We start from the raw sequence: 144,179 nt of genomic DNA on the forward strand, positions 1-144,179 counted from the left end.
CCAAGGACTTTACCAGTGGAATGTCCTTCCGTTTGGATTGAAGACTGCACCAGTTGAATTTCAAAAGTTTATGGATTTTATCTTCAGTCCTTACCATACATTTTGTTTGGTATATATTGATGACATCCTTGTATATAGTAAAGATATGCATGCTCATCTTTCTCATCTCTAGATTGTATATGATCTCCTTTGACAACATGGTTTGGCTCTTTCTTCCAAGAAGATCACTATTGGCACAGAGATAATTGAGTTCCTAGGTGTACATATTCACAAGGGAACTTTGCAAATGCAAGAACATGTGCTCAAAGCTTGCTTGCTTTTCCTAATGAAATTCACGATCGGACACAACTTTAGAGGTTTTTGGGCTGCCTTAATCATATTGGCTCCTTCTACTAGCAACTCGCTAAGGACAGATACCAGCTCCAATTGTGTTTGCGCAAGAATGGTCCAACTTGGTCTGAATCTCAATCTACTGCAGTTCGGCACATCAAAGAATGAGTACATCATTTGCCTACCCTCAGCATCCCTTCAGTAGATGCCAATCTTATCATCGAGACAGATGCATCTGATCATTTCTGGGGTGCCATCCTTCTTGAAAAGACCCCCACTCAAGAAACCATCTGTGCCTTCCGCTCTGGCACTTTCCAAGGAGCTGAATGTAATTATCACTCCATAGAAAAAGAGATCCTGGCAGTGAAGCGTGCTATACATAAACTAGAAGTGTTTATTCTCAACAAGCAGTTTACTGTACGCATCGACAACCAGAATTTTAAGACCTTCTGCACATGCAAGATCGACAAACAGATTGGTCGTGGTCATCTTGCCCACTGGCATAAATTTTTTACTATGTATGATTTCACTATTGAATGGAAGAAAGGTAGCACTAATGTCCTCCCAGATATGCTATCCCGCGAAGGTGCTCCTTTTTGGGCAGCCCACAATAATGGTTTACTCCCACCCACAGGTAATGGGCCTGGGATTGCTAAATCCTTATCCTCCAGTCATGATGAGTAGACACTATCCTTATTGGATAAGACCTTCATCATGACCTTGTATAGCTATTCCGTGATTAGACACTGCCCATATTCTTGTGGCCATGGCATTGACCAGTCATAGCATACTCTAGTGAAACTTCAATGTGCAAGGTGCTTTTTTGTGGCTTGTTGGCGCGATCCTCTAATGGAGCAATGAGAGGACTTCAAAGATAGGATCCTACAAGCAAAGATTTTAGATTAGTACAGTGTAGAATAGGATCAATGGAAACAATTTTGGGATTGCAACAAAACAAAATGATGAGATGATATTGGATTTAGGGTTTAGGGTACTGTAGAATAGGATTAATGGAAGCAAGTTTGGGATCACAAAAAAGAAAATGGTAAGAAGAAATTGGATTTAGGGGTTGAAAAATGATTATGATGAGAAAGGGTATGATTTAGAGGTTGGAAGATGCTTATGGTGAGAAGGAGCAAGATTTAGCTGTTGGGGCCTTTGCTGGTTTCAACTGCTACATCTCTTGGATTAAATCTATAGATCATGACTAATGACATCATGTGTCCATAGAATATTTTGAGAATATCCTTCATTGCCTGTGGTGAGATAGCATCAATATTTAAAATATAACCAGGGAAGGATTTGTGCTGAAGTCATTTCTGTAGATCAGTCTGCTCATCAAGGTCACCATCAATGAAGTGAGTTTGGAATTCACCTCTCATGAATTTGGATCTAGGCCCGCCAAAAAATGATGTGCGCTTGCCTCGCCATTGCTCCTGAGGGGGCTATTGTGAGGTGGATGCTTGGGGTGGATCTACTTCCATAGGCTCCGGTTGAATTCCAGAGTTCATGTAGAGAATGGGACCAAAGGAATTAATGGAGGAGGCTCGGGAAGAACTTGGTGGAGATGGAAATGGAGATTCTGGGAGCGGTGGTGGAGAAGGAGGTGATGAAGTGGGAAGTGGTAGAGGTATTTCCATATGAGGGGGTAGAGGTTGGAATTGGTGGAGATCATCTCTGTCCTCCTGTAGCATATCCCGTTCATCAATGCAAAATGCTCGATAGATTGGGTGATGGGTGTCAGCCCACCAATCTGTCATTCGAGAGGAGAATCAACTACTGCATAAGGAGAGTCAACCATCTCGATAGAATTAGAAAACTGGGGCCAAAACATAAGACTGGGAGCTTTGGAAGAATAGCAGGGCTCTGTGAGGGGACTAGCCGAAGAGGGGGGTAATGATGGAGGAAATGACTTATATACAGACCGGGTTGAAGAGGATGCATGGCCCTTCTAATGTTGTTGTAGCTCATCTAGCACTGTGTGGATACTACGATCTAGTTTGCCCACAGCAAGTTGTAAATCGTATAGGGTAGAGTGACAAGCATCCAAACATACCTGAGTAGCAAGGTTGTGCAAATTGCACCAATTCAACTGCTGCTGCTCAACACGCATGTTATCATCATCTTTGTCTGTTACGGCATAAGGGGCATGACCAGACTTCAATAAACCATCTTCAGTTGTTACCTGAAATCCTTTAGACTGTGGCCACTTGACAGGTCGGAGCATCATCATTGGATGTATGCGATCAGATGATGCAGTGATACTATCAAAATTGGAATGCGATTGTATAGGCGAATTTACAGTAGTAGAGTGGTGATACTATAGACTGGCATCAGCAGGAAATCAGGATGCAGCTGTAGAAGTCACCCAATCTCTGGTAGATTCAACTTTGTCAGGGGAGAGATCAGGAGTAGCATTGGAGGAACTAGTTCAGCTCTCATGGTTTGGAAATGTAGTTTCATGTAAGAGATCCTTGTGCCAGGGTCTCTATATTATTTGCACATGGAGGGTATCCACTTTGCATTTTGGGGCCTGAGAAACGTGATTCAAGACAAGCAAGCTGTGTTGGTCTGTCCAGACCCCACATAGCTAACTATAATTCGAAGGAAAACATAAATTTGTTTCCTCGTGAAATCATCATCAATGAAATGTTAAGATGTAGCAAGCCTCTTGGGCTGTCTGCTTAGCTAGGCAATGAAGAGTCTTACACAGCAAGCAAATGTGCTGGGCCTTTTCCAATATTGAGAGAGAGAGAGAGAGAGTTCATATTAAAATCTTTAAAAGCCCAAAGATTCCATGAGACCAAAGAAGCCAGATACAAAGAGCTGAGTGGGTGGAACCTCGAAGCTGCATGTGCACCCAAGACGAGTACAACATAAACATAAAACATGAGTACAACTAATATGAGCCCGTTGAGAGGATCGAAGCTACGGTGTGGCATCACTATGGTGATCCTCTATATGGTGTGTGATGAACCAAGTCTCCGAGACTCTTCGGTGGTGTACGGGGCTACAGCAACATATACCAATCAAAGAACTATGATGCCAGTTAGTATGCATGGTCTGTTGTGGTCTCCTAACTATACTGGCCTTGCATCAACAGAGCCACTACCACACCTCTTGATATGTCTTTGTTGGGTGGACATGGAGTAGAGATCCTTGAGTCCAATGTGTGCATTGACATGTTGACAAGTCTCTCTCCCCCCCACCCCCACCCGCCTCGAGGATCATACCACTTTCATTCATGAGGTTGTATAACATAGAGAGCAACTATCAAGGCACATAGATGAGATTAGGATGCTCATCCGAATTCCACCCAAAGTGTGATCATGAGTTTTTCCAATCAGAGAGCACAGACTAACAAGTGCAAGAAGACGGCATAGCCGAGGCCCTGAGTGAGAGAGAGAGAGAGAGAGAGAGAGAGAGAGAGTTTATTATAGTCTATTGAAGACCGATGGGTCTATGAGACTGGTAGAAAAACTGATACAACAAGCAGAAAGGGTGGAGCTACCCAACGAGCTCAATAATGTCAATCAATCCACATCATCAAGCATGTCCAGTCAAGAAGAAAGGGTGGAGCTACCAAACGAGCTCAATCATGTCGATCAATTCACATCACCAGGCCATGTCATGTTTGGCTAGTACAATGCAGCCTCATAGGGTGTAAATGTCAAGGGGAGCTTGAGAGGGGGCGAGGTCCTACTTATGCGTACCTTGTGATGGAGTGCTGGCGACTGTTTGTGGGTGATGTCCTTCTCGATCTCCTAGCGGTGGCTCTGCTCCCCTACTGTAATACCTATGGGTCGTGTCCTAGGTTTGAACAAGGTTCGGAGGTCACCCAATGTGGTATGCATGTTTGTCCACTGTCAAGTATGGCATGCCTCTGTGTCTGTAGTCGGTGACTGTGTGGTCCGTATGATCCGATTGGAAGAACTCCATGATCCTACTCTGAGAAGAGTCGGGCAGTGTGTCTGAGTGAGTAAGTGCTCTCTATGTCAAATAACCTCATGAATGAAAGCAGCGAGCTAGTCTGGATACAAAAGGAGTCTCGAGAGGGGTCCAAAGCTATCTCTAAAGAGACAATCATAGCGACCATGGATCTTATAGTACACATGGCATCGAAGTGCAAAGTGCTCCTTTGACACAACCTCCTATCAGTTGCATAGTGTACATAGGCAGTACTCTGTGGGTATCTTGTCCTCTCTTGATACAGAGTCGGTGTGCTGATACTCAAAACGGCCCAATGTAGATCCTCAGTGAGTGCAGTAAGTTAACCCAAGTGTACTTTGGTGGGACAATGAAGCACTCCTCAGAGATGCGAAGGCAATGATCTTTGTAGAAGCTGAGCTTCATTGGAAGCTCTCTCAGCTCCAACCAGCAGGTCTGAAATCTGTGTAGCTATAAAAGATCCTCTCGAATGACCTGGTTGACCTCGTGGTACCAAGTGGGATAGATGGGGCATCTAAGCTATACTAGAAGGGGGTAATCTATCCATGTGGAGCCCCGATCTCTCAAACCACCTTTGTGTATGTGCATACTAGCCTCTCGTCCCCTCCATTTGCAAGAGTCAAGAGTCAAGCTAGCAGAGCCAATCATGGCAGCCTACGTCTCTCCGATGTGTAGCCTCCATACTGTCTAACACGATGTAGATAAGTAATGGTCTGGAATGCTACATCTAGCTGCATCAGAGAAGCGCCAGACTTGGCTTGAATGATAAGATGTGGCACCAACAGTCTCCGTCAGATCATCCATGAGAGCAAGAGAATCTGTAGTCACTCTACTCGAGGGGTCCCCAACAAGGGCTACCATACATGGCAGTTGGTCGAATTAAAGAGTCTCAGAGAGGGGTCTGAGGGTCTTGAAAGTGCAAGTGGAAGCACTCTCTCTAGTTGGGCAAGTGAGGCATATCCCTTGCTCAGCCCAGTCTACATCACGGGTCTCATCGTGAAAATCGGGCCAGAGAAGACAACATTCAAGTAAGTATATGAGGAGATGATCTCAATCGAGGGTCTGCCAAATGTGAACCGCTCCTTGTTCATGGCTACTCGAGATGTGTTGAAGATCATAACCTTTGGCCTTGGCACGGTTTGGACCTTCAAATCATGTAACTCACAAAAGGCTTGCAATGCCTTGGGAGGAGGACATTAGTACCAAATCATCGGTGTACAAGAGGATCTGAATTAGGGTACTTGCGAGGGAGCAACCAGGTCCCCCAAGTGCTCCCATGAAGGTCTCGAACTCATCTGTGTAGAGGCCAAACAAGGTAGGTGATAACGGACCAACCTTGTTTGACTCCAATGTACACACATAATCTCATAATGAGAGAGAGAGAGAGAGAGAGGTTAACATCTTTGGGAGGCCTCACGGGCCTATGAGATTAAGTACAATCAAAATAGTATCTCATACAAGCCACGCAAGGGTTTGCTAGGGCCCTTACATAGTGCTATTGTAATCCTATTAGCAATTTCTTGCACTGTAATCCTCTTAGCAATTTCTTGCGCTGTTCACCTCTCTCAACCTTCATTCATTTGCAGACAAATTCATGTAATCCTCTTAGCAATTTCTTGCGTTGTTCACCTCTCTCAACCTTCATTCATTTGCAGACAAATTCTCTCACCCTAAACCCACCATTATCAGCCAAGAAGATTATGATCGGCCAACCCACCATTGATTTCCTCGGAGTCCAAATCCACAAAGGTGTTTTGCAAATGCAGGATCATGTTCTCAAGTCTCTTCTTGCCTTCCCCGATGAAATCCATGACACACAATTATAGAGGTTTTTGGGTTGCCTCAATCATATCATTACAGAGGTTTTTTGGGTTTAGGGTTTAGGGTTTAGGGTTTAGGAATTAGGGTTTATGGGTTTAGGGTTTATGGTTTATGATTTAGGGTTTAGGCTTTAGGGTTTAGGCTTTAGGGTTTAGGGTCTAGGATTTAGGTTTTAGGGTTTAGGGTTTATGGTTTAGGGTTTAAGGTTTAGGATTAGGGTTTAGGGTTTAGGATTTAGGGTTGACTTAAAAGCTGGGATATATTGAAAGCAAGAGGGTATCAAGATACAACTCGAAGGCTCGGGACTCCTAGCAGACTTTGCCTTAGAATGAGCCGAGGATCTCCTTATACACAAGAGGAAAGCCGGGGCAATGATGCTTCCAAGTGGCGCACTGAGGGGAAAAGGCGCAATGAGTTAGTGGAGCCTGGTAAAGCACACTGAGAAAGTGGGCATCTTTGTATAGTGTCAGGCGCACTAAGTTTGTGTTTTGACGTTCAGTTCTTGTATTGGCTCTGAAAACAATTGTTTAGTACCAAGTCGAGTGATAGTCACTAGCACCTCGGCAATCTCTAGTTCCCCTTCAATATCCTCAGTAAATTTAAAAAAGATCTTTCTAATTGGAAATATGTTGGTCCCTCAATTTTGGTTTGATCTCCACAACCACTTAAAAAATTCCTATCTTGCCTATAGGTAGGCTCTGTAACTCCATCAATCATGACTTAACATCCTGCAAAAAGGTATCTGTGACCTCTAGATTCTTTGATCGACAACAACTTGGGACCTTTTGAGGGTTGGTTAGTACACACACATCTTAACTATTTGTTTTGATAATCACTACTTTTGTACCCTAGTAATGGAGTAATTTGCACTCTTTAGCCAAGGTCATCCCAATAGTAATGGTTAGGCATGTTGTTCCATGGCAATCACAATAAAACTAACAATATAATAGATGTTACCTTTAGAAATGACCACACCCTATAACAAACATTTGGGGTCAACTAGTCATTGATCTGCCATGCGCACTCAAAAAGGTGATGGCTTATATGACTTGAACTTCAGTATCTGAGCAACCTCTTCAGAGATGATGTTAACTCCTGAACCCCCATCCACTATTACTCTCGGCATAGTTTGCTTCTTAACCTTGATGGTGGTTATCATTGGGGTTGTTATCATTGGAACTTCCTCATCAACTGCCAAAATATCAATCACAGGTATAGTGACTAATGATTGATCTCTTTTGGTTGCTTAAATGTTTCCTTAATCTGTTGAGCAAAGAAATCACGACAGTATGGAGCTATTAACATTTAAAATGCATATTCTCAAATGTTTCCCATGCTTGGGCTAGCTCTATGCTAGATTCTTGTGAAGCGCTCAATTCTATTTCATTTGCCTTAGATTTTGAGGATTCCTCTCTCTCAGTGACAAATTGTTGAGTCTGCTTAGGCTTTTCTACTACTACAGCTTTTCCCTTCAACTCCCTTGCAATTCTCGGTGCCAACTCTTTTTTAGCCTTCTAGTTGATATTTCAGTTCATAGAAAAGAATCTGGTAGTCCTGAGAGGATTATTTGGTTTGGAAATGTAGTTTCATGTAAGAGATCCTTGCGCTAGGGTCTCTATATTATTTGCACATGGAGGGTATCCAGTTTGCATTTTGGGGCCTGAGAAACGTGATTCAAGACAAGAAAGCTGTGTTGGTCTATGCAGACCCCACATAGTTAACTACAATTGGAAGGAAAACATAAATTTGTTTCCTCGTGAAATCATCATCAATGAGATGTTAAGATGTAGGAAGCCTCTTGGGCTGTCTGCTTAGCCAAGCATTGAAGAGGTCTTATACAGCAAGCAAATGTGCTAGGCCTTTTCTAATATTGAGAGAGAGAGAGAGAGAGAGAGAGAGTTCATATTAAAATCCTTAAAAGCCTGAATGTTCCATGAGACCAAAGAAGCCAGATACAAAGAGCTGAATGGGTGGAACCTCGAAGCTGCATGTGCACCCAAGACGAGTACAACATAAACATAAAACACGAGTACAACTAATATGAGCCCATTGAGAGGATCGAAGCTGTGGTGTGGCATCACTATGGTGATCCTATGCTATGTGATGAACCAAGTCTCCGAGAGTCTCCGGTGGTGTACGGGGCTGCAGCAACATAAACCCATCAAAGAACTGTGACACCAGTCAGTATGGATGGTCTGTTGTGGTCTCCTAACTGTACTGGCCTTGGCCTTGCATCAATAGAGCCCCTGCCACACCTGTTGATCTGTCTTTGTTGGGTGGACATGGAGTAAAGATCCTCGAGTCTAATGTGTGCATTGACATGTTGACAAGCCTCTCTCCCCCCCACCCCCCCCCAGGGATCATACAACTTTCATTCATGAGGTTATACAACATAGAGACCAACTATCAAGGCACATAGATGAGATTAGGGTGCTCATCCGCATTACACCCGAAGTGTGATCACGAGTTTTTCCAATCGGACAGCACAGACTAACAAGCCCAAGAAGACGGCATAGCCGAGGCCTTGAGTGAGAGAGAGAGAGAGAGAGAGAGAGAGAGAGAGTTTATTATAGTCTATGGAAGACCGATGGGTCTATGAGACTGGTAGAAAAACTGATACAACAAGCAAAAAGGGTGGAGCTACCCAACGAGCTCAATAATGTCGATCAATCCACATCACCAAGCCATGTCCAGTCAAGAAGAAAGGGTGGAGCTACCAAACGAGCTCAATCATGTCGATCAATTCATGTCACCAGGCCATGTCATGTTTGGCTAGTACAATGTGGCCTCACAAGGTGTAAATGTCAAGGGGGGCTCGAGAGGGGGTGAGGTCCTACTTATGCATACCTTGTGATGGAGTGCCGGCGACTATCTGTGGGCGCTGTCCTTCTCGATCTCCTAGCGGTGGCTCTGCTCACCTACTATAATACCTATGGGTCATGTCCTAGGTTTGAACAAGGTTGGGAGGTCACCCAATGTCGTCTGCATGTTTGTCCACTGTCAAGTATTGCGTGCCTCAGGCTCCGCATCCCTACTGTGTCTGTAGTTGGTGACTGTGTGGTCCGTATAATCCGATTGGAAGAACTCCATGATCGTGCTTTGAGAAGAGTCAGGCAGTGTGTCTAAGTGAGTAAGTGCTCTCTATGTCGAACAGCCTCATGAATGAAAACAGCGAGGTGGTCTGGATACGAAAGGAGTCTGGAGAGGGGTCCAAAGTTGTCTCTAAAGAGACAATGATAGCGACCACGGATTTTGTAGTACACATGGCATCGAAGTGCGAAGTGCTCCTTTGACTCAACCTCCTATCGGTCGCATAGTGTACATAGGTGGTACTCTGTGGGTATCTTGTCCTCTCTCGATACAGAGTCAATGTGATGATACTCAAAACGGCCCGATGTAGATCCTCAGTGAGTGCGGTAAGTTAATCCGAGTGTATTTTGGTGGGACAATGAAGCACTTCTCAAAGATGCAAACACAATGATCTTTGTAGAAGCTGAGCTTCATTGGAAGCTCTCTCAGCTCCAACCAGGTCTGAAATCTGTGTAGCTATAAGAGATCCTCTTGAATGACTTGGTTGACCTCGTGGTACCAAGTGGGATAGATGGAGGATAGATGGGGCATCTAAGTTGTACTAGAAGGGGGGTAATCTATCCATGTGGAGCCTAGATCTCTCAAACCACATCTGTGTCTGTGCATACCAGCCTCTCGTCCCCTCCATTTGTAAGAGCCAGAGCCAGCCATGGCAGCCTACGTCTCTCTGATGTGTAGTCTCCATACTGTCTGACATGATGTAGATAAGTAATGTTCTGGAATGCTGCATCTAGCTGCATCAAAGAAGTGCCAGACTCTCGGCTTGAATGATAAGATGTGGCACCGATAGTCTCTGTCGGATCATCCATGAGAGCAAGAGAATCTGTACTCGCTCTACTTGAGCCCATTTTGTGTCTAAAAGGTTGGGTCCCCAAAAAAGCTACCATAGATGGCACTTGGTCGAACCAAGGAGTCTCAGAGAGGGGTCCGAGGGTCTTGAAAGTGTGAGTGGAAGCACTCTCCCTAGTTGCGCAAGTGAGGCATATCCCCTGCTCAGCCCAGTCTGCATCACGGGTCTCATCGTGAAAATCAGGCCAGAGAAGACAACATTCAAGTAAGTATATGAGGAGACGATCTCAATCGGGGTCTGTCAAATGTGAACCGCTCTCTGTTCATGGCTGCTCGAGATGTGTTGAAGATCATAACCTTTGGCCTTGCCACGGTTTGACCTTCAAATCATGTGACTCATAAAAGGCTTGCAATGCATCCAAATGTCTCTGGAGGCCCTTGAGGGAGGAGGACATTAGTACCACATCATTGGCGTCTAAGAGGATCTAAATCAGGGTACTTGCAAGGGAGCAACTAGGTCCCCCAAGTGCTCCCATGAAGGTCTCGAACTCATCTGTGTAGAGGCCAAACAAGGTGGGTGATAACGGACCAACCTTGTTTGACTCCAATGGTACTCATAATCTCATAATGAGAGAGAGAGAGAGAGAGAGAGAGGTTAACCTCTTTGGGAGGCCTCACGGGCCTATGAGATAAAGTACAATCAAAATAGTATCTCATACAAGCCATGCAAGGGCTCGCTAGGGCCCTTGCATAGTGCTATTGTAATCCTCTTAGCAATTTCTTCCACTATAATCCTCTTAGCAATTTCATGCGCTGTTCACCTCTCTCAACCTTCATTCATTTGTAGACAAATTCATGTAATCCTCTTAGCAATTTCTTGCGTTGTTCACCTCTCTCAACCTTCATTCATTTGCAGACAATTTCTCTCACCCTAAACCCACCATTACCAGCCAAGAAGATTATGATCGGCCAACCCAGCATTGATTTCCTCGAAGTCCAAATCCACAAAGGTGTTTTGCAAATGCAGGATCATGTTCTCAATGCTCTTCTTGTCTACTCCGATGCAATCCATGACAGAATGCAATTACAGAGGTTTTTGGGTTGCCTCAATCATATCATTACAGAGGTTTTTGGGTTTAAAATTTAGGGTTTAGGGTTTAGGGTTTAGGGTTTTAGGGTTTAGGGTTTAGGGTTTATGGTTTAGGGTTTATGGGTTTAGGGTTTAGGGTTTAGGGTTTAGGGTTAAGGGTTTAGGGGAAGGGTTTAAGGGTTAAGGGTTTAGGGTTTAGAATTTAGGGTTTAGGCTTCCAAGTGGCGCACCAAGGGGAAAAGGTGCACTGGGTTAGTGGAGCTTGGTAAAGCTCACTGAGAAAGTGGGCATCTTTGTACAGTGTCAAGCGCACTAAGTTTGTGTTTTGACATTTAGTTCTTGTGTTGGCTCTAGAATCAACTATTCAGTACCAAGTTGAGTGATAGTCACTAGCACCTCGGCAATCTCTAGTTCCCCTTCAATATCCTCAGTAAAGTTACCTAAAAAAAGATCTTTCTAATTGGAAATATGTTGGTCCCTCCTTTTTTGTTTGATGTCCACAGCCACTTAAAAAATTCCTATCTCACCTATAGGTAGGCTCTGTAACTCCATCAATCATGACTTAACATCCTGTGGAAAGGGATCTGTGACCTCTAGATTCTTTGATCGACAACAACTTGGGACCTTTTGAGGGTTGGTTAGTACACACACATCTTGACTATTTGTTTTGATAATCACTGCTTTTGTACGCCAGTAATGGAGTAATTTTGCACTCTTTAGGGGGCTAGCTCTATGCTAGATTCTTGTGAAGCACTCAATTCTATTTAATTTGCCTTAGATTTTGAGGATTCCTCTCTCTCAGTGACAAATTGTTGAGTCTGCTTAGGCTTTTCTACTGCTAGAGCTTTTCCCTTCAACTCCCTTGCAATTCTCGCTGCCAACTCTTTTTTAGCCTTCTAGTTGATATTTCACTTCATGGAAAAGAACCTGATAGTCCTAAGAGGATTATTTGGTTTGGAAACGTAATTTCATGTAAGAGATCCTTGTGCCAGGGTCTCTATATTATTTGCACATGGAGGGTATCCGGTTTGCATTTTAGGACCTGAGAAACATGATTCAAGACAAGCAAGCTATGTTGGTCTGTGCAGACCCCACATAGCTAACTACAATTTGAAGGAAAGCATAAATTTGTTTCCTCGTGAAATCATCATCAATGAAATGTTAAGATGTAGGAAGCCTCTTGGGCTGTCTGCTTACCCAGGCAATGAAGAGGTCTTATACAGCAAGCAAATGTGCTGGGCCTTTTCCAATATTGAGAGAGAGAGACAGACAGAGAGAGAGAGAGAGAGAGAGAGTTCATATTAAAATCTTTAAAAGCCCGAAGGTTCCATGAGCCCAAAGAAGCCAGATACAAAGAGCTGAATGGGTGGAACCTCGAAGCTGCATGTGCACCCAAGACGAGTACAACATAAACATAAAACACGAGTACAACTAATCTGAGCCTGTTGAGAGGATCAAAGCTACGGTGTGGCATCACTATGTGATTCTCCATATGCTGTGTGATGAACCAAGTCTTCGAGAGTCTCCGGTGGTGTACGGGGCTACAGCAACATAAACCCATCAAAGAACCATGATGCCAGTCAGTATGCATGGTGTGTTGTGGTCTCCTAGCTATATTGGCCTTGCATCAACAGACCCACTACCACACCTGTTGATCTGTCTTTGTTGGGTGGACATGGAGTAAAGATCCTCGAGTCCAATGTGTGCATTGACATGTTGACAAGTCTCTCTCCCCCCCACCCCCAACCCCCTTGGGGATCATATATGACTTTCATTCATGAGGTTGTACAACATAGAGACCAACTATCAAGGCACATAGACGAGATTAGGGTGATCATCCCAATTCCACCCGAAGTGTGATCATGAGTTTTTCCAATCGGACAGCACAGACTAACAAGCCCAAGAAGACAGCATAGCCGAGGCCCTGAGAGAGAGAGAGAGAGAGAGAGAGAGAGAGAGATTATTATAGTCTATGGAAGACCGATGGATCTATGAGACTGGTAAAAAAACTGATACAATGAGCAGAAAGGGTGGAGCTACCCAACGAGCTCAATAATGTCGATCAATCCACGTCACCAAGCCATGTCCAGTCAAGAAGAAAGGGTGGAGCTACCAAATGAGCTCAATCATGTCGATCAATTCACGTCACCAGGCCATGTCGTGTTTGGCTAATACAATGCGGCCTCACAAGGTGTAAATGTCAAGGGGAGCTCGAGAGGGGGCGAGGTCCTACTTATGCGTACCTTGTGATGGAGTGCTGGTGATTCTCTGTGGGTGCTATCCTTCTCGATCTCCTGGCGGTGGCTCTGTTCCACTACTATAATACCTATGGGTCATGTCCTAGGTTTTAACAAGGTTGGGAGGTCACCCAATGTGGTCTCCATGTTTGTCAACTATCAAGTACGGCATGCCTCAGGCTTCGAGTCCCTATTGTGTCTGTAGTTGGTGATTGTGTGGTCCGTATGATCCGATTGGAAGAACTCCATGATCCTGCTCTGAGAAGAGTCAAGCAATGTGTCTGAGTGAGTAAGTGCTCTCTATGTCAAACTGCCTCATGAATGAAAGTAGTGAGCTGGTCTGGATATGAAAGGAGTCTGGAGAGGGGTCCAAAGTCATCTCTAAAGAGACAATGATAGCGACCACGGATCTTGTAGTACACATGGCATCGAAGTGCGAAGTGCTCCTTTGACTCAACCTCCTATCGGTCGCATAGTGTATATAGGCGGTATTCTGTGGGTATCTTGTCCTCTCTCGATACAGAGTCAGTGTGATGATACTCAAAACGGCCCGATGTAGATCCTCAATGAGTGCAGTAAGTTAATCCGAGTGTACTTTGGTGGGACAATGAAGCACTCCTCAGAGATGCAAAGGCAGTGATCTTTGTAGAAGCTAAGCTTCATTGGAAGCTCTCTCGGCTCCAACCAGGTCTGAAATGTGTGTAGCTATAAGAGATCCTCTCTAATGACCTAGTAGACCTCGTGGTACCATGTGGGATAGATGGGGCATCTAAGCTGTACTAGAAGGGGGTAATCTATCCATGTGGAGCCCAGATCTCTCGAACCACCTCTGTGTCTGTGCATACCAGCCTCTCGTCCCCTCCATTTGCAAGAGTCAAGACTCATGGCCAAAGCCACAGAGCCAGCCATGGCAGCTTACATCTCTCCGATGTGTAGTCTCCATACTGCCTGACATGATGTAGATAAGTAATGGTCTGGAATGCTGCATCTATCTACATCAAAGAAGCGCCAGACTCGGCTTGAATGATAAGATGTGGCACCGATAGTCTCCATCAGATCATCCATGAGAGTAAGAGAATCTATAGTCGCTCTACTCGAGCCCATTTTGTGTCTGAAAGGTGGGGTCCCCAACAAGGGCTACCATACATGGCGGTTGGTCGAACAAAAGAGTCTCAGAGAGGGGTCCGAGGGTCTTGAAAGTGCAAGTGGAAGCACTGTCTCTCTAGTTGGGCAAGTGAGGCATATCCCTTGCTCAACCCGGTCTGCATCACGGGTCTCATCGTGAAAATCGGGCCAGAGAAGACAACATTCAAGTAAGTATATGAGGAGACGATCTCAATCGGGGGTCTCTCAAATGAACCGCTCCCTATTCATGGCTGCTCGAGATGTGTTGAAGATCATAACCTTTGGCCTTGCCACGGTTTGAGCTTCAAATCATGTGACTCACAAAAGGCTTGCAATGCATCCAAATGTCTCTGGAGGCCCTTGGGGGAGGAGGACATTAGTACCACATCATCGGCATACAAGAGGATCTGAATCAGGGTATTTGCGAGGGAGCAACCAAGTCCCCCAAGTGCTCCCAGGAAGGTCTCGAACTCATCTAAATTAAGGGTTTGTCCGAAACCCAAGTCCGAACATTGTGTGATCCATGTTAGGTCTGTTAATTATTTTGTCTCTACCATTAACCCTATCCCTCGCAATATCCGACCGCAAGACGAATGCATTTTGTATGGCAAATCTAATGCTAAGACTTTGCGCTTTCCTTTTGATGCTTTGCCAATGCCCGTAGAATGGGAAATGGATTACCAGAATGTTTTGGAAAAAACTACTTCATAGCTTCCCCAGTACCATATTGAAGATTCGTAGTCCAAAGCTGTGATTCCTAGAAGGCCTGCCCATGATCATGGTAAACGTCTTATGCGTTTATCCTTTCTTGCTTCTTCCACAGTATCCATTGCTAGTGTCCCTTCTCCTAATAATAATGTTGCATCTGAGGTCTCACTGCCTCCAGAAAAAGCTGAGGCCATCCATGATTGGGTCACCTCTTCAGCTGCCTCGAGATTCCCTGCTAATGCCAGTCTGCAGTACCATCGCTCGACTGTAGTTAACCAGCCACCGCACATGCACTCAAATTTTGATAATATTACTTCTTTCGATCGTGTGTAGCCCATGATGATGTTTTGACAAATCCAGTGGCTTGCTGCATCAGGTTTTCAGTCCACATCAGAAGATGGCCTCCTGAAGCTGTCCATGCCCCCTATGCTTTGGTGGATAAAGCCAAAGATCAGATGCCAATTGAACAACAACAACTCAACTAGCGCAACTCTCATAATCTTGTAGTTCAAGAATGTCTTGACACGTGCTACACTGCACTCTATGATCTCTAGCTCGCTATCGGCAAGCTTGACAAAAAGGTACATCATATCCTTAAGGAGTTGCGATCTTCTAGCCTTGCCACTTCAGCTGCACAGTCTATTTATAGCTCCTTCCCCCCTTGCATTACCTCCATCCTCTGCTAGTCCCTTAGATCCCTCTTTGCATCCTATACATGCTCCCACTTTCATGTTGTTACCTACGGATCTATACGATGCTGATGATTCAGATTCCGATGATGAGCCTACCTAATGGCTAGACCTTGCTCACCCTATCATCCATGCATTCCGATGGACTGACCAGGATGCTCAAGCAAACGGTCCTATTGAGGTCATTCCACCTATCCCCATGATCCCACTAAATCCAAATCTTTTCATGACATATGTCACTCCTGGTACTCCTCTTGCAGCTCCTGAGCCAACTCTTGCTCCCCCTATGGATAATCCTCATCTCGTTTCTCCTAGCGTCTATTCAGTCAGCTCTTCCAATCTCTCTCCATTCTTGTACATGAATCAAGGTACAAAGCCCGAGCCCATGGAAGAAGACCCACAACCTTCTTTTTTTGTTCCTCTGCAACAACAAGCCTAGTGTGGCAAAAGAACGGCATTCTATGATTCTCCTAGAGCACATTTCATTCGTGGTGAGTTCTAGACTCACTACACTGATGGCGACCTAAATGAACAAGCAGACTTGTAGCGTCGCCTTCAACACGAATCCTTTTCTGGCTACATCCTCAATATCGATGCAACCTCTCTGCAAGCTATGAAGGACATCCTCAAGATCTTCTATGGCCATATGATGTCCTTGGTGACCATCTATCGATGGAACCCCCGAGACGCCGTTGTGGAGACTACAAAAGGGTTTACCGACGTGATTGCTAACTGGTGGGAATTTTTGTCCGAAGAATCCAAAGAGCACATCTTCTCCAGTCTTGACAGCAATAATCATCCCAATGCTCCACATGCTTTGATCGCAGCAATTTCCAATCAGTTCTTACCAACATTCACTGACGATGGAGCACAAGCCTCCAATGAGTTCTCTACTCTGAAACTATGTGATTTGTTTCAGCTCGAGGTGTATAATGCCCATGTGCAGCAGCTTGTCTATCAAGCAGGTATTTTTGCTGATACCTCTACTAAACGTCATTATCTGTACAGTTTACCTCACAAGTTGGGTGAAGCTATAATGACGTTGATCGAGGCCCAAACAAAGATTATCAATCTTGACAATAAGCCCTCAGAGGTTCACAAGACAATAGCAGATTTTACCTTTGCCAACCTCTTCTAGATGATTTAGGTATATACGTAGGCAATGTACAGAATATACCTTTTGCAGAAAATTAAAAAAGATTGGGCTTGTCTCTCCAGCAATCTATGAACAGTTTGTAGGGCATCATGATCTCACTCCTTTAAGGCCAAAAAATCTTCCAAATGCTCGTGTGGAACTTCTCAGTTCCCAAAGATACGCAAGCTACACTGGCGACGTGGTATCAACGCCATCCTCAATGATTCCTTCGCTACTGTGGTTTCAACAACAATAAGAAATCCAATTCTTCTGGTTGTTTTGTATGCGGCAAGAAAGGTCACTTTGCCAAAGAATGCCCCCAGCACAAAGTATTCTTAGGTAACTCAAGAACCACCAACCTTTCCAAGGTTATATCCATTACCCTACCACTAATCAATCACACCTATCACCAATCAAGACTCACACAGATGTGGTCAAACTCATAAGGCTCCATGCTCTAATCGGTATTGAAATGTTCTCAAAGAGGCACACCCATCCGATAGGTACTTGGTTAGATAACATACCTAAGGGTGTGTTTTTCAGCGGATGTGCATATCACTATCGAAAAAACGTTGTATGATGCATGATCGACATAGCTTTTGCATGGCTCACTACAAGTTCACATTTTTTGTAGCAATGGACACCGCAATGCCATAATCCTTGTTTGTTAGGTCCTAGCACTCAAGCTCGCATTGCAAGTTGTCATGATCATTCTTTAATTCTATATGTGCATAATGCAGGCTGATCATGAGCATGAACCAGGTTGTTGTGAACCACTCATTGGCTTTCCCATTGCTCTATTAGGGACCTACATTCTACAACTAGGTCACCTTCCATCCAGCGTTGATTGGATATCTACTTCTCAAAAAATCTAGTCACCTCCTCCTAGTACCTAGCTTGTAAAAATAGTTATGCTCCAAAACCAATGGGGGATCCAATGGTTGGCCAAATAGTTCAGGGACTATGCCGCATAAACCATGTTCTCTCTCAACACTTGCCACTAACTTTCTATAACATTGCAATCCTAATGCTCATCTTTAGTCAGTAGCGGGTCAAGAGGAAAGGGTTCTATGGGTCTAAGGCTCACTAGGGGAGCAAGAAGTGGAGGCAAGATGAGAGGACTGACTTTAGTGCTGAGCCAACTCCTTGTTGCTTGGCTATGTGCATGGTCTCAGTCGCTTTTGGTGGCTCCTGATCCACTATGTCCTTGCCCTCATTTTTGTGTCAGGGCTATCCTATTGGCTGGTCTATTCCAATTGTTCATGTTCCTTAGGTGTGCCTTGCCCACTGTTCCCCCCCTCATTAGCGTACTCCTTGGGGGTGCCGTGCCTACTATCCCCCACCTTATTAGATTACTCAGAGATGTCCTTGTCACCATTCTCCTTTGGCTTCTCATCTCCTTATTGTTCCTCCACTACCACAAAGGACTCGAGCTACATACTAACAAGACACATACCCAACACTCTTCTTGAGCCCAATGAACTCGGACAAAAAATCTACAAGCTGTCTTTAGGCCTTCATCTCTCGATTTGTTGATGAGGTAGCCCTCTGAAGACGTGTAACTCCTTGCCTCAAAGAACACATCATAGCATTTAGCATCTACCATCTTCTTGGGGTCAGATCACTACTTCATTTGGAATGCCCTCTATAGGAGCCCTAAATTAATCCTGACATGTGTGTTGTTAATGATGAGACTGTGATCATTCTTGTCATATGAGTCTAGGATCTCCTCAACTAGCTCCTTGTCATAAAAATCCTTCTAGGGAAGTTGAACAAACTTGAGAATGCAATTCACCACTAGAATATCAATGAGAACATCATCAGAGAAATATTCAATGGGGTGTGGAGGAGAAACGCGAGAGCTACGCTTTTGCTTCAAATGGGTTTGATGATCTGCCATCACGACAAAGATGATGAAGCTAAAGACAAAGGGAGAAGGTTGTGAAGGAAGCTATAGGTGAGTGAAAGATTGGCTTGATGAGGACAATAAGCTCAAAGGGATGGACGGTGGTGAAAGAACGAGAGTACATAGTGTTTGGGAGGTAGCTATTAGAGATGAAGAAGATGACAACTAGCTAGCATGCTGGTTTGTGAGAATTCATCAAGGCATTGTCAATCGAGTGATTTCTCTCTGAGTTCCCTATGTGTGAAGAGCTCGTTGCTTGGTAAGGCCTAACTTTGCTTCCATTGTACAACTCGAAAAAGACATTACCTTCCAAGTCCACGAGTTGCACCATTCCATTGTCATGAACTTCCACCAACTGATAGGGTCCATCCCATCCCATCTTAAAATTGGTTTTGATAGGCCCCAACTTACTAGTATAAAGTAATACTAGCATACCCTTCTTCAAATGCTTTGGTACAATATGTTGATCATGCTAGGCTTTCCTTCTACACTGTATTACCACCATCAGTGACCAAACAGCTCAGAGACGTATCTCATCCAGGTGGCTTAGCTAATCCATTCATCCCTTGATTGCTTTTGGCTCACCCAAATGATGCTCAATAGCCACTCAAAGACTCAGAACCACAAATTCTAAGGGAACAACTACTTCAAAGAAGACAAAAGCCATACGAAAACGTGTGAGGTTTGTAGCTACCTCATAAGCCATTCTATGAGAATCACAAAGTAGACTATAGCTTGATGTCCCATTCACCTTTAGTAGATTTTATTGTCTTTGTGAGGATAAGCTTCAATGTTTTGTTAGTTGACTCAGCTTCACCCATTACCACGAGCATAATAAGTAGTGGATACTGTGTGCATTTGAATTCCTTTTTAGCTACTTGCATCACATCATTGAGAAAATGTGTACCTTGATCCACTGACAAGTTGGAGAGAACATCCATACTGGCATATAATATTTGCATAGACAAATTTAGTTGTGTTCTAAGCCAAATTATCTCGAAGTGCCTTATCTTCTACCCACTTCGTAGCATAGTCAGTTGCAATGTGTATATACTTGTTTTGAGTGAACTTTGCGGGTTTAAAGAGCCCAACAAAATCCAAACCCCAATGTTGAAAGGCTTCCTAGGTCCTGGTGGGTTGCAAAGGCATAGATTGTTTAACCAATAACCATCCAGTGCATTGGCACACATCACACTGCATACATATCGTTTGAGCATCTTTAAACAATGTCTCCCACCACAAACGTGCTTGTAAGAATTTTTGAGCAGTTAACTCACCTTGAAGTTGCCCTCCTGACTTGGGTGATCCTCTTACACATTCATGAGGTAGCACCCATTGGCAAAGAATTCATTGTTGATATAGTTTTCCACCAATCAAAGTATATTTCCAAGCCTTAAGAGCTAATTGCCTGCGGTTATCTCAAGGCATAGCTCTAGGGAATGTGCCTTGAGACAATTAATTAACCAACTCAGCATACTCCTTTCACAATAATCAATTACAAACAAATCAGCATCAAGTAGTTCCATGTCAACTCCTTGAGTTTGCTTGAGTACTAGCAACCTGGATAAAACAATCAATGAGACCACATGGGTCTTACCTAGTTTATGAATAATCTTGAAGTTAAACTCATACAACAACAGCATCCAACAAACAAGCCATCCTTGAATGATAGTTTTGTTGATGAGATAAAGTAGGGCTTCATGACCACGTAGAACACTAAAGGATTCCCGAGTAAATAATGCCTTAAATTATGCACACTCAAAACCATTCATAGAGCTTCTTGCTCGGTGGTGTTATAGTTTCATTTTGTAGGTGTAAGTAACCTACTAGCATAATATACTAAATATTCTAGCCTATCATTTTGTTGCACTAAAATAATACCCAATGCATAACCAGAAGCATCCACATGCACATGGAAAATGACATCCCATTAGGTTTTCTGAGAATTGGAATAGCCATTGCTCGATTTTTCAGATCATTGAGAAACTATGGTCAACTTGGCATTCCACTCAACTTAGCATATTTTTTTGTCAATTCATACAAAGGTGCTAGAATCTTTAAATTCCTTGACGAACCTATGATAGAAGCTGATAAACCCCACAAAAGAACATAATTGAGTTAAATTTATCTTAAGTGTGAAATGCTTAGTTATGTATCATCTTCTTGAAGAATCTTTGCTAGTGGAATATTTGTAGTGGGTTGACTTGTTTTAAATCTAATTCTTAACACTATTGACAAGTACTCATTGCTTAGCTATGTGTCATCTTCTTAAAGAATGTTTACTGGTGGAACATATGTAGTGGATTGAACTTGCTTTGAATCTAATTCTTACCACTATTACAAATTCTCATTCTTGTCAAGGATTGCCATTCGTGTTGCATCCAATGCATCCACCACCTCTTCTTTTGCAACACGTGAAATGAAATGGTGCTTCAAAAATTGCTGGCTCAATCAAAATTCCACCACTAAATACATCCACAACATAATAGGTCTTGTGGAAAAATGATTAAAAAGGCCCTTTGATGTAGGTCTCATTCCACTTCTATGAGCATTTCTCTGGCAAGTGAGGTGTCTTCTTCACTTTCCTCTTCCATGTAATTAGTTGACCAAGATATCTTTAAACAAGGGCTTTTGCATCTGAATTAACTTTTAATATTTTCTTCATTCTTGTAAACAAAAGCCACCGTGACTTGATAATCACCACATGTAATGAACGAAGTTAAGTATGCACCAAGTTTTGAAATGTGGATAATAAACTATCATCTATGGGTGTTCTTATGCAACCTTGAGCTATTTAGCGAACTGGGACTATAACAAGGGTATAAAGGTGGCAAAAGGAACAATAATTTTTGTGAATCCAAATGGGTTGTGCCATTTCCACCATTGGGAAATTGTGTGGTGTCAGTGTCAATTAATGTTTTGTGTCCCTCATATCCAATTACCTTACCTAATTGAGGGAATATCATATGTTGACGACACTATGGGTAGTGTTTTTGTGTTGGCATACAATTTCAATGCCACCATTGCTGGAAGAATTGCAACTAAGAAAGACATCGATTGGACCTTTTTTGGTGAAATTTTCACTTCAAATCCAAGGTTTATCTTTGTACAAAGAGAGAGAGAGAGAGACAGAGAGACAGAGAGATAAAGAAAGAAAGTTTATTAAAGTCTACGAAAGACCGATGGGTCTATGAGACTGATAAAAAGCCGATACAAACAAGCAGAAGGGTGGAGCTACTAAGCAAGCATCATCACCCATGCTGAGTGCTAAGTCCTAAAAATACAATCATATAGCATCATTGGTGCCATCAACATCATTGTCATAAGTACAATGTGACCTCATGATGGTGTAGGTGTCAAGGGGGTGGAGGGTGGGCAAGGGAAGGGTGAGATTGTGATGATGTGTAGTCCATGAGGGAGTGCAGATGGCTAGTTGTCTATGGGTTTAGTCTGTCTCGATTTCCTGGTGATGACCCTACTCTTGACCAAATCTACTGTAACTCTTGTGGGCCATGCTCTAGGTCTAAACAAGAGCTTAGTCATCTTTTATAGGAGCTAAATTTTATATTTCTCATTTTCTTTTATAGGGTTGATGGATTCTTTTTTTTACAAAATCTTGGAGGCATAGAAGGTGCAAATCAGAGAGGGATGGGTAGGAAAGTACAAATCAGAGAGGGATGGGTAGGAAGGTACAAATCAGAGAGGGATGGGTAGGAAGCAAAGTCTTAACTTGGTAAGACGTGATGCAAGAAACAGTGGGAGAGGGCCATCTATTGCTCATTCATTCCTATGAGCTAATTATTTGTGAGGAACTAGGAGGGTGAACTAGGACATCATCATCCAGAGATAGTTGTGTTAGCTATGCCTAGGCGAATGGTTGCAAATTGGACTTCAAACTAGTGATGAGTATGGACTTGGATTTAGGTTGGTGAAATGCCCAATTCATTTGCTTACATTTTTTGCTAGGAGTAAGTTGGAGCTCAATCAAAACGTTGATAATTTAGATGATATTTTAGAATTTGTGGAATTTGAGTATGTCAATGATGGGACTATAAGAAGTGAAGCTCCTATGAAAGAAGATGTTATAGATTGATTAATAGAAGGGCAAGGGGTGATAACAAAACACAACAAAGTTGGAGAGAAATTTTGATTTAAGTGGTGTCCAAAATGTTTCAACTATTGATTGTTGCAAAGAATTTGGGGTATGGGCAAGCAAATAGGATGGCTTTGGAGGTAGACTTGACAGTTGGAATTTTATGGAAATTTTTTGCAAGAGTTTTGTTAAAAATGCTACCGCAACAGATTTTTGCCCCAGGGTGCTGTTTATATAGATTTATATTCCAGCACACACTGCATTAATAACTAGATGGATTTGAAGCTAACTTGATGAATCTACAAAGCTAACCCATCGAACAATGCATTAGTAATTCAGCGTACATTGAGATAGTAACCAAGCAGATCTAGAGCTAGTCCGACGAATCTAGAGCGAACCCGGAGAATGATGTGTTAGTAATATAGCATAAATTGAGATAGTAACTCGATGGATCTGGAGCTTAACCTAACAAACTTCTTAGAAAGCCACTATGTAGTTCCATCTGAGTGTTTTTGGACATTTAACATTTCTTGACATTTTCTAAGACTGTGGGGGGGCCAGATTGATGAGGAGAGGAGACAGGGGGGAGGCCGTGGTGGAATGGATCGATGGAGTGAGGAGACCTATCTATTTTAGTACTTTGTGAGTGGAAGCTGTGGGGAATGCTAGTGATACCCTATTCACTAAGGGAGTGATTCTCTACCAAGGGGGAGCTCCTATTTTCACGTCTAGGGGGGACTACCTAGTATCACATGTTTGAGAGGTAGGAGTAGACTTAATCTTTTGAGGGTTTAGTGTACCTGGCATTTCTCCAAGCTGCATATTTACTAAGTGCACCAAAGAAGAAAGTAGGGAGTTGTACCCTATAGGTATGAACCGATGTCCTCTTCATCTTGTCTATGTCAGGACACATAGACAGGGTTTAAGCATCTTTTGGAAGGAATATTGCTTGGAGATCTTGGTAAACTAGAGGTAGTGGTCAGGATTCCATGCCACTTGTGGAAACATCAAAGTTTGTTGCAGGCACACTTCCCATGGAGACATTGGTGGGATCTTGTGGTGCTGCTTCCTCTTTGAGAGTAGGGTCTTGTGTAACCACCATGCCAATCATTGTCGTGGAAGAAGGAGTAGAGATTAGACTGGGTGACCTTTTCTTAGGCACCCACTAGAGTATTTTGGGAGCTTGGACCTTCATTCCCTTTGTCATAGAGGAGCAAAGTAGGTTCTTGTGTTACTATTTTTGTTGTGGGTAGCGGCCTTTGGGCAATGGCCTTGCCTATAACATAAGGACCCAAGGGGTCGCACCTAGGGAGTGATTCACTATGAGGTGCTATGTGGACAAGATGCACTTCCTTTTGGATCCAATGGGCTTCCACTTTCTTCGGGGGGGAAATAGGAGGGTCTACCAATGTAGAAGGTATGGTTGGGGTTAGCCCTTTTACTGGCCCTTTTGAGGCCATGTGGTACTTGCACTAAAAGATGCAGATATCATCTTGATAGGGGCTAGCATCGAGCTATATTTGCTAGTTGTTACTAGACCTAAGACATACCACAGTCGATCAAAATAAGTGAGGTGCGACCCTCATTAGTAAGTGTCATTGTGCGTTCATGCTAATCAATTTGACAATTGATAGCCTAGCAACAAGTTATGCCAATAATGACCTATTCATCCATGGCACCTGCAAGCATAACATAATATCTACTCACCACGCTATGGTTTTTTTATTGATATAGGTAATTGTACATAGCCTATTGCAGGAAAGATCTTTCCATTCATAGCACGTACCATGATAGACGTGGACTCCAAGGTTACCTTGAATTTCAAGAGTTGGGTGCACATCTCGTAGGATATGAGGTTATGGCTCGCTCCAAGATCACAATCGAAAATCCATTTGAACCTTGGCACGGGCAATAGTGAGATCCTTCATGGGGTTTAACCCTTCCACAGATGCCTTATAGATTGTTATTAGCCTTAAGTAATTTGCTTTAACCCTAGCTTCCTCTATCACTTGTCGCTTCATGCGAGCGACTTCCTTCTTTAGCTCCTTTTCATAATCATGGATGGCCTACATCATCTGGAGGGTCAAGGTGCCATAATAGCATTTACGCTTGCTATTTGTTGATGTAACCATCCATCTTAGTACCATCCAAGGTCATGATTCTACATGACCATTGTGGTGTGACTTCCACGATGTGATAAGGACCCATTCCTCAATATTTTACTTTATGCTTTGTGTTCCTCATGCTATATAGTAGAATGAGATCACCTTCCTTTAAGTCCTTGTTTTAAAGATTGCGATCAAACCACATTTTGTGACATAGTTTCTCAACCTTTCTGCCATAGGCCACTCTTAATCTTGTTTCATCAAGCTTTTCTAGCTTGATTAGCCTTTCTAGAATCGCGTCGTTGAATAATCGATCTCTAATTGCAACTCTGAGACTTGGAACAATAAATTCCATAGGTGTGACTGCTTCCACCCCAAACGTTGGGCTAAAGGGTGTGCAATTAATGGTGACCTTATATGCCATCGGATAAGCCCATAGTGCCATGGTGAGTTTATGTTCCCAGTCGATACAGCTGGCCTTGACCATGCATGTCATTGTGCGACACAAGATCTTGTTTGAGCTCTTGGCTTGGCCATTCGCTATGGGGTAATAGGGTGTGGACAAGCTTGAGGGTTTAATAGGAGGTTTGACACTCTTCCATCTAGTAGATGACTAGCATTTTGTACAATGGGCGGGAAATCTCAAAATAGAAGATGACTAGTAGTTTGTACAATGGGCAGGTAATATTGGCATAGTTATGTATGAATCTATGATAGTAGCCTATGTGCCTAGTAGACCTTTGTATACCCTTTGCATTGGTAGGTGAAGGTAATCCAAGATAAGCTTGATTTTATTATAATCTATAAAGATCCCATTCTTGGACACAACGTGTCCTAGGATGACTCTGTTTTTAACCCAAAACTAGCACTTCAAGGAATTGAGGGAAATCCAATAGAGACAACATCTTTCAAACATCAATCTCAAGTACTTGAGGTGATCATCCTAGTGGGAATGGGTTGTTTAGGAAAACCTCTAGGAAGCCCCTCAGGTATTCCTTGAATTTCGTAATCATAAGCTTTTGGAATGTTGCAGGAGCGTCAATGAGCCCAAAAGGAATCACCTTTGAACCATAAACTCCCCATGTCATGTCAAAAGTAGTTTTATGCTGATCCTATGGCACGATGGACACTTGGTTATATCCTGAGAACCCGTCTAAGAAGCTATAAGCTTCCTTGCCAATGACCTTCCCTAGGACATGCTCCGTAAAGGTCAGTGGGTAGTGGTCTTTACAAGTCATGATATTCACTTTTTTGAGATCTATGCATACCCTAATCTTGTTGTTATTTTTTAGCACTATGATTGTTGGGGATACCCATTATGATAATTGGGGATATCCACTATGTCGTTATTTTTCAGCACTATGACTATTGGGGATGCCCACTCTATATGCTCAATCTCATAGCCTATGTTAATCAATTTTTGAATCTCTTCCTAAACGATCATCACGTACTTCGGATTCTAGGGACTTTGCCATAGTAGTCTTATGTCATCCATCATGGGGATGGTATGTTGTACAACCCTCGGGTGGCACACCCTTCAGGTCAAAATATTTCCAAGAGCAAAGCAATCCTGGAACTCCTATAGGAGGGTAATAAGAGATTCCTCTTGCTCAAGGGAGAGGCCATTGGCTATATAGATGGGTTTAGAGTCTGCCATCTGAGGCAAGGTACACTTCCTTGACCTTAGACAGACTATCATACCCCTGATGCTTCCCTTCTTCTATAGTTTGCTTGGCCTGCTCGAGAAGTATCTTGCAGTCTTGGATTGTATATGCCTTGAAGTGGTTGGGTACCTGACATAAATCAGTCCCCTTCTTGCAAGACCTTCAGTGAGGGCTTCTTCTCTATGGAAGGAGCCTCGAGGGTTTTGTCTTTTGGAGCCTTGTCCTTCTGCGGCATCTCTAGGAGGTCGACCCGAATGATTTGATCATCCTTGTGCAAATAGATCATATTTGAGGACTAGTCATCTCATGAATTAGACCTTCCGTGTGCATGAATGGTCTTCCCAAAATGACAAAACAAACCAGACACGATAGGCGAGGTCGAAGGTTTTAATCTTAATGTCGCTCAAAAGCCCTACCGATTGTTGGGCGTTTGCTCCATTGGCTAATTTGACAACCAGGTTGGTGTTTTCAATGTCAAGCCTTCCCTGTCCAATAGGTGATTTCTCGAGCTGTGCCTTATCCTTCATGTTGTCATCCAGGAGCATGGCAGTCTTGCTACACAACCTGAAGGATGTAGGATTTAGGGTAAACAGATGATCATGCAACTTAACATCCCTTAATTCAATGAGGAATCGATGCAATAGTCGCTGGTCACACATTCTCTTCACAAAGGGAATTTAGATTTTCAATTCTTGCAATGAATTCCCAGAGTTTTGTGTTCCTTCTACTTAACTTGATACAACTAGTTGATCGGACTCCACTTTGGGCCCACAGGAGCGAATCCCACTATAAAGGCCTTTCTTAAGGTCTCCTAGTTGATCTTTTCCAACCCCTAGGTTGGCTTGCCTTGCCATCAAGGCTAAGCAAAGCATTTACTTTATCCACATCACCAATGTCCCCAAAGGTCTCACAGATCTACTTAAACCTATCTCTCGACGTGGGAGACATTACCTCCTTCACCTAAGAACTTAGTGATGAGCTTAGAGATTGTGACCGGGCGACTGCATGAGGCATTAGTGTCCCTCCCCATGGCCACTTGTGGCACCGCCCCCCTTCCTAGTGCTTGCACTAGGATCCTCATCGCCTCATCCGTAAGTACTGTATGTGGCACGGGCAAAGGTGCTTGAGGGATTAACACAATACCAAAGTTGGGTGGTCCCTGGGGTGGATTATAAAAGTTTGTCAACCAAAAAGGAATCGAAATGGATGGTTGTGGACTCATGGGACCTGAAGCCGATATGTGTGGTGGGATCAGGTCTACTGGTCTTACCACTGTGGGCCTTGCTACCGGTATGTTGACATTAGGAACCGGCCTGTAAGATGAAGCCATGGGAAAGGAAGTGCTCTCCGGAGCTCCCCCCGAAGTTGTAAACAGATTGTGACGTGGGGCCATTGATTATGAAAGGTATTATCCCCAAAGTCCATCTGATCATTCCTCCATCCCTCGGGACTAGGAGGTCAATTCCTAGGTACCTAGGTTTCAGAAGTCCTTGTGATGGATGGTTCTCCCTCATAGAATTATACATGCGGCCTTGAGGGTTCCTCAGCTGATGTCGGATGGGAGTGCTTGGTGCATTTCCAGATACCACAATTGGTGGTGGGTATTGTTGCTCCTTAGCCACCCTATTTTTCCTCACGAATGAATTGATTTGGTCAGGGTACAACCAAGCCAAACCGTCCCATGAGATTGGGGAACAACTCCCTCAAATGTGAGGCTGTGGTGGAAGGGATGGGGGATTGGGGCCTTATAGAGCTAGAGTTGGGAGCCATGGAGGCTCCAGAATTTAGGTTCATATTTTCTTCCATTTTGGTGTCGAAGCTCATAGCGTCCTCTAAACTTGAGGATGCCATGTGCATGGTACCGTGTATCAAATATAAGCTTAAGGGTGAGATCCCATACGGAATTGATAGTGCGGCACTAGGTGGACCGGTTAAGATGTTGTTGGAAGCACTATCCTTTGGTTTGGGTTCAACACCTATCACCCTCCTAGACCTCAGGTGCATGTGTCGCATGCTTCGCCCAACTACCCAGTCAGAATCAGTATCTATGTCTTTTTGACCCTTAAAGTAGCAGTTGTTACTGAAGTGACAGTTATGAGTTCATTAACTGCCACGTGGTGTTAGAGTAGGTCGGTGGGGGTGGGTGGCCAACTAGTAATCCACGTGTCAGTTGCTGCATTATATAGCAGCGACTAATTGAGTTGCTGCATGAATTTTTCCTAGTTTGGCACAATTGCCAACTGGTTTTTGGTGCCCTCTGAGAATTTTGAAGTTTTTGTTCAAGGTTTGTGAGCACAAGTGGAAGCTATACTACCTATTCTACCTACTCCAATTAAAAAATACAAAAAACAACCACTTAAAAACAACCAAAATGAGATTTTTTGCAGGTGGTGGCTGAGAACACACTCCTATGCTCATTTTATTGGTGCTTGCAAGTGAAATGTGACTCCATACACAGCTTAGCAATCATCCCGAGTAGCTACTTCTACAATGTGGCAACAAAAAACATAAGAAAGCAAGCTCAAATGTGCAAAAAATACTCTATGGAAGGAAGTGGCAGTTTCTACTTTTCCTACTCCCAAATCACACTTCTCCTTCAAAACCAACCTATACTCCACTAACAACACCTCTAGATAAGCTAGAAGCATTTTGTAATGGGTGGATAACGATAGAAAGCTTGTGTAATACAAAAGCATACCTCGAACTCCCCGACAACGGTGCCAAAAATGTGGTCTTCGATGGTGACTCACGTGTCGTGGGGATCTTGGGGGAATGCTGTTGAAGCCTCCACTCTCGAACAACTACTTGTGGGAGTTCCGTTTGCGGAAACTGTCCACTTGTGTCACTCAAGCATCTACTGGATTATGTGCGAGTGATTCCACGAGGGGAGGGGAGAGAAGGGAGAGGGGAAGAGAAGGGGGATAAGAGCATGAGGGAGATAGGATGGGGGTGGAGAGATAGTGGCAATCACAAGAGAACTCCCAAGAAAGAACAAGAAGACTCAATACAAGAGAATGAGAAGAAGAGAGAGATTCTATTCCAATCCTTGAAAGTACACAATGAAGACCAAAGTCAAATGTTTGGCCTTATATACATATCCACCTTTTGAAGGGAGGGCTAACCCTTGCACTCTCTTGTATATCTCTTCTCTCATTTTACAACCACTTAGGCCCATTTGGCTCCAAGGGAAGTATCACCTACTACTCCTCACGCTCTTTCCTACATTTCTGCAAGAACTGTTAACCAACGTGGCGACGGTTAACATTGTCCCATGAAATTAGAGGGCTCTCTTAGGCGCGAGGCTATGGTAAGGCATGGGGATTGGGGCTAGAGTTGGGAGCCATAGTGGCTCCTAGATTTGGGTTCTCCCCCATTTTGGAGTCAAAGCTCATTGAGTCTTTTGAACTTGAAGTGTCACCCTGTGATGGACCGTGCATGGCATTACTAACGTGGCATGTGTGGAGATGCTAACTCGACGTCCATGGATTTAGAGTTAACATTTATTTTGGACAAGATTTGGTCATTAATTATGCCAGATGTTAGAGATTGTCAGGTGTCAGGTGACGGTCTATGTCATAAGGTGTCAGAATGTTAAGTCCTAACACCGCAGAGTCAACACTATCGCAGTGCAGTCAACATCATTGTAGCAAAAATCTTTCTCGATGTGCGTTGGGTGATTAACTTGACGTGTGCGTTGTGTTAGACTAACCCGGTGCTTCTCTTTGGGAGCTCTCTAGCCAATGGAATTTTCGAGCTTCTCTAAGTTTCCCATGCCTCTGTGCAATGGTTGGAGTGTGTGAGAACTAGTTTTCTAGCTAAACTACCCACTAAACAACAAGGAGCAACCAAAAGAATCATAATAGCAAAAAACAAGCAAGTTTGGACCAAAATGGAAGGTTTCCTTCCCAAGATGGATTGTTTGTCATTCCCAAGACCTTGAAACTTCAACCCAATCATCACTTTTTAGCTTTTACAGTGGGATGGGACTTGATCCAAGGTTTAGCAATGATTCAAAGCACTCCTTCCTAGATTTTGAGACCTCCGATGCATGCATAACTACAATGATTCAAAGCACTCCTTCCTAGATTTTGAGACCTCCAATGCATGCATAACTACAACAAACCACCTAAAAACTTCCAAAAAATAGTTCAAGCCTTTTTTCTCTTCCTTCTCACTCTCTTTCCTTCACTTTTTCAGCTCCCTCTCTATACTAAACTCCACAACCAAGCTTCATGGCAATGGGAAATAATGGAAGAAGCATGTGCAAGCAAAACCATACCTCTATGTCCTCGGCAAGGGCACAAAAAATGTGTAGTATGGCAGTGACTCGCGTGGAAAGGGGATCTTGGAGGAGTGCCGAGCAAACTCCCCACCTCCTACTACTCTTTGTGGGAGCAATGTAAGCCCATGTGGTCCAAAGTGTCACTTCAATGGCTTCCGGAGTTGAAACAATATGATCCTCAAGGGGGGGATGGAGAGAGAGAAAGAGAGATAAAGAATGGAGGAGGGTGAGGGGCAAGGAAGGGGAATGCATGGAGAAAGGAGGTGAGAGGTATTCATAAGGGCAAGAGCATGAGAAACATAGACAACTCCACTTGAAAAGAAGGAAGTCTTTTATTCCTCAAACTTGCATACTTACAACTAAAGACCAAAAGTCAACTTTCTAGCTTTTATACATAGCACCTTTTGAAGGGAGGGCCAACCCTACTACTCCTCACCACTCTCCCTATTTCTCATGTGACAAGTTGACAACCACTTGGCCATGCCAAGCAGGGAGTCCATTCCTATTCTAACCTTTCTTCCACTCTTACTCTTAGGGTGTAACACTTTGAACACATGCTCATTGCCTTCCCATGCAAACGACATCTTGCATTGCAAGAGCATGCTTGCAGCGACAATGATATGCCTCTAAGAAACACATAACAGAGGAAGAGCTACCGTACATTTCCCAAGCTTCTGCCACATCTCGATGGATGACGGGCTAGGCATCCCCGCCTACTTCAAAGACAACATGACATCCTCTACCATCAACAAACCTTCATGGTAGGTTGCGAATGCTTGCTGTCAATATTCCAAACAATGGAGAACAAAGAATTTGGCATTATCAATTCGTACAAATCAGTAACCACAAGAACAACGGCTCTACTTCATAGCATACATGATTTATTACAACGCATCCAACGGGCAACCCTAACGTGCGTAGTAGGGGACTTCAACATAAACTACACCCGCTTGTCCAAAAGTTAGGCAGAATTACATGACTTTATGTCCCATTATAATTTCCATCAAATCCTATAGGAACAAACTTCATCTCCTTGTCTAACCATTCTCTCCTTTACACACCAATCGGTTCCACCTAACTTCAGCCATACGACAGGAAGTGCTTAACATCAACTCGTCCTAGCCACACTTCATCACCGGACTTCAACTGGTCTTGCCTATTACAAACATCAAGCCCAGGGAGTGGGCAGAGCTAGAGGGAGAGCACTAGTGAGGAATAGTGCTAGGCTAGTCAACATAGTGGAAAGGAGGGAGGGCAAAGAAATAATTAGTAAACTTATCGACTCGTGAGGGAGTGTGAACAAATTAATTGATTGATTGAGCAATTAGTAAATAGGCCCCCCCAGTGAATAAAAATCCATTAATTAATTTATCTTATCACGCGGGGGGGGTTTGAGCGTTCGAATTAAGGCAATGTGCCATAGGATTAAGGCAATTCGCAATCTACCACGCGATATATTGATTAACACAGGTAGGTAATCGGCGAGATCAGTGCGCTATGCAAAAGCAAGCTTCTGGTATCCAGCTTGCTATATGGGGGGGGAGGAGGGTAGAGGAGAAGGAGGGCCTGTGAAAAGGTTCTCGAGGAGAGAAGGGGGAGAGAGGGAAGCAAATACATGGGTTTATAAAGAGTTGGGGAGCGAGAGAAATTAATTACTATGATTGTGCGATAGGAGCAATAGTTGGTTGTTTGATTCAAAAGGCCACTTATTGCAAACACATCCTACTACTCCTTTAAGGAAAGGTTTCCAGGTTCTCACCAGAGAGAGCTCTACGTGGCAGTAGGAGGTGGAGTGAAGGAGAGCTATTGTGGTGCCACATGTTGGAGCGAGGAGTAGCTATGCATACTGCGTGGCACTGTGTGGAGTTTGTGGGCAGTAGATTTGACGCGCAAGTAGAGATGCAAAGAGCTATAGAAGTTGGAACCCACCGAAACAGAGGAGCAGAATCGACAGATCATGGCAATGGGCATGCATGGACTGGCTATAGAAGTAACTCGAGTCCCAGCCAAAAGTCCCGTTTGCAGTTCGCAAAGCTCCAAAGTATAGAGTCCACAACATTAGGCATAGGTGAAGATCTGACTCCCGAGGCGAACATGTGACAATATACTAGACTAAACGCGAGCCACATCTTATTAATACTCGAGGGCTGCAAAGTGTCAAGTTGCGAAGACAATGCACGTGGTGGCAACACGTTGCATAGCAGAATAGGCAACAAGGATTCGTAGGTGTGGCGATGCGATCTCCATTTAAAATTTATATTAGAATATATATATATATGTTGGCCATTGCCTTTCAGGGTCCAAAATTGACCCAATAAAATCATTCGAAAGTGTTTGACATTGAAGGAGAGGCCATTGGTAGGACACATGACTAAGAAGCTTTGCAAAATGATAGGTCAAGGTTGTAACATTGTAATAAGGATCAAAGACTTTCAATTTAGTGATCAATTATACGTCAAGCTTTGGACATATGAGAGTGGTTTTTGGAGTATTTGTCAACTTGGACTCAAAACCATCCAGCCTGAAGAAGGGCATTGTTATCCTCAGAAAATCTACAAGGGACATCGATTTCTTTTTGGTATCACCGAAGGTTGTTGATCATCAAGTCCTCATCTTTCCTTGCCCTTAAAGGAGGAAGAACAGAATAAAAACAATTTCCATGAATAACTCAATGAGGGAAGGCATGGAAACAAGACAGGCAGGAGAGGAAGAAGCCCACTTTAACGAAAGCGGTGCAAGAGAAGAAGAGCTTTGTCATCCTCATTGGTTGTATAAATAATATATAAGTAAAGGGAAGAAGTCTACAATGGGTGTAGGTAGAGAGAAGGGTATGGCTTCTCATGTTGATGGTTCAAGTGATTGGGTAGGTGTGGAGGAGAGGTTGGTGTGTCAAGGGAGCATGTTACATCTATGCATAAATTTGGTGGTGGATCTTGAACCCTTTATGGTTTCTTTGCAAGTAAATGACCCTAGCTTGCCACATGTTTTAGATCCCATGAGAGTAGTCGCATCCTGATGCAAAATGGATGTTCTTAAAAAAAAGAAATGCATTGCATTGGTACAGATCTAAATGCTCTACCAAAGCACAAACAAATCAACATCATAAGGCTTAATCACCTAATTGTGAAAACTCAAAAGGTAATAATTGGCTAGATGTAATAATAAATAGGTGAGCAAAGGTGAGGGATTGAGGGAGGCAATCATCGTGCTACATGGAGAGGGTAGGGGAGGGAGAGGTGAAGCAAAGGTGACTGTGGGCACGGAGTGAAGGTGAGGGGGCAAGCCTAGAAGGAGAGGGGATGACAAGGTGGAGCGAGGGTGGGGGGACATAGAGCAGCCGCACAAGGAGGTGAGGTGTTAAGGGAGCTGGAGCATGGTACGAAGAGAGCGGGTGAGGGAGTAGCCGGATGAGGAGGTGAGGGGTTGAGGGAGCTAGCACAAAGAGAGGGTGAGCAAGTAGCCTTGAGAAGAGGGGAGGTGAGGGGATGAGGGAGTAGCCACCACAGGGAGAGTGGAGGTGAGGGAGTAGTTGCAAGGAGAGATGCAACATTCAAGGTGAGGGGGTTTGAAAGAGCAACTTCTGCAAGGAGGCTACGGCGTCATCATGAAGGGCCAGAGACTACAGGTAAGGTAGGGGGACTTTAAAGCTATGAGAGAGAGTAGACAGGAGGGGTTGACAAGGTTGCTAGAAAGAGAGGAGAGAAAGTAGAGAGGGGGACAAAGGATATAACATTATGCCAAGGGCTTAATGAACCTCTCTCTCTCTCTCTCTCACACACACACACACACACACTTTTTTGGACTTGTCGTTTGTGATTGTCTTTGCCCTCATTGTGGCTTTATTGCAGTTGGTCATTTGATTGAATCATCCCCTCAATGCGTTAAAACAAATTTTGCACAAGTTTTCCTTTAATTTCGAGGAATAACATTTTAGGTTTTATTATGGATCTCAATATTTGAATTCTTTTTAGTTAAGCCTAAGTATTGCTTTTAGTTGGAAAATAGATTTTATGCATATTTAAAAAGAAAAGATAAAAATAAAATGTGCACATATGTTCAACAATCAAGGCCATGTGTATACACATATAAGCACATCAATATTTACTTCTATTTATGGTAGGTAGCCTATGGGGAATTTTGGGTTTCTTGGCCTCTCCTTGAGCCACGTGTCCTAATATAAGCCTTGGATTTAATTTTGATCTGAAGGCCTACAACACTTGATGAAAAGCATGCTTTTGGATGAAAAGCTCTTGATGGAAGGCATGAGCGCTTTTGAAGGCCTCTAAATCTATATATTTCGCAAACTTCAACTCTTTGGATGGTCTAGCTGATGTTGGCTCTGCCACCCTCTCTCTCCAACATCGCTCACATAGAGAAACAACTTCGGAGATAGAGACAGGATTCCCACGGCAAATGATGGAAGAAATCATGATCGGTGATTACAACCTCAACGCATGGGGAAGGGCCCGTTCCCTTGGATTATAACTATTTGGGAAAGGAATGCCGCTTGCCCGTCCACACTATGTGTAGTTATATAAAATATATCTATATCTATATATATTCGTGATACTCAATCTCGACGTCAATATTCTCGGCGATTACAACCTCAACGCACAGCCGTTCCCTTGGATTATAACTATTTGGAGAAGGAAGCGCGCCGCCTCCCCGCCCACATTATGGGTGGTTATATAAATAAATATATGTTTTCCATTTCAAGTTGTGTTTTCTTTTGCTTTTTCATATTCTAAATTCTTATTTTTCTATTTGTGTGTTGAGGTGTTCGCAAGAAGGGAACGCTTAAACACATACGCCATTTGGTCAGGCCTGCTATTATCAGCTTAGTTTATAGTTAGGTTTTTTTCAAACACCGTCCCATCATCCTTTCTTCATTGCTAATTTATAATCATCATATTATAGATTATTCTCTTCATTCATTCCCCTTAGGCGGCCTACCGCACCCTAGTTTTTGCCAAGTGGAAGCCAAAGGGGGAGGTAAGGGGAGATGGATCATGTTACTCCATGCACATGTACGTGCTTGTAAATGTACATGAAAAAGAGAAAGGTGGGGGGGGGGATCTCCTATGTATGAGTGTCCATGTGTGTATTGCATGCAAGGAAGACACTAAAGGGAGAGAGCACACAGGGATGTGTGATAGAGAGAGAAATAATATATATGCAGAGAGAGAGAGAGAGAGAGAGAGAGAGAGACATCGCATGGCCACTCATCTGGCTACATTGTAGAGTAAACTGAGCACAGAAGCCAAGGGGTGCCTATGGGGGAGGAGGTCTTGAAACATGAAATTGTATTTCTCCTGGTTAATGACATATTAAGATTCCAACCTTGAGACCTAGTGGAGCGAGTCTCTACCGCGTCGTAGCCGGGTCATGTTACTCGTGTTGGTAAAACAAACCAAGCCTTGGCTCCAATTTGTGCAATGTCGCCCTAATCTACGAAATGCCACTAATTAAACCACTCATTAAACAACCACTAATTAAACTCTAATCATCGGGTGTGGAAAAAGCTCGGCTTTTCGGAGAAAGGTTGGACGCCCACGCCCATGGCAGGAGTAGGAGCAGGAGCAGGAGCGACTTCGGTCGCACCGTTCTTTCCGCAGCTTTCTTTCTCTTCCATACCCAAGAAGTCAACCTTGTTGTCGCAAGATTTCGATGCTTTCGGATCCTTTTCTGGAAAATCACGTTGCGCGAAAACTGGGTTTCAAAAGCGCAACTTTTATGGGAAGCGGACTTTCGCTTACGTTGGCAAATTTGCAGGGGTCGTAGGACGGGCAGCGGTGAATGATGCTTCTTGTGGGTAAGTAGCGCAGTTTAACAGTGCGATAGTCCAGCAGCTATTTATCGCTGTTGATTTTCATTGTTTCTGTACAATCCAGTGAATACACCACTATATCAGCAAAGAAGGGAGCTCCACCTATTATGCCTGCTATCATTACACCAGCAGGTGCTATGGATCTGTCGTCTGTTTTACTGCGAAATCGCATCATATTCATCGGTCAGCCCGTCAATTCACAAGTGGCACAGCGAGTTATATCGCAACTTATGACGCTTGCAGCTATTGATGAAAACGAGGACATTCAGGTGTCTCTACTGAGCTGCTGTGGTTGTAAGCTACGTGCTGTTAGTTAAGCTCAGTGAGAACCCATAACATTTGAGTGAGCTTGGCTGGCTCTGCTTAGGGCAGTATGCGATTCAAGACTTTTATTTTGTTTATCACTATCTTTATTCGGAGAGACTTAAGTTAGCTATTGGTCTTCAGTTTGCAAAATTTAAAGCTTTGGGGCGCTTCAGATGGTATGCAGACCTCCCAGTTTGTTAAAAATTTTGCGAAGGAAAGGCCGAACTTGACTGACTGCGTTACTGGGTCAATTTGATCTTTCAGATGTACATTAATTGCCCGGGTGGAAGTACTTATTCTGTGTTGGCCATCTACGACTGCATGTCTTGGGTAATGTTCCTTCTTTGCCTGCCTTGCCCTCTATCTAAAGAGCATGGGGACGAGATGTAGAAATGTGTGTGTGTGTGTGTGAGAGAGAGAGAGAGAGAGAGAGAGAGAGAGAGAGAGAGAGAGAGAGAAGGGGCAAGGGAAGAGAGAGAGAGAGAAGGGGCAAGGGAAGTCATGCAGCGAAAGCAGGACTGATGGCACAAATAAAAAGCTAGAGACAAGTGTCAAGGAAATTGCAATTTGGGAAAAAGCACAAGCAGGTGCTTCGAATCATCAACCTCTCAATTTGAGAGCATGTAATGGTATGACTGAGTCCTGATACAGCTTGGAAGGTCTTGAAAGACCTATACAGCAAGAATACACTCCGTATACTTGCCTCAAAGAATAGGTTATACTTAGTAATTTGTGAGACAGGTCGAGACTGAAGAGATTGCTGACTCTCGGTTTCAAAATTAAGGAGAGTTGGACTTCATGATGAACACAATTTGATGGCAAGATTGAAGAATCTGACTTGGATAAGATATTCTTTAATGGAGTGAACCAAACCTTTTAGTTATGTGTGAGTAATCTTAAAACTCTCCGGGGGTGCCAGTGGCAAGCTGTGGCATTGTCGGAGAAACTATGCATGTATTATCTACTAAAATAATGGCTCTGATAACGTGAGTTAAAGCGAGAGATGTTTTCCCTTCCTCTGGATCCCACAACCCTTCAGCAAGGAACCTGAGTATATAAGGAAATCACAGATACAAGCTAGAGCATGCACATGAATCAAAACAGCCAAAACATGTATAACAGAATGCTCCAAAATAGGAAACCCTGATATGAAATCTAGTGCACAACCTACCACCATCTAGCAACTTGGGTGCTGCCTAGATGTGGACTGTTGGCGCTTCTGGATGCTGATCTTTAACTCCTCAGGAACCTCTCATCCTTGTCAACCTGCGTGCTCATATATAGCTTCCGTGGGCTGGCAAAGTGCTGCCCCAACACCTCTCCTTCCAGTTCTTCTTCCTGCTGAAGATCTGCTGCCATGGAGAGCAGTGACTGGATTCCTTTGGAGGTCATTGAGCCCCCTTTATATAGGGCTGGCTATGCCTTTGATCTGCCGACCAAGCCTCAGCCACAGCCGACCTGAGCAGGCCAACCCTGCCCTAAATTTGCCCCGAGTTGCTGTTGTATGGCCAACCTCCTGTTTGGCTCGAACGGCTTCTGCAGCCTCTGCCGACTGTCTGCCTGCTGCCGACCTTCCTGTGCACTATAAAACCTCCTATGCCCTGCCATTTGCAGGACTATTGCTCCTTGGATCTGCCCAATCTGTAGGCCCAGATGCTACTCCACTTGTGCACACAAGTATACTGAAATAGACAAACAGATCTGGAGAGATATGCAGCATGTGGTAATCAATCCTTGTGTCCCCCTCTGAAAATATGTATAGGCTGGTGTCCATATACTATGAGAGAGAACAATCCTCATCAAATAGGCGTGATGGAGTCTGTTTGACTCCATATAAATTATAATGCTTAATGAAGTCAAAGTATTTCTTTCTCATTCTAGAAATAAAGACATTATAGCTGCTCCATGTAGACGTGTTCATCTGATATATGGGCCGTGATGTGTTGCCAATGTGCTATGGGTGTCCAAACCTAGAAAATAAAGACATTGTAGCTGCTCCATGTAGACTTCCTCCTCCACATTCATCTGATACATGGCCCACTGGTGATGTGTTGCCGATGTGCTATGGCTGTGCAAATCATTGTCATCCTGGCTGTCGAGGCAAATTCTCTTAGTGGTCGAGACTTTCAGCTTGTGCATAAGTCGGTTCTCATACATGTCCAAAATGCAACTAGACTTGTACTTGGTCTTTTTGGTGCCCAGGCTTTCTGTCTGTCGATGAAGTCCCAAGTGTGATTTCTTAGAATGAGTTCCATCTCTGCCTCTTGTAGATCTGTTGGAGGTCAACATCTCCTGCTGTCACATTGTAGAGAGAGAGGGCCTTGCTTGTGGGTGTGCCTGCCCCGTGAGGGGTTAGGGTAGGCTGGGTGAGGGCCTTTGCTATGGGTGTGCCTGCCCCTCGTGAGCGTAGAGTAGGGTATGACTAAGATCAGACTTGCCTACTGTGGAAGCTCCACCTGGGGTTCCTCTGGGCCTGCTGGTTGCCTCGTGTCTGCCCCTGTTCTGGTGCATTTTGCTGGGCACTGTTGGAAGCCTGTGTGGCTGCCCATGGAGCTGCAAGTCTGCCCCTATGAAGGCCTCTTGTAGGCTGAGGTGGCGCCTTGATGGTGGGCCTGGCAGGAGGGGTTCACCTCCCCTAAATGGCTGGACAGTCCATGAGGAGGGCTGGAGGGTGCAGTCCTGTTGGCAGAGCGGGGATGAGCCCCCATAGGCTGCGCAGCAGCCCCTTTTGTAGGGCTGCAGGCTCGGCTTATAGGCAAAGGGGGAGAGCCCTCTTATAGGCCCGTGTGCCAGCCCTTGTAGGCTGAAGGGTGGGGTCAGCCCATCTTAGACTGTTTGGTTGACCCCTAGAGCAGGGGGTTGCCCCCTTGTTACAGCCGACTAGGGAGGGGGAGGCTGCCTATTTACAGGCCCCCCTTCCCTCACTTGTTGTCATCTCAGTTTGAAGCATTGGTGCCTATCTATAGTAGAGGTTTTCCCCACCGTTCTTGGGGGTTTTGTCCTGAGATCTGTTGCAGTCTCTTGTGCAGTTTCACTTATTGAACCGAGCCAGATGTCAAGCACTTCTATATCTCTGAGCCTGCATGCTCCACCTCAAGCGTATGTAGACTCTGTCCAGAGTGGTTCTCTCTACCTTACTGCCTGTAGATCAGCTTAGGTAGGCAGCACTTACTAGCTCAGTCTGCAGCTCTCTGTAGGTCTCCTTCACCTCCTGGGAGTAGGCCCAAGAAAGCCCTAACTGCTGCTCCTGTCTGCTGTAGGCTTGCTGCTCGAGAGGATAATGATCACAACACCTCGCTGCCCTAGAAGACAGCCAAGGTCCAGCCTCTAGGGAACTCAGTCTGCAGCACACCTTCCACTCTCCTTCACCCCTAGTGTGAGGCCCAAGGGAGTGGCTTCTGGCTGCTCCTGTCTGCTCCTGCTCTTGAATGGTTGGATGAATTATGAGGCCCAGGGCCTCTCCTTTTATAGGCCCAAGGCCTGGTCAAAATAGCCGACTGGTGAGCCCTATCTTGGCCGAGTCAGTTTGGCTTAAAACCGACCTGGTTGGCTGCCCCTACCAGCCCAACCAGGGCCCTATATAAGGGTCTTTACTAGGCCCTTTACAGCCTTTGTTCCAGGCAGGGACCCAGCCCTCTTGACCAGCCTAACCAAGGCCTGGTTGGCGCTCAGCGAGCCCCAACCAGCCCTACTGTTGGCCGACCTGTTTGCTGATCTGTCCCGCCATATTCCTGCGCCATCTTTATAGGGTATGTTGCAGGCCATGTGCCTACCCACACTCCTCGCCAGATAGCTCACCATGTAGGCGCCTGTACCTCGGGATACCTCGCCATCTTGTGCTGCTCCAGATCTGCCTCTTCCAGGCCAGATCTATGCCATGTATGTATCGCCATGTGTTGCAGCCACTTTGATGCCTCCAGGTACTTTCCTTTTTCTCTTTGATCTCTGCCCCCATGGCAACCCATCTTGCTGCCCATGTGGCCATCCCTTAGGACCCAGGTCCCCCCGCCCCCCCCCCCCCCCAATGCTCTCTTCATATGGGGGCTTACAGATGGGGAGGTGACCTTTCCAACAGATAGTGCAGTCATACACATATTTGGGAGTAGTCTTCACAGGATGCCTGTTCACTATGACACATGCAGCCGAGGCACGACTCACACGGGGACGGGGTGCTTTGGCCCGACTTGGAGAGACATTGTTTCCAGGCACACTTCTAGGATCCATCGACGAAGTGTTGGCTTTTCGATACGCTAGTGCGACCGACTGCCATATATGCAGCACCCTTATGGGGATGTGATCTACCGATAGCAATGTGTGTGTAAGGGGATCCAGACACAAATGTTAAGGCCTTTATTTCGACTGTAGAATAGAGCATTTTATGCCAGCAGTCAATGGATGTATTTGTAGTTGCTGCTAGCTCTTTTACATTTAGGCTGGTACTTTTGAAACATTACTTTTTAACAATGTCCAACACATGCCATGCTGTTTTAGTGAGTGATGCAGACTAACACTTAGTATTGTCTAAGAGGCTCTGGTGAAGTGGCCTGTCTGTAGCGGCCTCTGCAAATGGTCCAAGACTGAGTACTTTTATATGCTTAATGTGATAACAAGCCAGGGCTTCTGATAAAAATGAATGGCTTCCGTGCTTGGAAGAGATTTGAGCAACTACAGGTGACCATGGGATCTAGGATGATTCGGAGCAAGCCCTTAGTCCCGCATGAGATAGTATAGGCAGAGTTCGCCATGACACTCCTACAGATTGATGCCATCTTTCAAACAGCGACTCAAGATGGGAGTGGCTTCGGCCCACTATCACGATTGATCCATTTCTTGCATTGGGCTCTATCTGCTTGAGATGCGCTAACACAGGGAGACCTTGCTACGACAGATCAGAGAGCAGCAGAAGGCGATCACACCATAGGATGCAGAGGTTGACCACACACAGCGGCACGTCACATATTTTTATGCATTTAAGTCAGCTCTAGGACATTGTGGGGTGGAGAGGAGGAGCTAGCTGCTATGCAGGCAGTCTGGATTACCTAGAGACGATTGCAGAGGCCACCCACGACACAGAGAGCCCCAAAGCACACTCGATTGAGGTTTGCCCTATCACAGCTTTCCTTAGCGGGGACCGCCTGAGACGAGGTCATTGTGAACATAGCTCAACGGGTTCAGAGATCCAGGAGACCACGCCCCCCTCCAACACTGCAGTATGAGACAGCCAAATAGACTCCGATTTGAGACATTTTCACCGCTCATAGACAAGCCACGACAGTGCTGGGTTTTGGTTTCTGAGTTTACAGTTCTCAGCCTGCTCCAGATAGTAGATAGCACATGATATGATATTTTTGTACTTGACTTTGCTTGAGCCATTGAACTCTCTTTATTTCAGCACAGTACTCAGCAAAGGTCTTAGTGCGCCCTTTGCCTCAGCCCCAAGCAGTAGTGGGAGGAGAAACTGCAAGTGCATCATCTGATGATTTCTATGAAAAAGACCACGAAACAGCATGCCAGATAATCTCAAGGCACACTCATCTTCCCTATCTCGGACTGCACACTTGTCATCTTCAAAGACAACCTGAAATCCTCTTTTATTGAGAGAGGACACTGAAAATGCAGAATGCAGAGTTATGACATGCTAGATATGGGCATATGAGTTATGGCAGCTTGATGACCCTTCAAAAACATTCCATGGTTGATGCTTTGCCTCTTTTGGAGTCACCCTTCCCTCATGCCTGTGAAGTGTGCATACTTGGGAAGATGCACAGGTTTCCCTTCAAGAAGAATGGTGCGATACGAGCTATTCGAAAATTACAGCTCATTCGTAGTGATGTCTGTGGTCCCATGAGGACTCCTGCATTGGGTGGTTATCTCTATTATGTGACATTTATTGATGACTACTCAAACTACACTTGGGTTTATGGTTTAAAGAAAAAATCAGATGTGTTTGAGCATTTTCGACACTTTGTGGCAAAGGTTGAGAATGACATTACGCACGGACAAAGGGGGGGAGTATATGTCTCATGGATTTGAGGCTTATTTGAAAGAGAAGGGCATCACACATCAGCTTACAGTGAGGCTTACCCTCAGCAAAATGGCAAAGCTGAGTGGAAAAATCAAACTCTTATGGAGATGGATCTTACAAGCAAAAAGTTGCCTCACCGGTTTTGGCTTGAAAGTCATATGTGTGCCAACTATGTTTTGAATCGAGCTCCCACTAAGGCTTTGAGAACAAGGAATCCTTATGAAGTTTGGCATGGGAGAAACTCCTTCGTGTCTTTGGATGTGTTGCATATGCCCATGTGCCTAACATAAGTTGTCAGACAAGGCACTTAAATGCATCTTTGTTGGGTATAGTGTAGAGAGCAAAGTTTACAGTCTCTACAATCCTGCTTCATGCAAGATTTTTGTCAGCAGAGATGTAATCTTTTTAGAAAATTCAGCACATAATTTAATGTTCCAGCTTCTTCTACATCAGATGATGTTTTTGAGGAATTACTACCCATTGCATTGGGTTCTGGAGCTGAAATCCCTACTGAAAAGTCAGATTTTACAGCAAGCTCCTCTTGTTCCACATGGCCCGATTCAGCCACAAGCTGATTTTGTTCCCCCACAGGTAGTGGAAGATGCCATCAGACAGGAAAGGACAGAAATACACGCAGCAAAATCAGTTCCACAGTGGCTGCTCCAAACTCTCAAGGAGAGTAAGATGGATGCTCCTTTGCATGGTAGAACTCGCAGTGCATCTAGACATGATGAGGGGTTGCATTTTTGTGATTAAGCTTTTGCAGGTACTCTTCTTGATGAGAAAGAGCCTGATACTTTTGAAGAAGCCAAGGATAATGTGCATTGGATGCAAGCCATGCAAAATGAGTTGTAGTCCATTGAGAAAAATCAGACCTGGAATCTTGTGGATTTGCCACCGGGAAAGAATGCCATAGGCACCAGATGGGTTTTCAAAGTAAAAAGAAAGTTAGATGGGTCCATTGATAGGTACAAGGCTTGCCTAGTTGCAAAAGGCTATGCTCAGAAGAAGGGCATTGGTTATGAGGAGACATTTGCTCAAGTATGTGTGGGTGTGTGGATTTGTATGTGTGAGAGCATATTTTTATACTATGGTCTATACCCACTATTGGGCGCTGATGACGTCAGTGGGGATGTCATAGTAGCTAGTCCTTGCTATGCATGATGGAGTTTATGGTTTTCAACCTTGTGAGTGACTATCATGAGATTGAAACTGCACTATGTTGTGTTTTTAGAGGATGAGTTTGGGAATGTTCCTGGATTCATCTAGGTATATGCTTCTGCCGTATTAGCGGACATGCAAATTTCACCTTGTGAAGTTTTCGTACAAGTTGCGGCGTGCTGGTATTGTGATGATTCTTTCTATCTTAAATGGTGTGTTGCCCTATCAGCTAGATTTAGATTTAGATGCTTGTAGGGGAGAGACTAAAATGAAAACGTTTATAGACTTCACAAGCAGTTGTAGCTTGAATGAAGAGATTTTGGACTACCTTTTGATTAGCCTTCTCCTTTAGTGCTAGCCTTCGTCATGGCTGAGTTTGCCCTTCACCTCCGGAGTGCCGACAGAAACTCAGTACGAAGACTTTGTATAAATGGATGCTCAAGTATGTGTGGGTGTGTGGATTTGTATGTGTGAGAGCATGTTTTTATACTATGGTCTACACCCGATGACGTCAGTGGGGATGTCATAGTAGCTAGTCCCTGCTATGCATGATGGAGTTTATGGTTTTCAACCTTGTGAGTGACTATCATGAGATTGAAACTGCACTATGTTGTGTTTTTAGAGGATGAGTTTGGGAATGTTCCTGGATTCATCTAGGTATATGCTTCTGCCGTATTAGCGTACATGCAAATTTCACCTTGTGAAGTTTTCGTTCAAGTTGCGGCCTGCTGGTATTGTGATAATTCTTTCTATCTTAAATGGTGCGTTGCCCTATCAGCTAGATTTAGATTTAGATGCTCATTGGGGAGAGACTAAAATGAAAACGTTTATAGACTTCACAAGTAGTTGTAGCTTGAATGAAGAGATTTTGGACTACCTTTTGATTAGCCTTCTCCTTTAGTGCTAGCCTTCGTCATGGCTGAGTCTGCCCTTCACCTTCGGAGTGCTGACAGAAACTCAGTACGAAGACTTTATATAAATGGATGCTCAAGTATGTGTGGGTGTGTGGATTTGTATGTGTGAGAGCATATTTTTATACTATGGTCTACACCCATTGTTGGGCGCTGATGACGTCAGTGGGGATGTCATAGTAGCTAGTCCTTGCTATGCATGATGGAGTTTATGGTTTTTAATAATGTGAGTGACTATCATGAGATTGAAACTGCACTATGTTGTGTTTTTAGAGGATGAGTTTGGGAATGTTCTTGGATTCATCTAGGTATATAGACATTTGCTCCTACTTCCAGGATAACCACTATCATATTAGTTATAACTATGGCTGCACATTTTGATTGGAATGTCCATCAGTTGGATATAAAAACAACATTTCTTAATGGAGACTTGTTGGAAGAGGTTTATGTCAAACAACCTCCTGGCTTTGAAATCTCGGGTAACGCACATAAAGTTTGCAAGCTGAATAAAGCTTTGTATGGGCTGAAACAAGCCCCACGTGCATGGTACTCCAAGATTGATGCCTTTTTGACTAGGAAGGGGCTTCATAATAGCCCAACTGAAAGTACCCTCTACATCAAGAAGGATGGGGGGGATATTTTGGTCATCATTCTTTATGTAGATGACATGCTGCTCATAGGGTCACATTGAAGGAAAAATTGCAGATTTCAAAGCTGAATGAAAAGCTACATTTGACATGTCAGATTTGGGCATGTTATATTTTTATTTGGGATCTAGTTTATACAAGAGAGACGTGGCATTATCCAAGTATGTGCAAAAGCTCTTGGATCGGCTCAACACACAAGATTGCAAGCCTACAACCACTCCATGGAGCCAAGGCTGAAGCTTACTATATATGATGCAGGAGATGGCACACTCTATAGCTAGGTTGTTGGATGCCTCATTTGTTTGTGCAATACATGGCCCGATATTCAGTTTGCAGTATCTCAGGTAAGCAGGTATCTGCACAGTCCAAAGACAGCACATTGGCAAGTTGTAAAACGGATTTTTCGTTACTTGCAATGCACAAAGTCTTATGGCTTGATGTTTCCTAGGGGGAGTGACTTGCAGATGCATGCCTACAGTGACTCAGATTGGGTTGGAGATTTTGACATTAGGCAGTCCACAAGTAGTAATTGTTTCTTTTTGGGACATGCTTGCATTTCTTGGTTAAGTAAGAAACAATCTACTGTGGCTACTTCCTCATGTGAAGCTGAGTACAGGGCAGCTTTCACAGCAAGAGTCGAGTGTGTGTGGCTACGCCGCTTATTTGCTGATCTTCACCTATCATTGGAGAGTCCTTCTCCAATTCTCATTGATAGTTAGAGCGCTATAGAAGTTGCAAAGAATCATTTTCATACTCGCACGAAGCACATTGAGGTTCATTATCATTATGTCAGAGAGAAGTTGCATGGAGGGGAGATCAGTATGATCTATGTCTCCATGCATGACAATGTTGCAGACATCTTCACCAAAGCACTTCCACGTGAGAAGCTTGAGGCATTTCGCAATGCCCTGAACTTATCTCCTTTTGGTGATTGATCTTTTCCTTGTACATCATCACATTGGCAGTGCAAGGGGGTGTCGGAATTATTGCCATAATTCATGGCAGTGACCAATGTATGACTAATAAGTGGGTTAGGAGCACTTTTCCCTATTAAGAGGTTTTTCTTCCTAACCACAATTAGGATCCCTAACTACAATTAGTGGTTAGTAGTTAGGATAGGGTTTTGTCACTTGGACAAAACCCAAGGCTTGTATGTTGTTTTCTATCTCTTCAGTATAGTGTGTGCTCCTACTCTCTCCAGCTTTCTTGCTCTCTTGCTCATACATACACATTCTCACATGGAATGCATTGATAGCTTTTAGTTGGACACAGATTTTGGGAAATTCCTTAGCCTTATGCCTTAGCCTTGCCTTGGCAGTTGCGTTCTAGTGTGTGCTTGGGATTGGATGCCTATTGAAGCCAGGAATTGGCTTGGACAGTGGATTTGCCAGTGAAGCAGAGTGCTAGGGGTGAGCCCTTGTTGTAAAAGCATTTTCCATTGCTAGAAGAATTAAATAAATACTGAAAGGGGCGCCAAAGCATTTGGGGCAAATCTGCGTCTCGTGTGTATGGTTTATGAGCACACTCTAGCCTTCCTTTTGGTGTGTTTAAAGTTGGTTTCTCAATGATATTTAACTAGTGGAAGTGGCTGGAAATGATGCATTGTGGCTGTGATTGATGTGGATGACTAGTTAGTTATAGTTTACTACCCTTTAGCTTGCTAGAGGCCGGTTTCAGCCTATTCCCGTGCCTTCTTGCACGGTTCTGACCTTCTCTCATCTCTTGGAGCTATCAGATCTGAGCAACGAGATTCTTTCATTGTTGTGCTTGCATCTGCATCATGTATACTATGGTAGTTGGATCATGGGGTGCTGCTGGCCGGGCCCACTTGGTGTGGACATCACCTTTTCGTCCATGCCGGAGTTGGAAGGTGTCCCATTGCTTGTGGTTTACTTGCTGGAGCGTGTCATTTCCATACATTGGAAGACCCTATTCACAAGCTTAGGAAAGAAAGCTAGAGCTTGATTGTAGGCCATCTCCTGGTGGTTCTAGTGATGCCCTGTAGGCCATGGTATGTGCCTTGTAGGCATAAATATAGGCACTTGTAGTGTTAGTGCCTTTTAGGCCACATAGGACACTTAGTCCTATGTGACACCTAGGACACTTAGTCCTAGGTCTAGGTACTTGTACCTTGTACTCTTTTTTCATTATCCAAGTTTGAAGTGACGGCTAAGACTTGTGCGACGCTTTGCTACCTGCACTCTCGCTCTCTCTCAATCGATTCTACAGTGGTATCAGAGCTGAGGTCTACACTTGGCTTCCAGCTCTCCTCAGCCTCTGGAGTCCTCCATTGCTCATTGGGAGTCTGCTCCTCTGTTGGTCGTCACTGCTTTAGCCTGTTCGCCGTACAGACTCACTAGACCTGTGCTCTTGCCCTCGGATTTGCGTCGCTCATAGCTTTCAACAGCCTCAGCTGCGCTCCCCGTACAGTCCGTACGACTGTACGGACTTTCGTTCGGATCACGTACAATTCCCAAGTCTTTTCGCCCAGCTGCGTCCCTAGCTGTTCTGCTCGTCACATCACCTTCCGTACCTGCGCCTGTACAAAGTACTTGCGTCGTACTTGCGTTGTACAACAGTGCTTGCACAGCAACTGTTCCGTACAGTCGTACCTACACACAGTACTTGTTTCGTACAAGTATACTTGCATAAGTACACAGTTTCGTACAAGAGTGCATGCAGACGTACAGGTCTCCCGTAGAGATTTTCGTACAGGTGTACTTGCATCGTACATGCTCAGTACATGTTCATCTGCTCCGTACTTGTTTCGTACGTTCTTCCGTACGGTCTCACCTATAGATCAGACGTCAGCAACTTGTACCTACATTCCGTACACACGTGACTGTAGATCAGATTTCCGTACAGCTTGTACTTGCTCCGGGAGTTCCGTACAGGTTTCGCATGTTCGAAGTTATTTACAGTTTGGGGGCTTTTGCAGGACATTGGCAAATTTGGGGCTTCCAGTTCTTTTCATCTTCTTCAGCCCACAGTGGCTTGTATGGGTTACATATATCTTGTATCTTGTCTCATAGACCCGCGAGGTCTCTAGAAGATGTTGATACACCTTCCCTTTTTTTTTCTCTCTCTCTCTACTCCGTCAACTATCTAACGACGTGGACACATGTACTGAAATGAAAGGCCCAAAGACTCCTGCGATTGGGGATGCGGGATTGGGTTGCAAGCACCCCCGTTCTGTAGGGATTATTTACTTTTATTGTACATTTGCCAAAAGGCTGGGAATGCGACTATAGTGAAGGGCTGTCCCTTCCTGTAATGGGAGAGAGGCAGACTTTACTTTTCTCTCTCCACCTATTTGTTGCTCAAGGCTGCTGGGTGCTTTACTGAAAGCTGGAACTACTGCCCCTGTGCCTACAAATAGCCCCTTCCTGCCTGATACTCTGCCCTGCCTGTATTGCTGCTGCTGCCCTGTCCAGGAGCCAGCCCCATTGCTGCTGCTCCACGTGGCTGTTTAAATGCATGGATAGCCATAGCCATGGGCCTTAGATGCCCGTGACAACAGAGGTTTTGGGGACTGGGATGAAGCTGCAGGAAAGGCTTTAGAGCGAAACATAGATGAGAGAAGTGCAAAGGGATGGCTGAAACTGAAATTACAAATTTCTAGTAGGGTAGATGTAACTGAATGCTTGCAACTTGCAGCAGGAGGTAGAAAATCAGCAGCAATCACAGAGGGAAGGGATACACAACCTGCAGGAAGCTGGCAGGAGTTGACAAATGGGCAATTGGAGATCCAGCGACAGGGATATCAACAGTCTGTTTTTAGGAGTAGGGTGCTTTAAAGAATGGCAAAATTTCTAGGGCTTGAACTCCTTTGCTATCCTGCAAACAATCAGGGTTTATAATATATGTGAATTCAAGCAGCTTTTCAAAACTTGGCCCGTGACTCCTATACCCATACACAATAGCTAATTTAAAGTTTAAACAACTCCCAAGGGTCCTAGCACTATCTTCAGAACGTCTGAAACTCATACCTCAATGTAGAACTTGAACCCAGATTTCCTGAACATGTGCTTGTGTTCTAGGCTAATCTTGAGTGCTTAAAATGCCATTGTGTCTAAATATTCCTAGGGTAAAAAAGTATGAGAGATTATATTTTAGTAGTCCTAGTGCAGTCCTAGCACTCAACCATGGTCTCAGTTTGCCTCCACCTATATGCAGCGCCTTAAAATAAGCAAACTTTACGCAAATTAATAATGTGTAAGAAAATCAGGAATAATGTTGTTTTGACATCTGTTCTCTCTTTGTTAAAGTATGGAGCCAAACTTAACACATTGTGACTTCTCTCTACGAGCTTGTTCTCGTGTTCAGATAAAGCCGAAAGTAAGCACAGTGTGCTTTGGAATTGCAGCGAGTCAAGGTGCACTTTTGTTAGCAGGTGGAGAAAAAGGGAAGCGTTTTGCCATGCCAAATGCTCGAATAATGATTCACCAACCACAAGGGGGATGTGGGGTATTGCTGCTCCCTCTATGGTCCCTTTTGCACTTGAATTTCGTCTTCATTCAGAACATTCTAGACCATGTGTAGTGTCTCTCTTATTTTGGCAATATATAGGTATGTGGAACCTTTGTGTGGTATCAAATAACATTGCTAATTATCACAGCATTGTAAGCATCGGTTGGATCCCAAAATTACTTCACTAATTCCAGGTTCATAGTTAACTTGCGCACACCTACACACATGCAGGCATGCATGCACACGCACATCTATTATTACACCCCCAATCTACCTACCTACCTACCTACCTACCTATCTATCTATCTATCTATCTATCTATCCACACACACACACACACATGTGCACGCGCACACACACACAAAACAATGCATGCATTACACCCCCTCTTTATCTATCTATCTTTATACATACACAAACACACACATACATGCATGCATGCATTACACCTCCTATCTCTTTATCTATATGCGCGCTTGCGTGTGCGCGCACACACACATACACATGCATGAATGTATGCGTTTATGTGTGTGTGTGTGTGTGCGCACGTGCACGTGTCTTTGTAGATAGATACATAGATAGGGGGGGCATGCGCCCACCTATGCATGCATGTTTGAAGGATACATAGGATATACAATGCTTTAAAAGCTTGCAAGATGTTATGCAAGGTGCAAAAGCAAATTCTCTACAAAGTATCTTTGCAAACTAGTCAAACTGTGGTGGCTTTACATTTTTCTTTTCTTTTTGTGTCTAAGACTCAAGAATACTTTTTGGATGTAAGAGTTAAGCTAATTTCTTTGCGTACTAGGATGAATGGGGAGCTGTATGATATTGGCATTATACATTGGTGGCGATCTTGACACACACTGAGGGTGAAACTATAGTTGACATCTATTGTCTTGCTTCAGGTGATAAGGTCTGTCAGAAAGGAAGGGGCATATACTTTGGTTAAGAGTGACTTTAGATTGGAGTGCAAACATCCTCCACGTGGGCTTGCCTAGGCTTTGAGGCTGGTCTTTATCATCAATTTTCTCTACTTTTTGTAAATATGTAGCGGGAGATAGACTATCCTCACTCTCTCTTGCTCACTAACTGCAAACGGCAAGATGATGCACTCAATACACAAAGTGATGCTGTGGATGTGAGTGAAAGAATCAGAGGGAGAATATATAATTGAATGCCCAAAGGGCTGAATACAATTGTATGGAGGGGCTAAAACCCTCAACTGCAAAATTGGAAAGAAACTAGACTACCTAGAGGAGGTGAATCCTAGCTAAATCCCTGTAGAGGCTGAGGCACCCTGCTGGTCTGCTGCGGGGGAGCCTGTCTACTGCTGCATTGAAGGCTTGGAAGGCCTGAGGTTGGGATTAGAAGTGAAGGCCAGGGGGGCTACTTTTATAGGCCCCCTTGGGTCTCAAACTGATCGACCAGTAGGCTTCTGGCCCATCGACCAGGCTCCTCCCTCACCGACCTGCTGGTACTGCTGAGCTGCCCCCTGATGTGGCAGCCGACTGGCCACGTGGCAGATGCTGACATCAAAGCTGCCACGTGGCAGCTTCTGCGCTGCCTGCATGTCCTTGTGCGCTGCCTACGTGTCCAGTACCTACTGGTTGACTGTGTGGCAGTCCTACGTGACAGCTGCCGATGTGGCTGCCTGCGTGGCAGGCCACGTGCTTGCCTACATGGACTGCTTGTTGAGTTGGTTGCCTGCGTGGCAGTCTAGCATGGCCACCGGCTGTGGATACATGTGACATCCCCTTTTGCTGAAACTCGAACTAGGGTATGAAAGTGGTCTCCCGTCGTGCTGATGGATGTACCTAGTTCATGAATCCAAAAATGGTTGCTAAGCGCATGAATCCTGATCTGCAGGTACTGAATTCCTGGATCTGGTGCTAAGTTCTGGTAGGCATAGGTGCTGGGGGTTAATACTCCAGGATGATGCTCCCTGTGGTCTCCCTCGGTGCATATAGGTGATAGGGACGGAGGAAGACTGGGTTTGAGAGCGGCATCCTGGTCTTGTTGTAACCCTATTGCTTGTTGTAATACTGTGTCTTGTTGGTGCGGATCTCGAACCCCTTGAATGACTGATATCAAAGGTTGAGGCGGAACCCCCTTAATCCAATAGATGAACTTGGGCCCATGTTGTGGGAGTTTGACATCCAAGCCTTGGTGCTAATATTTTGGTCGGACTTCAAACTAGTGCCACCATCGTGCTCCCAAGATGACGTCCGCTACCGATCCTGAGTGGCCGATTGTGTACCCACCCTGAGATCTTCAGAGTGGCTGAAACTACCTGATGTTGCTCTCTATCTGTTGCCCTGGAAATGTACCATTCAAGGTGTCACGATTTGTGACGTATTCCTTTCTCTATATCTTAGACTTATGGATGGTTTGAAGAATGGACACTTGTGGAAGGGTATGCCCTTTCCCTTCACAAGAGACATTCTATTGAAGAGACACTCCCATTGTAATGTACCCTCTTATCAAGGGTCACACCTTTCACAAGGGGTACACACCTCTTCATGCACAAACACTTTGGAGTACACACCTTTTCATGTGTGACTCTTCACTTTCTATATAAGAGAGGCCCAACTGTATGGATGACACACTACAGACACTCAAGCAATACAAATATTCCTTGTTGCTATTTTCAGTCTTCTTTCTGTTCCTTAGCACATTTCTAAATATAGTAAATCTAGGATTTCTTACAGTGGTATGAGAGCAAATTTCGCTCCTGACTGTAGGAAATGCCCCCCACCTTCTAGTGCCGATCTGATACATTTTTTTCCGCTAGAAGGATATCCACGCACGTTGTGCATGGAAGAGATGGAGAGAATGAGCGTAAAATTTTTTAGCGCCAACCCCACCTAAAGTCATTAGTGGCCTCTCCATCTTCCTCACATCACGAGTTGATGTGAATGGACACGACAAAAATTGTGTCTGTTGATGTGCTTGGGCTGTTCCAAAACCAAGGGACACACCTTTTCCACCATCGGACACACATTTTGATGAAGAGTTTCTGACTCCTCACCCAAGGGATACACCCCATCGTGGAAAAAAGGACACATCTTTTCGTGTGGGGACACCCCTTCATAAAAAGGTACACCTATTCCAAGGGTCACACCCCTTAGAATAGGCACACCCTTTGGTACCAAGCACCACCCTACATAAGGGTACCTAGAGGGCCTAAAAAGGGCAACCAGCCCTAAACCTAAGGCTCAACTCAAGACTAACCTTACGTTCAAGTAGCCCAGCCTTTAATTTTTGGAAAAAATGTCTAGTAGTTATTGCAACCTTCGTAAATCGGTTTTTGGCATCTCGTAAGTCGCGCCTTCTTCTCGAAAGTCGTGCCTGCTGTTCCATACAGTCTATTCATGTCGAGCCTCTGCACAGCCATGGATGCGTTCCATCGCCCTGAAGAGTGACAGCCTAATGCCCATCTCTACACAGCCTGCTAGATCTCTTCACCTCGCCATCTTAGCCTGCGAACAAAGGCCTTGTTGTTCAGCAAATTCCCTCAGCCAGCCCCTTTTGTACAAGAAAACCTCACCTCTACACAACAGATCGAGATCTTGTGTGGTTCGTGGTTTTGCTGGCAACATCTTTCTACCCACAACCGGACTGTTTGGTTGCTGAATCGCCTCCCTCTACAGCCAACCCTAATTTCGAAATTTGAAGCCTGACATCAAGACCTCCTTCAACTCGCAATTGATGCTGTACTTTTTCCAGCCCGAAGCCCACCGTTGGTACACGCTTTTCAGCACAGTCGGGCAGATCTAATCTATTCCAGGTGGATTCTTTCCATTCTATTTCTAAGGATTCTCTTTCATATTGTTTGCCGCTCATTATCAAATTACAGCAAATGAAAGCCTCCTCCTTAAAGCATGGAAACCCTTGGTAATGCCCCAGTCCCTTCAAGGACACCTTAGGCATCATCTATCACACAATATCGTGTTCAGATTGCACAACCAGCCCATTTTGGAGCTTTTGCATCGTGGGTCTTCTGTGTCACGTGCCCTTCCAGTGACTTGGACCACATCCTATACCTTCTACGTGAGGCACCTCAATTACATTACTTCCTCAGCACAGTCTAGGTTGTGTTTCACAAGACATGTAGATACCTAGAATCCGATATTCCTCACGAGCTGTCCATCTTTGGAGAGACTTTTACCCCTTAGCTTCAGCATCTCCAGGGTACTCTCCACCTCCTTCAGCTCCCAGATATCCTCCTGCACAGGTTGTACCTTCCCCAAGATAGTATTTACACTCTAAAGATACTCCTTCTCCTGGATATCCTCCACTCCCGACAGCAGCTCCTTATCCCTTCTCAGATCCGTGGACTCTGTAACCTATACCTGTACTCTCACGAGCAGTAACACCCACTTCGGCATCACCAGTGTTACCTCAGACAGGACCTCCTTTACCAGATTTCCACGGGTGGTTCCATCCTGCCTTGCCTGCCTCCTTCAACATGAGCAACCTCAGGGAGCAGCCGGGATCTTCTATCAGGAATGGTACAAACTAAAGCGCAGGTTCGTGCTCTTCTCACAGGGACCTCAGATATGTCGCAACGCTTGCGTGCAACCTCTCCGGAGATCAGCGACTCAAGTCTAAAGAAGACCCCTGAAGTCAACTACAAGGCGAAGCACTACTTCAACTTCAAGTTTCCCAGCTTCAGGACAGCATCTCTGACTTGGTCCAGAAAGTCCAACAACTCCAAGATTATCACAGTATCACACATACAGAGGAGGACGTGATGCCATCGGACGACTATGTGGACTCGTTCCCACTTGAGGTAGAAAACACTGAACTCGGTGCCCTCTACCGCTTACTCCAAGCTTCCAAAACTAAAAGACTGGACATTAAACTTCCGAAAGCCTACATTGGTCAACGAAATCGCCGAACAGTTGACCAATGGCTCGCATGTACTTTGATACTGTTGACCTCACTGAAGGCAAAAAGATTGCCTTGGCAGCCTCCCTCCTCAAGGATACAGCTTTCCTATGGTGGCAATGACGCTTAAAGGATGGCAAAAGTGTGTTAACTTGGGAATGTTTTGAACACATGCTCTGTAAGCAGTTCGTACCTACCAATGCGGACTTCCAAGCACGTTCAAAACTCAGACAGTTGGAGCAAACAGGCTCCCTGTCTTCTTACATCTCTCAGTTCACCACATTGGTGCTGGAGATTGATGGTTTAACTGATGATGATTGCCTTCATGCTTTCATCTCAGACCTAAACCCCTCGTTACGCATTGATGTCCTCAAAGCAAACATCACCACCACAGCTGGTGCTATTGCTTATGCAGAGCGCATTACCGATTTCCAAAACACAGGGAAGCAGAGTGCTAATAGAACACATAACTCTACTATGGCCAAAGGTGCTTGCTCTCAAGATAACCCCAAGTTTAGAAAAACTCGGGTAATCAAGGTCAGTGACAGTCTCAAGATCCCCACAAGTCTCAGAAATCGTATGTTGGATCTTAACAGAAGCACTCCTCCAAGGATCGCGCCTCTTCTTCTTCACAAAGTCATGACCGTCATCCCCAACATAAAGGTGCGGCCACTGACAAGAAGAACAACTCCAGCACAAAAGGACTTTGTACCATTTGTACAGGCGACCATAGATGAGGGCTTTGTACCATTTGTACTGGCGACCATAGATGGTTCGATTGTCCCAAGCGACCAAAGCTAAATTCCAATATGGAACCTAGCACTTCCCAAACAGAAGATGTTACCCCAGCACAAGACAAGAAAGGCAAAGCTGTTCGAATGGCAAATACCATCCACATGAGCCTTGCCAGCAACCCTGAACCTTCCCTGCCACTCAAGTATTTTGTATCCAAGGATTGATTCGTGGAACAACGGTCACTATCCTCATCGACAGTGGTTGCTCTCATAACTTCCTAGCTAGTTCTATGGTCGACAAACTTCGGTTGACTACCAGTCCTAGTCCCATGGACTATCAGATTGAACTCGCAAATGGAACTACCTTCTTGTGCAACACCATGATCAAAAACTTGTCTTTTCGCATCCAACATTATACGGACAAGTTGAACTTCGACATCGTGCCTCTTTCTTAATCAGTTTTCGCAGCCATACTATCGAGTTTGTCCACCAGGGAAAACTTATTGAGCTAAGTGGTTCTAGGGACTATCCTTCAACCCCAGTTGCCTCTGTCCTACAAGTAAAGAAGTGGGTTTGTAAACATCAAGTAAAGACTTCACTTTTGTTGGTTACAATAGTAGAGGAGACACCAACAAAGGATCCTTCTGAATACCTCAACCAAACTCTTTTCCAGCCCTACTTTGATATTTTTCCACAGGAATTGCCAAAGCAATTACCACCTCGACGACCAGTGGATCACCCAATCGAACTTATTCGTGGTAGTAATCCACTGTCGAAACCTCCTTATTGGGTTTCTTACACTCAAAATGAAGAGATCCAAAGACAGGTGACCGAACTACTCGACAAAGGTTTCATTTGGCCCAGTCGCAGCCCTTTCGAATCTCCTGTACTACTTGTGGAAAAAAAGAATAAGTCAATGTGCCTCTGCATCGACTACCGAGCCCTCAACAAGCTCACTATCAAAAACAAGTATCCATTGCCTCGCATCGATGACCTCTTCGATCAACTTCTATCCGCAACATAATTCTCAAAGATTGATCTTCGTTCAGGTTATCATCAAATTCGCATACGAGAAGACGATGAGTACAAGACAGCTTTTCGAACAAAGTATGGACACTATGAATGTTTGGTCATGCCTTTCGGGTTAAACAATACCCCGGCCACATTCATGACACTAATGAACGACATCTTCAGGCCTTTTCTCGATAAGTTCGTCATCATTTACACTGATGACATCCTCATTTTCAGCAGATCCCTACATGAGCACAAACAACATCTTCACCCAGTTTTTGAGGTTCTCTGCGCAAATTCTCTCTACATCAACGTTGAGAAGGGTGAGTTCTTCAAGACCCAACTCGAATATTTGGGACATGTTATTGCAGCTCAAGGCATCTTTGTGGATCCCAAGAAGGTCGAGGTAATCCGAAATTGGCCTACTCCTAAGAATGTTCATGATGTCCGCTCTTTTCTCAGATTGGCAAACTTCTACCATACAAAGGTCTATCAGTTTTCCAAAATCGTAGCTCCTATGTCCGAATTATTGAAAAGCACAGCAGTTTTTCAGTGGCTTCCCGAAACAGAGTATAGTTTCTAACAACTCAAGCAAGCACTCACTACCACACCAGTTATGGCTATTGCTGACCCAAACCTTCCGTTTGAGGTCATGAAAGACGCTTCTGACATTGCTATAGGAGCAGTCTTGATGCAAGAAGGCAGAGTTATTACTTTTGACAGCCATAAACATTCCGATATTCAAACCTGATACCCGGTTTATGATAAGGAGTTTCTTGCCATTGTACATGCTTATTGCTCTTGGAAACATTATCTCATGGGAGCCGACTCGGTGGTCAAGACAGACCATCACTCTCTAAAGTATATCTTTACTTAGCCAGTCATGAACGCTTGACAAGCACGCTGGGTTGAGTTTCTGGCCAACTTTCACATGACCATTCAGTACATTCTAGGACCACGCAATGTAGTTGCAGATGCTCTCAGCAGGTTAACTCTAGCATCAGCTATGGTAATCTCTACATTATCTGTGGATGTTCCGAATTCATTCAAAGGAAAGTATTTCAATGATAAAGACTTTGGCACAGCAGTACAAGTTCTTTCAAAAGATCAACCTTCGACTTCCGAACAGAAGAATTTCTCATCCTATTCTTATACGGACGACCTTCTGTATTATCAAGATCGCGTCTGTGTACCACATGACAAGGATGTTCGACGTCTTTTGTTAAAAGAGCATCATGTAGTTCCTTATGCTGCCCACATCCAGGCATCAACAAGACTTATAGGTTACTCAGTGCAACATACTACTGGCCTCAAATGAAAAGCGACGTCATCAAAATGGTTACATCTTGCTTATCTTGTCAACAAATGAAAGCAAGTCGACGACTTCTAGTAGGACTTCTTCAGCCTCTTCCAGTTCCAACTGAGAGGTGGGATAGTATTTCCATGGATTTCATTACAACACTACCACGATCCTCCAGAGGTAACACTCAGATTATGGTAATTGTTGATCGATTGTCCAAAATGGCATACTTTGTTGCTTGCAAAAGTAGTGCACAGGCTCCGGACATCACCAAACTCTTCATACAACACATCTTCCGACACCATGGATTGCCCAAGAATATCGTATTCGACAGAGATCCTAAGTTTACCAGTCACTTTTGGATTTCACTGTTCGAATCTTTGGGTACAACTCTACTGTTGAGTTCAGCCTACCACCCAGAATCAGACGGCCAGAGTGAAAGAGTCAACCAAGTTCTGGAAGAAATGCTTCGACATTATATTTAGTCACGCCTAGAAGCTTGGAAAGAGTATCTATCACTCCTTGAGTTTGCTTATAATAACTCTTTCCATAGTGCCATCAGCATGACTCCATTCCAAGCAGCTTATTGACACACTCCCATCGTACCAACGAATTTTGTACTTCAACATCGACTGGTCCTAGTTGATCAACTGGTTCAAGAAATGCAAGACATTCTACTCCAAGTCAGGGATCATATGCGAAAAGTGCAAGAGCGGTATCAACGGTCTGCCAACCAACATAGATGTCACCTAGAATTTGACACTGGTGACATGGTGCTATTATTTGTAGCCCCACATCGCTATAAGATGGTTAAGTCTGTGTTTCCTAAGTTGAGACTAAGATACTATGGACCTTTCCAGATCGTTAAGAAAAATTCACCTTTAAGTTACACATTGGAATTACCACCATCATGGGGTAAAATCCATCCGACATTTCATATTTCTTGGCTAAAGACGTACATTCCAGACGATGAAGTTGTTCCTCCTGCAGGTGATTATGTCCCAGAAATCGAAGTCGATTATGTTCTCCTTATTCTTGAGCGTATTCTGGACCATCGACAGCGAGAGACTCGACATCGACTTATCATGGAATTCCTTGTTCTTTGGCGAGATCTAGACAACACCGATGCTACGTGGCAATCTGATGAAGACTTATAGCAGTACCTTGACATTTTACAGCAGTATTTTCAGAATTTACCGTGATATTTTCTACATCAGTTCATTATCTCCACCAGGGTCTTATTTTGAGTGGGAGGGATGTCACGATCTGTGACGTATTCCTTTCTCTATATCTTAGACTTATGGATGGTTTGATGAATGGAGACTTGTGGAAGGGTATGCCCTTTCAACGGGACACTTCCTATGAGGCACAACCCTTGACAAGAGACATTCTATTGAAGAGACACTCCCATTGTAATGTATCCTCTCATCAAGGGTCACACCCTTCACAAGGGGTACACACCTCTTCATGCACATACACTTTGGAGTTCACATCTTTTCATGTTGGACTCTTCACTCTCTATATAAGAGAGGCCCAACTGTATGGATGACACATTACAGACATTCAAGCAATACAAATATTCCTTGTTCTCTGCTATTTTCAGTCTTCTTTCTGTTCCTTAGCACATTTCTAAATATAGTAAATCTAGGATTTCTTACACAAGGTCATTGGTTCCGTTGGCATAAGAGGCAACTCAGTCTTCTGAGCTGCATTGGTGGAGATGATGTCCTCGAAATTTCCTGAATCTTCCTGGATAAGGACCTTCTGACCACCAACCTGTCCATAAACTTGAAACATATTGGGAAACTGACGAGGCTCCCCCTTCTGCTGAGCTTCAAGCTCTTGGATGACTACTGAGGTTGTCCCTGTAGTCTGCTGTTCATCAAGCTCCTCGATGACTATTGAGGGTTTGGAAGTTGTTGAACCACTTGACGCAGCTCCTGTTGTTAGAAGCTTTTGGTAATGCGGGCAGTCTTTCTTAATATGGCCTGGCACGTGACAATGGAAGCATCGGTTCTCCTTGGCATAGAGTGCTTGCGTTCCTTTATCCAAGTACCTGCCATAGCCGTTGTTGTCCTTCGCCATCCAGCTCTTCTTCTTCTGCCCATTCCCACCATCACTTGGTGCAGAATTGTGGGACTTCTTACTGTTGACGTGCTTGGATCCTTGACCCTTGTGCATGAGCTCAAAATTCTGAGCAATCTTATATGCACACTCATAATCCCGTGGCTTGAAACTTCTGACATACTAGATGTCTGTACGCAGCCCATGGAGAAATTTGCTGACTATCCTCCAGCTGCAACTGTATAAACACTTGAGTGAATTTATTGGCGTAATTTCACCGTCTCGGTGTCTCCTTGGCATAGCTCGTAGAACTGACTCTAGAGCTTGTCCAAGTACTGTGGTGGCAGGAACCGTGATCGAAGATCTTTCACGAATTCTGTCCAGCTGTAAAGAGGTGCTTCCTCGTTTGCGTCAGCCATCAGGTGACCGCCTCGCGTGTGAGGTGCATGGACGTTGTCCTTCATAGGCATGACTGAAAAATAACTTTTAAACTGATTGAGCCATGAAGTCAACAATAAGGGTTCCTGCTTACTATCATACCGTGTGAAGCTAAGCTTCCCCGGGAAGGAGAGCTTGGCCGGAGATGGAAGTCGCTCCATTTCTCCCCTCGCTGGTTGGAGTAGAGAAATGAGAAGTTGCGGGTCCTGTTCTTCCTTTTCTTCTCGAGTGGTACGTTCTCGAAGCTCCTTGGCCTCCCGAGCCTCGTGATCCCGGAGTTCCTTGGCTTCCCGAGCCTCTCTTCTCGAGCTGCCCTTTCGGCTTCTTGAGCTTCCGGGTTGCGTTCTTCTTTTGCTTCTCGAGCCTCCCGATCGCCATCTTCTTTTGCTCCTGAGCCTCTCGATTGCGTTCTTCTTTTGCCTCCCGAGCTAGCCTTTTGCGTTGCTCACGATCTTCCTGCATCTTTTGAAGGTAGGTCATGTGGGTGAAGAGAGCCTCAAACTGTTGTTGCTGCATCTACGTCATAGCTTGCAAAATGGCTGTCATGGCAGACATGGAAGTGTCTGTAGGATTCTGTGGTGTACTTGAGCATTTCATGCTCCATAAGAAAACAACAAAACTGAATATCATAACTGAAATTCTCTGAGAGGGAATACTTGGAAGAATATAACCGTGTCAGAATGGAATAAAACCATATTCATGACTTCAACTAGGAAGCATATAACTTTGTCAGAATGGAATAAAACCATATTCATGACTTCAACTAGGATAATCGAGAACATACTACCCTCAAGTGAGGCTTGTCCATGGTACTTGTTCCCACTGTATGAGAACTCTTCAAGCTATGCTTGAATCCTATAAACTGGTGACTTTGGAGTTAACTGAGACCAATTTCATTGCAGCTGGCAAGTCTATCTGGAACAGGATGGTTTTTCTTCTATCAGCCTTTATCGGTTTTGTCCATACTAAGCACCTTAGGGGCTGTTGTTTTGTATGAAAAATTTCAAGCATTAATTTAAGGTTCCTTTCTTTGCAAAAAAAAAGAAAAAAGAGAAAAAAAAGGCAAGTCTACTATCTTGATTGAATAGCAAAAACTAGTTCCATAATGGAAACATCATAACTTAAATCTTGTTGAGCTTGAGATAGTATAACTCAAAATAAATACCTGTGTGAAAATTGGTCTCACACCCTCTTAACTGAAATCTTGGCCTCGCCATAATCTTTCCAAATCATGCTTGAACTATTAATATTCTCTTGGAATTCATTACTGACTTGCAACTTTTCTGGTCATAGACTTAATTCCATAGCTCCATATTTCTTCGGCATATTTTTCTTGCCGTGTCCAATCTTGTTGAGCTTGAGATAGTATAACTCAAAATAAATACCGGTGTGAAAACTAGTCTCACACCCTCTTAACTAAAATCTTGGCCTTGCCATAATCTTTCCAAATCATGCTTGAACTATTAATATTCTCTTACTGACATGCGACTTTTCTGGTCATAGAATTAATTCCATAGCTCCATATTTCTTCGGCATATTTTTCTTGCCGTGTCCGATATCTGGATGAAGGATGCTTCAAGATTCATGGGTTTATAATTGTGATAACTAATCAAACTAAGTGTGTATTGCCTTTGTGTTCCTGAAATAACAAAGAAAAACAACACACTTCTTTTCTTGTATTGTAGTACAAGGGTTAGATCTTTGAAAGCAAACTAAAAGAATATACTTTGCTTTAGATGTTCAGCAACATCTGTGAAACCACTCATCCAATGACAAGCCTCCATGCTTTTCGTTTTTTTTGTACTTCTGCTCAACATCTTTGAAGGAAAATGTATGGTCTTGTATGAGTGACCATAGAAAACTTTGAACCCCATTGCATGAAGGGGTTTAACCATAAAGTCCATCTTGTTTGATGATTGCCCCTTCAAGGTTGGTTCAAGAATTTGAACTGAAATCAACACTTCGAGCATAAAATCATTTGGAATAGCAAACAAATCTGAACTAAATCACCAAGATTTGGGGCTGATTTGAACTTGGAATTCTCTATTATTGAGCGGTAAACAGGGCTCAATCTTCCATAATATATTTCGCCAAAATTCTGGGGCTGCCTGTAAATCAAATCGCGTGGACTCTGTTCACTGATTTGTCGCGAATTAGTTTGGCTGAAGCAAGCTGAGTTGGATCTTTTGTTTTGAATATCTCCCTTCTCCAAATCGCTATTGTGCTCTTCAATTTTCAAGTACTTCAAAGCTTGTTGTTACCGGGAAAAGTGACAAGCCTGAGCTATGATACCACTAAAATTGGATCAGAAACCATAACAGAGAAAAACAACATCTTATAGCTTCATCTGACGGGGAGCACCAGCAGATTTCTTCTAGGAAACAAAACAAATTGAGAGAGGGGAAGAAAGAGCAGAGAACACACACACTAGGGCTTAGAAATAAGGGCTGGACCCCTTGAAGGTCTTATTGCAATAGAATAAACTTTGTACCAATGGCTCGTAAAAGAGCAATCTTGAATGAATCTAGGAGCAATGAGGCTCTTCTTTTTAGACTTGGCCTAGCAAAAAGCTAGACTGGCTTTTCTTAAGATACCTTTACATAAGCTGAGCTTTTCTGCTTTGGGCCCACCTTGGGCAGCTATGTTGATTTTGGAACCTAGTGTCCTTAACGACGCCATCTTCTTGGTGCTTTTTGGTCTTGTGGGACCTGCTTTTTGGGACTTGCCCCATCATTTGTGAGCCTTTTTGCACTCCTCTAAGTCCTACACAAACACCAACACTTTAATCCATTAAAGGGTAGCAAATTGCATGCATTCCTAGTTCTTGGACTAATCCTAGTCCCTTGTGGGCGTCCCCACAGTTCTCTTTTACCAATGCAAAGCAAAAGTAAAAGCAATAAAACTTATTCTAATTAACCAAAGTCAACTTTCTTAGACCTTAGTCAATCTAATAAAGACTCCTCTTTATTTCTTGGCAGAAATTTCAATTGGTGACCCATCAGGTAGAGCATTGCATACTTGATTGGTTGGATGAGGAAGGGCCATCGGTCCATACCATCTTAAAGAAAGAGTGCCCATAAGAGGTGATCGGGACTTGCCTGCTTGTAGATACTTAGGATATCCCTGCTTCGTCTAGATCAACCAAAAGGAGTAAAATAGAATTATCTCGAACCCTAAGAAGCGGTACTTGTTGCGTAGCCATCCTCGCATTGAAGGTCTCCAACAAGGAGGACTTCCTCGCGGCTCCATGATGTTCTGATGTAAGGCTGTGTAGGGTGAGGTCTCAGCCTCGTCACGGAGATTTCTAGCAAAGGGTGAGGTCTCGGGATGGAAATAACAAACAGCCATGATGAGGTCCTGTCAGGAAGTGCATTGGATTGTAACCCAAGGAGATCTGGAATGTGTGTCACGCCTCTCGATAGAGATCATCGTAGTGAGAGATGACCTATATAGCACTGCTAGTCCTCTCAATCATGAGCTCCACGTGTCTCCTAAGTCTCATCTTGGTGTGCTATCCCCTTTGTGTATCTAGAAGCTACAGGCCAAGGCTTTGATGAGTCTCTGTGTAGAAAAATACATCTCATCCTATGTATAACTCTGAGAAATTCCTTGGATCTAACCATAGGTACCATTACATTTCTAGATAGTACATGCCATGGTCTCGTGCTTTGAATCTCATGGACTCTAGATGCCCTATCCAAGAGCTGCCCATTTGGAACCACTACCCACTTCCCTTCCTTGCGGGCTTGCAGGAGGATACATCTCTCTTGTACTTGTAAGGGTGTGAGGTCTGGACTCTGCACCCATATAGTTCTTGGGGTGGTCCTGTAGAATTGTCCGCTTGTGTAATGTTGCAAGATGCCCTATCCAAGAGCTGCCCATTTGGAACCACTACCCACTTCCCTTCCTTGCGGGCGATGTCTTGTTGCAGGAGGATACATCTCTCTTGTACTTGTAAGGGTGTGAGGTCTGGACTCTGCACCCATATAGTTCTTGGGGTGGTCCTGTAGAATTGTCCGCTTGTGTAATGTTGCAAGATGGGCTTGCGCGTCTCCGAATCAGATGAGAGAAAGAGGATGCACCCAAGTGGTGTCACATCCATCCTCAATCCCATGCTTTTGACTCGAGGGTGGAAGCCACGAAGCTGGACGCATCATCGATGGCAGTGGTGGAGGTACGAGGGATCCGCCTAACTAATATTGAGAGCCTCATTGGCTCTTTGCTACTCTCAAGAATGGTGGCCGAGACAATGGCCTTTGCAGGCTTGTATTCCGCAACGTCCATCCATCTAGGGGTCTCCTCGATGGCCGATTGCTTGGTGGCTATCTAGATTCTGCGCCTCCATTGTCGGCCCACCGCTCGGGGCTGTCGTCACCTGATGGGGTATGCCAACGAGCTTCTTACGGATCTATGAAACATCCTGATTGATGCTGTATATATGTTTGTCCTTCTCAACCTCTCGCGCATGAAGGCGGTGAATCTCCATCTCAGACCTTTGTGGGGGGTGGAATCTACTGTTGGCTGATACAGATAGACTAGGGAAGCTGATGGCTGGATGGGAACCCAGCGGTGGGTAAGAAGGGCATGAAAGGGGGCTGACTGAGGCTCACACACATAGCCCCTTCTCTTTGTTTTAATTGAGGCTCGAATCATCTCTTTATTAATGAATGGTCCCATTGCACTATATCCTCTATAATGTGTAGACTCGTGACAATCTTTTCCGGTGAGTCTCCAAGACAGATGGAACACAGATTCTCAATTCAAGCAGCATCCAATCCATTACAACACCTACATTCAAGGGAATTTAGTCAAGAAATCCATCCAGTGCTTTTAATAAGCCCAGAAAAAATCAATATATGGCAGGTGACAACAGTGTGTGTCCATGGAAGAAAACACCACATAACCAAGTGTGTATCCTTATTCCTCACCTGCCCATGTAAGTGCTTCCTTTAATCAAATGTATACTCCATATTTGGGACTAGTCGACCTTGTTTCTTAGGGCATCATCTTCATAAAAATGCATGAAATGCAATGAAGAAAATGTTGCAGCTTTACAACTTTTGATATGGATTTTTTTGTTCAGTCCGCCTTCCATTTCTCTGCTGTGACTTAGGTTAGGCTAGGATGATAATTTACGAATTTCTTGTTGTGGACTTGTCACAGGGAACTATGGATGATGTTAGAAGACAAGTGAATGAAGTCATAGCATCCCGAGATGTGTGTTTCGCTCCTTGCTACCAGTTTTCCATTTGTATTTTGTGTTTTACAGTGGAGAAATGTGCGTGTGTGTCTTCTCTGGTTTAGTTTGGTAAAGCCAAAAAGCCCTTTCATAAAAATGGTGACCATTGGACAGAAAATCGACAAGATGTATGCTGCTTTCACTGGCCAGCCATTGGAGAATGTGCAAAAGTTTACAGACCGTGATCGATTCTTCTCTGCAGCAGAGGTGAACGTTGTTAACCCCTCTTCTTCTGGATATCAGGAACATTTCATTTTTTTGTTAGAGTTCAGTGATGGAGAACATTGGAAAACAGACTGTTCAATGGCCATGTCCAAAAAGATTCATACAGAAAAACAGTATAGTTTGGAGAGAGGCAGCTAGGATTAGGGAATCTGAAGAACAAATGATGCAAACTTTCCGTTTGGGCCTGTGTATGTTTATATTTGTAGTAGAATGAAACATGTTTCATGAAGAACAGGGAAAACCTTTGTCTATCTATTTCTTTCTGTCATGCTTGATTTGACATTGCAAAAAGTGCTGGAGTGTAGCAGCTGATGGATGTCTGAAAGGCCTTGCAATTTGTAAGGAGTCATGTGTTGCTATGGTTATATATCACAACCATTAACCATTGTATGATCACCATTTGGCATTTACCCATTTGTTCACAAACAAAACCACTGAAAAAGGGATGGAGGCTAAAATGCCCCTGCTCAACAAACATAGACAAGTGCACCCGATTGGCCCCAAACACCGTGGCGTCCCTTTCGGTATTTCTTTATATTTCACAGTGAAATGATTACAAGTTGCATCTGGGAGACCTTCCCTACGACTGAGTACGCAGCCCCAATTCACTAAGCCTTCGCAAGGCTTTCAAGCATAGAACACCATCACATAAGTGCACTTAACCCATAGGCTCAATCCAAAGGCATTCTCTTTTCCGAGTGCAATTCCATTGGCTGTCCCGATGCAATCACACTGCACCTCAGCTGCACTCTCTTTGAATGGTTTCCAGATGTCACAAGGCTTTCAAGCATAGAACTAAGCCTTCGCAAGGCTTTCAAGCATAGAACACCATCACATAAGTGCACTTAACCCATAGGCTCAATCCAAAGGCATTCTCTTTTCCGAGTGCAATTCCATTGGCTGTCCCGACAATCACACTGCACCCCAGCTGCACTCTCTTTGAGTGGTTTCCAGATGGCATTCACAAAGCTTTTCAAAGCTCCAAAATAAAATCAGCAAAGTACCCAACCAAAGAATGACTCATGTAGCACTGCTTGGGCACCTGTGAGCCAAGAAAGAGACGGCACACGATGCCAACCAATAGCTTATGGCAAAAAGAAATTGCAGCAGCAAAATCACAACTCACCAAGCCCTGAAAACTCGAACCAAGTCCTCAATCGCCAAGAGGACAGCCCAATTGTATTCTCAGCCAAAGAGGAGTGCAAAGGCATGAAGAAAGAGCATTTACAAGAGCCGACCAGCGAGAATTCCACTGAAAAATGCAAAAAGAAGCATTAGTCCTCCAAAACTGAGAAAAACCAGCGCGTGGGACCACTCGAAATTCAATAGAAAGCTGTAGCTTTGCAAGAGGAGAGGCCCAGGAGGCGGTAGAAGCAAAAAGGTCAAGAAAAAGCCACTTTTGCAAATTCGACCAGCAAAAGAAGTGCTCAGCAAAGGGGAAGCCATCGGGCCAAACGGAAGTCGAGGAATCCATTCGGGTGAGGAGTTATGAAGAAAAACGGAATTCAGTTGAAGGAGGCTGAAAAACCAGTCCAAAATCTCAACAAAGGGAGAAGATGAGAGAGAAAACCATACATGTGAAGTTTAGAAGGCCCAGGAGGGTCCAGGAATGGCAAAGGAGCATGTAGAAGGTACTAGAGCCACCTGGAACTCTAGGGGAGGCCTCTGAAGGTACATGGCGCTCTAGGGGGTCCATTAAAAATGCCACATCATCATTTCCCAACAACCACTCTTTTAATTTCTTGGAATGCCTTTGGGCCTAGGGATTAATTACGCTTATGTGCTAGGCACCATGCCGCGTTTAATTACACATTATTAAGACCATGCTTGGACTTTTAAAACCAAAGTTGTCACGGTCTTGTAGTACATTAAAGTACTTAGAATTTCACGCCCTCGTGACATACCTCTCTCTTGAAACATCAAACCACAGTTTGCGGCCCCAAAACACAGGAGTGAGCATGAAATATAGCATAAAAGAGTATACAAGAAAGCCGTAGCTATAGTATACAGAGATAGTGAAAATATGGCTAGGAGAGGCATGCATCCATCCATTTACACTGCTCAAAATCTATGTGATCCTCGGCGATCAATAGTCAAGATGCATCAATATCATGAAGTCTCACAGCAGAAATACTGTCAGCTCAGTATCTTGGATGAAACATACAGTGTCATCAAGCGACCTCATGAAATCACGGTGAGCCCGTCTGTACTGAGGGAGTGGAGATGCTACCTCCCTCTCGAACACCAGGTAATGCTCCAGACGCTCGTTCTGTTGAACTACCTGTAGGAACCCGGACCGCAGTCGGCTCTAATTGGACAGCATCAAGGTAAAGCTGCAATATCCCAGGTGAATCTGCCAGTTCACCTTCCTCCATCCATTTCGCATCAAGTGATGGGTAATTTTGAAATTTTACCAAGTAGCGACGGATAACTTTACCCTTGAGCTTTCTATCTCTGTGTGCCAGAATCTACTCTGGGACCAGAAGTTCATCCTGTTCTTCCACTTCAGGCTGTACCTCATCAGGTAAATCCTTGGGAATATCTCCATGATATTGCTTTAATAAGCTCACATGAAAGGCATTATGTATCTTCCAATGCGGAGGCAACTTCAGCCTGTAAGCTACCTCGTTTATCTTTTCAAAAACCTAGAAAGGACCATAGTAACGCATATTCAGCTTTGTGTACAACCTTTCCTTGCCTTTCTTATTTTTCAGCCTTGCCTTCTGAAAACGCAGCAAAACCCAATCACCTTTTGTGAATACCAATTCCTTGCGGTGCTTATCTGCTGCTCTTTTCTGCTTGTCCTGACTTCTTTGCAAGGCATATTTGATCTTCTTGTAAGCCTCTTCAAGGCTTTCCACAAAACGATCAGCTTCGAAGATTTTCTCTTTTGTATGCAAAATGGGAGGTATCTTCCTGGCACCTTCCACTATTTCAAAAGGTGCTTTACCTGTGGATGTGTGTACCGTATTATTGTAAGCATATTCCAGCAAAGGCAAATAATGCTCCCATTTGCTTTTGTGGTCTGAGACATAGCATTTAAACATATCCAAGATGGTAGAGTTTTCCTGCTCCGATTGTCCCCCATCAGACTAAGGGTGAAAAGATGACGAAAAATTCAGCGTAGTGCCCATATTTTCAAACAGCCCTCTCCAAAAGAGGCTGGTCATCCTCGGATCTCTATCACTGATTATGGATTCAGGCATCCCATGATACTTGAAGTCATGCTGCAGAAACAATTTGGCCATTTGATCTGCTGTAATTTTCTTTTTTACTGGCACAAAGTGGGCTTGTTTGCTAAACTTGCAAATTATTGTCCACAATCCATCATGTCCAGTAGGAGTATGTGGAAGATCAAACACAAAATCCATAGCTATGCTTTGCCATGGTCTATCTGGAATTGGCAAAGGGTGTAACAACCTAGGTGCCTTCTGCCTGTCAAACTTTACTTTTTGACAAACCATGCATGTTCTCACATATTCTTCCACATCTTTCCTCAAAGATGGCCAAGAAAAGTATTGCTCCACTGCTGTAATTGTTGCTGTAATTCCCCTATGTCCTGCATATGGAGGAGCATGACTTTCCATTATGACTTTCTGTCGCATCTGATCAGTGACACAGAGTCGTCCATGCATCAAAATGAAACCCTCTTTCAACATATCGTGATCATGCCTTTGACCATCAGGAAGCTGATCATAAATAGTTGAAAAATCAGCATCATTAACATATTGATCTTTCATCACATCTAACACATTGTTGTAAGCAATGCTCACTACTGAAACACTGGGTTTCTTGGAGACTGCTTCAGGCTGTGGTTTCCTGGAAAGTGCATCAGCCACGACATTTTTGTTACCCGGCACATGTACAATTTGAAAATGAAACATTGAGAGGAAGTTAGCCCATCTCATGTGCTTTTTAGATAATTTTCTATGCGTGAGAAAATATCTAAGTGACTGATGATTTGTCTGCACATAAAAATCAGCTCCAAGAAGGTAATGTTTCCATGTGGTCAAAGCATGTATCACTGCTAACATTTCCTTCTCGTATGTCTGCAAGTACAATTCAGCATCTTTGAGAACTCTACTGTCATATGCAACCACTCTGCCATCCTGCATCAAAGTGCCTCCTATGCTGTTCCCACATGCATCACAAGTTACAGCAAAGGGTTTTGCAAGATCTGGCAAGATAATAACGGGTTCAGAACACAACTTTTGCTTCAACTCTTCAAAAGCTGCATTTTCCTTTGGTCCCCACCGAAACGGTACAGCTTTCTTTTGTAAAGCATGCAAGGGAGAAGCAATTTCTGCAAAGTACTTTATAAACCTCCGATAGTATGAACACAACCCAAGAAAGCTTCTGACTTCATGCAGATTTTTCAAAATTGGCCAACTCCTTATGGCCTCAAGTTTTGCAGGATCCATCTTGACTCCATCCTTTGACACTATATGACCGAGAAAATGAATCTCATGCATAAAGAACTCACTTTTCTTGGTGTTTATTAATAGCTTGTGTCTTTTTAACTCTTGAAACACAATAGTGAGGTGTTTCCTGTGCTCTTGCTCATTTTTAGAGAACACAATGATGTCATCGAAGAAAGTGCCCACAAACTTTCTGTGTGCTCTAAAAATTCTGTCCATCATGAAAGATTTGGAGAGAGAGAGAGCAAGAGAGTGAGCTGAGAGCTGAAAGCTTGAGAGCTTAGTTGCAATAGAAGAGTGTAAGAGTACAACTGAAAGAGTGAGAGATAAGGTTTTATCCTAGTGACAACCTTAGTAGTCACTAACCATAGTTAGTGGACTAACTGCGGTTAGGGGGAAAAACCTCTTAAAGAGGAAAAAGTGCCCCTAACTAGCTTATTAAATTACATTGGTCCCCGCTGAATTATATCTATAATTCTAACACCCCCCTGTAGTGCCAATGTCATGTACAAGGTTGATTAATCACCAAACGGATATAAGTTCAGGGCACTGCGAAATGCCTCAAACTTTTCACGTGGAAGTGCTTTGGTGAAAATATCTGCAACATTGTCATGTGTGGACACAAAGATCATATTGATCTCTCCTGCATGCAACTTCTCTCTGACGTAGTGATAGTGAACCTCAATGTGCTTCGTGCGAGCATGGAACACTGGATTCTTTGCCACGGCAATGGCACTCTGACTATCAGTGAGAATTGGAGAAGGACCCTCCAATGACAGATGAAGATCAGCAATGAGTGTGATTTCTTCATTCCTTGAGTATTCCAAATGGATAGAGGGCCCCCTCGCTCCACTTACCATGGTGCATGTGCGTAAAGAATATGCTGTAAAGAAAAACATTGTATTAGAAACATAAACTGACTCAAATTCAAAGCACAAAATTTCAACCTAAGGAGGATTACCATGTAATGTGTAATATGTGACTCCCCCCATGCTTCTACCATCAATGATATGAATTCTCCCAATGCTGTCCTGAATCTCTTATAATAAAGCTCATCTGTTTGACCTTGTCTAAGCAATTTTATAAATGCATCAAGCTTTGTCCACAGTTTTGCTCTCAAAGTAGCAATTCGCGGATGTGAAGCTTGATTTGTGGTGCACTCACACAAATCTTTCTAGTACTCCCAACCTAGGGTGCTTTGAGCCAATGTATGTTTTTCTTTATTAGCATTGTGGTTGGACAAGAACCTCCTTGCCTTTCCTCCACCCATGGACACTTTAGTAGGAAGATTTTGTGTCTTTCCTGATTGTTTCTTGTCCTACTTAAGCTTCATTGCCTCCGTGAAGTCCCATTAGTGAGAGTAGTTCTTCAGCTTTTGCAATGCATTGTGCAGATACTTGCTGTGGCCTCAAACTCCAAGCATAAACTAGATGGAGATGCATCTTCTGAGAGTGGGTGCAATACAAGCATGTCCATTTTGCATCTGTACCTGTATCACAACCATACAAGCACTTGAGGGTCTTCAAATCACCAGCTAGATGCCATTCAACTTGAAACATTCCATGCCCATCCACAATTAATGTTTGCCTTGCCTCTTGTCTTTGAATAATCGACGGGATGCTGGTTCTCTCCAAAACCCACTTCAATGTCTCGTGGCACTCCTTTGGGGTCTCAAAGGCTACAAGCCACCATATGTCCTTCTCAGATTGGACTGAGAAACCTTGCTCAACTTCCTCATCCCCTTGAGCAAAACACAAGGTGTCGTTCATAATACAAATGCTCACCCTCTCTAGCTTGTGCTCTTTTACCAACTAAGCTTTATCCATTTTTATAACAAATACTAGCTTGCCATCTGTACAATGAAAGAGAAATTCAGTAAGGATATAGAAATCAGAAGAAATAAAGTTGAATGTAAAGAGGGAAGTTCTCTTACCTTCTTCTGTCATCCCATAGAATTTGACCATGGCGCTCTACAAATTCTCTATATCCACGTAAACATTATTGAAAGCATTCATCTCAAACGTTTGGATGCCAGATTTCTTTAACACCTATTTCATTAATTTTGGACTAGTGCATTGTCCAAATTCGTTTTGTGAGATAATTTTGGATAAAGCATTTAAAAAAAAGAGGCTCTTATAAAACAAAACTTTGAGTCAAAAAGTAAGATTTTAAAAAATCAAATTAGAAAAAATGACGTGACATGTTATCAAAACTAGAGTACATTAAAAAAAGAGGACTTCATGTTGTTAAAAGAGACAAAAAGTAAGATTTTAAAAAATCAAATTAGAAAAAAAACTAGAGTACATTTAAAAAACTAGAGTACATTTAAAAAAAAGCATGACACATTTGTACAAGAAGTAGATCATATAACTTAAAGCCATATGGTGTTAAAAAACACCTTCCATTAGCTCAGCCTAGAAGATGTCATCTTTGTCTCTCGTCTATTATAACTTTACATAACTGCCTGCCAATGCATAGTTTTTGGGCTGTGCATATACCTGCTCACCTGAGATACTGCAAACTGAATATCAGGTCTAGTGTTGCATAGATAAATGAGGCATCCAACAGCCTGACTGTAAGATGTGGCATCAAATGATTCTCCTGCATCATGCATTGTGAGTTTCAGCCCCGGCTCCATGGGAGTGGCTATGGGCTTACAATCATGCATGTTAAATCTGTCCAAGAGTTTCTGCACATACTCGGACTGAGACATAACAGTGCCACGTCTCGCTTGAGAGAATTGGATCCCCAAATAAAAGTGAAGCAGCCCCAAATCTGACATGTCAAAGGTGGTCTGCAAATCAGCTTTGAAATCTGCAATATTATCTTCATTGGACCCTGTGAGCAGTAAGTTATCGACATAAAGAATGATGACTAAAATTTCCCCTCCATCCTTCTTGATGTAGAGGGTGCTCTCAGTAGGACTATTATGCAGCCCCTTGTTGGTCAAAAAGGCATGAATCTTGGCATACCATGCACGAGGGGCCTGTTTTAGCCCATACAAAGCTTTGTTTAGCTTGCATACCTGAAGTGCATTTGCTGTAATTTCAAAGCGTGGAGGTTGTTTGACATAAACCTCTTCCAACAAGTCTCCATTTAGGAAGCCTGTTTTAATGTCCAACTGATGAACATTCCACTCAAAATGTACAGCCATTGCAATAACAGATCGGATGGTGGTCATCCGGGATGTAGGAGCAAAAGTCTCCTCATAATCTATGCCCTTGTTCTGAGCATAGCCTTTGGCAACCAGCCTTGCCTTGTATCTGTCAATGGAGCCATCTAGCTTCCGTTTCACCTTGAAAACCCATCGTGTACTAATGGCATGTTTACCTGGTGGCAAGTCTACGACATCCCAAGTCTGATTTTTCTGAATGGTCTGCAACTCATCGTGCATGGCATTCATCCAATGCACATTGTCCTTTGCTTCTTCGAATGTTGCAGGCTCCTTGTCATCGAGAAGAGTACCTGCATATGCTGATTCCACTGAATTAGCACCTTCCATGTGCCTTACTGCATTGCGGGTCCTGCCAGGTAATGGAGCATCAATCTTACTCTCCCTGAGAGTCTGTAACAGCCAGTTTGGGACTGTTTTTGCTGCATGTATGTCTGCAATTTCTTGCTGAACTATCTGTTCCACTGCCTGTGGAGGTGGCAAGACATCCTGTGGCTGAACTGGAGCATCGGGAGGTGGCTGTAAATTCTGATTTGCATCAGAAATATCATCAGGGGTACCCAAGGCAATGGGTAGCAACCCCTCAAAAACATCCTCTGAAGAAGAAGGCATATGAAATTCAGCCTGAGTGTGAGCTGAATTTTTTGCAGATATCACATCTCTATAGACAATGATCTTGCGTGTAGCAAGATTGTAGAGATGGTACCCTTTGCTTTCTGCATTGTACCCAACAAATATGCACTTAATTGCCTTATCTGACAACTTATGCCGAAATTCAACTGGCACATGAGCATATGCAAGGCATCCAAAGACACGGAAATGATCCACTGAAGGCTTTCTCCCATTCCAGACTTCATAGGGAGTTTTGGTTTTCAAAGCCTTAGTGGGAGCCCGATTTAAGATGTAGTTGGCACACATTAGACCTTCAAGCCAGAATTTGTGAGGCATGTGTTTGCTTAGCATACATCTGTCCATCTCCATAAGAGTTCTATTTTTCCTCTCAGCTTTGCCATTTTGCTGAGGGGTCAGCCTCACTGTGAGCTGATGCACAATACCCTTGCCTTTCAGAAAAGCATCAAAATCTGCAGACAAGTATTCCCCACCTCTATCTGTGCGCAATGTCTATATCTTGAGTCCAGTTTCATTTTCAACCATGGCTGAAAAGTGTTTAAACACCATGAACACTTCTGATTTGCGCTTCAGCCCAAAGACTTAAGTGAGATTGGAGTAATCATAAATGAAAGTAACAAAGTAGAGATGACCACCCAATGATGGAGTCCTCATGGGACCACAGACATCACTGTGTATAAGCTGTAATTTCCGGACAGCTTTAACTGAACCATCCTTTTTGAAGGGGAATCTATGCATCTTGCCTAAAATGCACCCTTCATAGGCATGTGGAGGAGGTATCTCAAAAGGTGGCAATGCATCAACCATAGAGTACTTCTGAAGTGTCATCAAGCTGTTGTAATGCATGTGGCCATATCTGGCATGCCATAACTCTGCATTCTGCATGGCAGCAGTAGGAGTAGAAACTGCAAGAGCATGGGCTGCTCTTTTCTCAAAAAGATCAAGCTGAAAAAGCCCACACAGCAGAGTACCAGATAATCTCAAGGCATAATCATTTTCCCTGTCTCGGACAGCACATTTGTCATCCTCAAAGATGACCTGAAATCCAGCCCTGTTAAGAGTGGACACTGAAAGGAGATTCTTGGTGATACCAGGCACATATATGACATCTAAAAGTCTGAAAACTGAGCCATCAATGGCGGTAAGCTCAACTTCTCCTGTACCACGTACTGAATATGACAAGTTATTGGCACAAGTGACTTTCTTACCAATGGGAGGTGGATGCAAGGAAGTAAAGAGACACTTTCTAGAAGTGATATGTTTGGAGGCACCGCTGTCAAAATACCAAGTATTCAGTGTTTCATTGACACTGAAAGCTGATGCATCCGTGGAAGGATCATAACTGCAAGTCAAAAAGGCATATGTATCATCATTACAAGTGGCTGTACTATCCCGAGCATCTAGAACAGCCAGCCTAGAATCTGAAATGCAAGATAAAAAGGCGTAATCCTGTCCAACAAAGTTGGCTACAGCATCCCCACTGTCAGATGCATGAGGAGCTGAATCTGAAACAGCCATACCGGACCTGTTTTTCTTCTCTTTTGCAAGCCTTTTCTTGCATTCTGCAATTAGATGACCTGGCTTTTTGCAGTAATGACAAAAACCCTTCTTCTTGGGCTTACTTGCATCATTTTTAGCCTTTTGTGAAGGCTGTTCTGACCCACTGGAAGGCTGATTTACTGATGTCTTTGCCTATCCCTTTGTTTTTGACTTGAACTTTGAGAGCATAGCTTGTTCACCTGCATGTGAAGCCAAGTTTTTCCTGGTCTGCTCTTCCTGAAGCAGAAGTTCTATCAATTCATGAAAAGTGAGAGGATTTGCACCCCCCCTCAATGATAAGTTCAGCGAGGTATGAAAGCTGAGATAAGACTGAGGAAGAGAATTCAGAGTGGTGGTAATCATCTCTGAATCAGGAATAATCTCATCAATGTTCAATAATTGCTCTCTGAGATCCTGTAGCTTTGTGAGGTGGACTGACATGGAGTCACCCTCTTCCATATGTGTATTACTTAACTCTCTTTTCAAGAAAGATACCCTTGCATCATTCCGGGCTGCATACATGCTTTCTAAGATATCCCACGCTGCCTTCGAGGTCTTACACGACCGGATATGCGGAATGATAAATCTTTTCACTGAAAGAGAGATGCATGACAAAGCTAAGGCATCCTGTGAATCCCATCTCTTCTGCTTTGGAGTAGTGGCTATAGCTGCACCAACAACTTGTCCTGCAGCTGCACCCTGTGCACGACCTCTTCCACCTCCTTGTTGGGGAGGGGTATTAGGTGCCATACCTGCTGGTCGGATCTCATCCCCATTCACATAATCCCATAAATTGCGAGAAATCATAATATTGCGTACCATAAAACTCCATAGGGAGTAGTTGGTACCATCCAACTTGTTTTCCTGTGAAAGACCACCGAACGGAAAATCATTCTGATTTTGTTGGGCCATATCTGAGAAAGAGTTTTTAGCAGATACAAAACTGAATTCCCTTATTGGGAATGAAATGCACAACTCCCAAAAAACACAGCCAAGCACTGGCTGTAAATGCAACTCAGATTTTTGCACTTGCACTGTCAGAAATCTGTCCAAGCATCAAAAACTCTCCAGAATCTGCCAAAAGTGCTGCAAAACACTTCAAGAAAGGCAACATGAACTGAAATCTCCAAAATTGCTCTCCCAACACAAAAGCCTCAATTTGTGGCTTGAAATTGGAACCAGAAAGGGGCAAATTTACTAAAAGCCCCGAATCTGCAATTTTTGAAGAAAAGTCCCAAATTTGGAGTTGAATTTGAGTCAAATTTCACCCAAATAGCTATTCTCCTGCAAAAGCCCCAATTTCTTGGCCAATCTTTGCAATTTGCTTGCAATGTGTGCCTAAAAATGGACAAAAGCCCCAAATTTAACAAAATGCCCAATTCACAGATTGTGCTCAAATCTGTCCAAAGATTGCTCTGCCAAACAATGGCTTCTTGCAAAGTGTACCTGCCAAATGACCAACTTCAAGAGTGCCTGCACGGATGGGCTGCACGTAGAAAGTACGGATGTACGGAATCTGTACGGACAACTCAGCGCAAGTGTACAAGGTGTACGGGCAGAACTTGGCGAGGCTGTACGGTAAAATCGTACGGAAACGTACGCACTGTATGAGCGATGTATGGAAGAACCTGACGGCACGGGATGGGCTACAGGCTGTACGGCGATCTTTACGAAATGGGGCTGTACGACGTTCTATACGAAACGGGTACAGACGGGGCTGCAGGCTGTACGGCGACGAGCTGTACAACCGTACGGTCGTTTGTACGTAGGAGCTATACGGAAGCAGGTACGACGACCTGCTGTACGGCGTGTACTGCTATGAGCTGTACGGAACAGTACGGAAGGTAGCGCTACACGTGCAGTACGACGTGTACGGAATGATGTAGGGGTGTTGGTACGGGCGTCGATGTACGGCTGGTAGTACAGATCTGTACGGGGCGATGAGACTGCAGCAGACAGAGGGTACGACCAGCAAAGGGAGCTCGTGGGAGCTAGAGTCCGAGAGCAGGGAGCAGGTTTAAGAGCACGATCTGCTCTGATACCAAATGAAAGATTTGAGCCTTCGTGAACTGGTTGGCTGTCCTTTTTGACAAAAATCAAGCACGCTGAAATATGACGCTTTATTACATTGGAAATATAAGAAGCTGAAACTACAGGGATGGACTCCCCTTTCAACTTTACATCAAGTACATGATTTTTGCCTCTATGAGTTAAAGAAATCTTCTTGTTTCTCATCTGCACATCAGTCCCCACCCTGTACATCCAAGGCATCCCAAGCAAAGCATCACACTCTGGCAAAGGCATAATGTAGAAGTCCTCTGCATCCTGATATCCCTGGATATGCATCCTCAACTTGCCAATGATAGGAGTGACAGGTGTGTTGAGTTCAGGTTTGGCCATATCACACATGCCGGATGGCCCCATTTCCTCAGGCTTGATGCCAAGCCTTCTTGCCATATCAGGAGTTATGAAATTCGCCTTTGCCCCAGAATCAAAGAAAAACAAACAATTCTGATTTCTGATTTTTCCCCATGCTCTGCACATCTCAATCTTTTTCGTTTCTTCTTCATCATGTGCATGTGGCAAACTCCCAATCACATTTGGAAGAAGTCCTGCGGAAGGTTTAGGCCTTTTGCCCTTCCGATCAGCCTGTTTATCACCATTCTTATCATCATCTGACCTGTCTCTTTTCTTGGATGGGCAATCATAAGAGCGGTGTCCCTCTCCTTTGCATATAAAACATTTGTTTTGCTCCATGAGTGACTTTTTCTCTTCATCAGATAACTTGGTACGGGGCTGTTTATTAGGCTGTCCACGCCTTTGACCAGCTTTGAATTGGGCTTTTCCTCCCTTTTGAAATGGTCGTTTGCCATAATTTTTATTTTCAGATTTGATGTCCTTATCTTGGTGTTTGGCAGCCTGTTTGTTGTCTTCTTTCTTGCTGTCCATAAAGCCTAAATTCTTCTCCTGCATCCATGCATATGCTGTCCTTGCATTCTCAATTAATTGAGTCATAGAACCCACCTTGGTTTTGATGCAATAATCACGTAGCTCACTAGGCAATCCACAATAGTATCTCTCTATTTGCTCTTTCAAAGAAACATGCCTGTAAGAGCTCAATGGCAGCAAAACATCCCAAAACCTCTTGGTGTAATCATCAAGATTCTTGCAAAGTTTGTATGACAAGTCATGCCAGTGTGAAAGTACTTCAACTTCAAAAGTTGGAGTAAGCCAAGTAGAAGAGAACACTTGCTTAACTTTCAACCAAGTAGCAGGTGCATCTCCATGAAGCATAAGGTTGGTGTACCACTTAAGTGCATTGCCTTTCAAAAATGTGGCGACCTTCCTCATCTTGGATGCTTCTGTAAACAAACCCCCAAGAAATGCAGCATCAAACTGTTGAAGGAATGTGAGGGCTTTGTACATGTCCTGTACTCCATTATATGTATCAAACTTGACATGAGAACCACCATCCTTAAATTCTTTATATACATTTGATATTGGCTGTCCCAAAGATGGCTGTATATTTGCAGCATTCCCTTCACTAGGGAGAGCCATGCTTGGCTGAACATTAGGCATGGGATATATGCTGTGGCTTGCATGCCTGGCTGCATTCCCACATTGTCATACAGGTCAAATCAACGTAGCATCAAAGATAGAATTTGTGTTAGAATTAATGAAGTCAATCTAATGTGCACAATGTGCAAGGACATTAATAAATGTGTGGAACAATGTGAGTACCAATTTATAAGGTACAAGAGTGGTGTGGATTAAATGAGTCTAAGACTAAGGTCATAAATGTCTAAGGTGCAAAACATACATGTAATAGAAAATTTGGAGCGTGGAATTCAGTTACGCTTCACCTTCTACATCTCGCTCAATCTCTCTCCCTCTCTCCCTCATGTGATCTTGTGGACATTTGCACACTGCATTGTGCATATCTTTTCATGGTATGAGAGCAGTCGTGATCGGGATAAGGAGACACACGCATTGATGTAACTTTCATCCAATTTGAGTGAGAGTTGATGGAACAAATGTGGAGAAATCAGATCTGAAGTGAAGCAGCCCCAAAAGAGACACTTTCATCGCGAAGAATCAAGCCAAATCCATCAAATGATGAGTCAAATGGAAGGAGATTTAGGCCAGCAATGAAGATGCGCCATTTTTGAAGCGGAATATGCAAATCGGAGTTCCCAAAGTGAAGAAAATCAAGGCGCCCAGTTTCAGCAAGCAGTGAAGCATCCCAAAATGAAGAAAATCCTGATTTTTTGGGAAAAAGACTCTCAAATCTAGGCGTTTTCAAAACGCCCCTGTTCAGCCCTGTAGGAGACCTCCTCAGCATCCTCTCCGTGAAGTTTGGTGGCCAACGGAGAAATTTTCGAGGTACAAATCTCGAAATTAGGGTTTGCAGTCCCGGAATTAGGGTTTCTGCAGAAAAATCAGACATGAAAAAGTCTTCAAAATTGACTCAAAATTGAAGAAATGGGCTTCCCTTTCCAATGTAATCACGAAATTAGGTTTTCACACCTGGTTTTTGTGCAAAAAGTGAAGAAAACACAGCCCCAAGGTTGTGCAAAGCAAGCTTGAATGATGGCCGTGTGGATGAGTCCCAAAATGATGGCAAAAGTTGAGGCAAACGATGCCCAAGTCAAGAGAAAACAGTCCCAGCCATGTGTGAGATATGGAAGATGGATATTTGCTGCTGTTTGTTGAAGCAATTGTGTGGCATTTCATGCGTGAAGTGTCGAATTTGTTTGTGGACCTGTTTGTGTGTCCAATGGGAAGCATATTGATGCTATCCAACATCCAAGGACAAATGAATGTCAAGGGACTTGAGGGAAGGAAAATTTCCAGCCTGTTCGTGAGCCCATGAAGAGGGCACAGTTGAAGGAGAAGGCAAAGAAAAGTGACCAGCAAAGTGAAGAGTTGAATGTGAAGGAAAATTGCAGCCAATGATAATGTACTTGTCATTTGAGCAAGATTGATGGTTCATTGTGAGCAGTAATTGCTGTCCCAATATTTTGTGTGGTTGGTGGCCATATAATCCCTAATTGTGTGGAGAATACCTTTCTTTAATTGTTTGCTGTCCTAAGGTTGAAATGGCAGAAACAAAGTCAGATATGCTTTTCCTACCTGAGAGTGGGAAGCTTGATGGAAAGAACTATCCTATATGGAAGTTCAAATTGATGAACATCCTCAAAATGAAGGATTTGTGGGACATAACTTCAGGCAAAGAGGGGAGACCTGAAGTAAGGAAGCCCGTGTATGCTGAAAAGGCAACAAGTCAACAAAGAGACACTGAAGATGAAAGGTATGAAGCTGAATTGAAAGCAAGGGAGCAATTTGATAAGAGAGCACAAAGGGCTCTTGTTTACATTAATATGAATGTAAAAGACAACATTATTCCACAAATAAGTGGAGCACAATGGCCGGATGAAGCATGGACTACTTTGTCAAGCTTGTTTGAGTCAGTGAATACAACAAGGTTGCTCTTCCTAAAACAGAAATTGCACTCATTCAAATGGGAGTCAAGAGAGCCAATCACAAGCTACTTGACACGTTTGAAGGACATATGCGATCAACTACTTTCCGTTCAAGAAATGGTAAGTGATGTTGATATGGTAAGCATTGCAATTAATGGGCTTACATCACATGAAACTAACTCTCCATGGCAGCAATTAACTACCTCTTTGATGGTAAGAGAGACTACTCCAACGTATGAAGAACTAAGTGCTCTTCTACTTGAAGAGCTGAGAAGGCAAGGAAGTGGCACAAGGAGTGTCAAAGGCAAAGATGAAGCCCTTAATGTAAGAAATAAGCAATGGAGAGGCCGTGGAAGAGGAAGTAATTGGAAGAATCAAGAGAGGCAAAATCAGTCCAGCCAAGAAGAAATGGGTGAATCAAGTAACTTTGGGAATGATAGAAGACCATTCAATGCTCGTGGAAGAGGCAACTATAGAGGAAGTGCAAGAGGCAATTTTAGAGGTGGCTCAAGAGGAGGATTTAGCTCCAACTCAAGAGGTAAAGGACCTTGTTTTTATTGTGGAAAGGATGGTCACATTGAAGCAGAATGTAGAATTAAGCAACATGCACAAAACATGAGAGGTAGGGGGAGAGGTTACTCCAACTACCAAAGAAGTCAAAACAGCAATTATGTGGAGAGAGATGCTCACAATTATGAAGGACAAAGCAGAGAAGAATTCTTGTTAATGGCTGATTCAACTCAGTCACAATTCAAGAGTGAATGGTACGTTGATTCCGGTGCTACAGCTCATATGACTTGCCATAATGATTGGTTTGTCAATTATGTGGAAGAAAACAGTCCAAGTAAAGTGGTTTTAGGTGATGACAGCACCCAAGTGATTAAACGACATGGAGATGTTCAAATACAGCTTTCTAATGGTGATCAAGGCACACTTAAAGATGTGTTGTGGATACCCAAACTTGCAAGGAATCTCTTGAGTGTTGGCTGTATAACAGACCAGCACATGTCAGTTGAATTTTTTAATGATCATTTTGTCATAAAGGATCTCAAGAAGCAAGGAGAAGAAGTGGCTTGTGGTGTACGAAGTGAAGATAGGTTATACAAGCTCATGGGAATGAGCTGAAGGAATGGAGATAGATAGAGAGAGTGAGAGCAAGAGAGAGTGAGAGAGACGTAAGCTTGAAAGCTGTAGTTGCTCAATAGAGTGTGTAAAAGAGTACAACACAAAGTAGTGTAGATAAGGTTTTGTCATAGTGACAAAACCTTAGTAGTCACTAACCATAGTTAGTGAACTAACTGCAGTTAGGGGGAAAAACCTCTAAAAGAGGGAAAAGTGCCCCTAACTAACTTATTATATTACATTGGTCACTGCTGAATTATAGATATAATTCCAACACCCCCCTGCAGTGCCAATGTCATGTACAAGGCTGATCAATCACCAAACGGATATAAGTTCAGGGCACTGCGAAATGCCTCGAACTTCTCACGTGGTAGTGCTTTGGTGAAGATATCTGCAACGTTGTCATGTGTGGACACAAAGATCATACTGATCTCTCCTGCATGTAACTTCTCTCTGACGTAATGATAGTGAACCTCAATGTGCTTCGTGCGAGCATGAAACACTGGATTCTTTGCCACTGCAATGGCACTCTGACTATCAGTGAGAATTGGAGAAGGACCCTCCAAAGACAGATAAAGATCAGCAAATAAACGTCTCAGCCAGACACATTCCACTGTTGCTGTGAAAGCTGCCCTGTACTCAGCTTCACATGATGAGGTAGCCACTGTAGATTGTTTCTTGCTTAGCCATGAAATGCAAGATTTTCCCAAAAAGAAACAATTGCCACTAGTGGACTGCCTAGTGTCATAATCACCAGCCCAATCTGAATCACTGTAGGCATGCATCTGCAAGTCACCCCCCCTGGGAAATAGTAAGCCAAAAGACTTGGTGCCTTGCAAATAACGGAAGATGCGCTTAACTGCCTGCCAATGCATAGTTTTAGGGCTGTGCATATACCTGCTCACCTGAGATACTGCAAACTGAATATCAGGCCTAGTATTGCAGAGATATATGAGGCATCCAACAGCTTGACTGTAAAGTGTGGCATCAACTGATTCTCCTGCATCATGCATTGTGAGTTTCAGCCCCGGTTCCATAGGAGTAGATATGGGCTTACACTCTTGCATGTTAAATCTGTCCAAAAGTTTCTGAACATACTTGGACTGAGACATAACAGTGCCACGTCTCTCATGAGAGAACTGGATCCCCAAATAAAAATGAAGCAGCCCCAAATCTGACATATCAAAGTGGGTCTGCAAATCAGTTTTGAAATCTGCAATTTTGTCGTCATTGGACCCTGTGAGCAGTAAGTCATCAACATAAAGAAGGATGACTAATATTTCCCCCCCATCCATCTTGATGTAGAGGGTGCTCTCAGTAGGACTATTGTGCAGCCCCTTGCTGGTCAAAAATGCATGTATCTTGGCATACCATGCACGAGGGGCCTGTTTCAGCCCATATAAAGCTTTATTAAGCTTGCAGACTTGAAGTGCATTTGCTGTAATTTCAAAACCCGGAGGTGGTTTGGCATACACCTCTTCCAGCAAGTCCCCATTTAAGAAGGCTGTTTTGATGTCCAACTGATGAACATTCCACTCAAAATGTGCAGCCATTGCAATTACTGAGCGGATGGTGGTCATCCGGGATGTAGGAGCAAAAGTCTCCTCATAATCTATGCCCTTTTTCTGAGCATAGCCTTTAGCAACCAGCCTGGCTTTATATCTGTCAATGGAGCCATCTGGCTTCCGTTTGACTTTAAATACCCATCGTGTGCCAATAGCATGTTTACCCGGTGGCAAGTCCACAACATCCCAAGTCTGATTTTTGGCAATGGACTGCAACTCATCGTGCATGGCATTCATCCAATGCACATTACCTTGTGCCTCTTCAAATGTGGCAGGCTCCTCTTCATCAAGGAGAGTACCTGCATATGCTGATTCCACTGAATTAGCACCTTCCATGTGCCTTGCTGCACTGCGAGTCCTGCCAGGTAACGGAGCATCAAGTTTACTCTCCCGGAGAGTCTGTAACAGCCAGTTTGGGACTGTTTTTGCTGCATGTATGTCTGCAATTTCTTGCTGTACCACTTGTTCCACTTCCTGTGGAGGAGGCATGACATCCCGTGGCGGAACTGAAGCATGTGAAGGTTGCTGTAAATTCTGATTTGGATCAGAAAAATCAGCAGGGGAACCCAAAGCAATGGGTAGCAACCCTTGAAATACATCTTCTGAAGGTGAAGGCATTTGAAAATCAGCCTGAGTGTAAGCTGAATTTTCAGAAAATATCACATCTCTACTTACAATGATTTTGCGTGTAGCAGGATTGTAGAGACGATACCCCTTGCTTTCTGCACTGTATCCAACAAATATGCATTTGATGGCTTTATCTGACAATTTGTGCCTAAATTCAACTGGCACATGTGCATAGGCAAGGCATCCAAAGACTCGGAAGTGATCCACTGAAGGCTTCCTGTCATTCCACACCTCAAAAGGAGTTTTTGTTTTTAAAGCCTTAGTGGGAGCCCTGTTCAAAATGTAATTGGCACACATCAAACCCTCTAACCAGAATTTATGAGGCATGTGTTTGCTTTTCAGCATACATCTGTCCATCTCCATGAGGGTTCTATTTTTCCTCTCAGCTTTGCCATTTTGCTGAGGGGTCAGCCTGACTGTGAGCTGATGCACAATACCCTTTTGTTTGAGGAAAGCATCAAATTCTGCAGATAGGTATTCCCCACCTCTATCCGTGCGTAATATCTGTATCTTGAGCCCGGTTTCATTTTCAACCATGGCTGAAAAGTGTTTAAACACTGTGAACACTTCAGATTTCTTTTTCAGCCCATAAACCCAAGTAAAATTGGAGTAGTCATCAATAAATGTGACAAAGTAGAGATGACCACCCAATGAAGGAGTCCTCATGGGACCACAGACATCACTGTGTATAAGCTGCAATTTGTGAACAGCTTTAACTGAACCATCCTTCTTGAAGGGAAATCTATGCATTTTACCTAAAATGCACCCTTCACAGGCATGTGGAGGAGGTATCTCAAGAGGGGGCAATGCATCAACCATTGAAAATTTTTGAAGTGTCATCAAGCTGTTGTAATTCATGTGGCCATATCTGGCATGCCATAATTCTGCATTTTGCATGGCAACTGTAGGGGAAGAAATTGCCAAAGCATGAGCTGCTCTTTTCTGAAAAATATCAAGCTGAAAAAGCCCACGCAGCAGGGTACCAGATAACATTAAGGCATAGTTAGCTTCCCTGTCCCGGACAGCACATTTGTCATCCTCAAAGATGACCTGAAATCCATCTCTGTTAAGAGTGGACACTGAAAGGAGATTTTTGGTTATGCCAGGCACATATAAAACATCAGAAAGTCTGAAAATTGAGCCATCAATTGCAGTGAGCTCAACTTCTCCTGTGCCACGTACTGAATATGAGGAGTTGTTGGCACAAGTGACTTTCTTACCAACAGGGGGTGGATTCAAGGAAGTAAAGAGACACTTCCTCGAAGTGATGTGCTTGGATGCACCGCTGTCAAAATACCATGTGTTCAGTGTTTCATCAACACTGAAAGCAGATGCATCTGAAGGAGAGTCAAAACTGCAAGTCAAAAATGCATATGTATCATCACTGCATGAAGCTGTACTAGCTTGAGCATCTGGAACAGCCAACCTAGAATCAGAAATGCAAGATAAAAAGGCATAATCTTGACCAACAAAGTTGGCTGCAGCATCCCCACTGTCAGATGCACAAGGGGCTGAATCTGAAACAGCCATTCCTGAGCTGTTTTTCTTTTCCTTTGCAATCCTTTTCCTGCATTCTGCTATGTGATGACCTGGCTTTTTGCAGTAGTGACAGAAACCCTTCTTTTTGGGCTTGCTTGCATCACTTTTAGCCTTTTGTGAAGGCTGTCCTGACCCACTGGAAGGCTGATTTGCTGCTGTTTTTGCCTGTCCCTTTGTTTTTGATTTGAATTTTGAGAGCATTGCTTGTTCACCTGCACGTGAAGCCAAATTTTTCCTGGTCTGCTCTTCCTGAAGCAGAAGTCCTATCAGCTCATGAAAAGAAAGAGGATTTGCACCCCCCCTCAATGATAAATTCAGCGAAGTATGAAAGCTGAGATAAGACTCAGGAAGAGAATTCAGAGTGGTTGTAATCATCTCTGAATCAGGAATAATTTCATCTATATTTAACAACTGCTCTCTGAGATCCTGTAGCTTAGTGAGGTGGGCTGACATGGAGTCACCCTCCTCCATATGTGTATTGCTCAACTCTCTTTTTAAAAAAGATACCCTGGCATCATTCCGTGCTGCATACATGCTTTCCAAAATATCCCACGCTGCCCTGGAGGTCTTACACGACCGGATATGCGGAATGATTGATCTTTTCACTGAAAGAGAGATGCAAGACAAGGCTAAGGCATCCCGTGAATCCCATCTCTTTTGTTCAGGAGTATTAACTGTAGCTGCACCAACAACTTGTCCTGCAGCTGCACCTTGTGCACGACCTCTTCCACCTCCTTGGTGAGGAGGGGTAGCAGGTGCAATATCTGCTCGTCGGATTTCATCCCCATTGACATAATCCCATAGATTGCGAGAAATCAGAATATTACGTACCATGAAACTCCAGAGGGAGTAGTTGGTACCATCCAATTTGTCTTCCTGAGAAAGACCACCGAACTGAAAATCATTCTGATTTTGATGGGCCATATCTGAAAAAAGAATTGAAGCAGATACAAAGCTGAATTCCCTTACTGGGAATAAAATGCACAACTCCCAAAAACCACACCCAAGCACGGGCTGTATAAGCAACTTAGATTTCTGCACTTGAGCTGTCAGAAATCTGTCCAAGCATAGAACACTCTCCAAAATCTGCCAAAAGTGTTCCAAACACTCCAATAAAGGCAGTATATACTGAATACTCCAAAAAATGCTCTCCAAACACAAAAGCCCCAATTTGTAGCTAGAAATTGCAGCCAGAAAGGGGTAAAAATGTCAAAAGCCCCAAATCTGCAATTTTAATACAAAAGCCCCAAATTTCAGATAAATCTGCAATTTTGCTCTTGTGATAGCTTCAAAATTGCCCAATGATTGCAATGGCTTCAATCTGCAAAATGCCCCAAATATTCTAGCAGAATACTTAGCCAAACAATGGCTGTTGCAAACTTAGCCTGTCAAAAATCACTTGCCAAAATGAAGATGACCTGCCAAAAACTTAGCCTGCCAGATCTCTTGTCCAAAACCAAGAAGATCCGTGCTGCTGTACTGAAGCAGATGCAGTACGGATTGACAGCGAAGTACAGATTGCTGGTACAGCGAAAAGCAAATGCAGTACAGATCGACGGCGCTGTACGGTGTACGGTCACAGGGTACGGCAAAGTACGACTACAGGTACAGCAAGTACGACTGCAGGTGACGAACAGATTCGGCGTTGTACGGTGAAGTACGACTGACAGATTCGGCGCTGTACGGCGAAGTACGGCGTAGAGGTACGGATTTGTACGGCAGGCGACAGAATCGTACGGAGATGCACTCAGGTACGATGTACGGCGATGTACTTAGGCGAAATCGTACGGCAGGCGACAGAATTGTACGGGAAGCTGTTCGTACGGCAGGCGATAGAAATCCGTACAGTCGTACGGACTGTACGGTCTGATTTGTTGAGGCTGAAAAGTCGAGGTTATGATTGAAGCTTGAGGGAGCAAGGAGCACAAGACTCTTGGACCTGCTCTGATACCATATGAAGGAATGGAGATAGATAGAGAGAGTGAGAGCAAGAGAGAGTGAGAGAGACGTAAGCTTGAAAGCTGTAGTTGCTCAATAGAGTGTGTAAAAGAGTACAACACAAAGTAGTGTAGATAAGGTTTTGTCATAGTGACAAAACCTTAGTAGTCACTAACCATAGTTAGTGAACTAACTGCAGTTAGGGGGAAAAACCTCTAAAAGAGGGAAAAGTGCCCCTAACTAACTTATTATATTACATTGGTCACTGCTGAATTATAGATATAATTCCAACATGAGCGTGCAGCAAGCTCTCATGGCAAAGAAGAGTGAAGTGACTAAGCTTTGGCATCGAAGGTATGGGCATCTTAATGTTGATGCTTTAAAATATTTGTTTGATAAGAAATTGGTCATTGGTTTACCTCCTATTGAAGCAATTCCAAGAATGTGTGAGCCATGCATACTCGGCAAGCACTCAAGGACACCTTTTCCTCATGCAAGCTCATGGAGAGCTCAAAGGCAATTGGAACTAATACACAGTGACTTGTGGGGACCATCCCAAAGAACCTCATTGGGTGGTTCAAGATATTTTCTTTCCTTCATTGATGATTACTCAAGGAGATGTTGGCTGTATTTTCTGAAGCACAACTCAGAAGCATTTGAAGTATTCAAAGAGTGGAAAGTACAAGTGGAGAATGAAACAGGAGAGAAGATAAAAAGATTGAGGACTGATCTTGGTGGCGAGTTCAACTCCGAAAGGTTTGATTCCTTTTGTATTGAGCATGGCATTTTTAGGCAATTGACTACCGGATATAGCTCACAACAAAATGGGGTGGCTGAGAGAAAGAATCGTACCCTTGTGGAGGGAGGAAGGAGTATGTTGAAGGATGCTAATTTGGGATCAGGATTTTGGGCAGAAGCTGTTCATACTGCAGTGCACCTTCAAAATAGAGCACCTACAAAAGCTTTGGATGGTAAAACTCCTCATGAAGTATATACTGGTTACAAGCCTAATGTATCTCGTTTGAGGATATTTGGGTGTGATGCTTATGCATATGTACCTAAAGAAAGAAGACAAAAGCTTGATGATAAATCTAAGAAGTGTATCTTTGTTGGTTATGCTTCTAACTCCAAAGCCTACAAGTTATTTGACCCTGTTGATAGGAAGATAATAATCAGCCGGGATGTGAAGTTTGATGAAGATATGTTTGCTGTCCATGAAGAAGAATTGAAGGAAGTTGATGGCCCCCTCATATTCTATGAGGTAGATGAAGACACAGGTACACAACTAGAGGAAGATATTCAGCAAAGTGATAAAAGACCAGAAAGACCAGCCACTAAAGAAAGTGAAGTTGCTGTCCCAAACAGTCTCAAAAGGACCTCCATTGATGGGGGAGGTGAGTTGGCAGGTGAACCAGCACCTATGCAAGTGAAGAAGCTTCCAAAATGGTACATCAAAACCATAGAAGAAGGTATAATACCGCAGCAGCCCGAGTCAAGTGTTGATGGTGAAAGAAGAAGTCAAAGGTTGAAGCAAAAGAATTCAGCATGTGTCAATTTAGCACTTATGTCACGAGTGCTAAGTAATGAAGAGCCAAAGACTTATGAGGAAGCAAGTCAAAACGCAGCGTGGAGACAGGCAATGGAAGAGGAGTATAACTCCATCATTAAGAACCAAACATGGACGCTTGTTGATCTACCTAAAGGGAAGAAAGCAATTGACACAAAATGGTTGTACAAAATCAAGTATAAGGCAGATGGTACTCTTGAGAAGTACAAGGCAAGATTGGTTGCCAAAGGTTATGTACAACAAGGAGTGGACTATGAAGAGACCTTTGCTCTTGTGGCAAAGATGAACACAATCAGAACTGTTTTGGCACTTGCAGCGTACAACAATTGGGAGATTGAGCAAATGGACATCAAGAGTGCCTTTCTTAATGGCATTCTTGAGGAGGAAGTGTATGTGACGCAGCCAAGAGGTTTTGAAGTCAAAGGAAAAGAAGAGCAAGTTTGCAAACTCAAGAAGGCATTGTATGGATTGAAGCAAGCTCCACGTGCATGGTATTCAAGAATTGATGAGTTTCTACTTTCTGATGGCTTTGAGAGAAGTAAAAATGATCCAAACCTGTATGTATTTCATTATAATGAAGACATGTTGTTGCTGATCGTGTATGTGGATGACTTAGTCATTACAGGTTCAAATAGCTCACTCATTGACAAGATCAAGAGGAGTCTTTCAAAGGAATTTGACATGAAAGATCTTGGCCAGCTTCACTATTGTTTAGGCATTGAGGTTTGGAGGAATGAAAACAGTTTGTTTCTTACTCAAGCAAAGTATGTGAAGGAATTGCTTGAAAAATCAGAAATGATGGATTCAAAGCCACTACCAACGCCCATGGAAGTGAATGAAAAGCTTACAACGAATGAGCATGGAAAGAAGGTGGACGGTACAACATATAGGCAGGTTGTGGGCAGCCTTATTTACGCAACCATAACACGACCGGATCTCTCATTTTCAGTCACAGTACTCAGCCAATACATGGCTGATCCTAAAGAGTCACATTTGAAGGCGGCAAAGAGAGTACTACGGTACTTGAAAGGTACATTCAACTATGGCTTGTGATCTTACTTTGTATGGATACTGTGATTCAGATTGGGCAGGAAGTGTGAAAGATAGAAGATCAACCACAGGTTATTGCTTCATGATTGGGAGTGGAGCAATTTCATGGAAAAGCAAGAAGCAACCTACCGTTGCTTTGTCATCAACGGAGGCTGAATATATTGCAGCAAAGACTGCTGCGCGTGAAGCTTTATGGCTGAGAAGAATAATGGATTAATGATGAAGAAACAGGATGATCCTACAACAATTTATTGTGATAATCAAAGTTGTATTCAAATAGCAAAGAACCCAGTGTTTCATGCGCGCACCAAGCACATTGAAGTCCAGTATCACTTTGTGCGGGAGAAGGCGCATGCAAAGGAAATAGAGCTGATTTATTGTTCCACTGAAGAGCAGGCAGCAGATATTCTCACCAAAGCATTGGCGAGAGATAAGTTTGAAAAATTCAGAAATGTGTTAGGTGTAAAATAGAATAGATTGATCATTAAGGGGGAGTGTTAGAATTAATGAAGTCAATCTAATGTGCACAATGTGCAAGGACATTAATAAATGTGTGGAACAATGTGAGTACCAATTTATAAGGTACAAGAGTGGTGTGGATTAAATGAGTCTAAGACTAAGGTCATAAATGTCTAAGGTGCAAAACATACATGTAATAGAAAATTTGGAGCGTGGAATTCAGTTACGCTTCACCTTCTACATCTCGCTCAATCTCTCTCCCTCTCTCCCTCATGTGATCTTGTGGACATTTGCACACTGCATTGTGCATATCTTTTCAATCTGTACCAAAATATTCAGGTTGCTGCCTCAAATATGGCGGAGGTGGTTGAGCCACATTTATGGACTGCACATTATTATTTTGAGGAGTAGAAGTATCCAAACCAAGGCCTTGTGCTGGCTGCTCATACTGTTGCATTGGCTGTACTTTTTGTACCTCTTTCTCAAGTGCTCTTTTGGGTGATTCTTCTCTCTTGGAAGTCGCTTTCTGAGTCATTTTTGATGGCTGTGCCTTATGGGAAACTGATGCATGAGTGTGCTGTCCGCCATGAGAAGCCGATGCATGTGTGTACTCACTCTTTCCGTGCTTGTGCTTTCTTGATTTCTTCTTCTTCTTGGCATTTGTTTACACAATCTGAGCCAAATTTTGAGCCAGCTGAGTCAAAGCATTCACTGCACTTGCAAGTTGTGCATTCAACATAGTAGCATCATCTGACTCACTGCTAGAACTAGCATCACCGTTGAGCTCAGTTGTAGCTTCATGTGTGGCATGCTCAAAAGGCATTTGTTGTGCTCCCTGCAGAGCTGTACACTAGCTGGGTCATTAAGGCTTTCCTGCCTTCTCCTTTGAGGAGTTGTGGAGCTCTCTTGCTCGTGGGTACTCACCATGTTTATGGTTGTAATATTCAGCTGTCAAAAAGTGCAGCAAAGATATCCTTCCACCAAACTACCGAGGTCCACCTCTTGAGAAAGAGTGTGTGGTATATCCGGGCAATGGAACCAATGAAACCAGCCTCTAATCACTCAGAGGGCAGTGGAACTAAACCTTTAATCACTTCAGCACTTATTTACAACTCACAAAGTATATATCACAACCATTAACCATTGTATGATCACCATTTGGCATTTACCCATTTGTTCACAAACAAAACCACTGAAAAAGGAATGGAGGCTAAAATGCCCCTGCTCAACAAACATAGACAAGTGCACCCGATTGGCCCCAAACACCGTGGCGCCCCTTTCGGTATTTCTTTATATTTCACAGTGAAATGATTACAAGTTGCATCTGGGAGACCTTTCCTGCAACTGAGCACGCAGCCCCAATTCACTAAGCCTTTGCAAGGCTTTCAAGCATAGAACACCATTACATAAGTGCACTTAACCCATAGGCTCAATCCAACGGCATTCTCTTTTCCGAGTGTAATTCCATCGGCTGTCCAGATGCAATCACACTGCACCCCAGCTGCACTCTCTTTGAGTGGTTTCCACATGGCATTCACAAAGCTTTTCAAAGCTCCAAAATAAAATCAGCAAAGTACCCAACCAAAGAATGACTCATGTAGCACTGCGTGGGCACCTGTGAGCCAAGAAAGAGACGGCACACGATGCCAACCAATAGCTTATGGCAAAAAGAAATTGCAGCAGCAAAATCACAACTCACCAAGCCCTGAAAACTCGAACCAAGTCCTCAATTGCCAAGAGGACATAGTAGCCAATGCCCAATTGCATTCTCAGCCAAAGAGGAGTGCAAAGGCATGAAGAAAGAGCATTTACAAGAGCCGACCAGTAAGAATTCCACTGAAAAATGCAAAAAGAAGCACTTCTGTTGCGAAGAAATGGGAGTTCTTGGGCTCAAAAGAAGCGTGCTTCAGAGAGGAATGCATTGAGAAGGTTTTGGAGAAGTTTCATCGTCGGAAAGTCCTCCAAACTGAGAAAAACCAGTCAACCAGCGCGTGGGACCACTCGAAATTCAACAGAAAGCTGTAGCTTTGCAAGAGGAGAGGCCCAGGAGGCGGTAGAAGCAAAAAGGTAAAGAAAAAGCCACTTTTGCAAATTCGACTAGCAAAAGAAGTGCTCAGCTCTGCCTGTTCTCGGAGAGAAAAGCATATCACTACGAAGGGGAGGCAGAGGGGAAGCCATCGGGCCAAACGGAAGTCGAGGAATCCAAACGGGTGAGGAGTTATGAAGAAAAACAGAATACAGCTGAAGGAGGCTGAAAAACCAGTCCAAAATCTCAACAACGGGAGAAGATGAGAGAGAAAACCACACATGTGAAGTTTAGAAGGCCCAGGAAGGTCCAGGAATGGCAAAGGAGCATGTAGAAGGCACTAGAGCCACCTGGAACTCTAGGGGGGCCTCTGAAGGTACATGGCTCTCTAGGGGGCCCATTAAAAATGCCACATCATCATTTCCCAACAACCACTCTTTTAATTCCTTGGAATGCCTTTGGGCCTAGGGATTAATTACACTTATGTGCTAGGCACCATGCCGCGTTTAATTACACATTATTAAGCCCATGCTTGGACTTTTAAAACCAAAGTTGTCACGGTCTTGTAGTACATTAATATACTTAGAATTTCACGCCCTCGTGACAGGTTTTCTCCAACGCAACCACCACTAGCATCATCTTGAACTACGAATGACTTTTTCAAGTTAGGCATTACTAGGACAGGGGATGATGTTGGAGCCTTCTTTAATTGCTCGAAATGTCACTATTTCTAGACCTGTGAATACCTTTGGTGTCTCATTTATTAGAATTGTAAAAAGGGCTAATCCAATGTATTAATTCCATGGGCCTAGGCAAGGAGCCGAAGGGCAAGAGAGGGGTAAAAATCCCACTGCAAAAAATAGGTTCATGGGCAATGTTTGGCAAGCTGGCTTGGGAAGCATATCTGAGGCAGGTTTCCGGACACTAGGAAGACAGAGAGAGGCAAGTCACAGGTTGGGAAAGTGTCCCAGGCTGTTCTAAGAATCGGATTGCTGACTTTTGAGCAGTCCATGGGCTGTTTGAGAGCTGCCAAGGCTGCCAGAAGGTCCAAAAGAAAATTTTCTACAGCCAGGGAGCCTCCAGAAGGATTTGCCTACAGCCAAGGCGCCTCTAGAAGAAAGCGCCTACTGCTGCTAGAAGCTGCAAAACTGATTCGCCTATTACCAGGAGCCTCCAAAACTGATTCACCTATTTCCAAGAGCCTCTAGAATTGATTCACCTACTGCCTAAAGCCTCCAGGACTGAATCGCCTTCAATTAAGGAGTTACCTAGTGACTTCACCTTCAACGGAGAGCGGCTAGTTTGATTCGCATGCCTGCCAGCAACCTCCAAATTGATTCGTCTTCATCGAGGTCCAGTTGTTGGGTATGGTGTTGCGTGCCAGCTTCGGAGAGCAGAGAGTTGCTTCTGAAATTCTGTGTCAGATAGTTTGCCTGGAGAGTCACCTTCTTTTCTCTGTCAGCTAGAGTATCCTCAAGAGGGCAGCATAGGTTTGGCACTACTGACAGCCTGTGAGAGCTGTGTGGCTGAGACGGCTGCTAGTAACAACTCCGGGCTGTGTGCAAACCTTGTGTGTCTGAGGGATTGATGCTCGAACAACCAGGAAGAGGTGTTGATGGGATTTGTGGAACGGTTGGCCATGGATTATGCACTGGAGGTGGATGCCTTTTATAGCCAGGAATTGGCTAAGGAGCAGGCTCACGATCTGATGGAGAGGACAATGTAGGACTAACCGCTTGGAGTTTAGGACATAATAATGGGAAGGTGTCGTCAACCTCTCTGCTGAGTGGTACTGCAACATTCCAACCAAGGAATCAATTGGTGCTTTGCAAGTAGTAGATTTGTCTATAAGTATTTTTGTCTTTCTTGGATTACCTGAGTGGGATAGGGATACTAGAGTTATTAGCCATTTTGGGCTCCAGTGAGGCACTTAAAATTGATCTTGGAATGAGTAGTGGGGACCATCCTGAGATAGACAGTTAGACAGAGAGTCGTCCAAATGTTGGAATATAATGCGCTCAGGAATATATGCTGAGCGCATATGTTTCATTAAGGCATAGTACGAGCTGCCACATTTTTTTAATATTCCAGAGCAAATAATGGGCTTTAGAGAACAGGGTCTTTGTAACAAGTTTCACTTAAGAGTATCTTATGAAGTGGAAGGGCTTACCAGAAAATTGATATTGTGGGCAACTGGAGAGCATCATGCTCGAGCACACCCAGCTTTTGGTAGATTGATGGGTAGCATTTGCGGTAGGACCTCTCCTTGTGGGACAGCCACCATATTTAATTTTAAGGGCAGACGGGATGGCTGTTGGAGGAGGAAAAGTATGCTGGGTGACCAAGAGAGAGCTAAATAGGAGGATATTCGGGGGGAGTAACATTGTATGGTATGTTTTGATATAAAAAGGAGGATGTTGGGGAGGGGGAGGACTACATAAGCCTCACGTTTACTGTGTGGTATGCTTTGAGGGAAAAGTCGTGTCTCCCGTTGATCTATTTCACTAAATTCCTGTCACTTTGTTTTCCAATATTTGAGCTGTCATCTTCTTCCACCATTGTGCTCTTGTGTAATGTCTTTTCTGTTTTCTCCTTCTATTATTCCTTTGTTTCTCTGCCTTCTTCCAGCTTTCCTTGCCCTGAGGGCACTCACCTCATCCGCCTCTACAACCCAAGACACCCCAATTCTCTTCTACTGTACTCTGAGGGGTTTCTTCCTTCTCCTCACCATGGGAGACTCTCTCTTATACTCTGCCCATCTTGCAATTCACACTAGAACCGTCTCAAAATTTTGCCTAATCAGGCCATTATTTCCTATTTAGAGTTAGCTTTTTATAAGGTACTGATGAAGCAAGTGTTACCTTCTAATCTTGCTCTTTAATATCTGTTTTACTAAAATGTTTAAATTTTTGTGCTGTTTTCTAATGCACCTGTGCAGGCCATGGAGTTCGGCTTGATTGATGGACTCCTTGAGACCGAATATTGAACATGGAAAAGTAAGCAATGTGGCCCGATCTTTGTTTGTAATGCAACAGTGGGTGGGTCTTCAATTGGATTATTTAAGTCTAATCAGAGGTAAGCATGTCAAGGTAGAATATTTTATGTACTATGATGGTGGTGATATCTCTTGTAATTTTTGAATAGCCCATTCATCAAATGAGTCGATCACATGACTCCGGCACAGATTCGATTGCTCTCCGAGCCACTTATTCAATTGCCCATTTTATGTAACAGTGTTTCCATGCTATTGTCGATAAGCATCTGGGTTGTGGTATTTGCCAATTCATTGATATGGTAAATGTGTTTGATAAACTGATATTTCAGTTCATGGAAAAGAACCTGATAGTCCTGAGAGGATTATTTGGTTTGGAAATGTAGTTTCATGTAAGAGATCCTTGTGCCAGGGTCTCTATATTATTTGCACATGGAGGGTATCCGATTTGCATTTTGGGGCCTGAGAAACGTGATTCAAGACAAGCAAGCTGTGTTGGTCTGTGCAGACCCCACATAGTTAACTACAATTGGAAGGAAAACATAAATTTGTTTCCTCGTGAAATCATCATCAATGAAATGTTAAGATGTAGGAAGCCTCTTGGGCTGTCTGCTTACCCAGGCAATGAAGAGGTCTTATACAGCAAGCAAATGTGCTGGGCCTTTTCCAATATTGAGAGAGAGAGAGAGAGAGAGAGAGAGAGAGAGAGAGAGAGAGAGTTCATATTAAAATCTTTAAAAGCCCGAAGGTTCCATGAGACACCCAAGACGAGTACAACATAAACATAAAACATGAGTACAACTAATCTGAGCCCGTTGAGAGGATCGAAGCTGCGGTGTGGCATCACTATGGTGATCCTCTATATGCTGTGTGATGAACCAAGTCTCCAAGAGTCTCCGATGGTGTACGGGGCTGCAGCAACATAAACCCATCAAAGAACCGTGACGCCAGTGAGTATGCATGGTCTGTTGTGGTCTCCTAGCTGTACTGGCCTTGCATCAACAGAGCCACTGCCACACCTGTTGATCTGTCTTTGTTGGGTGGACATGGAGTAAAGATCCTCGAGTCCAATGTTTGCATTGACATGTTGACAAGTCTCTCTCCCCCCCGCCCCCAGGCCCCCCGGGGATCATACGACTTTCATTCATGAGGTTGTACAACATAGAGACCAACTATCAAGGCACATAGATGAGATTAGGGTGCTCATCCGAATTCCACCCGAAGTGTGATCACGAGTTTTTCCAATCGGACAGCACAGACTAACAAGCCCAAGAAGACGGCATAGCCGAGGCCCTGAGCGAGCGAGCGAGCAAGAGAGAGAGAGAGAGAGAGAGAGAGAGAGAGAGAGAGAGTTTATTATAGTCTATGGAAGACCGATGGGTCTATGAGACTGGTAGAAAAATTGATACAACAAGTAGAAAGGGTGGAGCTACCCAACGAGCTCAATAATGTCGATCAATCCACATCACCAAGCCATGTCTTGTCAAGCAGAAAGGGTGGAGCTACCAAACGAGCTCAATCATGTCGATCAATTCACGTCGCCAGGCCATGTCGTGTTTGGCTAGTACAATGCGGCCTCACAGGGTGTAAATGTCAAGGGAAGCTCGAGAGGGGGCGAGGTCTTGCATATGCATACCGTGTGATGGAGTGCTGGCGACTGTCTATGGGCGTCGTCCTTCTCGATCTCCTGGCGGTGGCTCTGCTCCGCTACTGTAACACCTGTGGGTCGTGTCCTAGGTTTGAACAAGGTTGGGAGGTCACCCAATGTGGTCTGCGTGTTTGTCCGCTGTCAAGTATGGCATGCCTCAGGCTCTGGGTCCCTACTGTGTCTGTAGTCGGTGACTGTGTGGTCCGTATGATCCGATTGGAAGAACTCCATGATCCTGCTCTGAGAAGAGTCGGGGAGTGTGTCTGAGTGAGTAAGTGCTCTCTATGTCGAACCGCCTCATGAATGAAAGCAGCGAGCTGGTCTGGATACGAAAGGAGTTTGGAGAGGGGTCCAAAGCCGTCTCTAAAGAGACAATCATAGCGACCACGGATCTTGTAGTACACATGGCATCGAAGTGCGAAGTGCTCCTTTGACTCAACCTCTATCGGTCGCATAGTGTACATAGGCGGTACTCTGTGGGTATCTTGTCCTCTCTCGATACATAGTCGGTGTGATGATACTCAAAACGTCTCGATGTAGATCCTCAGTGAGTGCGGTAAGTTAATCCGAGTGTACTTTGGTGGGACAATGAAGCACTCCTCAGAGATGCGAAGGCAGTGATCTTTGTAGAAGCTGAGCTTCATTGGAAGCTCTCTCGGCTCCAACCAGGTCTGAAATGTGTGTAGCTATAAGAGCCTCTCGAATGACGTGGTTGACCTCGTGGTACCCAAGTGGGATAGATGGGGCGCCTAGGCTGTACTAGAAGGGGGGTAATCTATCCATGTGGAGCCCGGATCTCTCGAACCACCTCTGTGTCTGTGTATACCAGCCTCTCTTCCCCTCCATTTGCAAGAGTCAAGACTCATGGCCGAAGCCAGAGCCATCCATGGCAGCCTACGTCTCTCCGATGTGTAGTCTTCATACTGTCTGACACGATGTAGATAAGTAATGGTCTCGAATGTTGCATTTAGCTGCATCGGACTCGGCTTGAATGACAAGATGTGGCATCGATAGTCTCCGTCGAATCATCCATGAGAGCAAGAGAATCTGTAGTCGCTCTACTCGAGCCCATTTTGTGTCTGAAAGGCGGGGTCCCCAACAAGGGCTACCATACATGGCAGTTGGTCGAACCAAAGTCTTAGAGAGGGGTCCGAGGGTCCTGAAAGTGCGAGTGGAAGCACTGTCTCTGTAGTTGGGCAAGTGAGGCATATCCCTTGCTAAGCCCGGTCTGCATCACAGGTCTCATCGTGAAAATCGGGCCAGAGAAGACAACATTCAAGTAAGTATATGGGGAGACGATCTCAATCGGGGGTCTGTCAAATGTGAACCGCTCCTTGTTCATGGCTGCTCGAGATGTGTTGAAGATCATAACCTTTGGCCTTGCCACGGTTTGACCTTCAAATCATGTGACTTACAAAAGGCTTGCAATGCGTCCAAATGTCTCTGGAGGCCCTTGGGGGAGGAGGATATTAGTACCACATCATCGGCGTACAAGAGGATCTGAACCAGGGTACTTGCGAGGGAGCAACCAGGTCCCCTAAGTGCTCCCATGAAGGTCTCGAACTCATCTATGTAGAGGCTAAACAAGGTGGGTGATAACGGACTAACCTTGTTTGACTCCAATGGTACTCATAATCTCATAATGAGAGAGAGAGAGAGAGAGAGAGAGAGAGAGAGAGGTTAACGTCTTTGGGAGGCCTCACGGGCCTATGAGATAAAGTATGATCAAAATAGTATCTCATACAAGCCACGCAAGGGCTCGCTAGGGCCCTTACATAGTGCTATTGTAATCCTCTTAGCAATTTCTTGCGCTGTAATCCTCTTAGCAATTTCCTGCGCTGTTCACCTCTCTCAACCTTCATTCATTTGCAGACAAATTCATGTGATCCTCTTAGCAATTTCTTGCGTTGTTTACCTCTCTCAATCTTCATTCATTTGCAGACAAATTCTCTCACCCTAAACCTTAAACCCTAAACCTTAAATCCTAAACCCTAAACCCTAAACCCTAAAACCTAAATCCTAAACCTTAAACCCGAAAACCTCTGTAATGATATGATTGAGGTAACCCAAAAACCTCTGTAATTGCGTTCTGTCATGGATTTCGTCGGGGAAGGCAAGAAGAGCCTTAAGAACATGATCCTGCATTTACAAAACACCTTTGTGGGTTGGCCAATCATAATCTTGTTGGCTGATAATGCCAATCCTTTAGAACGGAGGGGATTATATACAATCTGGAGATGTTTGAGATGAGCTGTCTCATCTTTACTGTACACAAGAATGTCAACAATATATACAAGACAAAATGAATGGAAAGGATTGAACATTGAGTCCATAAATTTCTGGAACTCTACCGGAGCAGTTTTAAGACCAAATGGTAGAACGTTCCATTCGTAGAACCCTTGAGGGACTACGAAACCAGTTTTGTGTCTGTCAGCGGGAAGGAGACCGATTTGCCAGAACCCTGCTTTGAGATCAAACTTTGAGAATACCTGTGCACCTATAATTTTTTGCATAAGGTATTCTTTTTTGGGAATGGGATGTGAGAGGGAGATCAGACATTTGTTAAGAGGCTTATAATGAATTACCAACCTCATTTTCCCTCGCTTTTGCTCAGAATGTTTATTGACATAAAATGCTGCAGCAGTCCATTCAGAGCAGGATTCTGAAATAAGACCCATAGTGAGGAGTTCAGATATTTCTTCATTATAGAGCAGTCGGTCTTGCTGGGTGAATCCATAAGGGCTCTCTTTATATGGCTTAGAGCCATCCTTAAGTGGGAGAGCAATGTGGTGCTGAAAGATTTGCTTGAAGGTCGTTGGAGATTCATTGCTACAGTCAGAGACAAATTTATTGTCACCATAATGTAAATATCATAAGTCAAAGTACAGTTGACCATTTATTTGATCATAATTAAAGAAGTTTATATGTATTAATTATGGTCAAAGAGTTATTTTAATGGTCAAAGGATTGACTACGGTCAAAGATACTTGACTCCAGTCAAGTAAACCTGACTGCGGTCAGAGAGTGTTGACTTCGATCAACAAGACTTGGCATGCGCCAAGAGGGTTAACCCCGGTTAACCAAGATGTGCCAACTTCGGTTGGAGAGACCTGGCTATAATTAAGGCGCCTTGACCTTTGGTCAAAGCTCTTTAATTATAATCAAGAGTGTTGACTCCGGTCAACCAGAGAAAATATATATATTTATTTGTATATATATATTTGTTTCAATGTGCACATGTGTTCAGTGGGGACGCCCACCGTGACTAGGATTAGTCCACCGTGTGTTATTTGCATGCAAAGCACTAACAATTAATGGGTACCATGGTGGTGCGCTTTAATTAATTGTTGCAGGTACTAGCAAGGACTATTTTTCCTAAGCGAAATGGGAGCCTGACAAGCATCTAGGAAGCGGTTCGTGTGACCGAGAGCTTTGAAGACTCCAGAATGGCCCTTAGTGGCTTGTAATAGGATTTAGTCTACATTTTAGACAAGTGGCATGTTGCCAAGAGAGACTTACGAGACAGCTTTAAGCTGAACTTCTGTAACAGAATTTCGGAAAGGAATAAAGACCTTCGGGGGGGTCCAGCCCGACAATTTGTCCTGGGCCCTAGTGTATCTTCAGAGACAGGGAGTGAGGGAGAGCTTTGGAGAGTAGAATTCTGTCTGGTTTTATGAAGCCATAGCTGTTCTCACAGTTCGGTTGTATTGGTATCAGAGCCTGTTTTCGAGGCTTCTTTAAGCTTTGACGATCGGGTAGACAAAGTGTGAAGAGCGCAAGGGAATTGAGAGAACGCAGAGTGTAGGCTCTCTGTCTTCCCAGGCAGAGACGATCTGAGCAAGAGAGATTTTTGCAGAAGAGAATGTTTGCTCTACCGTGGCTAATATGCTATTCTGGCGAATAGTATGCATAGAGCATAGAAGGAGCAAGGGCTGAGGAAATTCTTCCGTCATCTCTACCGTAATAAATGCGTCTTGAGGTGTATGAAATTGCAAACGTTTACGGGTGCTTGGGCAGCTGACGGAAAGGATTTAGAGACCTGTAACACTTATGTAAGCGTGAGTTGTCCGCAAGGAGATAGCAAAGATTGATGAAAATTGCACAACGCGGGTCTACACGTAGCGACAAGATTTATTTGGGAATTCTGTTCTGAGGTTCCGACATGAGCAGGGGAATTCCACCGTCGTCTAGATGTTTTGCATTTTCTCTGATATGATGGCCAGCGAGACCTCCACATGGGCGCACACGACACTAGACCTTCAAGTCTCGTGACGGAAAGTTGGAGGGACCATGAGCTTCACGCGGGTATATGGCGCAGTTCCATTTGCTTGACAGTGGCTGGACTGCCGATACTGAGCGCAAATATGAGGAGTTGCCTTTGCCTTGTCGGGAGTCTCTGGAAGCCGCGACGCGCGACGACGAACAGTCCGTGACCAAGGTTTGGGCAGGCTTGCAGGCGCTGACGTGGTGCAGGACGCGTGGCGCAGGACGCGTGAGGTGTTGACGTGGCAGTACTTGTGGCAGCCAGCTCAGAGCTGATGTGGCACACTGACACGTGGCAGCCAGGCTGGCAGACCTGTGGTTAGTGTGACCTTGTTCAAGTTAACTGCAGTTAGCTGACCCTGGTTAGAGATCTGGTCAGAGGACAGTCTAACCAGACTAGACTGGTGCAGTTAACCAGTTTGGTTCAGTTAGTGGCCAAGTTACAGACATCTAACCAGACCAGAACAGGACTGATCTGGTTAATGTAACCAGTAGTTACCCATCTGGTCTCTGTTTATTTAAAAAAAAAAAAAAAAAAAGAGAGTTGCAGAGACAGTTTTTGCCATCAATGCCCACCTATCTGGTAATCATTTTACTGTCAGAAAATCAGCAGAAAACAGAGAAAATCAGAGTTTTGCAGAAATAAAAGAGATGCATGCCTTTGTGCACAGAGAAGGGGAAACAGATGCCTTTTGAAGCCATCTGCAGCAGCCAGAAAAGGGGAATATAAATTGTTGATGCTTTGGCAATTGTGTGGGTATATGCCTTGAACTGACGGCCAGTACTGGCATAGATTGTAAATGCAAAACACCTCTTGTTGAGGTATCTTTTCTGTTGGAAAAGCAAAGGTAGTGTGCATCAGTTACCCCCACTGTGTGAGAAATCTGCAGATCTCAGAATATGGATCAATCACCTATCCAGTGGGATTCACAAGATAGGGATGTACATCCAGGACAGAGAAATGTGCCGCAAACTCAACAAGAATTTGAACAGATGGTACGCACTCATATACAAGAGCTGGAAAATCTCAAAAGGGATCCCAGGGCTCAGTATTTGTTTCCAGCAGAAGCTATGCCTAATCCAGTATATGACGTGCCAATGCCAGAGGCACACTCTCGTGTACAGTCTGAGAGAGAGAGATCTCATAGATCTCATAAGAGACGGTCCCATAGAAAAAAGAGATCGAGGCATCATCACCGATCTCCTAGTCCATCACCGTCTACCTCGAGTTCGACTTCTGTGTCTTCTTCTTCCTTATCAGATAAACCATCCAGGAAAAGAAGGAAACACAAGAAGTCTGGGAAGAGAAAGTCTTCCAAAGCGTCCAGGGAATTTAAAGAGGGAGGAAAATCTGTCAAGTTTATGACCTACAATGGACAGTATGGTCATACAGACAAAGCATTGCAGTTTATCAGACAGTTTGATGCTGCATTCGGTACAGAGAAATTTTCAGAATCCTCCAAGTTAAGAATGGTCAGTCTACACTTAACAGCAACGGCTAGTGCATGGAGTGCACTGACCACAGATGGGTCAGCCCCAAGAAAGTGGAAGGGCTTCAAGAAAGCCTTCTACCAGCAGTTCATGCCTAAACAGTTTAGAGACCATGTTCTTCAAGATTGGGACAGCTTGCACATGGATGCAGGAGATACAGTGGATGGGTACAACCAAAAGTTTTGGGATGCTTATTTGCAGGTTGCACCGTTCAAAAAGATCTCCAAAGGCACCCAGATGAGGAAGTACAGAGCAGGTCTCACTCCAAGAATTCAGGCAGTAGTGAATGCTTTGGGGGCAAAGAATATTCAAGATCTTATGCATTCAGCCTCAGTAGCGAGTCTTGTGCCGCTACAAGATCCATCTACAGTGCCATCCTTGCATGCAGGACGTGCTGATAAAAAGAAAACTGATTTTCTAAAATCAGAAAAGAAAGAGTCCCCTAAGGCTGAAAAGAAAGGGTTTCAGCCTCAGAAGCCGAGGGGTACTCAGTTCTCAAAGACCTATAAGGGCAAATCTCTATTCACCCCTGAACAGATAGCGGAATTCCGTAGAGATGGGAAATGCTTCAGGTGCGGTAAAGAGGGGCATGTGGCTGCCCAGTGCCCAGAAAAGCCTTCAACATCGAAGGGAAAAGAGGCAGAGAAGCCACGAGGACCGCAAAAGCCAATGGCGGGGGGAATTCCTGATATACTGGGTCATGCTTTGAACCCAGAAGAATGAGAATTACTGCTATCATGGGGCAAAGTTAGAGACCAGCAAACGCTAATTTTATTTGATCCAGGGGCTACTGATAATTTCATATCAGAGGATCTAGCCCTGAGGCTGGGAATAAAGACGGAAGAGTTAGGCAGGGCTTTGGATGCCGATCAAATGTTTTGTGGAAATCCTGTGCCAGTTACTCCCTTGATAGGGAAGCTCCGTCTACATGTTCAGAGTTATGTGGATCAGGAAGACTTCTTCATTTCTCCACTGAAACATTATGATGTAGTTTTGGGGATGCCTTGGTTTCACCGCAAGGCAGTGAAGTTGACTCTTCCTGAAAGAGTGCTGGAATTTGTGCATAGGGGGAAAAATCAACGTTTAATTGCCAGGAATAAAGGGGACACTATCCCCATTGTATCTGATGTTTCATGCGGTAAAGCAATAAAGTCTGCAATTTCTGCGTACATGGTTTTTGTAAAAGAAAAAGAGAATGATATGCATGCTGAAATGAATGATGCAGACAAAGATAAGTTTCAGTTTCTTGTAAACTTTAAAGATTGCTTTTCTGATGTTTTGCCAGGGGAGTTACCCCCAGAGAGACCAGAAGATCATCAGATAAAGTTAATGCCTGGTAGTGAGCCACCAAACAGACCCCCTTATAGAGTCAGTGCGACTCAGAGAGAGGAGATTATGGCTCAGGTACAGGACTTGTTGTCCAAAGGGTTGATTCAGCCCAGTTCGTCTCCTTTTTGTTCCCCTGTACTGCTAGTACAGAAGAAAGATGGTTCATTCCGTATGTGCGTCGATTATCGCGCACTGAACAAAATGACCATCAAGAATAGATTCCCTATTCCGCGTATTGATGATGTCCTGGATCAGTTAAATGGAGCTTCAGTTTTCAGCAGGATAGACTTAAAGAGTGGCTACCACCAAGTGAGGATACAGCCTCAGGATGTGCACAAGACAGCATTCCGCACTACATTCGGGTTGTATGAATACTTAGTGATGCCTTTTGGGTTGACAAATGCTCCAGCCACATTCAATAGAATGATGGATCGTATCTTCCGGAAGTACAGGCATTTTACGGGTACTTTCTTTGATGATATCTTAGTTTTTTCTAAGACAGAGGAAGACCACAGAGAACATCTTGCTATAGTGTTTCAAGAGCTGAGAAATCATCAGCTCTATGCCAACAGCAAGAAAAGTGAATTCTTCCTGGAAGAAATCCACTATCTGGGGCATATAATATCCAAGAATGGGATACAAATGGATCCAGCGAAGATCCGTGCCATTCAGGAATGGCCAGAGCTGAAAACTGTGCATGAAGTTCGAAGCTTTTTAGGCTTGTGTTCTTACTACAGAAGGTTTATCAGACATTTTGCTGATATCGCCGCTCCATTACATGACCTCACTAAGAAAAATGCAGCCTTCACATGGGGATTATCACAGAAGAAAGCATTCAATACACTCAAGGAAAAGTTGACTACAGAGCCTATTCTGGTAGTTCCAGATCTGTATCAGTATTTTGATGTGGATTGCGATGCTTGTGGAGAATGTGTTGGAGCTGCATTGCATCAGAATGGTCATGTAGTAGCCTATGAAAGCAGGCGACTTTGGGATGCGGAAAGATATTTAGGAATCTATAAGAAAGAGTTATTGGCTGTAATTCATGCCATCCATACATGGAAACACTATCTTTTGGGTGCAGATTCTACTGTCAAAACAGATCACCAAAGTCTGAAATACTTTTTGACTCAGACCAAGCTCTCAGAGAAGCATATGAAATGGGCAAACATGCTGTCAATGTATCATTTTCAGATTGTCCATACCCCAGGAATTCGGAACAGAGTGGCAGATGCCTTGTCCCAAAGACCCCAGGTCAATAATGTAACTATTGCTTATCATCAGGACCTGGAAGGCATGAGGGAACAATATGCTCATGATTCTGATTTTGGTGAAATTTTACATCAGATGCAAGAAGGGCAATCCACCAGTCACTATTCCTTGAAAGATGGGTATTTAATGAAAGATGATTGCCTATGCATCACCCAGGAGATGAGGAAAAAGATTTTGGGGGAATGCCATGCACCTCCCTATGCTGGACATAGAGGAATTACAGCAACAACTCTAGCCCTGGAGAGATATTTTTTGGCCAGGAATGCGGAAAGATATACATCAGTTTGTTACGGAATGCCTTACGTGTCAGAAAGTGAAGTATGATAGACGGAAGGCACCTGGCCTACTTATGCCTCTCCCCGTGCCTCAGGCACCATGGGAAAGTATTACAATGGACTTTATTTTTGATTTGCCGAGATCAAAGTCAGGGAATGATGGGATCTGGACTATCATAGATAGATTCAGCAAGCAAGCTCATTTCCTTCCGGTTCGTAAAACCATAAAGGCAGATCATATGGCTAAGCTGTTCATGGCACAAATCTTTAAACATCATGGTATGCCTAAGTCCATTGTTAGTGATCGAGATCCCAGAATGACCAGTCTATTCTGGAGAGCTTTATTTGATAACATGGGGACGAATCTGAATTTTTCTTCTTCTTTCCATCCCCAGACAGATGGTCAAAGTGAAGTAGCAAATTCTACAATTTTGGATATGCTGAAATGCTACGTGGGTGACCAAAGTTCAGACTGGGAAAAGTACCTACCATTGGTAGAGTTTGCTTACAATAATACAGTACATAGCTCTACAGGGAAAGCCCCTTTTGAAGTCATATATGGGAAGGTGATTTTGCCACCTATATTGAGGACTAAAGATGAAATATTTGCAGCTGATCAGTTTGTAAGAGACCTCCAAATAGCTTACAGCCAAGTCCGGACAGCAATTGAAAGGTCTCAAGAGAAACATAAAAGAGCTGCAGATAAACATAGGAGACAACTAGATCTCAAGGAAGGGGACTGGGTACTTTTGAGGTTTGAAAAAGCTAGGCTCCGCAAGTTTAAAGGCAAACAGAAAGTGTATGCAAAGTTATCTCCCAGATATTATGGCCCTTTTAGGGTTACAGAAAGAATAAATGAGGTGCATACAGATTAGCATTGCCAGAGCATTGGAGGATTCACAATGCATTCCATGTGAGTCTTCTAAAGAAATTTCAAGGACCAGAGCCTACGAAACCAGTATCAGAGGATCCACCAGAAGTGGATGAGCTGGAGGAAGTCCTTCAGCCAGAGCAAATTGTGTACCATACTGTACGTAAAGGCCCTCAGGGTAAGGAATTTTACAGGTATCTTGTAAAATTCAAGAATTATACCGCATTAGATGCCAAGTGGATGGACGAAGACATGTTATCCGATCATCCACAGCTTTTGGGTGTTTACAAGGAAGCTTTTCAGTTGAGGTCAACTGAATAGAAGCCGAGGGGATGTCACCATAATGTAAATATCCTAAGTCAAAGTACAGTTGACCATTTATTTGATCATAATTAAAGAAGTTTATATGTATTAATTATGGTCAAAGAGTTATTTTAATGGTCAAAGGATTGACTACGGTCAAAGATACTTGACTCCAGTCAAGTAAACCTGACTTCGGTCAGAGAGTGTTGACTTCGGTCAACAAGACTTGGCATGCGCCAAGAGGGTTAACCTCGGTTAACCAAGATGTGCCAACTTCGGTTGGAGAGACTTGGCTATAATTAAAGCGCCTTGACCTTTGGTCAAAGCTCTTTAATTATAATCAAGAGTGTTGACTCCGGTCAACCAGAGAAAATATATATATTTATTTGTATATATATATTTGTTTAAATGTGCACATGTGTTCAGTGGGGACGCCCACCGTGACTAGGATTAGTCCACCGTGTGTTATTTGCATGCAAAGCGCTAACAATTAATGGGTACCATGGTGGTGTGCTTTAATTAATTGTTGCAGGTACTAGCAAGGACTATTTTTCCTAAGCGAAATGGGAGCCTGACAAGCATCTAGGAAGCGGTTCGTGTGACCGAGAGCTTTGAAGACTCCAAAATGGCCCTTAGTGGCTTGTAATAGGATTTAGTCTACATTTTAGACAAGTGGCATGTTGCCAATTTGAATGGAGCTTGAAGCTCTTGTAAAAGTAAGGATTTTTCACGTTTTGAAGGGAGAGACTTACGAGACAGCTTTAAGCTGAACTTCTGTAACAGAATTTCGGAAAGGAATAAAGACCCTCGGGGGGGTCCAGCCCGACAATTTGTCCTGGGCCCTAGTGTATCTTCAGAGAGAGGGAGTGAGGGAGAGCTTTGGAGAGTAGAATTCTGTCTGGTTTTATGAAGCCATAGCTGTTCTCACAGTTCGGTTGTATTTATCATACATCTGCTGCAGTGAAGCACATAGATATAAAGAATAGGACTGTTTTCTAAGGCCTTTCTGCTCATCTTTGTATAACAAGTCCTGTATGTATTCATCAAGCTCAGTGGTAGATAGGGGAGCCTGAGCTTCAAGTTGAGGACTGAATTCGGTGCGAGAGGGCATAGGAGATGCTTCAGGAGTTTCCATAAATTCAACCGGGGGATCACAAAAAGGAGGAGACTGTATAGGAGTGCAATTAGTAAGCAGTTCAAGATCTTCAGCAAAGGGTTTAAGTACCTTCTTGATCTTCTCTCGAGCTGTGGAACGTGGACGAGGATTCCACCAATTGTCAAAGCCATCTGATCGGTGGAGAGACTGAATGGCAAGTGCCTGTTGAGGAAATCTGTACCAATAACAATATCAACTCCTTGAGATTCGAGCTGATAAAAATCTATCTCTGTAGGATGTTTCTGAATAGAGATAGGGATGCGTGCTGCGAATCTTTTACAGGCAATGCATCGCCACCCATAGTGGAACCGTGCATTTGGTTTGCAGGATCAAGGGGTTCCCAACAATAGGAAGGGAGCGCATGGTATTTGCAAATATTAAAACCAGAACCAGTATCAACAAGAGCTATGAGAGGATAAGGGACAACTCCAGGGGGATGAATGAGAATCTGTATGAGCCAAGTCTTCATAGGGTTTTTAACAGGAGGTGCAGGTTGTTGAAAGAAATCATGGAAAGAGAAGACAGATGGCTTGTCTTCTGAAGAAGAATGGACAGAACATTGGGCCATATGACCACTGACTTTCTTATCCAATGATTCTATAGAGGTATGCAACTTGGCACAGTTATCAGGAATGAGTTGCAGATGGGTTTTTAGTCCATCAATGCTAATACTCAAACTTTCAAACTGATCATAACAAGAAGGCCTGGAAGGTTGTGCCATTGGAGGAGCAACAGTTAGAGTATGCATAGGAGTTCTCCAGAAGGGGGAAGGTAAATACTGGGGAACCGCAGAGGTTGACTCATTTACACTATGAGGGGGTTTGAACACAGAAGGGCTTGTATAATGGTGTACAGAGGGAGAGGAATGAGGAAGAGAATGCTGAGAGGGACGAGAAAACCTGGAGAAGTCAGAGAGTTCTTATGATGTCTCAAGGTCGCTCGTTCGTAAACTGCGTGGAACATTCTTTCCTCTGCCGCGATTGTGAGAAGGCCGAAGGGATGGTGGACGATGATAAACATCAATGTCTTCGGGGCCATCTTCGTCGTCCGAGGCTGAAGTAATCTCAATGTCAATGCAAGACTGTCGGCGGGGATGATTCATATAAGCTGGGACATCTTCAGAGGAACTAGCAGAGCTGTATGGCCGGTCCCGAAGCTGGCAATGAAAGCATTGGGGTGTATCTGATTCAGAACATTCATAAAGTGACTCATCGGTCACCCCTTGAGAAACAACTTCCCAGTTATCCGGATGATTGATCATGGCGAAGAAGCCCTTGAGTTGCTTCTGTTGGGAGTTGCGTGGTTGTTGTGGACAGTCCTTCGCAAAATGGCCTTTTTTCCCACAAATGAAACAGCTTGAACCTTGGCGGGCTTGATTGAATCCGCGTTTGCGGAGGAAATGTTGAGGATGTCTTTGATAGCGGCGACGCCATCTAAGTTTCCTGATTTGAGGGAATTGTGAACTTCCACATGAGCATTTGGAAGAACATTTCCCTTTTTGTTTGGAGGAGATTCTGCGTGAAGAGGATGCTGGTGGGCAAAAATCTCTGTGACCAACAAACTGTTGGCAGATTGCAGGAGAAACTAGTCCGATCTTTTTGAGCTTTTTTCGCAGGGTAAACTCTGTACATTGCTTGCGAATGTAAACCTGGACTAGCTGAAACAAATGAGCAAATGTAAAATCTGCTACTGTTTAATGAAGCTCAGTAGGCCTATTATCAATATTAACAATTTTGGTCTGAGCTTCTATCAAGGCCATAACCGCATCACCAAGCTTATGCGGGAGACTATACAGATAATGACGTTTGGCGGATGTATCTGCAAAGATACTAGCACGATGTACCAGCTGCTGAACATGAGCATTGTATGCATCTAGCTGAAGAGATCACATAACTTTAGTGCTGAGAATTCATTGGATGCCTGCGCACGATCATCAGTGAATGTCGGAAGGAATTGATTGGAAATAGCAGCTATTAACGCATCCAAATTGGAGAAAATCTGTTCTTTAGATTCATCGCTCAAGAATTCCCACCAATTGGCTATGACTCCTGTAAAACCCTTAGTGGTTTCTACTGCAGCATGGCGGGGATTCCATTTGTATATTGTGACAAGAGACATATGTCCATAAAAGATTTTGAGTATATCTTTCATGGCTTGTGGAGTTGCCGCGTCGATGTTGAGGATATATCTGGGAAAGGACTTGTGCTGCAAGCGATTGCAGAGATCCTTATGCTCGTTCATATCACCATCAGTGTAATGGGTTTGAAATTCACCTCGTATGAACTGAGCACCAGGAGCATCATAAAAGGCTGTGCGTTTGCCTCGCCAAGACGGTTGCTGAGGAGCATGAGAAGACTGGGGGTCTTCTTCCATCTGTTCCTGCTTGGGTTCTTGGTTCATATATAGAAAAGGAGAAATAGTGGAGGAGCTGACGGAATATACGCTAGGAGATGGAGAATGAGGAGGCTGATCGGCAGTGGGTGGAGCAGGATGAGGAACAACTGGTCCAATGGGAGCAAGGTCAAGATGAGGGAAGAAAAGGGAAGGATCCACAGGTATCATTGGAATTGGGGGAACAAATTCAACTGGATCCTTAGCTTGGTCATCTTGATCTGTCCATCGGAAGGCTCGAATGATAGGGTGTGCAGGGTCAAGCCATTGTAAAGGAGCATCCTCAGTATCGGACGAGTCAGCATCATCAAACATATCCATAGGGAGGAACATTAAGGAGGGAGTATGAAGATTCTGGAAGGTAAGATTAGGAGGACTAGCAGAGGAAGGAGGCAAAGCAGGGGGAAAAGAGCTATAAACAGAATTATGAACAATAGAAGGACCAGATGACTGTAACTCTTGCAAAATATGATGTACCTTTCGATCAAGCCGGCCGATAGCAAGTTGCAGATCGTATAGTGCAGACTGGCAAGCATCAAGGCATTCTTGGATTGCTAAGTTGTGAGAGTTACACCAGTTAAGCTGCTGCTGCTCAACTGGAATATCATCTGTTGGAAGACTATGATGAACCAGGGCGTACGGAGCATGAATAGACTTGTGTGCGCCGTCGTCAGAGGTTGATTGGAACCCAGAAGCTGCTGGCCATTGAACAGGATGCAACATCATCATGGGCATCACTCGATCAGAAGAAGTAATTGCATCAAAGTTGGAGTGAGCTTGTGGATGATGATTGACCGCAGTGGAACGTCAATATTGTAGACTAGTGTCTGCAGGATGTTGAGAAGCAGTAGAGGCGATCCAATCTTGTACTGCTTCAGCTTTATCGGTGGAAAGCGAAGCTTCAGAGGCAGCATTAGGTTCAGTAACCGGGATTCCTGCAATAGGTATTTTCGAAGAGGCAGGAAAGGAGAGACGCATGACCTTTTTGCCATTATCACCAGAGCGTTGTCTGATGATTGCTCGGGAAGAGGAATCTTCGACATGAAATTGTGGGAGCTGGGAAGATGACTCATCGAGGATATGCTGGTAGTCCATTTCCCACTCAGCAGGCATAGGTAAAGCGTCGAACGGAAAGCGAGTAACCTCGGCATTAGTCTTGCCGTATAATACACACTCATCAGGGGAATGTACATTACGGGGAATAGGATTGATTGTGGACACTAGATAATTAATGGAGCGGACATGTATAGCACAATGCTCGGACCTAGGCTTCATAGACAATCCTTTGACTTGTACATAAAGACGGAGTGCAGTGGATAGATGGGGATCATGTAAAGACATCTTGAAGTTGGGATATACTACCGTATATACAGGTTCTTTGTTAAGAGAACCATGGACCAAACCTATACATGCATCACGGATATTTAGGTGCCTGGTGTCTACTAGACTAACCATACATGTGGCATTGACACCGGAACGGATAAAAAGGGGCAGATAAACACCTGTATTGCCTTCGTCTGCTACGTTGATGCACACTTCAGAAATCTTGATATGCCGGAGTGCCTTGAACTGGAAGGCTGAGAACTTATACACCTCTTCTGGGTCGATGACGAGTAAGTTCCAAGTATTCTTTGAGTCAGAAAGTTTAGTGGTAGTGGAAGCTGAACGGGGAGAAGAGATACGGGCAGACAGGGAACGGATAACGCTGGCCATGGTGGTAGTAAAGTCTAGGATTCTTGCACGGAGATCTTCCTCACGCAAGTCGGCTCTACCTCACAATGGCTCTCTCTGGCCTCAAGTGGGGAGCTCTCTTAGTGACTTTCAGACAGATACTAACAAGCAAGAAGACAAGGCTCTAATACCAAAAGGATCAGGGTAGCACCGAACGATGCAACTCGGAGATAGCAAGCGTATAACGGAGCGGAAGTGAAGTTATGCAGACCAGGTGTGATCACCCTAAACCCTAAACCCTAAATCCTACACCCTACACCCTAAACCCTAAACCCTCAACCCCAAACCCTGAACCCCAAACCCTAAACCCTAAACCCTAAACCCTAAACCCTAAACCCTGAACCCCAAACCCTGAACCCTAATCCCTAACCCCTAAACCTAAAGCCTAAAGCCTAAACCCTTAACCCCTAAACCCTAAACCCTCCTAAGCCCTAAGCCCTAAACCCTAAGCCCTAATTCCTAAGCCTTAAGCCCTAAACCTTAAACCCTAAAACCTAAAACCTAAACCCTAAACCCTAAACTGGTTTGCACGCAGACAACCCACAACAAAACAACATGCAATCGAACAAGTAGCGCAAGAGGAACACCACAAGGGAGAACATAGTCGATCGGAGACCACAAGCACGTGAACCCAAAGAAAGAAGTCACGAACAACTGCAAGTCGAGTCCTTAAGTCAGGATGCGTGAAAAAAGGTACAATGTGAAACAAGACCAATGAAGAGGCAGTGAGACACGTCGATCAAAAAGAGATAGCGCCAATGAAGGGAGAACAAAGAAGCACAAGAAGAGATGCCAAGCAGAAAAGTTGCCAACAAGCATAACCGAATGAGCAAGAGAACAAGGAATGGAACAACACTGTAGTATATGGGAGTGGAGGAAAGACGTGAGTACTACAAGAGTTGCCTAAGTACGTAGGCTATCAAAACTAGTATGTGTTTGTGTAAGATCACAACAGCAACAACTAGGAGCTAACACTATATTGGGGAATTTGGGAATCTCCCAAGTCCCACTTTCAAGTAAAGGGTTTAACATATTTGACCATGTAGCCAAAACTTAAACCCTTATTTGAAAATGGGACTTGGGAGGATTCACCAATATGGTGTTTAGGATGGATTCCACTTTCAAGTAATGGGTTCAGATTTGACCATGTGGCCAAATCTTAGCCACACTGGGAAGTCCCAAACTATTTGGAAATTCCCAAATTTCCTAATAGTGTTAGCTAATTTAACAATCAACATATGTCTGTTGTTGCTAAAGGCGATCGAGGGCCACATGAGAATAGCTCGTGGCAAGGAGAGCAGGTAGACAACTCAATTTAACAATCCACATACGTCTGTTGTTGCTGAAGGCGATCAAGTGGAAAAGCTATAAAAATTTGACCTCTATCGTACGTTAACGGAGAGATATAAGTAGCTATACATCTAAAAGAAAAGTAGAAAGAGAAAAACACAGGTAAGGGCTATGGAGAGGTACATAGGGAATTCAACATGAAGAGGAGGTGCAACACTTGAGCGAATATGTAGACACAAAGCCATCCCAAGTTGGAGGCGAACTAGCAATTAATTTAGAATATTGTTTGTGCTGTCTCAGTAGGGAAGGGTGATCAAGGAAGAACATGGCAGAGGCAAGATGACCAGAAGTGCATAGGTGACCAACTATAAGAAGAGGCGACACAACAAAAGGAGAGGTTAATCAGAAAGCTGGCAAGGAGAAGGCCAGAGTTCTGTGTGTGTGTGTGGCCCACCCCTAATCCAGAGGGTAAGACCACATCGTGGGGAGTAAGACCACCATGTGGACTTGGACTTACTCCCCACCTAAGAAATTGATACAAGAGAAGTTATAAGACATTTCCTAGTATGATAGAAGTGTTTTGTAAGAGATAAAGAAGTAAGTGTCATAAGTGGGTTTGATAGAAAAAGCTATCCGAAGTGTGCTTTCACCTACGCTCTACGCATCAGATTCAATAGTTAGTAAATCAAGGAAGAAAAATCACCATAAGATGTCATCTGACTGATCAATTAAGGGGATTCAAATTGTTAAACAATCATTGACCCTTTGAAGTACAAGGGCTCCCGCGCTCCCCGAGGTGGTAGGAGCATCCAAGGCAACTCTCTTCCTGAGAAACCCGAGGTAGAGGAAAAGCTATATCCAAAAAACTCAGAAGACTTGAGCGATTGAGTAAGGAGGTACAAGCTCAGCGTGAGGAACTAGTAGCAAGACTTGGGTACTTGTGCTCACACACTACGAAGATTCAAGTGGACGTGTACTATGCGGGAGTTGGGGATGGACGTCCAGTAGGTATGTTCCTGCCTTGAGCCGTTCGGTGGCACGGAAGCCAGGCAGCATTTAAGATTGCCCCGAGTCTCCCGTTGGAGACCATTAACAAGGTGGCCACTAATAGGTGGTAGACGCATAAGCCATCGGAAATACCAGCAAGTCTTTGATGACGCATAAGTTTGGGAATTGCGAGGGAGCCTGAACTTGAGAGACATTCGTATTTGAAGTTCTAAGACAATTCGGGTAGCTATGTGTTGCGGAGACACCATAGCCACGTTAGGAATAACAAGTTAATATGAGCCCAAGGCATGTTTAAACACTGGCAAAGCTCTATATTGAGGGTCAGTAGAACGGAAAGCTCCGGGATGGTTGAGGGTGGAATAACACCCCATGATAACCAAGAGCTGAGAGACCTTTCATAAACGAGGTGGAGACCAAAAGGCTAGACTACCGACTGGTAGAGTGAATTGACTTTTCCAGAACACGATGATCTTCATGTTATACTGCCAAAGGGAGGAAATAGATATAAAAATTTTGAATCGATCTCACTGCTTTACTGCCAGGAAATAGGAGCACGGTGCATGATGAATATTTTTTATGGAATTGTTGTTCACGTAGCCCCCGTTAGGCACCGACCGATTAGATAAAGGGATCTACGATACTGGAAGGAAGCGACTGCTGTGCTTGAACCCTCTAACTTTCAGATACGTGATTAATATAGAAGGCATGCCACTCCTCCGCTGTCACAACCACGATGGAGAGACCGATGGCAATTTCGTAAACGACAGTTATCCCATATTCTAGGGAGGTGGTTACTACATTGGCTTCTAAGCCCCAGAAATTGCTGAGTGTCTTGGATTGACATAGGGAATCTTAAAGGATTCACCCGAGTCTAATAGTCCACAATAGGATTATAGAAGACAAATGCTCGACATCCATAATGATATTGGACTATATGCGGACAGAGTAGAGAAGAGATAACACTCGTATTTAGAAACACACCCGCTATCAACATAACGATCCCAGCATGATTGTATTTTTCTATGAAAGACTAGTAACATAATCACGAATGGTAAGTAACTAGTAGTCCCTATGCTGGTAGAGGACAGCACCTCAAAAAACGGTCTGAAGAAGCTTTGGGGCCGTAGATTAATGAGTTACGTATGGTAGTAAGTTCCATGTGGAAGCACTTCGTTTTGATACACCGTTTTGATGGAGGAACCCCTGAGTAACATGTCCAGAGCAACATATTGAATAGACTGTAATGTGACTTCGATGATGGTTGATGTGAGAAGAGATATGTGTGCTTACAATAGCGATAGCGTGCTTTCTCACTAGAGAACTAGTATTGTTTTCTTGAGGGATAAGTCTCATAGCACACGACCGTTAAAAGCTGGAGCTATATGCCTTTGATAGCCAATAAAGAATGGTGAAGGGCATAGACCTAGTTCGCGCAACCTTGGAATATGAAAATATACATGGGATTTGGGTCGCTTTGCTTTATTTCAAGTAATTTTATTCAGTAATATAAATTAGACTATTGGTATCCAGTGTACATAGTTAGGAAAAAGCTACTACACTACGAAAGAAGTTATGGACCTGCGGGAGATATATAGTACGGTTACACTGAAGTTATGAGTGAGTATTATGCTTTACTTGATTGAAATACACATGAGATTGATAGATGTTATCTCCCCAATCAATAATAATATCGAAGCTTATGCTAATAGGGATTTTGTCACTTGCTTATGGATAGATTTCGGAAAAAGGACACACAAGTTTCAGTTTTGTGAATAATCTGTACGATCAGAAGTTTTACTGCCATTTACTGAGTTTTTTACATCCACTTACTCTATTTTTTTGGAGTTCAAGTGCCATAGTATGAATCTTTGCAAATCATGTTGGGGGACATGGATAACAACTGTGTGCCAGCATGGAGGCTTGCAGTCCCACATAAAAAGTCCTTGTTCTAACTTGTCTTTTTTCTGGATGGATGTAGGTGAGTGGGCACACTTCTCAACCAGATTGACTGATGACGCTTTTTGAGAATGACACTGGCACATTATGTACTACTGGTGGAATGGATGGATGCATATATTCATCCTATGATATTAGCTGATATTTCGTTTACAACTTTTGGCTATTACTGCAAATTTTGAGAGTAGATTGTCCTATGAAAGAGAATACCATGAACATGGAATTTTGAATCAATTCAGTGATCTCTAGAGACTGCTATGATTTTGCAAGTTTTTGGACAGAACACTAATTTCTATCATACCACCTTCCATCAGAACTGATTGTATGGGTTTTTGGAAAGAAAGGATTGCTAATGAATGAATTGGGATACCTTGTAGTCCCCTTCCAACTTGTATGCATTTGCTAATAATATGGAATCTTTACTTACAACAATAATAGTATATTGATTTATAAAGGTTCTCTGACCCAATTATGTGGGGGACAGTAGGACTTGGGATTTAAGGGACTTTTGAGAATTCCAGGAGAAAGTTGTGATTCCTACAAGCGCAAACAGTAGAATTTAAGTTGTTTAATGAAATAATGAGGTGAATGATTTAAAGACATAAAAGGTATACGATTCTAAAGATATTAAAAATGTTGGAGTGAGGTATGAAAAAGAGTAGTAGAAATATAGGTTGAAACACACACACACACATAGGACAATACCTATCACATGTTGCAACCAGCACAACAAGCGCAGTGTTTTACAGATGCTGCAAATCATGCATCTAAGCAATGCCCTGCAACATCCTATACTCGTGCATTGGGAAACCCTTAAGCCTTTTGCAGGGTTGTTTCTCTGAGAGATATGATGGCTACCTTTTTTGGATGGTTTAACAATTTCCAATGTCAAAAAGCATTGAGAGGGCTCCGAAAGTCCAGCTACACAAAGACGATGCAAGGGTCTGCAAAGGCCCTTTCTGCTGCAACAACACGCTGATCTAGATTTTCTAACATTTGATTGTGGTTCTATAAGCTGGTAATTACACACAAGAGGTTTGGCCATATGTATGTATGATGTTATTAAATAGGGTCACCTCTCACTCACTACTAGTTAGGGATGTGATGTCTCTAAAAGTCTGTAATGTGCAGCTATGTAACATTAGATTAGGTGATCAATTTTTTTGAGTGACTGAGTGAGAGATTTGATTTAATTTGTGCGCACTTTGTAGTTGGTTCTTGGAGGAGGCCAAGAGTTGATATCAATTGAGGCAATTTGTCATCTCGAGTCTTAAGGTTTTGAACAAGCAATGTTATTGCAAGCCTGGGAATGTAAGGTTGAATATTGTTATCTATAACAAAAGAGACTTGATAATCAAAACCACTGCATGAAAGAAGGGCTCCATTCTTTTTGGAGAACTTTGTCTATTTCCTCTGTAGTGGCTTTACCCTATACCTATTTTGTTCAAGGCTTTTTCATACTTCCTAGCTAGACCAAACAACTGTGAGTTGCTAGGAGCCTTGCCTAAAGGTATGTAATAAGTACATGAAGTTATAAATTGCACTTTTCTGTGATGAGTTTGGGCATCTTTCTAGATTCATCTAGGTATATATATATTAAGTACATTTTCTTGCATGGGTATATGTATCCCAAGGGTGCTAGCCATAATTTCTATTGTAAGGAAGTATCATAATATGATATATCATACCTACAATTGATGTGTCTTTGACATCCATTTTTAATGTATCTTATTCATGCATGCCACTCAGAGTATGTGTAAGAGACTGCTGGTACAATTACGTGTAGGACTTTTACAGGATAAATTTGGGGCTTTTAGCTTTGCCTGAAAAATTCTTGATACTACTTTTATTGCCCCTTGGGGTAGGAAAATGAGCTTCTGGGGTCACAGTCGGTGAACTCATTTAGACTCAATGCATGTTTATGCATACTTCCACTTGAAGGACATTCTAGGCACAACATTTGGCAATAACCATCGAACCGAAATGTTGGCCATACAAACTCATACTTGTTAGATCGGAAGATGTTGAATGCAGATCATATGTGATTATGATGAACAGTGATTGATCTATATGGAGCTTGTTAGCAAGGCAAGCTGAGGTTATTCTGTGCACTTAGTTTCAAGTTAACAAGACAAGCTTAGATTGCTATGTATACTCAGACTACCAAGTTTCTGAGATCTTTTATGTAGTATTTGAATAGATCTTTATTATAGTGTGACTTTTTACACTACAAGGCACAGGCCATTTTCTGATGGAAATACTGACCTTTTTTACACTAAAAAGTTTTTTTTTAACGGACACAAAGGTCAATATTTATGTTGCTATTTGCATCGAAAAAGAACGGTCGCTATATAAGCGTCGCTATATAGTGACACTGGTAAACATCGCTATATAGCGACACTGGTAAACGTCGCTATATAGTGACATTGGGGTAAAGCGTCGAAGCTTGATAAAATATTTAAAAAAACATTAGTGGGGCTAAATAGGGCCACAACAAGCCCTGTTTTGCCCCACTAATGTTTTTTTTTAGTAATTACAAAAGAATGTTGTTTGTTACAAAATTTGCCTTGTGAAAGGGGTGATACAAAATCGCTCAAACGAGGTGAGCGACAGAAGCATATACATGCCGAAGATATACAACATTGTTTATTTTACAAAATCACCCTTTCAAAAAGGGTGATACAAAATCGCTCAAATGAGTCGACATACAAAAGCATATACATGCCAAAGTATATACAAACTACTACTACTATTACTACTACTACTGCTGCTTATTCGAATCGTCATCCTTGTCGTCATCATCGTCGTGGTTGCGTTGGCTTGATCCTGGCCCTTGTGAGCTATGGCTGTGATCCTTGGCCCTCGTTGAAGTTGTGTAAGCCTAATCCCTCATCATCACTGCTCACCTCCACTGATGGTACATTTGAGCTTGCACTCTAAGAGTGAAACCATATTAATTGGAAATTAGATTGGAACTTAAAGAATAAAACAATTTAAAAAGTGAGATTACAAGTAGAAGTAGACAAACCGTGCAAGCAGTTACCTCAGCCCAATCGACCATTGCTCCCATGGCCTCCATCTCAATAAACCACATCTTTGTTCCTATGTGGAATGTGTGTCTGGCCTCTTTGTCTATGGGAAGGCAACCCATCATAGCTTGCTATGGGTCCAATTTATGAGAGTTAGATAAAGTGCATGCAATATGTAATAAAACAAATAGAACAATAAATTAAATGAGAAGAAGTAGACTTACCACGGTTGCCTCGAGCGTCAGCCGTCTGCCTACACCAAAGTGCAAAGTACCTACAGAGTCCAGCCATCTCCTCGCAACCCTCCTCTGACCCTCGAACTTTTTGGGATGGTCCTTGTACTCCTTCTTGAAAAAGTTCTAGTCTACTTTGTCTGCCCACCTTCCCCTTTGCAATGGAAGTATGCAAGGTTGACCTACGATGCTTCAAGACCCCACCCATGCACTCTCGCATGTAATCCTCGTTGAACTCCAAAATTGGGGGGTTAGGGTATTGTCTTTTCAACTCATCGATGACTTCTTGCTTTGTTTGATGATCTTGGTGCCGCCAGTCAGTAGCTATGCCGCTCTTGAAGTGGTGGCTCATCAACTGTCTCATGGTGGCCATCACTGCTGAGCCCTTTTTATTTTCTATTATCTCTCCAGCCCTAGTGATTTCATAGGACAGATCCTCAGGCGGGAAAGGAGGAGTCATGGGAGTAGCAGAGCTAGAGCGAGGGGTGTTACTGCAAGTGCTTACGTAGCAAGGAGTAGTAGAGGGAGTGGGAGAGGGCAAGGGACCTAACTGGTACTAGGTCTTGTGTGACCAAGTGGAGAGCTGTAGGGATGTGAGTGTGTTGACTCGTCTACATCTCCCGAGTCAGCACAGTAGCCTCGACCCTTCCTACTCTTCCTTCCCTTACGATGGGTATGCCCAAGTTATGATCCCTCAGTTGAAGGGGCTAGAGGGGACGGCTGTCGAGTAGGTCCAGCCGTCGGTGTAGAAGAGGTTCTCTGGGATAACAAAGAGAAGAATCTCGTTGCCTCTGCATCGCTCCTCTGTGCGACAAACTCCTCGGGACTCTCGACAAAGTCATAGGCTACTAGCAAAGGAGTTCCCCAAGGGGTAGTCGCAGTGGTAGGTCCAAGAGGAGTCGGTAGTCACAGGGGTAGGCCCCTAAGGTGTCGCCTGAGTGGAATCAAAGTTCTATGGAGAGTAGAGATCATGATGTCTCCTCCTATGAGGTTTTCTGTACTCATCGGATGTGCGATGTGATCCCATGTCTAATTTGGGGGGATTGGACAAACGTAAACACAACACGAAGATAGAAAACAAAAAACAAAAAGAAGAGCGGGTAAGAAGCGGAAAGATAATTAATTACTTAAGACAATTAATTATGAAGCATATGAGGAAAAACCGAGAGAAAGCATATGAGGGAAAGCTGAGGGAAAGCATGTGAGGGAAAGCATACGAGGGAAAGATGAGAGAAAGCATATGCTTATGCTTATGCATGAGCATACGCTTATGCATAAGCATAGGCAGATGCATATGCTTTATGAAAAGAAGAGAAAAGAGAGGGGAAAAGAAGAAAAGAGAGGAAAAAACAGAAAAAGAGAGAAAGCATATGCTTATGCTTATGCATGAGCATATGAGCATATGATCATGCATAAGCAGAAGCATATGAGCATAAGCATAGGCAAATGCATATGCTTATGAAAAAAAGAGAAAAGAGGATGAAAGAGAGGAAAGAAGAAAGGGGAAAAGAAGAGAAGGAAGAGGGGAAAAGAGGAGAAGGAAAAGGGGAAAAGAAGAGAAGGAAGAGGGGAAAACAGATTGAAAGAGGAGAAAAAGAAGAGGGGAAAAGAGCATAAGCATAAGAAAAAGGAAAAGCATATGCATAAGAGAAAAAGAGAGAGAGCATATGCGTATGCTTATGCATGAGCATATGAGCATATGCTCACGCATAAGCATAAGCATAAGCATAGGCAAATTCATATGCTTATGAAAAGAAGAGAAAAGAGGATGAAAGAGAGGAGATAAGAGAGGGGAAAAGAAGAGAAGAAAGATGAGAAAAGAAGAGAAGGAAGAGGAAGGAAGAGGGGAAAAGAGATTGAAAGAGTGGAAAAAGAAGAGGGGAAAGAGCATAAGCATAAGCAAATGAAAAGCATATGCATAAGAGAAAAAGTGAGAAAGCATATGCTTATGCTTATGCATGAGCATATGAGCATATGCTCATGCATAAGCATAAGCATAAGCATAAGCATAAGCATAGGCAAACGCATATGCTTATAAAAAGAAGAGAAACGAGGACGAAATTGAGGAGATAAGAGAGGGGAAAAGAAGAGAAGGAAGAGGAAGGAAGAGGGGAAAAGAGATTGAAAGAGGAAAAGAAGAGGGGAAATGAGCATCAACATAAGCAAATGAAAAGTATATGCATAAGAGAAAAAGAGAGAGAGCATATCCTTATGCTTATGCATGAGCATATGCATAAGCATAAGCATAAGCATAGGAAAATGCATATGCTTATGAAAGGAAGAGAAAAGAGGATGAAAGAGAGGAAATAAGAGAGGGGAAAAGAAGAGAAGGAAGAGGGGAAAAGAAAAGGAAGCAGAAGGAAGAGGGGAAAAGAGATTGAAAGAGGGGAAAAAGAAGAGGGGAAAAGAGCATAAGCATAAGAGAAGGAAAAGCATATGCATAAGAGAAAAAGAAAGAAAGCATATGCTTATGCTTATGCATGAGCATATGAGCATATGCTCATGCATAAGCATAAGCATAAGCATAAGCATAGGCAAATGCATATGCTTATGAAAGGAAGAGAAAAGAGGATGAAAGAGAGGAAATAAGAGAGCGAAAAAGAAGAGAAGGAAGAGGGGAAAAGAAGAGAAGGAAGAGGAAGGAAGAGGGGAAAAGAGATTAAAAGAGGGGAGAAAGAAGAGGAGAAAAGAGAATAAGCATAAGAGAAGGAAAAGCATATGCATAAGAGAAAAAGAGGGGAAAAGAAGAGAAGGAAGAGGAAGGAAAAGGGGAAAAGAGATTGAAAGAGGGGAAAAAGAAGAGGAAAAAGAAGAGGGAAAAAGAAATTGAAAGAGGGGAAAAGAAGAGGGAATAAGAGAAGAGAAGATTTCTATGCCCATCACTACAGCTACAGGCTAATGTAAATAATGGAAATAAAAAAAGGAAAAAAGAGGAAGCACTTTCTTACCTGGAAAAGTCCCACTCGGTGTTTCGTGGACTGGCCCTACAAAAGAGAGGAAACATACCATTTTTCATATAACTAGTTAGAGGAAGGAGGAGTTTGAAAAAGCAACTTTCCAAAGCGATTGGATTGAGGGGACAAGAATAAGCCTACAAACAAGGAGAAAGCACAAAAGGAAGGGAAAGAGGAGGAAGAGAAATACCAAAAAGAGAAGAGGTGAGGCTTCTTTCTTTCACCAAATCTCGTTTTTTGTCCTTAACCTTTGAAAATCAAGCATGAAAATTAGCACATAGTCTTAGCAATGCAAGGAAAAACATGCTTCAACATTCACAAAACAAAGAGACACACCTTCTTGATAAACTTCCTTTCACACAAGCAGAGAGAGAGAAGGGTGGAGAGGGAGCACAAGTGTTGGGAGAGGGGCTGGGTAGGGGTGAGGATTATGGGGAATAGAGAGGAGGAAAGTGAGGTCCCCAAATATAAGGTGGGAGGAGAGATTTTTGCTTTTCCCACAATAGAGTTGTGAAAGATGGCGTAGCGAAGAGTTTTGGGTTTTAGCCCCCAGCATCACTATATAGCGACACTGGTCAATCGCTATATAGCAATGGTTATATCCTAAAAGCATTGCTATATAGCAATAGAACAAGAAAAAACGTCGCTATATAGAAAAAGGAAAAGAAGAGAAAAAGAGAGGGAAAAAGAGAGGGGAAAAGAAGAGAAGGAAGAGGGAAAAAGAAGAGCATAAGCATAGGAAAATGCACATGCTTATGAAAAGAAGAGAAAAAGAGAGGAAAAAAGAGAGGGAAAAAGAAGAGAAGGAAGAAGGGGAAAGATATTGAAAGAAGGGAAAAAAAATAGGGGAAAAGAGCATGAGCACAAGAGAAAGGAAAACATATGCATAAGAGAAAAAGAGAGAAAGCATATGCTTATGCTTATGCATGAGCATATAAGGGAAAGAGGGGGAAAAGAGGGAGGAAAAGAGGGGGAAAAGAGGGAGGAAAAGAGGAAAAGAGAGGAAGAAGAGGGAATAAGAGAAGAGAGGGGAAGAGAGGTTCCTATGCCCATCACTGTAGCTAGCACTTAAGGAAAAAAGAGGAAGCACCTTTTTACCTGAAAGTCCCGCTCGGTGTTTCATGGGTTGGCCCTACAAAAGAGAGGAAACATACCATTTTTCGGATAACTAGTTAGAGGAAGGAGGAGTTTGGAGAAGCAACTTTTCAAAGGGATTGGATTGAGGAGACAAGCATAAGCCTACAAACAAGGAGAAAGAGGAGGAAGAGAAATACCAAAAAGAGAAGAAGTGAGTCTTCTTTCTTTCACCAAATCTCATTTTTTATCCTTAACCTCTGAAAATCAAGCATGAAAATTAGCACATCGGCTTAGTAATACAAGGACAAACATGCTTCAACACTCACAAAAAATGTACCTACATTGCTTAAAGTGCACACCTTCTTGAAAAACTTCCTTTCACACAAGCAGAGAGGAAGAAGGGTGGAGAGGGAGCACAAGTGTTGGGAGTAGGGGTGAGGAGTATGAGGAGTAGAGAGGAGGAAAGTGAGGTCATCGAATATAAGGTGGAAGGATCAATTTTTGTTTTTCTCGCAATAAAGATGTGAAAGACGATGTCGCATTAGGTTTTAGGTTTAAGCCCCCATCATCTCTATATAGTGATACTGGTCAGTTGCTATATAGTGACAGTTATATCCTAAAAGCATCGCTATATAGCGATGGAACATGGCAGAGCATTGCTATATAGCAATGGTTTAGGGCACTTATTATGAGAAGAGAGGAAAGGAGCTCATAGGTGGCTCTTTTTTGGATGTCAATGGATTTCCTTGCAGCTCATGTTGTGATTTTGGAGGTGTGCAGATGGAAGAGACGAGTGGAAGCTCATAAGATTATGTGCCAATGCCCGAGAGCACAGAGTGGCTTACGGAGAGGTTGTATTGTCATTGCACTCATTTCAAGTAAGACGTACGATATCAACGCTATATTGTAATGCACCACTTGCAAATGTATGGGGAGGAGCCTGAACTAGTACCCATTGTTGGTGTTGCATGTAGTGATGGATCATCGATAAGTCAATGCTATTTGAGTTCGTGATTAATATTGCATGCGGACACGACATGAAACCTTGAGACAAGATCTTATATTTACACAAAACCTTGAGACAGAGGATGAGGACGGTGGCGAGGGTGCACGTATACCTTCACACTTTGAGTAGGACTATAGTCTCTCAAATGTGCCAGATAATGACGAGGGTATGGTGGACATGATGGATTCTATTTTTAGGGGCGCTACATCACATGTACACGTGATGTCTGAGTCTGAGGTCAATATGCGAGAGTTGCAATCAACACAGTTGTACGAAGGTGCTAGGATGTCTAAACTACGGGCTTGTCTCTCAATCTTGAATTTGCAAGCAAAGTATGGGTGGTCGGATACAAGTGTCTCGGCCTTAATGAGGTTAGCTCCCGCATTAATTTGTCTCATTATTTGGATATTGTTTGTTTTGAGAATCATCATTATTCGAATCCTATGTATGTTTGAATTGCGATAGGTTGCTCCACAAGATATCCATGTTAGATCTGTTAATTATCTGGTGTCCACCATCAATCCCATCCCTCACCACATCAACACGAAAGATGAGTGAACTTTGGACCGATGAAAGTGATACTTTTGTTATTCTCGAGCATTGTGATAAGCAGGTGCATACTAATGATTTAATTAATCAAAGTTTTCACTTTTAAAGATCCATTGGTACATGTACTTAAGCATAATTTCATATATATAATTGATGGCATTTGGAATCCATCTTCAATATAGGTGGTTTTTCATCCGGATCGTTTTGATTTAAGATGGTGGTACATGATCCAAGTTGCACCACGAAGTAAGCAAATTTTTGAAGATAGAGATGTGGATATGGAGGTGCCACTACCAATGCCGGATCAATTGATCTAGATGGATCTAGCGAAGAAGATGAAGATCACAATATGAGCCAAGAGATAGATGCACATAATGACATCGTACAGGAGGAAGATGGAGATCACGATATTGAGGAAGAAGATGATGATCATCAAGAATCACCACACTTTATTGAAGAAGATGATCAAGTCTTAGTGAACATACGATGCTAGAGTATGATGATGATATAGGAGATCAACTCGGTACAGAGTTGGAGATAGACTTGTTTGGCACACTAATTTTCATGCTTGATTTTTAGAGGTTAAGGATAAAAAATGAGATTTGGTGAAAGAAAGAAAACTCACCTCTTCTCTTTTTGGTATTTCTCTTCCTCCTCTTTCTCCTTGTTTGTAGGCTTATGCTTTCTGCTTGTTTGTAGGCTTATGCTTGTCTCCTCAATCCAATCCCTTTGAAAATTTGCTTCTCTAAACTCCTCCTTCCTCTAACTAGTTATCTCAAAAAATGGTATGTTTCCTCTCTTTTGTAAGGCTAGTCCATGAAACACCGAGCGGGACTTTTTCAGGTAAAAAAGTGCTTTCTCTTTTTTCCTTAAGTGCTAGCTGTAGTGATGGGCGTAGAAACCCTCTCTTCTCTTATTCTCTCTTCTTCCCCTCTTTTTCTATTTTTCTCCCTCTTTCCCCCCTCTTTCCCTTATATGCTCATGCATAAGCATAAGCATATGCTTTCTCTCTTTTTCTCTTATGCATATGTTTTTCCTTCTCTTATGCATATGTTTTTCCTTCTCTTATGCTTATGCTCTTTTCCTCTCTTCTTTTTCCCCTCTTTCAATCTCTTTTCCCCTCTTCCTTCTCTTCTTTTTTCCTCTCTTTTTCTCTTCATTTCATAAGCATATGCTTTCTCTCTTTTTCTCTTATGCATATGCTTTTCCTTCTCTTATGCTTATGCTCGTTTCCCCTCTTCTTTCTCCCCTCTTCCTTCTATTCTTTTCCCCTCTTCCTTCTCTTCTTTTTCCCTCTTCCTTCTCTTCTTTTCCCCTCTCTTTTTTCCTCTTCTTTTGTCTTCTTTTCATAAGCATATGCATTTGCCTATGCTTATACTTATGCATGAGCATATGAGCATGCATATGCTCATATGATCATGCATAAGCACAAGCATATGCTTTCTCTGCATATGCTTTCTCTCTTTTTCTCTTATGCATATGCTTTTCCTTCTCTTATGCATATGCTCTTTTCCCCTCTTTCAATCTCTTTTCCCCTCTTCCTTCTCTTCTTTTCCCCTCTCTTTTTCTATTCTTTTCATAAGTATATGCATTTGCATATGCTTATGCTTATGCTTATGCATGAGCATATGCTCATATGCTCATGCATATGCTCATATGCTCATGCATAAGCATAAGCATATGCTTTCTCTCTTTTTCTCTTATGCATACACTTTTCCTTCTCTTATGCTTATGTTCTTTTCCCCTCTCTTTTTTCCTCTCTTTTTCTCTTCTTTTCATAAGCATATGCATTTGCCTATGCTTATGTTTATGCATGAGCATATGCTCCTATGATCATGCATAAGCATAAGCATACGCTTTCTCTCTTTTTCTCTTATGCATATGCTTTTCCTTCTCTTATGCTCTTTCCCCATCTTCGTTTTCCCCTCTTTCAATCTCTTTTCCCCTCTTACTTTTCTTTTTCCTTCTTTTTTTCTCTTCTTTTCATAAGCATATGCATTTGCCTATGCTTATGCTTATGCATGAGCATATGCATTTGCCTATGCTTATGCTTATGCTTATGCATGAGCATATGCTCATATGCTCATGCATAAGCATATGCATATGCTTTCTCTCTTTTTCTCTTATGCATATGCTTTTCCTTCTCTTATGCTTATGCTCTTTTTCCCTCTTCTTTTTCCCCTCTTTCAATCTCTTTTCCCCTCTTCTTTCTTTTCTTTTTCCCTCTCTTTTTTCCTCTCTTTTCATGTCTCTTTTTTCCTTCTCTTTTGCCCTCTCTTTTTCTCTTCTTTTCATAAGCATATGCATTTGTCTATGCTATGCTTATGTATGAGCATATGCATTTGCCTATGCTTATGCTTATGCTTATGCATGAGCATATGCATTTGCCTATGCTTATGCTTATGCATGAGCATATGCTCATATGCTCATGCATAAGCATATGCATATGCTTTCTCTCTTTTTCTCTTATGCTCTTTTCCCCTCTTCTTTTTCCCCTCTCTCAATCTCTTTTCCCCTCTTCCTTCTCTTCTTTTCCCCTATTCCTTCTCTTCTTTTTCCTCTCTCCCCTCTTCCTTCTCTTCTTTTCCCCTCACCCTTGTCTTCTTTTTCCCTATCTTATTTCCTCTCTTTTTCTCTTCTTTTCTCTTCTCTCTTTTTCTCTTTTTTCCTCTCTGTTCTTCTTTTCATCTCTCTTTTTTCCTCTCTTTTCTTATTTTCATATGTCTTTTTTCCTTCTCTTTTCCCCTCTCTCTTTCTCTTTTTTTCTCTCTTTTTCTCTGCTTTTCATAAGCATATGCATTTGCCTATGCTTATGCTCATGCATGAGCATATGCTCATATGCTCATGCATAAGCATAAGCATATGCTTTCTCTTGACTTTCCCTCAAATTCTTTCCCTCATATGCATTTGCCTATGCTTATGCTTATTTCCTTCTCCTTAGTCATATTCAATTCTTTTTTCACATGCTCCTTAGCCGTATTTGGTTCTTTTTTGTTTCAAACAGATTCTAAATGGAACAACCACACCCTCACCCATGGGTGTCCTCCCTAAACCCCAACTTGGTTCCCCATGTCACAGGGATTATAGACATAGCTTCTCTGCTAGCTCACGTAGAAAAAAAGATTACGCAAGAGAGCGATTGGGTGAAGTACGACGTGGGGGTGCGTGTGCTTGAGTGGGGTCCAAGCCAAAGGGTAGTGGAGCATGGGTGACTGAGGAACGCACGGCACAATGTACAGGATCATCGTAGGTTGTGGAGAGACCACCATGATTGGTGGAGCCTTAATTATGATTGTGTAAAGGACATAATGGATTGTTTGGAGGCCTTCATGGATTGCGAGTACATAATTGCTGAAGAGCATGATCGGATATTAGAAGAAGTGGAGGATGAGGTCCCCAATGACCCGCCTAGCAGAGGAAAGTACCTCGGATAGTAATGCAGAGAAGTAGACCTCCTCCACCATTTTGGCATTTTTGGAGAATGTCTCTTTGGAGACAAATTTTTCTTAAGCATACTTTTGGAAACATATACTTTTTATATACATACTAGAGACATACTTTTGGCGATATTTTTTATATATGAAAATCTTCTTGGATTCCACTTGTCTTTCATAAATATTTGTCATTTCAAAACTGGCTTTTCATAATTGTCTTAAGTAAATCATTGTACTTTCATATTTATCCTTTATGTGTTGATGTCATTTCATAATTTTCACAAGTGATTAATTGACTTTTCATAATTTCCTGAGTTTGAAATTCACAATTGTCTTAAGTACTGTCTATCTGTTTCTTACCCACTCTTGTTTTTTGTTTTTTATTTTTAGTCTTCATGTTGTTTCTACATTTGTCCAATCCCCCTAAATTAGACATGGGATCATGCCGCATGTCCGATGAGTACGAAAACCCTCGTAGGAGGAGACATCATGATCTCTACTCTCAAGATGACTTTGATTCCACTCAGGTGATACCTCAGGTGCCTACCCCTATGACTACTTTTGGCCTGACAGACCTAGCACTGTGACTACACCTTGGGGAACTCCTTTGCTAGTAGCCCATGGCTTTGTCGAGAGTCCTGACGAGTTTGTCGCACAGATGCGGAGGTAGTGAGATTTCTCTCTACTATCCTGGAGGACCTCAGCAAATCCCTCTCCTACACCGACGACTGGACCGATTGTCCAGCCGTCCCCTCTAGCCCCTTCGACTGAGGGGTCATCACCTGGGCATACCCATTGTAAGGGAAGGAAGAGTAGGAAGGGTTGCTTATGCTCTGCTGACTCGGGAGATGTAGATGAGTCAGCACACTCACATCCCTACAGGTCTCCACTTGGTCATGAGACCCAGTACCAGGTAGTCAGCTCCCTTGTCCTCTCCTACTCCCACTTCTACTCCTCGCTCCGTAAGCACTCGTAGTATCACCACATCTCTAGCTCTGCCGCCGCTGCCATGAGTCCTCCTTACTTGGTCGAGGACTTGTCCTATGAAATCACGATTGTTGGAGAGATAATAGAAAATAATAAGGGCTCAGGAGTGATGGCCACCATGAGGTGGTTGATGAGCCACCACTTCAAGAGTGGCATAGCTACTGACTGGCAGTACCAGGATGACCAAAAGAAGCAGGAAGTCATCAATGAATTGAAAAGACAATACCCTAACTCCCCAAATTGGGACTTCAATGAGGATTACATGCGAGAGAACATGGGTGGGGTCTTGAAGCATCGTAGGTTAACCTTGCATACTTCCATTGCAAAGGGGAAGGCTAAACCTAGCTGGGCAGACAAAGCTGATTGGAAGTTTTTCAAGAAGCAATATAAGGACCATCCCGAAATGTTTAAGGGTCAGAGGAGGGCTGCGAGGAGACGGCTGGGCTCCATAGGTACTTCACACTTTGGTGCAGGTGGATTTCGTTCGAGGCAACCGTGGTAACTCTACTTCTTCTCATTTAATTTATTGTTCTATTTGTTTTATTACATATTGCATGCACTTTATCTAACTCTCGTAAATTGGGCCCATAGCAAGCTGCGATGGGTCACCTTCCCACAGACACAGAGATGAGATGCGGGTTTTGCATAGGAACAAAGCCATGGTTTATTGAGATGGAGGCCATGGGAGCGACGGTCGATTGGGCTGAGGTGGCTACTCGCATGGTATAAGTCTACTCCTACTTGTCATCTCACTTTTTAAATTGTTTTATTCTTTGAGTTCCAATCTAATTTCCAATTAATATGGTTTCACTAGTAGAGTGCAAGCTCGAGCGTCCCATCAATGGAGGTGAGCGGTGATCATGAGGGATTAGGCTTACACGGCTTCGATGAGGGCTAGGGATCAGGCATAGCTGACGAAGGGGATAAGGATGATGATTCGGATTAGTAGTAGTTTGTATATACTTCAGCATGTATATGCTTCTGTATGCTGGCTCGTTTGAGCAATTTTGTATCACCCTTTTCAAAAGGGTAATTTTGTAATAAACAATGTTGTATATCTTCAGCATGTATATGCTTCTGTCAATCAGCTCATTTGAGCCATTTTGTATCACCCCTTTCACAAGGGAAAATTTGTAACAAACAACATTCTTTTGTAATTACTAAAAAAAAAGCATTACTGGGGCAAAACAGGGCTTGCTCAGGCCCTGTTTAGCGCCACTGATGTTTTTTTTAGCCTCTGTTAATCATCGCTATATAGCAACATTTATCAATGTCGCTATATAGCAACACTTATACAACGATCGTTCTTTTTAGATGCTAATAGTGATGTAAATACTGACCTTTGTGCCCGTCAAAAAAAACTTGTGTAAAAAAGGTCGGTATTTTCGACAAAAAATGGCCTATGCCTTGTAGTGAGTAGCCACCAATTTGCTTCCTCCATCTGTGGTATCTACTCTCCTTATCTCTTGCTTTACCAATTGTCTCTAATTAGTGTTTGCATCCAATTGATGTCTTTTATTTAAAATCTTTGTGCTGACGGTGTCACTTGCTAGAATATGACTTAGTATTGAAATTAGTGCACTAAAAAATGCCATGCACAAATAGAAGTGGTGAAGCAGAAAGCATGTAATTTAAAGAAGCCCAAGACAGCTGGTGAGAATGCTAGTACAAAGTGTGCAAACTGTGAATGAGAGTACTTGCTCTTGCTAGGATATGACTTAGTATTGAAATTGAAGATAGAAGTGTCCCCCCCCCCAAAAAAGAAGAAGAAGAAGAAGAAGAAAAAGAGTTCTATTAACATTGTCATGGGCGTACCTGGCTCAATAAAAGATAGCACTCAACCTCCCACAACACACTTCCTCCCTAGATTTTTTGGATCTTCCTACCTCTTTGAATCCCTCCAACAAATTGGGAATTCCATCCACCTTGAGACCCCTCCAACCACCACATTGGACAGGGCTAGTGAGAGGGCCCAAAGTGGGAGGGTCAGAAAATCACCAAGAGAAATCACTTCAAATCAACAAAACCTATCGCAATTGGATGTGTACTACAAAGACCAATGATTTCTTTACCTTTTTTGTAGTAGCAAGTCTGAATCTGCTATCTTCTTACCTTTTGGAGGTTGCAAGCACCTCAGATCTTCTGCAGGTGTAAACCTCACACTAAAACTGACACACAAATTGGTGTACTGGTTTTTCGAGGCTGCTACGCTGATGTTTGCAGTCAAACCACCTCTTCTTTGATTCACTTTTTTGAAGCTGAAGCTGTGTGTAGCTTTGTGCTCTCAACTAGAAGACTCAAGGACTTGATGCACAGCTGTGTAAAGCTAAACCTAGAGAATAGGCTTTGATACCATCTGAACAAAGTCCAAGGTATATCACACGAGAGAGAACATGGTCTTGTAGTTCATAAAATACATTATGGGAAAGTAGTTGTACCCTACAAGAAATATGAAACCTTGAGATTCTTCTAATTTTGTGAAGTGAATGAAAGGGGAATAATCCATGAATTTTCCATGTTCCTTTGTGACAAGACACCAAAGTCCTTGGAATGGATGTTTTACATATTATGGTGTCAAGGATGATGCACTTAGGGGTAGTATCAAAGAGTGATGGATCCTTAAAGATTCACTAGAGTCCAAAGGATTATACAAAGGGAACAATCATATATGGGTTCCATAATGCATTACAACCTCTATGACAACTACATCTAATTCATATGCACACACTCCTCCCATTGACAAGAAATAGATATAGCAATTCCCACTAAAGGTGATAATCGAATAAAAATGGAGGCTAAAGCATCACAAAAGGTTTATAGGTACACAAGAATCTACTGCCCTTCATAAGGGAAAGCATCCCACCATGCTACACACATTCCTTATGAAAGAGTAGGTTAATTTGACAAGTACTTGACCTATCATCAAAGAAAGCTACGATATCATAAGGGATAAGCACAAGAACATGCACAAGAACAAATTCTTGAGCCTCTCTTTAGTCAGAATTAATTTTAGATAGAATTTGCATAAGGGATAAGCATACAAGGACATGCACAAGAACAAATGCTTGAGCCTCTCTTTAGTTGGAATTGATTTTAGATAGAATTTGCAATTACTTTTTACACACTACAATTCAATCAATTTTTTTAATTGGTCAGGGATATCATCTCAAGGAGGGTTGTGATTTTCAATATAAAAATGATTCATAAGAAGCAAGTACAACCATCAGACACCCATTTTACATAAAGAATACAAACGGAAAAATGTACATAAATAACAATAGCATTATAGCATACAAGGCTATGTGTGCATAGTAGGAAACATGTACATCATCTAGCGGCACCGAAACATACCATGGCTTTGTATTATACTAATTTGATCCATGTGATGGCTTTGGAAGTATTTCAAATATATTATTAGTGGGCATGATATTCTATGATAGCCAAAATCACCATTCTTTATAAGAATCTTATGTTAGATATCAATGCTCCACTCTCGTGTAACTACGCGGGAACCAGCTAACTCTACTTGTAAGCCCCCCATATGAAGAGAAGGCATTTGAGTAGCTCGGTTATCCGGTAGGTCCTAGTTTGGACACCAGATGGGGGCCATGTGTGGCCTGATGGCTAGACGGCTTCAGATAGAGTTGGCACACTGCCAACTAGGCTACATGCAAGTGTGGGAAGGCATCCCTTGACTAACCACACTGAGGGTAGATGGAGCATTTCCCAGGGCAGCCACACTCTCGGGTTGTGTGGCCCATTTGGAGCCTCAGATGATCTCAGATGGTGGGCCAAACGGAGACCGTAGGTTAGTTGCTCTGTTTTGTGCACCGGTTCTATCGTATGGTCGGTGGCCTGGACCCCCAGTCGACCATTTTGGGTGGACTAGGTCGGTCACCCGATTGAGCCTAACTGACTATGACTAGTGGCTATATAAGAGCAAGCCTGTGAAGCCCATTTCATCACTGGCTACAGCAACCCTGATTCCTTAGCATCCAGCCTCCATCTTCTACTATTTCCAGCAAGCCATCAAAGCTTCTTTCACAGGAGCGCACGGTTGGGAGGCAACGCCATCTATTGTATCAGTTCTACAGTAATCAAAATTTTGATTCTCCATACTGTCTTGTTTTCTCTCTTGCGTACGAAATCCTGTTATCTGTTAAGCACATACATTGTATTATTTTCTTACATGGTATCAGAGCTTGGACTCTAGCAAGAAGATTGGTAGTGTGTTTCTCTTTGCGAGCAGATTGTGAGAGATGGCCCAGCCCGCAAGACTACGAATCCCACCATTCGGTGAAAGCGAAAAGTTGGACAGCTCTAACTATCCACTCTGGAAGTTCAAGATAAAGACCATCCTAAGCACATATGAGCTTTGGGACATTGCTACTGGGGTGGATGTGAGGCCGGTTATGAGATAACAAATAGTACCAACTACAAATGAGATTCTCGCGTGGACAAGAAGAAATGCAGATGCACTGTGTTCTATTGTCTACAGTGTTAGTGATTCCATCATGGCATTAATTCAACATGTCACCATAGCGGAGGAGACATGGACGGTCTTGAAAAATCAGTACGAGACCACGAATCAGATGCGGATTCAGAATCTGGAGACTCAAATCGCGAACGAGAAATTGTTCGAGTCTAAAGCGGCAGAGAAGTTCATCACTAGGGTGAAGAATCTACGCAATCAGATGACTGCGATTGGCATCACCATCACCAGCAAAAATCTAGCATGAAGGTGCATATGGATTCTCCCACCAAAGTACGACGGTCTTGTTATGGCACTTAATATGCAAAACAGAAATCCGCCCCTCAACTTTGAGGATTTCAGCGCGATGCTTCTGGAGGAGGAGATGCGTCAAAAGATGAGGACTAGAGAAGATTCGGCTTTCTGGATCGGATCAAAGAAAGGTAAGTGTAAGGACTCTGGTAACCCATCCTCTTCTGATGATAAAAAGAGAAAGAAGAAGATCAAGTGCCTCTATTGCAACAAGGTAGGGAACAAGCAGAATGAGTGACAAAAGAAGATTGCAGATGAGAAGAACGAAGTAAAGAAAGAGTTCAGCAATAGTGCGCAAGCAGTACCACTAGAGCTATTCGTCACAATTGAGGATATTTGCATGGAGGCAGTTCATGTACTTGCGGATGAGAACCGTGGATCATTGACAGTGGTGCATCACACCACATGACCAGTCGGAAGGATTGGTATACCTCTCTATAGCCGGTAGGGAATGACATCTTGGTAGCAATCGGCAATGATGCAAAATGTCCAGCAAAAGGAAAAGGTACGATTGCTCTCAAGTCAGATGGAGTTGTAAAACAGTTATCCGATGTTCTTTATGTACCAGATATCAAGAGGAACTTGTTGTCCATTTCTGCGATCACGGATCGGGACCTCAAAGTTCAATTTGATAAGAATGGTGCTCAGATCCTGGATCTTCAAGGAAAGGTCATTGGTAAAGGTACACGGCACAACAACATTTACAAACTCTCAGCTTTTAGTGCTCGAGCAGATGTGAAGAACACTAAGCTATGGCATGAGAGGTTTGGTCATCTAAACCTTAGTTCTTTGAAGGAGATGCATAAAAGTGGAATGATTGCAGACCTACCAAAAATTTCAGATCTGGCCAATGTATGTGAAGCTTGCATGATGGGCAAGCAGCATCGGCATCCATTTCCTAAAGAGGCCAGCAGGGCAAAGGCTCCTCTAGAGCTCATTCACGCGGACTTCTGCAAAAAGATGGAGACGGAAGCTTTGGGTGGTCCCTACTACTTCATGATGCTGATCGATGACTACAGTAGAAGGATATGGATATACTTCTTGAAGACTAAAGACGAGGCTTTTAGTAGTTTCAAGAAATGGCATGTAATGGTCGAGAAAGAAATGGGGAGGAAGGTGAAGAAGTTGAGATCAGACAGAGATGGAGAGTTCACATCAACTGAATTTGAAAGTTACTGCAAAAGTCACGAAATCAAGAGGCAGAAACCCCTGCCACATACATCACAGCAAAATGGAGTAGCAGAATGCAAGATGCGCATCATCTACGAAATGGGCCAGAGTATGATGAAAGGGAAAGATTTGCCAAAGACTTTCTGGGCTGAAGCATGTAACACTGCAGTTTACATCCTAAATCATAGCTACACGAAGGCTGTGAATGGGGTGACTCCACTGCAAGCCTTTTCTAGTAAGAAACCTTCAGCTGCACATTTTAGAATTTTTGGATGTGACTGTTTTGTGCATGTCCTTGATGCTACCAGGACCGAATGGGAACGGAAGAGCCAGAAGTGTATTTTCTTGGGCTACACTGAAGAGGCGAAGGGTTATCATCTCTATAACCTTATTACCAAGAAGGTAATTGTAAGTCGCGATGTGGTCTTCTCAGAACAGCCGCATCAATTGGAGGAGGATGCTTCCTTCCCAGACAACTAGGGCCAGGATATCCATCCAGTACCGCCAGCAATAGTAGACCAAACTCCCCCAACGGTGCTTGGGAGGATTCAAGACAAAGAAGATGAAGAAGAGCCTATAGAACTGCAACGGCAACGGCCATTCCCGAAGTGGGTAAAGCAGCTTTTGGATGGCAGAGAACCTCTAGTCATTGAGGAGGAACCATCCAAACACCACCGGTCTAAGAGATTAGATGAGCAAAGAAGGGCGTAGGAACACTTGGTCAACTATGCTTTGATGATAGAAGTGATCTGTGCTGATGAACCCAAGTGTCTTGAAGAGGCACAGGGAAATGATAGGTGGATGGAGGCTATGCAATCAAAGTATGGCTCCATAATGAAGAACAACACTTGGGACCTTGTGGATCAACCACCAGAATGCAAGGTAATTGGAACCAAGTGGGTGTACAAGACCAAGTACAAGTCTGACGGCACATTGGATAAGTACAAGGCTCGGCTCATGGCAAAAGGATTTGCATAGGTACATGGTTTTGATTATCAAGATACTTTTGCTCCCACAGCTCGACTAACCACAATTTGCGGTGTTTTGGCTTTAGCTGCCCAACGAAGTTGGCCTGTGTTTCAGATGGATGTGAAATCTACCTTTCTAAATGGAGATCTCAAGGAGGAGGTATACGTGGAACAACCACTAGGTTTTGAGATCCTCGGTTCAAAAGGTAAAGTCTGCAAACTGAAGAAGGCACTTTACGGGCTGAAATAGGCCCCACGAGCGTGGTACCAGTGAATTGATGCCTACTTTCTACAAAACAGGTTCAGGAGGAGCCCATTTGATGCAAATTTGTATATCTTTAGAGAAGGAGGCAGGTGTATGATCATGGTCCTTTATGTGGACGACCTTGTCATAACAGGGAACCATGAAGAGAAGATCTCGCAGACAAAGCATTTGCTAGGAAGAGAGTTTATGCATTTCTGTTTGGGGATTGAAGTTTGGCAGGAGCCGAAATAGATCTTCATTTCATAGCTGAAGTATGCTGGAGAGATACTGAAGGCATTTGGCATGGCTGAGTGCAAGATAGTTGGTACCCCTATGGAGGTTGATGCGAAGCTCTCAAACGAGGATTCATCACCACTGGTGGACGAAGTGAAGTACAAAAGGCTTGTGGGTAGCTTGATTTACCTATGCAACACATAGCCAGACATCAATTTTGCGACTGGTGTACTAAGCAAGTTTTCTAATAAGCCTCGCGAGAACCATTGGAGGGCAGGGATGCGGGTGCTGAAATACATCAAAGGCACACTTGATTATGGCATCACCTATACCAAGGGCAACATCTTGACCGGATTCTGTGACTCGGATTGGGCAGGAGACATGGACAATAGGAGATCAGTGATAGGGGACTATTTCTCACTTGGATTTGGAGTTGTGTCATGGGTCAATAAGAAGCAACCCATAGTTGCTCTTTCTTCTACCGAGGTCGAGTACAAATTTGCATGCTTTGCTTCTTGCAAGGCAGTGTGGTTGAGGAGGATTTTGGGGGACATGGGTGCAGTGCAGAATAAGCCTACGCAGTTATCATGTGACAATCAGCAGAGTTGCATGGCGATTGCAAAGAACCTGGTGTTCTACGCTCATACAAAACACATTGAGATTCAATATCACTTTGTACGCAAGCTCATCATGGATGGAGAGGTCGACTTGGTGTACTGTTTGACTATAGAGAATGCTGTAGACATCTTCACTTGGCATTGGGGCCAAAAAAGTAAGTTCACTTGCGGGTGGACATTGAGGGGGGGTGTTAGATATCAATGCTCCACTCTCATGTAACTATGTGGGAACCAGCTAACTCTACTCGTAAGCCCCCCATATGAGGAGAAGGCATTTGAGTAGCTCGGTTATCCAATAGGTCATAGTTTGGACACCAGATGGGGGCCATGTGTGGCCTGATGGCTGGACGGCTTCAGATAGAGTTGGCACACTGCCAACTAGGCTACATGCAAGTGCGAGAAGGCATCCCTTGACTGACCGCACTGAGGGTAGATGGAGCATTTCCTAGGGTAGCCCACTCTTGGGTTGCGGGGCCCGTTTGGAGCCTCAAATGATCCTGGATGGCTCTGGGCCCGAATGGAGACCGTAGGTTAGTTGCACTGTTTTGTGCACCGGTTCCATCGTATGATCAGTGGCCTATTTTGGGACCGACCCCCAATCGACCATTTTGGGCAGACTAGGTCGATCAACCAGTTGAGCCTAACTGACTATGACTAGTGGCTATATAAGAGCAAGCTCGTGAAGCCCATTTCATCACTGGCTATAGCAACCCTGATTCCTTAGCATCTAGCCTCCATCTTCTACTATTTCCAGTACACCATCGAAGCTTCTTTCACAGGAGCGCATGGTTGGGAGGCAGCGCCATCTATTGTATCAGTTCTACAGTAATCAAATTTTTGATTCTCCATACTATCTTGTTTTCTCTCTTGCGTACGAGATCTTGTTATCTATTGAGCAAAGACATTGTATTATTTTCTTACATTTGATGTGGGTCGATAAGGCATGCATCCCAACATAGCCATTGTATACAGATCTCTTGAGTTGTTCAAATAAATTTAAATTAATGCTTGAGCCTTTCTATAGTCAGAATGGATTTTAGCTAGAAATTAGAATTTGCATTTACTTTTTACACACTACAACTCAATCAAATTTTTTGTTGGTTAGGGGCATCATCTCAAGGAGGATTGTGATTTTCAATGTAAAAATGATTAATAAGAAGCAAGTACAACCATATGACACCCATTTTACATAAAGAATAGAAATATACATGAGCAACAATAGCATATAGCATACAAGATTAGACGTGCATACATGAATAGAAATGGAAAAATATACATAAGCAACAATAGCATATATCATACAAGGCTAGATGTGCATATATGAAACATGTACATTGTCTAGTGGCACCGAGACATACCATGGCTTTGTATTAATTTGATCCATGTGATGGATTTGGAAATATTTCAAATGTTATGCTATTTATAAGCTATCAATATTATATTATATATTTACAATATATTTTCAAATATATTATACTATTTATAAGCTATCAATATTATGTTGCATGCCCCTAAATTGAGCTCTATTTCTCATTTTTTCTAGCCACCTCAACATGCTTAGCCAATCTAAGTTGGTCTACCTTGACCCATTTTCTTATAATTATAAATATTTTAAAGTTCTACTTTTTGTAAAGAAGAAGAGTGTTTTGATTATCAATGTTTCTCACTCCAAGCCATAAAGAGACCTATCTGAAGCTTTCTGTGAAGCCCACTCCAAGGAGACTCAAGAAACTTGAAGAATATGCATTTAAAATGCCCCATTCTAGGAATCACATAGCCTTTTCGTTGGACCATGTAAAAATTCTCATCAAGATAATCTTTCAAAGAAACAGCTATTACATCAATTTGGTAAGTAAGTTGTAATGTGTAGTGTATGGATACTTCTAGGCTATTTGCCTATGAAACCCTCATTTTCAAACTTGCAAATTAGTAAATAGTATTATTGCACTCTACATCTATGGAAAAAAAAAAGACTGTCATATTTTGTTTGCATAGCAATTCACTTTTTACTACAAACATATTGGTAGTTTCTAATGATCTCCCTTTTCTTTCTAGTCCATTCTCATGCCACATAAGATTTCTTAAGGGGGAGGTAGGCTCATAATATTTGAAGAAAGGAGGGGGGGAGAAACTGCTCCTAAGATTTAAAAGAGTGTGTGAGAGACAGACCTCCAGAGACCCAAGATTGAAATTTTTAAGATGCTAACTTATAGCATGATACAATTAGGCCTTGATACAATGAAACAATGATACAATGTGCATGCCCAAAATGTAAGCATGTAATATTTGAGAGCTCCCAATGAGCATGCCCAAAGTTGAAGCATGTAATACCAATGAGATGAACATGTCCAACATGTAATACTGATGAGTATGCAATAATGTGCATGCCCAAAATGTAAGCATGTAATATTTGAGAGCTCCCAATGAGCATGTCCAAACTTGAAGCATATAATATCAATGAGTCTGATCATGCCCAAAGTTGAAGCATGTAATACTAATGAGTATGCAATAATGTGCATGCACAAAGGTGACACCGATGACAATGCTCATATCCAAAGTTGAAGCATGTAATATCGATAAATATGCAACAAATTAGCATGCCCAAATTGCAAGCATGTAATATATTTCTTGAGCTCAAGGATACATGAATCCTGGGGCGCCAACTCAATATGTAATATGTTACTACCGTCATCCAAAATCTAGGGTATGGGGGGACAAGGTCCATATATAATATGCATGGATTTCCTTTAATAAAATCAAATATGCATATGAAAATTTCATGTCCCCCCTCCCACAAAATATAAGGTATATAACTTGGTTAGTTTATCTAGTTGTAGTTAGTTTATCCTCCTTCTGTTGGAGCTATATATAGCTTGCCCTAACTCTGGCTAATGAACGATACCATGTCCTTAGTATCATTCACACAACCACAAATGAAACAAATTGAGAACAACACACTTTCCCAATGACAATTATAGAATACAAAAGATCATAAAGCATTGCTTTCGTAAACGCCAAAATGGATGGGTAAGTGAGAAGCACCCAAGAACTAGTTTTTCAATAAATAAACACTCTACCACAAAACCCAACATTCACTCCTCCTCAAAAGTGTCCTCATCATATATGGAGATTTCAGGCAACCTAGACTTCAAACCCATTAGGGGAGAATTGGGGTCTCAAAAGGGCATCATAAGGAATGATTTAAGAAATGGATTAGTCCTAATGAAAGGGCCAAGGTAGGTCCCAAAAAGTCCTAAATTCCTAGAGAACACGATACCATGCTCGAAAATTTAAAATTATGGGGTGAAGAGGCAAGGCGAAGATGTCAGTCTCTTGTTACAAAATGAGGTCGCCACTAAAGAAGTACATGGCAATGATGGGATGTGTGTAGCTAGAGGTTTTACTAAGTATGGTTAGAAGTGTGTGCGGTGGGAGTGGTTGGGTGAGGTTGAGGAGGGGATTTGATATTCATCTATTATCATTGATTGTTGTGGGGATTTGACTTTCATCAACAATCATTGAATGAGCATTGAATTCTGAGGAGCATGTTTTGCCTCTTGTGAGGCAGTCTAGTTGAGGAGGATCTTGAGGGACACGTAACAATGCAGGAGGAGCCTACATAATTGTTTTGTGACAAACAGAGTTGCATGTCGATCGCGAAGAACCTTGTGTTCCATGCTCCCACCAAGCACATTGAGAGAGTTCCAGATTGTTAGAGCGAAGGGGATAGCTTTTGTAAAACAAATACGGTTTTAGGTCGATGAAAAGAACTTTAAACAGAAGTTAATAAAGCAAGAAATCAGAGTGAGGGAAGGGGGAAGAAAATTTTGATTCAGGTAAAGACTTATCACTAGGGGTAAGGTGATATCCATTTGAGGGGTGGCGTTGCCAGAAGCACTTGATGTAGAAGCACCAATAGTAGCCATACATATTGCTTTGGGAAAGGTCGATTAATTATGCATCATTATGTGCATTAATAAGGATGAGAAGACGTATATCCTGTGGTATGTCTAAAATAAGAAATACAATTACTTAGAGGTCTTGTATCCTCATAGCTTGCTTGAGTAGATGCCAATCCTAGCTTAATTGTAGACAACAAAACTATTATTGTGCGATACATATGGTATGCTTCGATAAAGTGTTCTACTAATGTGAACTAAATTGAAGAAAATTAAAGAGAAGAAAAAGCATATGACATTTTTGCTTAGCAAGAGGGAAGGAATGATTATTCGGTGGTGGCAAGCTTTTTGCTCTAGTAGTTTCTTTATGGAATTGCTTTTGTAGATAATGAAAAAAATAGTTGGTATGTCAGATAATATCTTCTATATATTTTCTGGCAGCTGAAGAAAATACATATTAGATCGGCACCGAGAAATTCCACCTCAACAAAGACATCAAGGGAAGAGAGTCATGCTTTATTTGAAAGGAGGGAAGGATGGGGGGAATCAAAGTACTAGCATGGTGGATTTAGAAGAATGAGTGTGTCACATCAAGGAATAGCCCCCTCCTTTTATAGCCAAGAGAGGGGGTCTCTCCCAATAAATGCATCCTCCCACATGCATGGTGTGTGTGGAGGAATCTCCCATGTGGGTTAGGTGGGTATGTACTCTCGATTGTGTGTGACAACCCTTTGCCTCATTTTTCCACGTAAATCAAACCCCATATCCCAAGTCTAAGATACTCCCTGGGTCTCTTCTCAATTTTATAATACGTTCAAACATCTAGGAGGACAAGTGGAGGGTTGGCACAAGGAATCTTGCCACCTCATCCTACTTTCCCCATTATTTAACTTGCATTCTTGGACTGTCTACACCCACCCCACATGGACCTATCCTACATGGTCCCCTTTCCTTGCCCTTCCCCTTCCCTTCCCTTCCTTTGCTCTTTGACTTCTATACTCTCTTCCTTCTCCTATTTCCCTCCCCTTTCCCTTCCCTTTCCCTCCCCTTCTATCTCCATCCCCTTCCCCTCCCCTTTCCTTTTGTCCTCATTTCCCTCTATCCTATTGAAAGATATGGTAGCAAATTCTTGCAATGGGGTTACTAATGTTGAGATATCGAGCTCCACTCGCGATATGCCAAGGTGACCGTTGTGTATTTATGTCATCGACTTGTTAGCTGGAGATGCGGTTGGTACATTGCCCACGAATAATAGCTGGATTACAGCTATCCTTATCTACACTAGTTCGTGGCTCAGTTAGTATGCCACCTTAGTTAGTTGAGTTTGGTTTGAGACCCACATATAGGGTTCTTCTATTTCTTTGTACTAGAGTTCTTTTGGCTTTCACAACTAAGAAGAGGAAAACTGTTTTCAGCCTCCACCCTCGTGTGTATTCCCCCATTGTGATTGTGAGAAAGCCTCAAGTGAGACTCCTTCCCTCTCTCCCACTATCTTCACATGGTATCAGAGCCTTGTTCGTGGTAAGGAGCTCAAGAAAGCAAACCAAGTTCGCAGTGTCCTGGTAAGAGGACAAGTGTTGCTTTCCTTTTTCGAGTTTGGGAGCAAATCTCTGTAGGTAGC

At 43.3% G+C, this 144,179-nt stretch overlaps 1 protein-coding gene across 3 annotated transcripts; it reads left to right on the forward strand.

The window, feature by feature from the left end:
• The first annotated feature begins 36,528 nt into the window (after window positions 1–36,528).
• LOC147899768 (ATP-dependent Clp protease proteolytic subunit 6, chloroplastic-like) lies at window positions 36,529–117,757 on the forward strand. Of its 3 annotated transcripts, XM_087376910.1 has the most exons (8): window positions 36,530–36,824; window positions 36,904–37,108; window positions 37,410–37,475; window positions 50,216–50,356; window positions 65,963–66,016; window positions 66,153–66,245; window positions 96,337–96,394; window positions 117,397–117,757. In XM_087376910.1, exons 1-7 carry the CDS (start codon window positions 36,571–36,573, stop codon window positions 96,382–96,384), a joined length of 861 nt encoding a protein of 286 aa, XP_087233036.1. In that variant the 5' UTR covers window positions 36,530–36,570; the 3' UTR covers window positions 96,385–96,394; window positions 117,397–117,757. The 3 variants fall into 3 exon arrangements, with proteins under 3 accessions (XP_087233037.1, XP_087233036.1, XP_087233035.1); XM_087376909.1 differs by lacking the exon at window positions 117,397–117,757 and having other exon boundaries at window positions 96,337–96,875; XM_087376911.1 differs by lacking the exons at window positions 50,216–50,356; window positions 117,397–117,757 and having other exon boundaries at window positions 36,529–36,824; window positions 96,337–96,879.
• The last annotated feature ends 26,422 nt before the right edge of the window (window positions 117,758–144,179 follow it).

This window comes from Dipteris shenzhenensis, chromosome 7 (genome assembly GCF_047967505.1).
Source record: "Dipteris shenzhenensis isolate YYH24624 ecotype China chromosome 7, Dip_SZ_1.0, whole genome shotgun sequence".
NCBI classification, from domain to species: Eukaryota; Viridiplantae; Streptophyta; class Polypodiopsida; order Gleicheniales; family Dipteridaceae; genus Dipteris; species Dipteris shenzhenensis.

Coding starts and splice junctions, on each gene's coding strand:
- LOC147899768 (XM_087376910.1), top strand. CDS start 36,571: ATGGCAGGAGTAGGAGCAGGAGCAGGAGCGACTTCGGTCGCACCGTTC. Junction 36,825..36,903: donor GTGAATGATGCTTCTTGTGG/GTAAGTAGCGCA, acceptor TGTACAATCCAG/TGAATACACCACTATATCAG. Junction 37,109..37,409: donor ATGAAAACGAGGACATTCAG/GTGTCTCTACTG, acceptor TTGATCTTTCAG/ATGTACATTAATTGCCCGGG.